The sequence below is a fragment of the Cavia porcellus genome, unplaced genomic scaffold (assembly GCF_034190915.1).
Source record: "Cavia porcellus strain 051 isolate PalLab524CR breed Dunkin Hartley unplaced genomic scaffold, mCavPor4.1 scaffold_26, whole genome shotgun sequence".
Classification (NCBI taxonomy): domain Eukaryota; kingdom Metazoa; phylum Chordata; class Mammalia; order Rodentia; family Caviidae; genus Cavia; species Cavia porcellus.
In genome coordinates, this window is record NW_026947509.1 from 4,032,104 (window position 1) to 4,157,225 (window position 125,122).

At 55.3% G+C, this 125,122-nt stretch overlaps 1 protein-coding gene across 6 annotated transcripts; it reads right to left on the reverse strand.

Moving 5' to 3' along the window:
* Nucleotides 1-54,811: 54,811 nt before the first annotated feature.
* Nucleotides 54,812-120,146, reverse strand: Cnih3 (cornichon family AMPA receptor auxiliary protein 3). 6 transcript variants are annotated; one of them, XM_063237529.1, is made up of 7 exons: nucleotides 119,477-120,125; nucleotides 118,173-118,241; nucleotides 81,960-82,028; nucleotides 78,907-78,954; nucleotides 61,957-62,069; nucleotides 59,818-59,961; nucleotides 54,812-58,440 (listed from the first exon to the last, which is right to left on the reverse strand). In XM_063237529.1, the coding sequence occupies exons 1-7, from the start codon at nucleotides 119,792-119,794 to the stop codon at nucleotides 58,413-58,415; spliced, it is 789 nt and encodes a 262-aa protein (XP_063093599.1). In that variant the 5' UTR covers nucleotides 119,795-120,125; the 3' UTR covers nucleotides 54,812-58,412. The 6 variants fall into 6 exon arrangements, with proteins under 6 accessions (XP_063093599.1, XP_063093601.1, XP_063093603.1 ...); XM_063237531.1 differs by lacking the exon at nucleotides 78,907-78,954 and having other exon boundaries at nucleotides 119,477-120,146; XM_063237533.1 differs by lacking the exons at nucleotides 118,173-118,241; nucleotides 119,477-120,125 and adding an exon at nucleotides 97,519-97,723.
* Nucleotides 120,147-125,122: the final 4,976 nt, after the last annotated feature.

A 125,122-nucleotide genomic window follows, 5' to 3' on the forward strand; every position in this document is an offset into this window, starting at 1 on the left:
GACGGGGATTCACACAAATGGGGACAGGAGCCTCACACACATGGGGACGGGATTCACACACACGGGGACAGGGGCATCACATACATGGGGACGGGGATTCACACACATGGGGACAGGAGCCTCACACACACGGGGACGGGGATTCAAACATATGGGGACAGGAGCCTCACACACATGGGGACGGGGATTCACACACACGGGGACAGGAGCCTCACACACATGGGGACGGGGATTCACACATATGGGGACAGGAGCCTCACATACATGGGGACGGGGATTCACACATATGGGGACAGGAGCCTCACACACATGGGGACGGGGATTTACACACATGGGGACAGGAGCCTCACAAAAATGGGGACGGGGATTCACACACATGGGGACAGGGGCCTCATATACATTGGGATGGGAATCACACACACGGGGACAGGGGCCTCACACACATTGGGAATGGGGATTCACACACATGGGGACAGGGGTCTCACATACATGGGGATGGGGATTCACACACATGGGGAAAGGAGCCTCATATACATGGGGGACGGGGATTCACGCACACGGGGACAGGGGCCTCATATACATTGGGATGCGGATTCACACACACGGGGACAGGGGCCTCAAACACATGGGGACGGGGATTCACACACATGGGGAAAGGAGCCTCATATACATGGGGGACGGGGATTCACGCACACGGGGACAGGGGCCTCATATACATTGGGATGGGGATTCACACACATGGGGACAGGGGCCTCACACACACGGGATGGGGATTCACACATATGGGGACAGGAGCCTCACATACACGGGGTCGGGGATTCACACACATGGGGACAGGAGCCTCACACACATGGGGACGGGGATTCACACATATGGGGACTGGGACCTCACATACATGGGGACGGGGATTCACACATAAGGGGACAGGAGCCTCACACACATGGGCACGGGGATTCACACACATGGGGTAAGGAGCATCACATACATGGGGACGGGGATTCACACACATGGGGACAGGAGCCTCACACACACGGGGATGGGGATTCACACATATGGGGACAGAAGCCTCACATACATGGGGACGGGGATTCACACACATGGGGACAGGAGCCTCACATACATGGGGACGGGGATTCACACACATGGGGACATTGGCCTCACATACATGGGGATGGGGATTCACACACATGGGGACAGGGGCCTCACATACATGGGGACCGGGATTCACACACATGGGGTAAGGAGCATCACATACATGGGGACGGGGATTCACACACATGGGGACAGGGGCCTCACATACATGGGGACGGGGATTCACACACATGGGGACAGGAGCCTCACATACATGGGGACGGAGATTCACACACATGGGGACAGGGGCCTCACATACATGGGGACGGGGATTCACACACATGGGGACAGGAGCCTCACATACATGGTAATGGGGATTCACACACATGGGGACAGGAGCCTCACACACACGGGGACGGGGATTCACACACATGGGGACAGCAGCCTCACATATATGGGGATGAGGATTCACACACATGGGGACAGGAGCCTCACACACATGGGGACGGGGATTCACACACATGGGGACAGGAGCCTCACATACATAGTAATGGGGATTCACACACATGGGGTCAGGAGCCTCCCATACATGGGGACGGGGATTCACACACATGGGGTAAGGAGCATCACGTACATGGGGACGGGGATTCACACACATGGGGACAGGGGCCTCACATACATGGGGACGGGGATTAACACACACGGGGACAGGAACCTCACACACATGGGGACGGGGATTCACACACACGGGGACAGGAGCCTCACACACATGGGGACGGGTATTCACACATATGGGGGCGGGAGCCTCACACACATGGGGACGGGGATTCACACACATGGGGACAGGGGCCTAACATACATGGGGACGGGGATTCACACACATGGGGACAGGAGCCTCACACACATGGGTACGGGGATTCACACACATGGGGACAGGAGCCTCAGATACATGGGGACGGGATTCACACACATGGGGACAGGGGCCTCACATACATGGGGACGGGATTCACACACAGGGGGACAGGGGCCTCACATACATGGGGACGGGATTCACACACATGGGGAAAGGAGCCTCATATACATGGGGGACGGGGATTCACGCACACGGGGACTGGGGCCTCATATACATTGGGATGGGGATTCACACACACGGGGACAGGGGCCTCAAACACATGGGGACGGGGATTCACACACATGGGGAAAGGAGCCTCATATACATGGGGGACGGGGATTCACGCACACGGGGACAGGGGCCTCATATACATTGGGATGGGGATTCACACACATGGGGACAGGGGCCTCACACACACGGGGTGGGGATTCACACATATGGGGACAGGAGCCTCACATACACGGGGTCGGGGATTCACACACATGGGGACAGGAGCCTCACACACATGGGGACGGGGATTCACACATATGGGGACTGGGGCCTCACATACATGGGGACGGGGATTCACACATAAGGGGACAGGAGCCTCACACAAATGGGCACGGGGATTCACACACATGGGGTAAGGAGCATCACATACATGGGGACGGGGATTCACACACATGGGGACAGGAGCCTCACACACACGGGGACGGGGATTCACACATATGGGGACAGAAGCCTCACATACATGGGGACGGGGATTCACACACATGGGGACAGGAGCCTCACATACATGGGGACGGGGATTCACACACATGGGGACAGTGGCCTCACATACATGGGGATGGGGATTCACACACATCGGGACAGGGGCCTCACATACATTGGGACCGGGATTCACACACATGGGGTAAGGAGCATCACATACATGGGGACGGGGATTCACACACATGGGGACAGGGGCCTCACATACATGGGGACGGGAATTCACACACATGGTGACAGGAGCCTCACATACATGGGGACGGAGATTCACACACATGGGGACAGGGGCCTCACATACATGGGGACGGGGATTCACACACATGGGGACAGGGGTCTCACATACATGGGGACGGGGATTCACACACATGGGGAAAGGAGCCTCATATACATGGGGGACGGGGATTCACGCACACGGGGACAGGGGCCTCATATACATTGGGATGGGGATTCACACACATGGGGACAGGGGCCTCAAACACATGGGGACGGGGATTCACACACATGGGGAAAGGAGCCTCATATACATGGGGGACGGGGATTCACGCACACGGGGACAGGGGCCTCATATACATTGGGATGGGGATTCACACACATGGGGACAGGGGCCTCACACACACGGGGATGGGGATTCACACATATGGGGACAGGAGCCTCACATACACGGGGTCGGGGATTCACACACATGGGGACAGGAGCCTCACACACATGGGGACGGGGATTCACACATATGGGGACTGGGGCCTCACATACATGGGGACGGGGATTCACACATAAGGGGACAGGAGCCTCACACACATGGGCACGGGGATTCACACACATGGGGTAAGGAGCATCACATACATGGGGACGGGGATTCACACACATGGGGACAGGAGCCTCACACACACGGGGATGGGGATTCACACATATGGGGACAGAAGCCTCACATACATGGGGACGGGGATTCACACACATGGGGACAGGAGCCTCACATACAAGGGGACGGGGATTCACACACATGGGGACAATGGCCTCACATACATGGGGATGGGGATTCACACACATGGGGACAGGGGCCTCACATACATGGGGACCGGGATTCACACACATGGGGTAAGGAGCATCACATACATGGGGACGGGGATTCACACACATGGGGACAGGGGCCTCACATACATGGGGACGGGGATTCACACACATGGGGACAGGAGCCTCACATACATGGGGACGGAGATTCACACACATAGGGACAGGGGCCTCACATACATGGGGACGGGGATTCACACACATGGGGACAGGAGCCTCACATACATGGTAATGGGGATTCACACACATGGGGACAGGAGCCTCACACACACGGGGACGGGGATTCACACACATGGGGACAGGAGCCTCACATATATGGGGATGAGGATTCACACACATGGGGACAGGAGCCTCACACACATGGGGACGGGGATTCACACACATGGGGACAGGAGCCTCACATACATAGTAATGGGGATTCACACACATGGGGACAGGAGCGTCACACACACGGGCCCGGGGATTCACACACAGAGGGACAGGAGCCTCAAACACACGGGGACGGGAATTCACACATATTGGGACAGGAGCCTCACAAACACGGGGACGGGGATTCACACACATGGGGAAAGGAGCCTCACACACATGGGGACGGGGATTCAAACACATGGGGACAGGAGCCTTACATACATGGTAATGGGGATTCACACACATGGGGACAGGAGCCTCACACACACGGGCCCGGGGATTCACACACATAGGGACAGGAGCCTCAAACACACGGGGACGGGAATTCACACATATTGGGACAGGAGCCTCACATACACGGGGACGGGGATTCACACACATGGGGAAAGGAGCCTCACACACATGGGGACGGGGATTCAAACACATGGGAACTGGGGCCTCACATACACGGGGACGGGGATTCAAACACATGGGAACTGGGGCCTCACATACACGGGGACGGGGATTCACACACACGGGGACAGGGGCCTCACATACATGGAGACGGGGATTCACACATATGGGGACAGGGGCCTCACACACACGATGACGTGGATTCACACACATGGGGACAGGGGCCTCACACACATGGGGACAGGCGCCTCACACACACGGGGACGGAGATTCACACACATGGGGACAGGGGCCTCACACACACGATGATGGGGATTCACACACATGGGGACAGGGGCCTCACACACATGGGGACGGGGATTCACACACATGGAGACAAGAGCCTCACACACACGGGGACGGGGATTCACACACATGTGGACAGGGGCCTCACATACATGGGGACGGGGATTCACACACATGGGGACAGGGGCCTCACAAACACGGGGACGTGGATTCACACACACGGGAAAAGGGGGCTCACATACATGGGGATGGGGATTCACACATACGGGGACTGGGGCCTCAAACACACGGGGATGGGGATTCACACATATGGGGACTGGAGCCTCACATACATGGGGACGGGGATTCACACACATGGGGACAGGAGTCTCACACACACGGGGACGGGGATTCACACACATGTGGACAGGTGCCTCACACACATGGGGACGGGAATTCACACACACGGGGACAGGAGCCTCACACACATGGGGATGGGGATTCACACATATGGGGAAAGGAGCATCACACACATGGGGACGGGGATTCACACACATGGGGTCAGGAGCCTCACATACATGGGGACGGGGATTCACACACATGGGGTAAGGAGCATCACATACATGGTAATGGGGATTCACACACATGGGGAAAGGGGCCTCACATACATGGGGACGGGGATTCACACACATGGGGACAGAGGCCTAACATACATGGGGACGGGGATTCACACACATGGGGACAGGAGCCTCACACACATGGGGACGGGGATTCACACACATGGGGACAGGAGCCTCAGATACATGGGGACGGGATTCACACACATGGGGACAGGGGCCTCACATACATGGGGATGGGATTCACACACAGGGGGACAGGGGCCTCACATACATGGGCACGGGGATTCACACACATGGGCACGGGGATTCACACACATGGGGACAGGAGCCTCACATACATAGGGATGGGGATTCACGCACACGGGGACAGGGGCCTCATATACATTGGGATGGGGATTCACACACATGGGGACAGGGGCCTCACACACACGGGGATGGGGATTCACACATATGGGGACAGGAGCCTCACATACACGGGGTCGGGGATTCACACACATGGGGACAGGAGCCTCACACACATGGGGACGGGGATTCACACATATGGGGACTGGGGCCTCACATACATGGGGACGGGGATTCACACATAAGGGGAGAGGAGCCTCACACACATGGGCACGGGGATTCACACACATGGGGTAAGGAGCATCACATACATGGGGACGGGGATTCACACACATGGGGACAGGAGCCTCACACACACGGGGACGGGGATTCACACATATGGGGACAGAAGCCTCACATACATGGGGACGGGGATTCACACACATGGGGTCAGGAGCCTCACATACATGGGGACGGGGATTCACACACATGGGGTAAGGAGCATCACGTACATGGGGACGGGGATTCAGACACATGGGGACAGGGGCCTCACATACATGGGGACTGGGATTAACACACACGGGGACAGGAGCCTCACACACATGGGGACGGGGATTCACACACACGGGGACAGGAGCCTCACACACATGGGGACGGGATTCACACGCAGGGGGACAGGGGCCTCACATACATGGGGACAGGATTTACACACATGCGGACAGGGGCCTCACATACATGGGGACAGGATTTACACACATGGGGAAAGGGGACACACATACAGGGGGACAGGATTTACACACATGGGGAAAGGGGCCACACATACAGGGGGACGGGGTTTCACACACATGGGGACAGGGACCTCACATACATGGGGACGGGAATTCACACACACGGGGACAGGAGCCTCACACACATGGGGACGGGGATTCAAACATATGGGGAAAGGAGCCTCACACACATGGGGACGGGGATTCACACACATGGGGTCAGGAGCCTCACATACATGGGGACGGGGATTCACACACATGGGGTAAGGAGCATCACGTACATGGGGACGGGGATTCAGACACATGGGGACAGGGGCCTCACATACATGGGGACGGGGATTAACACACACGGGGACAGGAGCCTCACACACATGGGGACGGGGATTCACACACACGGGGACAGGAGCCTCACACACATGGGGACGGGTATTCACACATATGGGGGCGGGAGCCTCACACACATGGGGACGGGGATTCACACACATGGGGACAGGGGCCTAACATACATGGGGACGGGGATTCACACACATGGGGACAGGAGCCTCACACACATGGGGACGGGGATTCACACACATGGGGACAGGAGCCTCACATACATGGGGACGGGATTCACACACATGGGGACAGGGGCCTCACATACATGGGGACGGGATTCACACACAGGGGGACAGGGGCCTCACATACATGGGGACGGGATTCACACACATGAGGAAAGGGGCCACACATACATGGGGACGGGGTTTCACACACATGGGGACTGGGGCCTCACATACATGGGGATGGGGATTCACACACATGCGGACAGGGGCCTCACACACATGGGGACGTGGATTCACACACAAGGTTAAAGGGGCCTCACACACATGGGGACGGGGATTCACACACATGGGGACAGGGGCCTCACACACATGGGGACGGGATTCACACACACGGGGACAGGGGCATCACATACATGGGGACGGGGATTCACACACACGGGGACAGGAGCCTCACACACACGGGGACGGGGATTCACACATATGGGGACAGGAGCCTCACACACATGGGGACGGGGATTCAAACACACGGGGACAGGAGCCTCACACACATGGGGACGGGGATTCACACATATGGGGACAGGAGCCTCACATACATGGGGACGGGGATTCACACATATGGGGACAGGAGCCTCACACACATGGGGATGGGGATTCACACATATGGGGAAAGGAGCATCACACACATGGGGACGGGGATTCACACACATGGGGACAGGTTCCTCACATACATGGGCACGGGGATTAACACACACGGGGACAGGAGCCTCACACACACAGGGACGGGGATTCACACACACGGGGACAGGAGCCTCACACACATGGGGACAGGGATTCACACACACGGGGACAGCGGCCTCACATACTTAGAGATGAGGATTCACACACATGGGGACAGGAGGCTCACACACATGGGGACGGGGATTCACACACATGGGGATAGGGACCTCACATACATGGGGACGGAAATTCACACACAAGGGGACAGGGTCCTCACATACATGGGGACGGTATTCACACACACGGGCTCAGGGGCCTCACATACATGGGGAGGGGATTCACACACATTGGGACAGGAGCCTCACACACATCTGGACGGGGATTCACACATATGGGGAAAGGAGCCTCACACACATGGGGACGGGGATTCACACTCATGGGACAGGAGCCTCACATACATGAGGACGGGGATTCACACACATGGGGACACGGACCTCACATACATGGGGACGGGAATTCACACACACGGGGACAGGAGCCTCACACACATGGGGACGGGGATTCACACATATGGGGACAGGGGCCTCACATACATGGGGACGGGAATTCACACACAAGGGGACAGGAGCCTCACATACATGGGGAGGGGATTCACACACATTGGGACAGGAGCCTCACACACATCTGGACGGGGATTCACACATATGGGGAAAGGAGCCTCACACACATGGGGACGGGGATTCACACACATGGGGACAGGGGCCTCACATACATGGGGACGGGGATTCACACAGATGGGGACACGGCCTCACATACATGGGGACGGGGTTTCCCACACATGGGGACTGGGGCCTCACACACATGGGGACGGGGATTCACACATATGGGGAAAGGAGCCTCACACACATGGGGACGGGGATTCACACACATTGGGACAAGAGCCTCACATACATGGGGACGGGTATTCACACACATGTGGACATGGGCCTCGCATACATGGGCACGGGGATTCACACAGATGGGGACACGGCCTCACATACATGGGGACGGGGTTTCACACACATGGGGACTGGGGCCTCACACACATGGGGACGGGGATTCACACACATGGGGACTGGAGCCTCACACACATGGGCACGGGGATTCACACACATGGGGTAAGGAGCATCACATACATGGGCACGGGGATTCACACACATGGGGTAAGGAGCATCACATACATGGGGACGGGGATTCACACACATGGGGACAGGAGCCTCACACACACGGGGACGGGGATTCACACATATGGGGACAGGAGCCTCACATACATGGGGACGGGGATTCACACACATGGGGACAGGAGCCTCACATACATGGGGACGGGGATTCACACACATGGGGACACTGGCCTCACATACATGGGGACGGGGATTCACACACATGGGGACAGGGGCCTCACATACATGGGGACGGGGATTCACACACATGGGGTAAGGAGCATCACATACATGGGGACGGGGATTCACACACACGGGAACAGGGGCCTCACCCACATGGGGACGGGGATTCACACACACGGGGACAGGGGCCTCACATACATGGGGACGGGATTCACACGCAGGGGGACAGGGGCCTCACATACATGGGGACAGGATTTACACACAGGCGGACAGGGGCCTCACATACATGGGGACAGGATTTACACACATGGGGAAAGGGGACACACATACAGGGGGACAGGATTTACACACATGGGGAAAGGGGCCACACATACAGGGGGACGGGGTTTCACACACATGGGGACAGGGACCTCACATACATGGGGACGGGAATTCACACACACGGGGACAGGAGCGTCACACACATGGGGACGGGGATTCAAACATATGGGGAAAGGAGCCTCACACACATGGGGACGGGGATTCACACACATGGGGTCAGGAGCCTCACATACATGGGGACGGGGATTCACACACATGGGGTAAGGAGCATCACGTACATGGGGACGGGGATTCAGACATATGGGGACAGGGGCCTCACATACATGGGGACGGGGATTAACACACACGGGGACAGGAGCCTCACACACATGGGGACGGGGATTCACACACACGGGGACAGGAGCCTCACACACATGGGGACGGGTATTCACACATATGGGGGCGGGAGCCTCACACACATGGGGACGGGGATTCACACACATGGGGACAGGGGCCTAACATACATGGGGACGGGGATTCACACACATGGGGACAGGAGCCTCACACACATGGGGACGGGGATTCACACACATGGGGACAGGAGCCTCACATACATGGGGACGGGATTCACACACATGGGGACAGGGGCCTCACATACATGGGGACGGGATTCACACACAGGGGGACAGGGGCCTCACATACATGGGGACGGGATTCACACACATGAGGAAAGGGGCCACACATACATGGGGACGGGGTTTCACACACATGGGGACTGGGGCCTCACATACATGGGGATGGGGATTCACACACATGCGGACAGGGGCCTCACACACATGGGGACGTGGATTCACACACAAGGTTAAAGGGGCCTCACACACATGGGGACGGGGATTCACACACATGGGGACAGGAGCCTCACACACATGGGGACGGGATTCACACACACGGGGACAGGGGCATCACATACATGGGGACGGGGATTCACACACACGGGGACAGGAGCCTCACACACACGGGGACGGGGATTCACACATATGGGGACAGGAGCCTCACACACATGGGGACGGGGATTCACACACACGGGGACAGGAGCCTCACACACATGGGGACGGGGATTCACACATATGGGGACAGGAGCCTCACATACATGGGGACGGGGATTCACACATATGGGGACAGGAGCCTCACACACATGGGGATGGGGATTCACACATATGGGGAAAGGAGCATCACACACATGGGGACGGGGATTCACACACATGGGGACAGGGTCCTCACATACATGGGGACGGGGATTAACACACACGGGGACAGGAGCCTCACACACACAGGGACGGGGATTCACACACACGGGGACAGGAGCCTCACACACATGGGGACAGGGATTCACACACACGGGGACAGCGGCCTCACATACTTAGAGATGAGGATTCACACACATGGGGACAGGAGGCTCACACACATGGGGACGCGGATTCACACACATGGGGATAGGGACCTCACATACATGGGGACGGAAATTCACACACAAGGGGACAGGGTCCTCACATACATGGGGACGGGATTCACACACAGGGGCTCAGGGGCCTCACATACATGGGGAGGGGATTCACACACATTGGGACAGGAGCCTCACACACATCTGGACGGGGATTCACACATATGGGGAAAGGAGCCTCACACACATGGGGACGGGGATTCACACTCATGGGACAGGAGCCTCACATACATGAGGACGGGGATTCACACACATGGGGACACGGACCTCACATACATGGGGACGGGAATTCACACACACGGGGACAGGGGCCTCACACACATGGGGACGGGGATTCACACATATGGGGACAGGGGCCTCACATACATGGGGACGGGAATTCACACACAAGGGGACAGGAGCCTCACATACATGGGGAGGGGATTCACACACATTGGGACAGGAGCCTCACACACATCTGGACGGGGATTCACACATATGGGGAAAGGAGCCTCACACACATGGGGACGGGGATTCACACACATGGGGACAGGGGCCTCACATACATGGGGACGGGGATTCACACAGATGGGGACACGGCCTCACATACATGGGGACGGGGTTTCCCACACATGGGGACTGGGGCCTCACACACATGGGGACGGGGATTCACACATATGGGGAAAGGAGCCTCACACACATGGGGACGGGGATTCACACACATTGGGACAAGAGCCTCACATACATGGGGACGGGGATTCACACACATGTGGACATGGGCCTCGCATACATGGGCACGGGGATTCACACAGATGGGGACACGGCCTCACATACATGGGGACGGGGTTTCCCACACATGGGGACTGGGGCCTCACACACATGGGGACGGGGTTTCACACACATGGGGACTGGGGCCTCACATACATGGGGACGGGGATTCACACATATGGGGAAAGGAGCCTCACACACATGGGGACGGGGATTCACACACATGGGGACTGGGGCCTCACATACATGGGGACGGGGATTCACACACATGCGGTAAGGAGCATCACACACATGGGGACGGGGATTCACACACATGGGGACAGGGGCCTCACATACATGGGGACGGGGATTCACACAGATGGGGACACGGCCTCACATACATTGGGACGGGGTTTCCCACACATGGGGACTGGGGCCTCACACACATGGGGACGGGGATTCACACACACGGGGACAGGAGCCTCACACACATGGGGATGGGGATTCACACACATGGGGACAGGGGCCTCACATACATGGGGACGGGGATTCACACACAAGGGGAAACGGGCCTCACACACATGGGAACAGGGATTCACACACACGGGGACAGGGGCCTCACACACATGGGGACGGGAATTCACACACATGGGGACAGGGACCTCACATACATGGGGACGGGAATTCACACACATGGGGACTGGGGCCTCACATACATGGGGATGGGGATTCACACACACGGAGACAGGAGCCTCACACACGTGGGGACGGGTTTTCACACACATGGGGACAAGAGCCTCACATACATGGGGACAGGGATTCACACACATGGGGACAGGGACCTCACATACATGGGGACGGGAATTCACACACACGGGGACAGGAACCTCACACACATGGGGATGGGGATTCACACATATGGGGACAGGAGCCTCACATACATGGGGACGGGGATTCACACACACGGGGACAGGGGCCTCACATACATGGGGACGGGGATTCACACACATGGGGACAGGGGCCTCACATACATGGGGACGGGGATTCACACACATTGGGACAGGGGCCTCACATAAATGGGGACGGGGATTCACACACATGGGGACAGGGACCTCACATACATGGGGACGGGAATTCACACACACGGGGACAGGAACCTCACACACATGGGGATGGGGATTCACACATATGGGGACAGGAGCCTCACATACATGGGGACGGGGATTCACACACATTGGGACAGGGGCCTCACACACATGGGGACGGGGATTCACACACATGTGGACAGGGGCCTCACATACATGGGGACGGGGATTCAAACACATGGGGTAAGGAGCCTCACACACATGGGGACGGGGATTCACACATGGGGACAGGGGCCTCACATACATGGGGACGGGGATTCACACACATTGGGACAGTGGCCTCACACACATGGGCACGGGGATTCACACACATGGGGAAAGGAGTCTCACATACATGGGGGACGGGGATTCACAAACATGGGGACAGGGTCCTCACATACACGGGGATGGGGATTCACACACATGGGGACAGGAGCCTGACATACATGGGGACGGGGATTCACACACATGGGTATAGGGACCTCGCATACATGGGGACAGGGATTCACACATATGGGGACAGTGACCTCACATACATGGGGACGGGGATTCATACACATGGGGAGAGGAGCCTCACATACATGGTAATGGGGATTCACACACATGGGGACAGGAGCCTCACACACAGGGGCACGGGGATTCACATACATGGGGACAGGAGCCTCACACACATGGGGACGGGGATTCACACACATCAGGAAAGGAGCCTCACATACATGGGGACGGGGATTCACACACATGCGGACAGGAGCCTCACACACATGGGGACGGGGATTCACACACATGGGGACAGGGGCCTCACATACATGGGGATGGGGATTAACACATGGGGACAGGGGCCTCACACACACGGGAACGGGGATTCACACATGTGGGGACAGGGGCCTCACTCACACGGGGACGGGGATTCACACACATGGGGACAGGGAGCTCACATACATGGGGACGGGGATTCACACACACAGGGACAGGGTCCTCACATACACGGGGATGGGGATTCACACACATGGGGACAGGAGCCTGACATACATGGGGACGGGGATTCACACACCTGGGTATAGGGACCTCGCATACATGGGGACGGGGATTCACACACATGGGTACAGGAGCCTCACATACATGGTAATGGGGATTCACACACATGGGGACAGGAGCCTCACACACAGGGGCACGGGGATTCACATACATGGGGACAGGAGCCTCACATACATGGGGATGTGGATTCACACACATGGGGAAAGGAGCCTCACATACATGGGGACGGGGATTCACACACATGCGGACAGGAGCCTCACACATATGGGGACGGGGATTCACACACATGGGGAAAGGAGCCTCACATACATGGGGGACGGGGATTCACACACACGGGGAAAGGGGCCTCACATACACGGGGACGGGGATTCACACACATGGGGACAGGGGTCTCACATACATTGGGATGGGGATTCACACATATGGGGACAGGGCATCACATACATGGGCACGGGGATTCACACACATGGGCACGGGGATTCACACACATGGGGACAGGAGCCTCACATACATAGGGATGGGGATTCACGCACACGGGGACAGGGGCCTCATATACATTGGGATGGGGATTCACACACACGGGGACAGGGGACTCAAACACATGGGGACGGGGATTCACACACATGGGGAAAGGAGCCTCATATACATGGGGGACGGGGATTCACGCACACGGGGACAGGGGCCTTATATACATTGGGATGGGGATTCACACACATGAGGACAGGGGCTTCACACACACGGGGACGGGGATTCACACATATGGGGACAGGAGCCTCACATACACGGGGTCGGGGATTCACACACATGGCGACAGGAGCCTCACACACATGGGGACGGGGATTCACACATATGGGGACTGGGGCCTCACATACATGGGGACGGGCATTCACACATATGGGGACAGGAGCCTCACACACATGGGCACGGGGATTCACACACATGGGGTAAGGAGCATCACATACACGGGGACGGGGATTCACACACATGGGGACAGGAGCCTCACACACACGGGGACGGGGATTCACACATATGGGGACAGGAGCCTCACATACATGGGGACGGGGATTCACACACATGGGGACAGGAGCCTCACATACATGGGGACGGGGATTCACACACATGGGGACACTGGCCTCACATACATGGGGACGGGGATTCACACACATGGGGACAGGGGCCTCACATACATGGGGACGGGTATTCACACACATGGGGTAAGGAGCATCACATACATGGGGACGGGGATTCACACACATGGGGACAGGGGCCTCATATACATTGGGATGGGAATCACACACACGGGGACAGGAGCCTCACATACATGGGGGATCGGTAATTCACACACACGGGGACAGGGGCCTCACACACATGGGGACGGGGATTCACACATATGGGGACAGGGGCCTCACCTACATGGGGACGGGAATTCGCACACAAGGGGACAGGAGCCTCACATACATGTGGAGGGGATTCACACACATTGGGACAGGAGCCTCACACACATCTGGACGGGGATTCACACATATGGGGAAAGGAGCCTCACACACATGGGGACGGGGATTCACACTCATGGGACAGGAGCCTCACATACATGAGGACGGGGATTCACACACATGGGGACACGGACCTCACATACATGGAGACGGGAATTCACACACACGGGGACAGGAGCCTCACACACATGGGGACGGGGATTCACACATATGGGGAAAGGAGCCTCACACACATGGAGACGGGGATTCACACAAATTGGGACAGGAGCCTCACATACATGGGGAAGGGGATTCACACACATGGGGACATGGGCCTCACATACATGGGGACAGGGATTCACACAGATGGGGACACGGCCTCACATACATGGGGACGGGGTTTCACACACATGGGGACTGGGGCCTCACACACATGGGGACGGGGATTCACACACACGGGGACAGGAGCCTCACACACATGGGGACGGGGATTCACACACATGGGTACAGGGGCCTCACATACATGGGGACGGGGATTCACACACAAGGGGAAACGGGCCTCACACACATGGGGACAGGGATTCACACACACGGGGACAGGGGCCTCACACACATGGGGACGGGGATTCACACACATGGGGACAGGGACCTCACATACATGGGGACGGGAATTCACACACATGGGGACTGGGGCCTCACATACATGGGGATGGGGATTCACACACACGGAGACAGGAGCCTCACACACATGGCGACGGGTTTTCACACACATGGGGACAAGAGCCTCACATACATGGGGACAGGGATTCACACACATGGGGACAGAGACCTCACATACATGGGGACGGGGATTCACACACATTGGGACAGTGGCCTCACATACATGGGGGCAGGGATTCACACACATGGGGACAGGGACCTCACATACATGGGGACGGGAATTCACACACACGGGGACAGGAACCTCACACAAATGGGGATGGGGATTCACACATATGGGGACAGGAGCCTCACATACATGGGGACGGGGATTCACACACACGGGGACAGGGGCCTCACATACATGGGGACGGGGATTCACACACATGGGGACAGGGGCCTCACATACATGGGGATGGGGATTCACACACATTGGGACAGGGGCCTCACATACATGGGGACGAGGATTCACACACATGGGGACAGGGACTTCACATACATGGGGACGGGAATTCACACACACGGGGACAGGAACCTCACACACATCTGGATGGGGATTCACACATATGGGGACAGGAGCCTCACATACATGGGGACGGGGATTCACACACAAGGGGAAACGGGCCTCACACACATGGGGACAGGGATTCACACACACGGGGACAGGGGCCTCACACACGTGGGGACGGGTTTTCACACACATGGGGACAAGAGCCTCACATACATGGGGACAGGGATTCACACACATGGGGACAGGGACCTCACATACATGGGGACGGGAATTCACACACACGGGGACAGGAACCTCACACACATGGGGATGGGGATTCACACATATGGGGACAGGAGCCTCACATACATGGGGACGGGGATTCACACACACGGGGACAGGGGCCTCACATACATGGGGACGGGGATTCACACACATGGGGACAGGGGCCTCACATACATGGGGACGGGTATTCACACACATTGGGACAGGGGCCTCACATACATGGGGACGGGGATTCACACACATGGGGACAGGGACCTCACATACATGGGGACGGGAATTCACACACACGGGGACAGGAACCTCACACACATGGGGATGGGGATTCACACATATGGGGACAGGAGCCTCACATACATGGTACGGGGATTCACACACATTGGGACAGGGGCCTCACACACATGGGGACGGGGATTCACACACATGTGGACAGGGGCCTCACATACATGGGGACGGGGATTCAAACACATGGGGTAAGGAGCCTCACACACATGGGGACGGGGATTCACACATGGGGACAGGGGCCTCACATACATGGGGACGGGGATTCACACACATTGGGACAGTGGCCTCACACACATGGGCCCGGGGATTCACACACATGGGGAAAGGAGTCTCACATACATGGGGGACGGGGATTCACACACATGGGGCAGGGTCCTCACATACACGGGGATGGGGATTCACACACATGGGGACAGGAGCCTGACATACATGGGGACGGGGATTCACACACATGGGTATAGGGACCTCGCATACATGGGGACAGGGATTCACACATATGGGGACAGTGGCCTCACATACATGGGGACGGGGATTCACACACATGGGGAGAGGAGCCTCACATACATGGTAATGGGGATTCACACACATGGGGACAGGAGCCTCACACACAGGGGCACGGGGATTCACATACATGGGGACAGGAGCCTCACATACATGGGGATGGGGATTCACACACATGGGGAAAGGAGCCTCACATACATGGGGACGGGGATTCACACACATGCGGACAGGAGCCTCACACATATGGGGACGGGGATTCACACACATGGGGAAAGGAGCCTCACATACATGGGGGACGGGGATTCACACACACGGGGAAAGGGGCCTCACATACACGGGGACGGGGATTCACACACATGGGGACAGGGGTCTCACATACATTGGGATGGGGATTCACACATATGGGGACAGGGCATCACATACATGGGCACGGGGATTCACACACATGGGCACGGGGATTCACACACATGGGGACAGGAGCCTCACATACATAGGGATGGGGATTCACGCACACGGGGACAGGGGCCTCATATACATTGGGATGGGGATTCACACACACGGGGACAGGGGACTCAAACACATGGGGACGGGGATTCACACACATGGGGAAAGGAGCCTCATATACATGGGGGACGGGGATTCACGCACACGGGGACAGGGGCCTCATATACATTGGGATGGGGATTCACACACATGGGGACAGGGGCTTCACACACACGGGGACGGGGATTCACACATATGGGGACAGGAGCCTCACATACGCGGGGTCGGGGATTCACACACATGGCGACAGGAGCCTCACACACATGGGGACGGGGATTCACACATATGGGGACTGGGGCCTCACATACATGGGGACGGGGATTCACACATATGGGGACAGGAGCCTCACACACATGGGCACGGGGATTCACACACATGGGGTAAGGAGCATCACATACATGGGGACGGGGATTCAAACACATGGGGACAGGAGCCTCACACACACGGGGACAGGGATTCACACATATGGGGACAGGAGCCTCACATACATGGGGACGGGGATTCACACACATGGGGACAGGAGCCTCACATACATGGGGACGGGGATTCACACACATGGGGACACTGGCCTCACATACATGGGGACGGGGATTCACACACATGGGGACAGGGGCCTCACATACATGGGGACGGGTATTCACACACATGGGGTAAGGAGCATCACATACATGGGGACGGGGATTCACACACATGGGGACAGGGGCCTCATATACATTGGGATGGGAATCACACACACGGGGACAGGAGCCTCACATACATGGGGGATCGGTAATTCACACACACGGGGACAGGGGCCTCACACACATGGGGACGGGGATTCACACATATGGGGACAGGGGCCTCACCTACATGGGGACGGGAATTCACACACAAGGGGACAGGAGCCTCACATACATGTGGAGGGGATTCACACACATTGGGACAGGAGCCTCACACACATCTGGACGGGGATTCACACATATGGGGAAAGGAGCCTCACACACATGGGGACGGGGATTCACACTCATGGGACAGGAGCCTCACATACATGAGGACGGGGATTCACACACATGGGGACACGGACCTCACATACATGGGGACGGGAATTCACACACACGGGGACAGGAGCCTCACACACATGGGGACGGGGATTCACACATATGGGGAAAGGAGCCTCACACACATGGGGACGGGGATTCACACACATTGGGACAGGAGCCTCACATACATGGGGACGGGGATTCACACACATGGGGACATGGGCCTCACATACATGGGGACAGGGATTCACACAGATGGGGACACGGCCTCACATACATGGGGACGGGGTTTCACACACATGGGGACTGGGGCCTCACATACATGGGGACGGGGATTCACACATATGGGGAAAGGAGCCTCACACACATGGGGACGGGGATTCACACACATGGGGACTGGGGCCTCACATACATGGGGACGGGGATTCACACACATGCGGTAAGGAGCATCACACACATGGGGACGGGGATTCACACACATGGGGACAGGGGCCTCACATACATGGGGACGGGGATTCACACACATGGGGACAGGAGCCTCACATACGGTGGACGGGAATTCACACACATGGGGACGGGGATTCACACAGATGGGGACACGGCCTCACATACATGGGGACGGGGTTTCCCACACATGGGGACTGGGGCCTCACACACATGGGGACGGGGATTCACACACACGGGGACAGGAGCCTCACACACATGGGGACGGGGATTCACACACATGGGGACAGGGGCCTCACATACATGGGGACGGGGATTCACACACAAGGGGAAACGGGCCTCACACACATGGGGACAGGGATTCACACACACGGGGACAGGGGCCTCACACACATGGGGACGGGGATTCACACACATGGGGACAGGGACCTCACATACATGGGGACGGGAATTCACACACATGGGGACTGGGGCCTCACCTACATGGGGATGGGGATTCACACACACGGAGACAGGAGCCTCACACACATGGCGACGGGTTTTCACACACATGGGGACAAGAGCCTCACATACATGGGGACAGGGATTCACACACATGGGGAAAGGGACCTCACATACATGGGGACGGGGATTCACACACATTGGGACAGTGGCCTCACATACATGGGGGCAGGGATTCACACACATGGGGACAGGGACCTCACATACATGGGGACGGGAATTCACACACACGGGGACAGGAACCTCACACAAATGGGGATGGGGATTCACACATATGGGGACAGGAGCCTCACATACATGGGGACGGGGATTCACACACACGGGGACAGGGGCCTCACATACATGGGGACGGGGATTCACACACATGGGGACAGGGGCCTCACATACATGGGGATGGGGATTCACACACATTGGGACAGGGGCCTCACATACATGGGGACGGGGATTCACACACATGGGGACAGGGACTTCACATACATGGGGACGGGAATTCACACACACGGGGACAGGAACCTCACACACATCTGGATGGGGATTCACACATATGGGGACAGGAGCCTCACATACATGGGGACGGGGATTCACACACACGGGGACAGGGGCCTCACATACATGGGGACGGGGATTCACACACATGGGGACAGGGGCCTCACATATATGGGGACAGGGATTCACACACATTGGGACAGGGCCCTCACACACTTGGGGAGGGGGATTCACACACATGGGGACAGGGGCCTCACATACATGGGGACGGGGATTCAAACACATGGGGTAAGGAGCCTCACACACATGGGGACGGGGATTCACACAGGGGACAGGGGCCTCACATACATGGGGACGGGGATTCACACACATTGGGACAGGGGCCTCACATGGGGACGGGTATTCACACACATGGGGAAAGGAGTCTCACATACATGGGGGACGGGGATTCACACACATGTGGTAAGGAGCCTCACACACATGGGGACGGGGATTCACACATGGGGACAGGGGCCTCACATACATGGGGACGGGGATTCACACACATTGGGACAGGGGCCTCACACACATGGGGACGGGGATTCACACACATGGGGAAAGGAGTCTCACATACATGGGGGACGGGGATTCACATACATGGGGACAGGGTCCTCACATACACGGGGATGGGGATTCACACACATGGGGACAGGAGCCTGACATACATGGGGACGGGGAATCAGACACATGGGTATAGGGACCTCGCATACATGGGGACAGGTATTCACACATATGGGGACAGTGGCCTCACATACATTGGGACGGGGATTCACACACATGTTGACAGGCGCCTCACATACATGGTAATGGGGATTCACACACATTGGGACAGAAGCCTCACACACAGGGGCACGGGGATTCACATACATGGGGACAGGAGCCTCACACACATGGGGACGGGGATTCACACACATCAGGAAAGGAGCCTCACATACATGGGGACGGGGATTCACACACATGCGGACAGGAGCCTCACACACATGGGGACGGGGATTCACACACATGGGGACAGGGGCCTCACATACATGGGGATGGGGATTAACACATGGGGACAGGGGCCTCACACACACGTGGACGGGGATTCACACATATGGGGACAGGGGCCTCACACACACGGGGACGGGGATTCACACACATGGGGACAGGGACCTCACATACATGGGGATGGGGATTCACACACACAGGGACAGGGTCCTCACATACACGGGGATGGGGATTCACACACATGGGGACAGGAGCCTGACATACATGGGGACGGGGATTCACACACATGGGTATAGGGACCTCGCATACATGGGGACAGGGATTCACACATATGGGGACAGTGGCCTCACATACATGGGGACGGGGATTCACACACATGGGGACAGGAGCCTCACATACATGGTAATGGGGATTCACACACATGGGGAAAGGAGCCTCACACACAGGGGCACGGGGATTCACATACATGGGGACAGGAGCCTCACATACATGGGGATGGGGATTCACACACATGGGGAAAGGAGCCTCACATACATGGGGACGGGGATTCACACACATGCGGACAGGAGCCTCACACATATGGGGACGGGGATTCACACACATGGGGAAAGGAGCCTCACATACATGGGGGACGGGGATTCACACACACGGGGAAAGGGGCCTCACATACACGGGGACGGGGATTCACACACATGGGGACAGGGGTCTCACATACATGGGGATGGGGATTCACACATATGGGGACAGGGCATCACATACATGGGCACGGGGAATCACACACATGGGCACGGGGATTCACACACATGGGGACAGGAGCCTCACATACATGGGGACGGGGATTCACACACATGGGGACAGGGGCCTCATATACATTGGGATGGGAATCACACACACGGGGACAGGGCCCTCACACACATTGGGGATGGGGATTCACACACATGGGGACAGGGGTCTCACAAACATGGGGACGGGGATTCACACACATGGGGAAAGGAGCCTCATATACATGGGGGACGGGGATTCACGCACACGGGGACAGGGGCCTCATATACATTGGGATGGGGATTCACACACACGGGGACAGGGGCCTCAAACACATGGGGACGGGGATTCACACACATGGGGAAAGGAGCCTCATATACATGGGGGACGGGGATTCACGCACACGGGGACAGGGGCCTCATATACATTGGGATGGGGATTCACACACATGGGGACAGGGGCCTCAAACACACTTGGACGGGGATTCCCACATATGGGGACAGGAGCCTCACATACACGGGGTCGGGGATTCACACACATGGGGACAGGAGCCTCACACACATGGGGACGGGGATTCACACATATGGGGACTGGGGCCTCACATACATGGGGACGGGGATTCACACATATGGGGACAGGAACCTAACACACATGGGCACGGGGATTCACACACATGGGGTAAGGAGCATCACATACATGGGGACGGGGATTCACACTCATGGGGACAGGAGCCTCACACACACGGGGACGGGGATTCACACATATGGGGACAGGAGCCTCACATACATGGGGACGGGGATTCACACTCATGGGGACAGGAGCCTCACATACATGGGGACGGGGATTCACACACATGGGTACAGGGGCCTCACATACATGGGGACGGGGATTCACACACATGGGGACAGGGGCCTCACATACATGGGGACGGGGATTCACATACATGGTGTAAGGAGCATCACATACATGGGGACGGGGATTCACACACATGGGGACAGGGGCCTCACATACATGGGGACGGGGATTCACACACATGGGGACAGGAGCCTCACATACATGGGGACGGGGATTCACACACATGGGGACAGGGGCCTCACATACATGGGGACGGGGATTCACACACATGGGGACAGGGGCCTCACATACATGGGGACGGGGATTCACACACATGGGGACAGGGGCCTCACACACACAGGGACGGGGATTCACACACATGGGGACAGGGGCCTCATATACATTGGGATGGGAATCACACACACGGGGACAGGAGCCTCACATACATGGGGGATGGGTAATTCACAGACACGGGGACAGGGGCCTCACACACATGGGGACGGGGATTCACACACATGGGGACAGGGGCCTCACATACATGGGGATGGGGATTCACACACATGGGGACAGGAGCCTCACATACATGGGGACGGGGATTCACACACAAGGGGAAACGGGCCTCACACACATGGGGACAGGGATTCACACACACGGGGACAGGGGCCTCACACACATGGGGACGGGGATTCACACACATGGGGACAGGGGCCTCACATACATGGGGACGGGGATTCACACACAAGGGGAAACGGGCCTCACACACATGGGGACAGGGATTCACACACACGGGGACAGGGGCCTCACACACATGGGGACGGGGATTCACACACATGGGGACAGGGACCTCACATACATGGGGACGGGAATTCACACACATGGGGACTGGGGCCTCACCTACATGGGGATGGGGATTCACACACACGGAGACAGGAGCCTCACACACATGGCGACGGGTTTTCACACACATGGGGACAAGAGCCTCACATACATGGGGACAGGGATTCACACACATGGGGAAAGGGACCTCACATACATGGGGACGGGGATTCACACACATTGGGACAGTGGCCTCACATACATGGGGGCAGGGATTCACACACATGGGGACAGGGACCTCACATACATGGGGACGGGAATTCACACACACGGGGACAGGAACCTCACACAAATGGGGATGGGGATTCACACATATGGGGACAGGAGCCTCACATACATGGGGACGGGGATTCACACACACGGGGACAGGGGCCTCACATACATGGGGACGGGGATTCACACACATGGGGACAGGGGCCTCACATACATGGGGATGGGGATTCACACACATTGGGACAGGGGCCTCACATACATGGGGACGGGGATTCACACACATGGGGACAGGGACTTCACATACATGGGGACGGGAATTCACACACACGGGGACAGGAACCTCACACACATCTGGATGGGGATTCACACATATGGGGACAGGAGCCTCACATACATGGGGACGGGGATTCACACACACGGGGACAGGGGCCTCACATACATGGGGACGGGGATTCACACACATGGGGACAGGGGCCTCACATATATGGGGACAGGGATTCACACACATTGGGACAGGGCCCTCACACACTTGGGGAGGGGGATTCACACACATGGGGACAGGGGCCTCACATACATGGGGACGGGGATTCAAACACATGGGGTAAGGAGCCTCACACACATGGGGACGGGGATTCACACAGGGGACAGGGGCCTCACATACATGGGGACGGGGATTCACACACATTGGGACAGGGGCCTCACATGGGGACGGGTATTCACACACATGGGGAAAGGAGTCTCACATACATGGGGGACGGGGATTCACACACATGTGGTAAGGAGCCTCACACACATGGGGACGGGGATTCACACATGGGGACAGGGGCCTCACATACATGGGGACGGGGATTCACACACATTGGGACAGGGGCCTCACACACATGGGGACGGGGATTCACACACATGGGGAAAGGAGTCTCACATACATGGGGGACGGGGATTCACATACATGGGGACAGGGTCCTCACATACACGGGGATGGGGATTCACACACATGGGGACAGGAGCCTGACATACATGGGGACGGGGAATCAGACACATGGGTATAGGGACCTCGCATACATGGGGACAGGTATTCACACATATGGGGACAGTGGCCTCACATACATTGGGACGGGGATTCACACACATGTTGACAGGCGCCTCACATACATGGTAATGGGGATTCACACACATTGGGACAGAAGCCTCACACACAGGGGCACGGGGATTCACATACATGGGGACAGGAGCCTCACACACATGGGGACGGGGATTCACACACATCAGGAAAGGAGCCTCACATACATGGGGACGGGGATTCACACACATGCGGACAGGAGCCTCACACACATGGGGACGGGGATTCACACACATGGGGACAGGGGCCTCACATACATGGGGATGGGGATTAACACATGGGGACAGGGGCCTCACACACACGTGGACGGGGATTCACACATATGGGGACAGGGGCCTCACACACACGGGGACGGGGATTCACACACATGGGGACAGGGACCTCACATACATGGGGATGGGGATTCACACACACAGGGACAGGGTCCTCACATACACGGGGATGGGGATTCACACACATGGGGACAGGAGCCTGACATACATGGGGACGGGGATTCACACACATGGGTATAGGGACCTCGCATACATGGGGACAGGGATTCACACATATGGGGACAGTGGCCTCACATACATGGGGACGGGGATTCACACACATGGGGACAGGAGCCTCACATACATGGTAATGGGGATTCACACACATGGGGAAAGGAGCCTCACACACAGGGGCACGGGGATTCACATACATGGGGACAGGAGCCTCACATACATGGGGATGGGGATTCACACACATGGGGAAAGGAGCCTCACATACATGGGGACGGGGATTCACACACATGCGGACAGGAGCCTCACACATATGGGGACGGGGATTCACACACATGGGGAAAGGAGCCTCACATACATGGGGGACGGGGATTCACACACACGGGGAAAGGGGCCTCACATACACGGGGACGGGGATTCACACACATGGGGACAGGGGTCTCACATACATGGGGATGGGGATTCACACATATGGGGACAGGGCATCACATACATGGGCACGGGGAATCACACACATGGGCACGGGGATTCACACACATGGGGACAGGAGCCTCACATACATGGGGACGGGGATTCACACACATGGGGACAGGGGCCTCATATACATTGGGATGGGAATCACACACACGGGGACAGGGCCCTCACACACATTGGGGATGGGGATTCACACACATGGGGACAGGGGTCTCACAAACATGGGGACGGGGATTCACACACATGGGGAAAGGAGCCTCATATACATGGGGGACGGGGATTCACGCACACGGGGACAGGGGCCTCATATACATTGGGATGGGGATTCACACACACGGGGACAGGGGCCTCAAACACATGGGGACGGGGATTCACACACATGGGGAAAGGAGCCTCATATACATGGGGGACGGGGATTCACGCACACGGGGACAGGGGCCTCATATACATTGGGATGGGGATTCACACACATGGGGACAGGGGCCTCAAACACACTTGGACGGGGATTCCCACATATGGGGACAGGAGCCTCACATACACGGGGTCGGGGATTCACACACATGGGGACAGGAGCCTCACACACATGGGGACGGGGATTCACACATATGGGGACTGGGGCCTCACATACATGGGGACGGGGATTCACACATATGGGGACAGGAACCTAACACACATGGGCACGGGGATTCACACACATGGGGTAAGGAGCATCACATACATGGGGACGGGGATTCACACTCATGGGGACAGGAGCCTCACACACACGGGGACGGGGATTCACACATATGGGGACAGGAGCCTCACATACATGGGGACGGGGATTCACACTCATGGGGACAGGAGCCTCACATACATGGGGACGGGGATTCACACACATGGGTACAGGGGCCTCACATACATGGGGACGGGGATTCACACACATGGGGACAGGGGCCTCACATACATGGGGACGGGGATTCACATACATGGTGTAAGGAGCATCACATACATGGGGACGGGGATTCACACACATGGGGACAGGGGCCTCACATACATGGGGACGGGGATTCACACACATGGGGACAGGAGCCTCACATACATGGGGACGGGGATTCACACACATGGGGACAGGGGCCTCACATACATGGGGACGGGGATTCACACACATGGGGACAGGGGCCTCACATACATGGGGACGGGGATTCACACACATGGGGACAGGGGCCTCACACACACAGGGACGGGGATTCACACACATGGGGACAGGGGCCTCATATACATTGGGATGGGAATCACACACACGGGGACAGGAGCCTCACATACATGGGGGATGGGTAATTCACAGACACGGGGACAGGGGCCTCACACACATGGGGACGGGGATTCACACACATGGGGACAGGGGCCTCACATACATGGGGATGGGGATTCACACACATGGGGACAGGAGCCTCACATACATGGGGACGGGGATTCACACACAAGGGGAAACGGGCCTCACACACATGGGGACAGGGATTCACACACACGGGGACAGGGGCCTCACACACATGGGGACGGGGATTCACACACATGGGGACAGGGGCCTCACATACATGGGGACGGGGATTCACACACAAGGGGAAACGGGCCTCACACACATGGGGACAGGGATTCACACACACGGGGACAGGGGCCTCACACACATGGGGACGGGGATTCACACACATGGGGACAGGGACCTCACATACATGGGGACGGGAATTCACACACATGGGGACTGGGGCCTCACCTACATGGGGATGGGGATTCACACACACGGAGACAGGAGCCTCACACACATGGCGACGGGTTTTCACACACATGGGGACAAGAGCCTCACATACATGGGGACAGGGATTCACACACATGGGGAAAGGGACCTCACATACATGGGGACGGGGATTCACACACATTGGGACAGTGGCCTCACATACATGGGGGCAGGGATTCACACACATGGGGACAGGGACCTCACATACATGGGGACGGGAATTCACACACACGGGGACAGGAACCTCACACAAATGGGGATGGGGATTCACACATATGGGGACAGGAGCCTCACATACATGGGGACGGGGATTCACACACACGGGGACAGGGGCCTCACATACATGGGGACGGGGATTCACACACATGGGGACAGGGGCCTCACATACATGGGGATGGGGATTCACACACATTGGGACAGGGGCCTCACATACATGGGGACGGGGATTCACACACATGGGGACAGGGACTTCACATACATGGGGACGGGAATTCACACACACGGGGACAGGAACCTCACACACATCTGGATGGGGATTCACACATATGGGGACAGGAGCCTCACATACATGGGGACGGGGATTCACACACACGGGGACAGGGGCCTCACATACATGGGGACGGGGATTCACACACATGGGGACAGGGGCCTCACATATATGGGGACAGGGATTCACACACATTGGGACAGGGCCCTCACACACTTGGGGAGGGGGATTCACACACATGGGGACAGGGGCCTCACATACATGGGGACGGGGATTCAAACACATGGGGTAAGGAGCCTCACACACATGGGGACGGGGATTCACACAGGGGACAGGGGCCTCACATACATGGGGACGGGGATTCACACACATTGGGACAGGGGCCTCACATGGGGACGGGTATTCACACACATGGGGAAAGGAGTCTCACATACATGGGGGACGGGGATTCACACACATGTGGTAAGGAGCCTCACACACATGGGGACGGGGATTCACACATGGGGACAGGGGCCTCACATACATGGGGACGGGGATTCACACACATTGGGACAGGGGCCTCACACACATGGGGACGGGGATTCACACACATGGGGAAAGGAGTCTCACATACATGGGGGACGGGGATTCACATACATGGGGACAGGGTCCTCACATACACGGGGATGGGGATTCACACACATGGGGACAGGAGCCTGACATACATGGGGACGGGGAATCAGACACATGGGTATAGGGACCTCGCATACATGGGGACAGGTATTCACACATATGGGGACAGTGGCCTCACATACATTGGGACGGGGATTCACACACATGTTGACAGGCGCCTCACATACATGGTAATGGGGATTCACACACATTGGGACAGAAGCCTCACACACAGGGGCACGGGGATTCACATACATGGGGACAGGAGCCTCACACACATGGGGACGGGGATTCACACACATCAGGAAAGGAGCCTCACATACATGGGGACGGGGATTCACACACATGCGGACAGGAGCCTCACACACATGGGGACGGGGATTCACACACATGGGGACAGGGGCCTCACATACATGGGGATGGGGATTAACACATGGGGACAGGGGCCTCACACACACGTGGACGGGGATTCACACATATGGGGACAGGGGCCTCACACACATGGGGACGGGGATTCACACACATGGGGACAGGGACCTCACATACATGGGGATGGGGATTCACACACACAGGGACAGGGTCCTCACATACACGGGGATGGGGATTCACACACATGGGGACAGGAGCCTGACATACATGGGGACGGGGATTCACACACATGGGTATAGGGACCTCGCATACATGGGGACAGGGATTCACACATATGGGGACAGTGGCCTCACATACATGGGGACGGGGATTCACACACATGGGGACAGGAGCCTCACATACATGGTAATGGGGATTCACACACATGGGGAAAGGAGCCTCACACACAGGGGCACGGGGATTCACATACATGGGGACAGGAGCCTCACATACATGGGGATGGGGATTCACACACATGGGGAAAGGAGCCTCACATACATGGGGACGGGGATTCACACACATGCGGACAGGAGCCTCACACATATGGGGACGGGGATTCACACACATGGGGAAAGGAGCCTCACATACATGGGGGACGGGGATTCACACACACGGGGAAAGGGGCCTCACATACACGGGGACGGGGATTCACACACATGGGGACAGGGGTCTCACATACATGGGGATGGGGATTCACACATATGGGGACAGGGCATCACATACATGGGCACGGGGAATCACACACATGGGCACGGGGATTCACACACATGGGGACAGGAGCCTCACATACATGGGGACGGGGATTCACACACATGGGGACAGGGGCCTCATATACATTGGGATGGGAATCACACACACGGGGACAGGGCCCTCACACACATTGGGGATGGGGATTCACACACATGGGGACAGGGGTCTCACAAACATGGGGACGGGGATTCACACACATGGGGAAAGGAGCCTCATATACATGGGGGACGGGGATTCACGCACACGGGGACAGGGGCCTCATATACATTGGGATGGGGATTCACACACATGGGGACAGGGGCCTCAAACACATGGGGACGGGGATTCACACACATGGGGAAAGGAGCCTCATATACATGGGGGACGGGGATTCACGCACACGGGGACAGGGGCCTCATATACATTGGGATGGGGATTCACACACATGGGGACAGGGGCCTCAAACACACTTGGACGGGGATTCCCACATATGGGGACAGGAGCCTCACATACACGGGGTCGGGGATTCACACACATGGGGACAGGAGCCTCACACACATGGGGACGGGGATTCACACATATGGGGACTGGGGCCTCACATACATGGGGACGGGGATTCACACATATGGGGACAGGAACCTAACACACATGGGCACGGGGATTCACACACATGGGGTAAGGAGCATCACATACATGGGGACGGGGATTCACACTCATGGGGACAGGAGCCTCACACACACGGGGACGGGGATTCACACATATGGGGACAGGAGCCTCACATACATGGGGACGGGGATTCACACTCATGGGGACAGGAGCCTCACATACATGGGGACGGGGATTCACACACATGGGTACAGGGGCCTCACATACATGGGGACGGGGATTCACACACATGGGGACAGGGGCCTCACATACATGGGGACGGGGATTCACATACATGGTGTAAGGAGCATCACATACATGGGGACGGGGATTCACACACATGGGGACAGGGGCCTCACATACATGGGGACGGGGATTCACACACATGGGGACAGGAGCCTCACATACATGGGGATGGGGATTCACACACATGGGGACAGGGGCCTCACATACATGGGGACGGGGATTCACACACATGGGGACAGGGGCCTCACATACATGGGGACGGGGATTCACACACATGGGGACAGGGGCCTCACACACACAGGGACGGGGATTCACACACATGGGGACAGGGGCCTCATATACATTGGGATGGGAATCACACACACGGGGACAGGAGCCTCACATACATGGGGGATGGGTAATTCACAGACACGGGGACAGGGGCCTCACACACATGGGGACGGGGATTCACACACATGGGGACAGGGGCCTCACATACATGGGGATGGGGATTCACACACATGGGGACAGGAGCCTCACATACATGGGGATGGGGATTCACACACATGGGGACAGGGGCCTCACACACACAGGGACGGGGATTCACACACATGGGGACAGGAGCCTCACATACATGGGGACGGGGATTCACACACATGGGGACAGGGGCCTCACATACATGGGGACGGGGATTCACACACATGGGGACAGGGGCCTCACACACACAGGGACGGGGATTCACACACCTGGGGACAGGGGCCTCATATACATTGGGATGGGAATCACACACACGGGGACAGGAGCCTCACATACATGGGGGATGGGTAATTCACACACACGGGGACAGGGGCCTTACATACATGGGGACGGGGATTCACACACATGGGGACAGGAGCCTCACATACATGGGGACGGGGATTCACACACATGGGGACAGGGGCCTCACATACATGGGGACGGGGATTCACACACATGGGGACTGGGGCCTCACATACATGGGGACGGGGATTCACACACATGGGGACAGGGGCCTCACATACATGGGGACGGGGATTCACACACATGGGGATAGGAGCCTCACATACATGGGGACGGGGATTCACACACATGGGGACAGGGGCCTCATATACATGGGGACGGGGATGCACACACATGGGGACAGGAGCCTCACATACATGGGGACGGGGATGCACACACATGGGGACAGGAGCCTCACATACATGGGGACGGGGATTCACACACATGGGGACAGGGGCCTCACATACATGGGGACGGGGATTCACACACATGGGGACAGGAGCCTCACATACATGGGGATGGGGATTCACACACATGGGGACAGGGGCCTCACACACACAGGGACGGGGATTCTTACACATGGGGACAGGAGCCTCAAATACATGCGGACGGGGATTCAAACACATTTGGACAGGGGCCTCACATACATGGGGACGGGGATTCACACACATGGGAATAGGAGCCTCACATACATGGGGACGGGGATTCACACACATGGGGACAGGGGCCTCACATACATGGGGACGGGGATTCACACACATGGGGACAGGGGCCTCACATACATGGGGACGGGGATTCACACACATGGGGACAGGGGCCTCACATACATGGGGACGGGGATGCACACACATGGGGACAGGAGCCTCACATACATGGGGACGGGGATTCACACACATGGGGACAGGGGCCTCATATACATTGGGATGGGAATCAAACACACGGGGACAGGAGCCTCACACATGGGGGATGGGTAATTCACACACACGGGGACTGGGGCCTCACACACTTGGGGAAGGGGATTCACACACATGGGGACAGGGGCCTCACATACATGGGGACGGGGATTCACACACACGGGGACAGGTGCCTCACACACATGGGGACGGGGATTCACACACACGGGTACAGGAGCCTCACATACATGGGGACGGGGATTCACACACACGGGTACAGGAGCCTCACACACATGGGGACGGGGATTCACACACACGGGGACAGGGACCTCACATACATGGGGACGGGGATTCACACACATGGGGATAGGAGCCTCACATACATGGGGACGGGGATTCACACACATGGGGACAGGGGCCTCACATACATGGGGACGGGGATGCACACACATGAGGACAGGAGCCTCACATACATGGGGACGGGGATTCACACACATGGGGACAGGGGCCTCATATACATGGGGACGGGGATGCACACACATGGGGACAGGAGCCTCACATACATGGGGACGGGGATGCACACACATGGGGACAGGAGCCTCACATACATGGGGACGGGGATTCACACACATGGGGACAGGGGCCTCACATACATGGGGACGGGGATTCACACACATGGGGACAGGAGCCTCACATACATGGGGATGGGGATTCACACACATGGGGACAGGGGCCTCACACACACAGGGACGGGGATTCTTACACATGGGGACAGGAGCCTCAAATACATGCGGACGGGGATTCAAACACATTTGGACAGGGGCCTCACATACATGGGGACGGGGATTCACACACATGGGAATAGGAGCCTCACATACATGGGGACGGGGATTCACACACATGGGGACAGGGGCCTCACATACATGGGGACGGGGATTCACACACATGGGGACAGGGGCCTCACATACATGGGGACGGGGATTCACACACATGGGGACAGGGGCCTCACATACATGGGGACGGGGATGCACACACATGGGGACAGGAGCCTCACATACATGGGGATGGGGATTCACACACATGGGGACAGGGGCCTCATATACATTGGGATGGGAATCAAACACACGGGGACAGGAGCCTCACACATGGGGGATGGGTAATTCACACACACGGGGACTGGGGCCTCACACACTTGGGGAAGGGGATTCACACACATGGGGACAGGGGCCTCACATACATGGGGACGGGGATTCACACACACGGGGACAGGTGCCTCACACACATGGGGACGGGGATTCACACACACGGGTACAGGAGCCTCACATACATGGGGACGGGGATTCACACACACGGGTACAGGAGCCTCACACACATGGGGACGGGGATTCACACACACGGGGACAGGGACCTCACATACATGGGGACGGGGATTCACACACATGGGGACAGGAGCCTCACATACATGGGGACGGGGATTCACACACATGGGGATAGGGAACTCACATACACAGGGACGGGGATTCACACACACGGGGACAGGAGCCTCACACACATGGGAACGGGGATTCACACACACGGGGACAGGAGCCTCACACACATGGGGACGGGGATTCACACACACGGGGACAGGAGCCTCACATACATGGGGACGGGGATTCACACACACGGGGACAGGAGCCTCACACACATGGGGACGGGGATTCACACACACGGGGACAGGAGCCTCACACACATGGGGACGGGGATTCACACATATGGGGACAGGAGCCTCACATACATGGGGACGGGGATTCACACATATGGGGACAGGAGCCTCACACACATGGGGACGGGGATTCACACACATCGGGACAGGAGCCTCACATACATGGGGACGGGGATTCACACACATTGGGACAGGGACCTCACATACATGGGGACGGGAATTCACACACACAGGGACAGGAGCCTCACACACATGGGGAAGGGGATTCACACATATGGGGACAGGAGCCTCACATACATGGGGACGGGGATTCACACATATGAGGACAGGAGCATCACACACATGGGGACGGGGATTCACACACATGGGGACAGGAGCCTCACATACATGGGGACGGGGATTCACACATATGGGGACAGGAGCCTCACACACATGGGGACGGGGATTCACACATATGGGGAAAAGAGCCTCACACACATGGGTACGGGGATTCACACACATGGGGTCAGGAGCCTCACATACATGGGGACGGGGATTCACACACATGGGATAAGGAGCATCACATACATGGGGACGGGGATTCACACACAGGGGGACAGGGGCCTCACATACATGGGGACAGGATTTACACACATGGGGAAAGGGGCCACACATACAGGGGGACGGGGTTTCACACACATGGGGACAGGGACCTCACATACATGGGGACGGGAATTCACACACACGGGGACAGGAGCCTCACACACATGGGGACGGGGATTCAAACATATGGGGAAAGGAGCCTCACACACATGGGGACGGGGATTCACACACATGGGGTCAGGAGCCTCACATACATGGGGACGGGGATTCACACATGGGGTAAGGAGCATCACATACATGGGGACGGGGATTCACACACATGGGGACAGGGGCCTCACATACATGGGACGTGGATTAACACACACGGGGACAGGAGCCTCACACACATGGCAACGGGGATTCACACACACGGGGACAGGAGCCTCACACACATGGGGACAGGGATTCACCCACACGGGGACAGCGGCCTCACATACTTGGAGATGAGGATTCACACACATGGGGACAGGAGGCTCACACACATGGGGACGGGGATTCACACACACGGGGATAGGGACCTCACATACATGGGGACGGAAATTCACACACAAGGGGACAGGGGCCTCACATACATGGGGTCGGGATTCACACACAGGGGGACAGGGGCCTCACATACATGGGGAGGGGATTCACACACATTGGGACAGGAGCCTCACACACATCTGGACGGGGATTCACACATATGGGGAAAGGAGCCTCACACACATGGGGACGGGGATTCACACTCATGGGACAGGAGCCTCACATACATGAGGACGGGGATTCACACACATGGGGACACGGACCTCACATACATTGGGACGGGAATTCACACACATTGGGACAGGAGCCTCACACACATCTGGACGGGGATTCACACATATGGGGAAAGGAGCCTCACACACATGGGGACGGGGATTCACACATATGGGGACACGGGCCTCACATACATGGGGACGGGAATTCACACACAAGGGGACAGGAGCCTCACATACATGGGGAGGGGATTCACACACATTGGGACAGGAGCCTCACACACATCTGGACGGGGATTCACACATATGGGGAAAGGAGCCTCACACACATGGGGACGGGGATTCACACTCATGGGACAGGAGCCTCACATACATGAGGACGGGGATTCACACACATGGGGACACGGACCTCACATACATGGGGACGGGAATTCACACACACGGGGACAGGAGCCTCACACACATGGGGACGGGGATTCACACATATGGGGAAAGGAGCCTCACACACAGGGGGACGGGGATTCACACACATAGGGACAGGAGCCTCACATACATGGGGACGGGGATTCACACACATGGGGACATGGGCCTCACATACATGGGGACGGGGATTCACACAGATGGGGACACGGCCTCACATACATGGGGACAGGGTTTCACACACATGGGGACTGGGGCCTCACATACATGGGGACGGGGATTCACACATATGGGGAAAGGAGCCTCACACACATGGGGACGGGGATTCACACACATGGGGACTGGGGCCTCACATACATGGGGACGGGGATTCACACACATGCGGTAAGGAGCATCACACACATGGGGACGGGGATTCACACACATGGGGACAGGGGCCTCACATACATGGGGACGGGGATTCACACACATGGGGACAGGAGCCTCACATACGGTGGACGGGAATTCACACACATGGGGACGGGGATTCACACAGATGGGGACACGGCCTCACATACATGGGGACGGGGTTTCCCACACATGGGGACGGGGCCTCACACACATGGGGATGGGGATTCACACACACGGGGACAGGAGCCTCACACACATGGGGACGGGGATTCACACACATGGCGACAGGGGCCTCACATACATGGGGACGGGGATTCACACACAAGGGGAAATGGGCCTCACACACATGGGGACAGGGATTCACACACACGGGGACAGGGGCCTCACACACATGGCGACGGGGATTCACACACATGGGGACAGGGACCTCACATACATGGGGACGGGAATTCACACACATGGGGACTGGGGCCTCACATACATGGGGATGGGGATTCACACACATGGAGACAGAAGCCTCACACACATGGGGACGGGTTTTCACACACATGGGGACAAGAGCCTCACATACATGGGGACAGGGATTCACACACATGGGGACAGGGACCTCACATACATGGGGACGGGAATTCACACACACGGGGACAGGAACCTCACACACATGGGGATGGGGATTCACACATATGGGGACAGGAGCCTCACATACATTGGGACGGGGATTCACACACACGGGGACAGGGGCCTCACATACATGGGGACGGGGATTCACACACATGGGGACAGGGGCCTCACATACATGGGGACGGGGATTCACACACATTGGGACAGGGGCCTCACACACATGGGGACGGGGATTCAAACACATGGGGTAAGGAGCCTCACACACATGGGGACGGGGATTCACACATGGGGACAGGGGCCTCACATACATGGGGACGGGGATTCACACACATTGGGACAGGGGCCTCACACACATGGGGACGGGGATTCACACACATGGGGAAAGGAGTCTCACATACATGGGGGACGGGGATTCACACACATGGGGTAAGGAGCCTCACACACATGGGGACGGGGATTCACACATGGGGACAGGGGCCTCACATACATGGGGACGGGGATTCACACACACGGGGACAGGGGCCTCACACACATGGGGATGGGGATTCACACACATGGGGAAATGAGTCTCACATACATGGGGGATGGGGATTCACACACATGGGGACAGGGTCCTCACATACACGGGGATGGGGATTCACACACATGGGGACAGGAGCCTGACATACATGGGGACGGGGATTCACACACATGGGTATAGGGACCTCACATACATGGGGACAGGGATTCACACATATGGGGACAGTGGCCTCACATACATGGGGACGGGGATTCACACACATGGGGACAGGAGCCTCACATACATGGTAATGGGGATTCACACACATGGGGACAGGAGCCTCACACACAGGGGCACGGGGATTCACATACATGGGGACAGGAGCCTCACACACATGGGGACGGGGATTCACACACATCGGGAAAGGAGCCTCACATACATGGGGACGGGGATTCACACACATGCGGACAGGAGCCTCACACACAAGAGGACGGGGATTCACACACATGGGGACAGGGGCCTCACATACATGGGGATGGGGATTAACACATGGGGACAGGGGCCTCACATACATGGGGACGGGGATTCACACACACAGGGACAGGGTCCTCACATACACGGGGATGGGGATTCACACACATGGGAACAGGGGCCTCACATACATGGGGATGGGGATTAACACATGGGGACAGGGGCCTCACACACACGGGGACGGGGATTCACACATATGGGGACAGGGGCCTCACACACACGGGGACGGGGATTCACACACATGGGGACAGGGACCTCACATACATGGGGACGGGGATTCACACACACAGGGACAGGGTCCTCACATACACGGGGATGGGGATTCACACACATGGGAACAGGAGCCCGACATACATGGGGACGGGGATTCACACACATGGGTATAGGGACCTCGCATACATGGGGACAGGGATTCACACATATGGGGACAGTGGCCTCACATACATGGGGACGGGGATTCACACACATGGGGACAGGAGCCTCACATACATGGTAATGGGGATTCACACACATGGGGACAGGAGCCTCACACACAGGGGCACGGGGATTCACATACATGGGGACAGGAGCCTCACATACATGGGGATGGGGATTCACACACATGGGGAAAGGAGCCTCACATACATGGGGACGGGGATTCACACACATGCGGAGAGGAGCCTCACACATATGGGGACGGGGATTCACACACATGGGGAAAGGAGCCTCACATACATGGGGGACGGGGACTCACACACACGGGGAGAGGGGCCTCACATACACGGGGACGGGGATTCACACACATGGGGACAGGGGTCTCACATACATGGGGATGGGGATTCACACACATGGGGACAGGAGCCTCACATACATGGGGACGGGGATTCACACACATGCGGACAGGAGCCTCACACATATGGGGACGGGGATTCACACACATGGGGAAAGGAGCCTCACATACATGGGGGACGGGGACTCACACACACGGGGAGAGGGCCCTCACATACACGGGGACGGGGATTCACACACATGGGGACAGGGGCCTCACACACACGGGGACGGGGATTCACACACATGGGGACAGGGACCTCACATACATGGGGACGGGGATTCACACACACAGGGACAGGGTCCTCACATACACGGTGATGGGGATTCACACACATGGGGACAGGAGCCTGACATACATGGGGACGGGGATTCACACACATGGGTATAGGGACTTCGCATACATGGGGACAGGGATTCACACATATGGGGACAGTGGCCTCACATACATGGGGACGGGGATTCACACACATGGGGACAGGAGCCTCACATACATGGGGACGGGGATTCACACCCATGGGGACAGGAGCCTCACACACAGAGGGACGGGGATTCACACACATGCGGACAGGAGCCTCACACATATGGGGACGGGGATTCACACACATGGGGAAAGGAGCCTCACATACATGGGGGACGGGGACTCACACACACGGGGAAAGGGGCCTCACATACACGGGGACGGGGATTCACACACATGGGGACAGGGGTCTCACATACATGGGGATGGGGATTCACACATATGGGGACAGGGCATCACATACATGGGCACGGGGATTCACACACATCGGCACGGGGATTCACACACATGGGGACAGGAGCCTCACATACATGGGGACGGGGATTCACACACATGGGGACAGGGGCCTCATATACATTGGGATGGGAATCACACACGGGGACAGGGGCCTCACACACATGGGGGATGGGGATTCACACACATGGGGACAGGGGTCTCACATACATGGGGACGGGGATTCACACACATGGGGAAAGGAGCCTCATATACATGGGGGACGGGGATTCACGCACACGGGGACAGGGGCCTCATATACATTGGGATGGGGATTCACACACACGGGGACAGGGGCCTCAAACACATGGGGACGGGGATTCACACACATGGGGAAAGGAGCCTCATATACATGGGGGACGGGGATTCACGCACACGGGGACAGGGGCCTCATATACATTGGGATGGGGATCACACACATGGGGACAGGGGCCTCACACACACTGGGACGGGGATTCACACATATGGGGACAGGAGCCTCACATACACGGGGTCGGGGATTCACACACATGGGAACAGGAGCCTCACACACATGGGGACGGGGATTCACACATATGGGGACTGGGGCCTCACATACATGGGGACGGGGATTCACCCATATGGGGACAGGAGCCTCACACACATGGGCACGGGGATTCACACACATGGGTTAAGGAGCATCACATACATGGGGACAGGGATTCACACACATGGGGACAGGGGCCTCACATACATGGGGACGGGGATTCACACACATGGGGACAGGAGCCTCACATACATGGGACGGGGATTCACACACATGGGGACAGGGGCCTCACATACATGGGGACGGGGATTCACACACATGGGGACAGGGGCCTCACATACATGGGGACGGGGATTCACACACATGGGGACAGGGGCCTCACACACACAGGGACGGGGATTCACACACATGGGGACAGGGGCCTCATATACATTAGGATGGGAATCACACACACGGGGACAGGAGCCTCACATACATGGGGGATGGGTAATTCACACACACGGGGACAGGGTCCTCACACACATGGGGACGGGGATTCACACACATGGGGACAGGGGCCTCACATACATGGGGACGGGGATTCACACACATGGGGACAGGGGCCTCACATACATGGGGACGGGGATTCACACACATGGGGACAGGGGCTTCACACACACAGGGACGGGGATTCACACACATGGGGACAGGAGCCTCACATACATGGGGACGGGGATTCACACACATGGGGACAGGGGCCTCACATACATGGGGACGGGGATTCACACACATGGGGACAGGAGCCTCACATACATGGGGACGGGGATTCACACACATGGGGACAGGGGCCTCACATACATGGGGACGGGGATTCACACACATGGGGACAGGAGCCTCACATACATGGGGACGGGGATTCACACACATGGGGATAGGGAACTCACATACACAGGGACGGGGATTCACACACACGGGGACAGGAGCCTCACACACATTGGGACGGGGATTCACACACACGGGGACAGGAGCCTCACACACATGGGGACGGGGATTCACACACACGGGGACAGGAGCCTCACATACATGGGGACGGGGATTCACACACACGGGGACAGGAGCCTCACACACATGGGGATGGGGATTCACACACACGGGGACAGGAGCCTCACACACATGGGGACGGGGATTCACACATATGGGGACAGGAGCCTCACATACATGGGGACGGGGATTCACACATATGGGGACAGGAGCCTCACACACATGGGGACGGGGATTCACACACATGGGGACAGGAGCCTCACATACATGGGGACGGGGATTCACACACATTGGGACAGGGACCTCACATACATGGGGACGGGAATTCACACACACGGGGACAGGAGCCTCACACACATGGGGAAGGGGATTCACACATATGGGGACAGGAGCCTCACATACATGGGGACGGGGATTCACACATATGGGGACAGGAGCATCACACACATGGGGACGGGGATTCACACACATGGGGACAGGAGCCTCACATACATGGGGACGGGGATTCACACATATGGGGACATGAGCCTTACACACATGTGGACGGGGATTCACACATATGGGGAAAGGAGCCTCACACACATGGGGACGGGGATTCACACACATGGGGTCAGGAGCCTCACATACATGGGGACGGGGATTCACACACATGGGGTAAGGAGCATCACATACATGGGGATGGGGATTCACACACAGGGGGACAGGGGCCTCACATACATGGGGACAGGATTTACACACATGGGGAAAGGGGCCACACATACAGGGGGACGGGGTTTCACACACATGGGGACAGGGACCTCACATACATGGGGACGGGAATTCACACACACGGGGACAGGAGCCTCACACACATGGGGACGGGGATTCAAACATATGGGGAAAGGAGCCTCACACACATGGGGACGGGGATTCACACACATGGGGTCAGGAGCCTCACATACATGGGGACGGGGATTCACACACATGGGGTAAGGAGCATCACATGCATGGGGACGGGGATTCACACACATGGGGACAGGGGCCTCACATACATGGGACGGGGATTAACACACACGGGGACAGGAGCCTCACACACATGGCAACGGGGATTCACACACACGGGGACAGGAGCCTCACACACATGGGGACAGGGATTCACCCACACGGGGACAGCGGCCTCACATACTTGGAGATGAGGATTCACACACATGGGGACAGGAGGCTCACACACATGGGGACGGGGATTCACACACACGGGGATAGGGACCTCACATACATGGGGACGGAAATTCACACACAAGGGGACAGGGGCCTCACATACATGGGGTCGGGATTCACACACAGGGGGACAGGGGCCTCACATACATGGGGAGGGGATTCACACACATTGGGACAGGAGCCTCACACACATCTGGACGGGGATTCACACATATGGGGAAAGGAGCCTCACACACAAGGGGACGGGGATTCACACTCATGGGACAGGAGCCTCACATACATGAGGACGGGGATTCACACACATGGGAACACGGACCTCACATACATGGGGACGGGAATTCACACACACGGGGACAGGAGCCTCACACACATGGGGACGGGGATTCACACATATGGGGACACGGGCCTCACATACATGGGGACGGGAATTCACACGCAAGGGGACAGGAGCCTCACATACATGGGGAGGGGATTCACTCACATTGGGACAGGAGCCTCACACACATGGGGACGGGGATTCACACATATGGGGAAAGGAGCCTCACACACATGGGGACGGGGATTCACACACATTGGGACAGGAGCCTCACATACATGGGGACGGGGATTCACACACATGGGGACATGGGCCTCACATACATGGGGACGGGGATTCACACAGATGGAGACACGGCCTCACATACATGGGGACAGGTTTTCACACACATGGGGACAGGGGCCTCACATACATGGGGACGGGGATTCACACATGTGGGGAAAGGAGCCTCACACACATGGGGACGGGGATTCACACACATGGGGACTGGGGCCTCACATACATGGGGACGGGGATTCACACACATGCGGTAAGGAGCATCACACACATTGGGACGGGGATTCACACACATGGGGACAGGGGCCTCACATACATGGGGACGGGGATTCACACACATGGGGACAGGAGCCTCACATACGGTGGACGGGAATTCACACACATGGGGACGGGGATTCACACAGATGGGGACACGGCCTCACATACATGGGGACGGGGTTTCCCACACATGGGGACGGGGCCTCACACACATGGGGACGGGGATTCACACACACGGGGACAGGAGCCTCACACACATGGGGACGGGGATTCACACACATGGGGACAGGGGCCTCACATACATGGGGACGGGGATTCACACCCAAGGGGAAATGGGCCTCACACACATGGGGACAGGGATTCACACACACGGGGACAGGGGCCTCACACACATGGGGACGGGGATTCACACACATGGGGACAGGGACCTCACATACATGGGGACGGGAATTCACACACATGGGGACTGGGGCCTCACATACATGGGGATGGGGATTCACACACATGGAGACAGAAGCCTCACACACATGGGGACGGGTTTTCACACACATGGGGACAAGAGCCTCACATACATGGGGACAGGGATTCACACACATGGGGACAGGGACCTCACATACATGGGGACGGGAATTCACACACACGGGGACAGGAACCTCACACACATGGGGATGGGGATTCACACATATGGCTACAGGAGCCTCACATACATTGGGACGCGGATTCACACACACGGGGACAGGGGCCTCACATACATGGGGACGGGGATTCACACACATGGGGACAGGGGCCTCACATACATGGGGACGGGGATTCACACACATTGGGACAGGGGCCTCACATACATGGGGACGGGGATTCAAACACATGGGGTAAGGAGCCTCACACACATGGGGACGGGGATTCACACATGGGGACAGGGGCCTCACATACATGGGGACGGGGATTCACACACATTGGGACAGGGGCCTCACACACATGGGGACGGGGATTCACACACATGGGGAAAGGAGTCTCACATACATGGGGGACGGGGATTCACACACATGGGGTAAGGAGCCTCACACAGATGGGGACGGGGATTCACACATGGGGACAGGGGCCTCACATACATGGGGACGGGGATTCACACACATTGGGACAGGGGCCTCACACACATGGGGATGGGGATTCACACACATGGGGAAACGAGTCTCACATACATGGGGGATGGGGATTCACACACATGGGGACAGGGTCCTCACATACACGGGGATGGGGATTCACACACATGGGGACAGGAGCCTGACATACATGGGGACGGGGATTCACACACATGGGTATAGGGACCTCGCATACATGGGGACAGGGATTCACACATATGGGGACAGTGGCCTCACATACATGGGGACGGGGATTCACACACATGGGGACAGGAGCCTCACATACATGGTAATGGGGATTCACACACATGGGGACAGGAGCCTCACACACAGGGGCACGGGGATTCACATACATGGGGACAGGAGCCTCACACACATGGGGACGGGGATTCACACACATCGGGAAAGGAGCCTCACATACATGTGGACGGGGATTCACACACATGCGGACAGGAGCCTCACACACATGAGGACGGGGATTCACACACATGGGGACAGGGGCCTCACATACATGGGGATGGGGATTAACACATGGGGACAGGGGCCTCACACACACGGGGACGGGGATTCACACATATGGGGACAGGGGCCTCACACACACGGGGACGGGGATTCACACACATGGGGACAGGGACCTCACATACATGGGGACGGGGATTCACACACACAGGGACAGGGTCCTCACATACACGGGGATGAGGATTCACACACATGGGGACAGGAGCCCGACATACATGGGGACGGGGATTCACACACATGGGTATAGGGACCTCGCATACATGGGGACAGGGATTCACACATATGGGGACAGTGGCCTCACATACATGGGGACGGGGATTCACACACATGGGGACAGGAGCCTCACATACATGGTAATGGGGATTCACACACATGGGGACAGGAGCCTCACACACAGGGGCACGGGGATTCACATACATGGGGACAGGAGCCTCACATACATGGGGATGGGGATTCACACACATGGGGAAAGGAGCCTCACATACATGGGGACGGGGATTCACACACATGCGGACAGGAGCCTCACACATATGGGGACGGGGATTCACACACATGGGGAAAGGAGCCTCACATACATGGGGGACGGGGACTCACACACACGGGGAGAGGGGCCTCACATACACGGGGACGGGGATTCACACACATGGGGACAGGGGTCTCACATACATGGGGATGGGGATTCACACATATGGGGACAGGGCATCACATACATGGGCACGGGGATTCACACACATCGGCACGGGGATTCACACACATGGGGACAGGAGCCTCACATACATGGGGACGGGGATTCACACACATGGGGACAGGGGCCTCATATACATTGGGATGGGAATCACACACACGGGGACAGGGGCCTCACACACATGGGGGATGGGGATTCACACACATGGGGACAGGGGTCTCACATACATGGGGACGGGGATTCACACACATGGGGAAAGGAGCCTCATATACATGGGGGACGGGGATTCACGCACACGGGGACAGGGGCCTCACATACATTGGGATGGGGATTCACACACACGGGGACAGGGGCCTCAAACACATGGGGACGGGGATTCACACACATGGGGAAAGGAGCCTCATATACATGGGGGACGGGGATTCACGCACACGGGGACAGGGGCCTCATATACATTGGGATGGGGATTCACACACATGGGGACAGGGGCCTCACACACACGGGGACGGGGATTCACACATATGGGGACAGGAGCCTCACATACACTGGGTCGGGGATTCACACACATGGGGACAGGAGCCTCACACACATGGGGACGGGGATTCACACATATGGGGACTGGGGCCTCACACACACGGGGACGGGGATTCACACACATGGGGACAGGGACCTCACATACATGGGGACGGGGATTCACACACACAGGGACAGGGTCCTCACATACACGGGGATGGGGATTCACACACATGGGGACAGGAGCCTGACATACATGGGGACGGGGATTCACACACATGGGTATAGGGACCTCGCATACATGGGGACAGGGATTCACACATATGGGGACAGGAGCATCACACACATGGGGACGGGGATTCACACACATGGGGACAGGAGCCTCACATACATGGGGACGGGGATTCACACATATGGGGACATGAGCCTCACACACATGGGGTCGGGGATTCACACATATGGGGAAAGGAGCCTCACACACATGGGGACGGGGATTCACACACATGGGGTCAGGAGCCTCACATACATGGGGACGGGGATTCACACACATGGGGTAAGGAGCATCACATACATGGGGATGGGGATTCACACACAGGGGGACAGGGGCCTCACATACATGGGGACAGGATTTACACACATGGGGAAAGGGGCCACACATACAGGGGGACGGGGTTTCACACACATGGGGACAGGGACCTCACATACATGGGGACGGGAATTCACACACACGGGGACAGGAGCCTCACACACATGGGGACGGGGATTCAAACATATGGGGAAAGGAGCCTCACACACATGGGGACGGGGATTCACACACATGGGGTCAGGAGCCTCACATACATGGGGACGGGGATTCACACACATGGGGTAAGGAGCATCACATGCATGGGGACGGGGATTCACACACATGGGGACAGGGGCCTCACATACATGGGACGGGGATTAACACACACGGGGACAGGAGCCTCACACACATGGCAACGGGGATTCACACACACGGGGACAGGAGCCTCACACACATGGGGACAGGGATTCACCCACACGGGGACAGCGGCCTCACATACTTGGAGATGAGGATTCACACACATGGGAACAGGAGACTCACACACATGGGGACGGGGATTCACACACACGGGGATAGGGACCTCACATACATGGGGACGGAAATTCACACACAAGGGGACAGGGGCCTCACATACATGGGGTCGGGATTCACACACAGGGGGACAGGGGCCTCACATACATGGGGAGGGGATTCACACACATTGGGACAGGAGCCTCACACACATCTGGACGGGGATTCACACATATGGGGAAAGGAGCCTCACACACAAGGGGACGGGGATTCACACTCATGGGACAGGAGCCTCACATACATGAGGACGGGGATTCACACACATGGGGACACGGACCTCACATACATGGGGACGGGAATTCACACACACCGGGACAGGAGCCTCACACACATGGGGACGGGGATTCACACATATGGGGACACGGGCCTCACATACATGGGGACGGGAATTCACACGCAAGGGGACAGGAGCCTCACATACATGGGGAGGGGATTCACACACATTGGGACAGGAGCCTCACACACATGGGGACGGGGATTCACACATATGGGGAAAGGAGCCTCACACACATGGGGACGGGGATTCACACACATTGGGACAGGAGCCTCACATACATGGGGACGGGGATTCACACACATGGGGACATGGGCCTCACATACATGGGGACGGGGATTCACACAGATGGAGACACGGCCTCACATACATGGGGACAGGTTTTCACACACATGGGGACAGGGGCCTCACATACATGGGGACGGGGATTCACACATGTGGGGAAAGGAGCCTCACACACATGGGGACGGGGATTCACACACATGGGGACTGGGGCCTCACATACATGGGGACGGGGATTCACACACATGCGGTAAGGAGCATCACACACATTGGGACGGGGATTCACACACATGGGGACAGGGGCCTCACATACATGGGGACGGGGATTCACACACATGGGGACAGGAGCCTCACATACGGTGGACGGGAATTCACACACATGGGGACGGGGATTCACACAGATGGGGACACGGCCTCACATACATGGGGACGGGGTTTCCCACACATGGGGACGGGGCCTCACACACATGGGGACGGGGATTCACACACACGGGGACAGGAGCCTCACACACATGGGGACGGGGATTCACACACATGGGGACAGGGGCCTCACATACATGGGGACGGGGATTCACACCCAAGGGGAAATGGGCCTCACACACATGGGGACAGGGATTCACACACACGGGGACAGGGGCCTCACACACATGGGGACGGGGATTCACACACATGGGGACAGGGACCTCACATACATGGGGACGGGAATTCACACACATGGGGACTGGGGCCTCACATACATGGGGATGGGGATTCACACACATGGAGACAGAAGCCTCACACACATGGGGACGGGTTTTCACACACATGGGGACAAGAGCCTCACATACATGGGGACAGGGATTCACACACATGGGGACAGGGACCTCACATACATGGGGACGGGAATTCACACACACGGGGACAGGAACCTCACACACATGGGGATGGGGATTCACACATATGGCTACAGGAGCCTCACATACATTGGGACGCGGATTCACACACACGGGGACAGGGGCCTCACATACATGGGGACGGGGATTCCCACACATGGGGACAGGGGCCTCACATACATGGGGACGGGGATTCACACACATTGGGACAGGGGCCTCACATACATGGGGACGGGGATTCAAACACATGGGGTAAGGAGCCTCACACACATGGGGACGGGGATTCACACATGGGGACAGGGGCCTCACATACATGGGGACGGGGATTCACACACATTGGGACAGGGGCCTCACACACATGGGGACGGGGATTCACACACATGGGGAAAGGAGTCTCACATACATGGGGGACGGGGATTCACACACATGGGGTAAGGAGCCTCACACAGATGGGGACGGGGATTCACACATGGGGACAGGGGCCTCACATACATGGGGACGGGGATTCACACACATTGGGACAGGGGCCTCACACACATGGGGATGGGGATTCACACACATGGGGAAACGAGTCTCACATACATGGGGGATGGGGATTCACACACATGGGGACAGGGTCCTCACATACACGGGGATGGGGATTCACACACATGGGGACAGGAGCCTGACATACATGGGGACGGGGATTCACACACATGGGTATAGGGACCTCGCATACATGGGGACAGGGATTCACACATATGGGGACAGTGGCCTCACATACATGGGGACGGGGATTCACACACATGGGGACAGGAGCCTCACATACATGGTAATGGGGATTCACACACATGGGGACAGGAGCCTCACACACAGGGGCACGGGGATTCACATACATGGGGACAGGAGCCTCACACACATGGGGACGGGGATTCACACACATCGGGAAAGGAGCCTCACATACATGTGGACGGGGATTCACACACATGCGGACAGGAGCCTCACACACATGAGGACGGGGATTCACACACATGGGGACAGGGGCCTCACATACATGGGGATGGGGATTAACACATGGGGACAGGGGCCTCACACACACGGGGACGGGGATTCACACATATGGGGACAGGGGCCTCACACACACGGGGACGGGGATTCACACACATGGGGACAGGGACCTCACATACATGGGGACGGGGATTCACACACACAGGGACAGGGTCCTCACATACACGGGGATGAGGATTCACACACATGGGGACAGGAGCCCGACATACATGGGGACGGGGATTCACACACATGGGTATAGGGACCTCGCATACATGGGGACAGGGATTCACACATATGGGGACAGTGGCCTCACATACATGGGGACGGGGATTCACACACATGGGGACAGGAGCCTCACATACATGGTAATGGGGATTCACACACATGGGGACAGGAGCCTCACACACAGGGGCACGGGGATTCACATACATGGGGACAGGAGCCTCACATACATGGGGATGGGGATTCACACACATGGGGAAAGGAGCCTCACATACATGGGGACGGGGATTCACACACATGCGGACAGGAGCCTCACACATATGGGGACGGGGATTCACACACATGGGGAAAGGAGCCTCACATACATGGGGGACGGGGACTCACACACACGGGGAGAGGGGCCTCACATACACGGGGACGGGGATTCACACACATGGGGACAGGGGTCTCACATACATGGGGATGGGGATTCACACATATGGGGACAGGGCATCACATACATGGGCACGGGGATTCACACACATCGGCACGGGGATTCACACACATGGGGACAGGAGCCTCACATACATGGGGACGGGGATTCACACACATGGGGACAGGGGCCTCATATACATTGGGATGGGAATCACACACACGGGGACAGGGGCCTCACACACATGGGGGATGGGGATTCACACACATGGGGACAGGGGTCTCACATACATGGGGACGGGGATTCACACACATGGGGAAAGGAGCCTCATATACATGGGGGACGGGGATTCACGCACACGGGGACAGGGGCCTCACATACATTGGGATGGGGATTCACACACACGGGGACAGGGGCCTCAAACACATGGGGACGGGGATTCACACACATGGGGAAAGGAGCCTCATATACATGGGGGACGGGGATTCACGCACACGGGGACAGGGGCCTCATATACATTGGGATGGGGATTCACACACATGGGGACAGGGGCCTCACACACACGGGGACGGGGATTCACACATATGGGGACAGGAGCCTCACATACACTGGGTCGGGGATTCACACACATGGGGACAGGAGCCTCACACACATGGGGACGGGGATTCACACATATGGGGACTGGGGCCTCACACACACGGGGACGGGGATTCACACACATGGGGACAGGGACCTCACATACATGGGGACGGGGATTCACACACACAGGGACAGGGTCCTCACATACACGGGGATGGGGATTCACACACATGGGGACAGGAGCCTGACATACATGGGGACGGGGATTCACACACATGGGTATAGGGACCTCGCATACATGGGGACAGGGATTCACACATATGGGGACAGTGGCCTCACATACATGGGGACGGGGATTCACACACATGGGGACAGGAGCCTCACATACATGGGGACGGGGATTCACACACATGGGGACAGGAGCCTCACACACAGGGGCACGGGGATTCACATACATGGGGACAGGAGCCTCACATACTGGGGATGGGGATTCACACACATGGGGAAAGGAGCCTCACATACATGGGGACGGGGATTCACACACATGCGGACAGGAGCCTCACACATATGGGGACGGGGATTCACACACATGGGGAAAGGAGCCTCACATACATGGGGGACGGGGACTCACACACACGGGGAAAGGGGCCTCACATACACGGGGACGGGGATTCACACACATGGGGACAGGGGTCTCACATACATGGGGATGGGGATTCACACATATGGGGACAGGGCATCACATACATGGGCACGGGGATTCACACACATGGGCACGGGGATTCACACATATGGGGACAGGAGCCTCACACACATGGGCACGGGGATTCACACACATGGGGTAAGGAGCATCACATACATGGGGACGGGGATTCACACACATGGGGACAGGAGCCTCACACACACGGGGATGGGGATTCACACATATGGGGACAGGAGCCTCACATACATGGGGACGGGGATTCACACACATGGGGACAGGAGCCTCACATACATGGGGACGGGGATTCACACACATGGGGACAGGGGCCTCACATACATGGGGACGGGGATTCACACACATGGGGACAGGGGCCTCACATACATGGGGACGGGGATTCACACACATGGGGTAAGGAGCATCACATACATGGGGACGGGGATTCCCACACATGGGGACAGGGGCCTCACATACATGGGGACGGGGATTCACACACATGGGGACAGGAGCCTCACATACATGGGGACGGGGATTCACACACATGGGGACAGGGGCCTCACATACATGGGGACGGGGATTCACACACATGGGGACAGGGGCCTCACATACATGGGGACGGGGATTCACACACATGGGGACAGGGGCCTCACACACACAGGGACGGGGATTCACACACATGGGGACAGGGGCCTCATATACATTGGGATGGGAATCACACACACGGGGACAGGAGCCTCACATACATGGGGGATGGGTAATTCACACACACGGGGACAGGGGCCTCACACACATGGGGACGGGGATTCACACACATGGGGACAGGGGCCTCACATACATGGGGACGGGGATTCACACACATGGGGACAGGGGCCTCACATACATGGGGACGGGGATTCACACACATGGGGACAGGGGCCTCACACACACAGGGACGGGGATTCACACACATGGGGACAGGAGCCTCACATACATGGGGACGGGGATTCACACACATGGGGACAGGGGCCTCACATACATGGGGACGGGGATTCACACACATGGGGATAGGAGCCTCACATACATGGGGACGGGGATTCACACACATGGGGACAGGGGCCTCACATACATGGGGATGGGGATTCACACACATGGGGACAGGGGCCTCACATACATGGGGACGGGGATTCACACACATGGGGACAGGGGCCTCACATACATGGGGACGGGGATTCACACACATGGGGATAGGAGCCTCACATACATGGGGACGGGGATTCACACACATGGGGACAGGGGCCTCACATACATGGGGACGGGGATTCACACACATGGGGACAGGGGCCTCACATACATGGGGACGGGGATTCACACACATGGGGACAGGGGCCTCATATACATTGGGATGGGAATCACACACACGGGGACAGGAGCCTCACATACATGGGGGATGGGTAATTCACACACACGCGGACAGGGGCCTCACACACATGGGGACGGGGATTCACACACATGGGGACAGGGGCCTCACATACATGGGGACGGGGATTCACACACACGGGGACAGGAGCCTCACACACATGGCGACGGGGATTCACACACACGGGGACAGGAGCCTCACATACATGGGGACGGGGATTCACACACACAGGGACAGGAGCCTCACACACATGGGGACGGGGATTCACACACACGGGGACAGGGACCTCACATACATGGGGACGGGGATTCACACACATGGGGACAGGAGCCTCACATACATGGGGACGGGGATTCACACACATGGGGACAGGAGCCTCACACACATGGGGACGGGGATTCACACACATGGGGAAAGGAGTCTCACATACATGGGGGACGGGGATTCACACACATGGGGAAAGTAGTCTCACATACATGGGGGACGGGTATTCACACACACGGGGACAGGAGTGTCATACACATGGGGACGGGGACTCACACAAATAGATACGGGGGCCTCACATAAAAGGGGACAGGGATTCATTCATGTTCCAGTGGCTTCACACACAAGGGGACAGAGGCCTCACACACATGGGAATGGGGATTCGCATACAGGCGGCAGGGCCTCACACATGGGGACGGAGATTCACACACAGGGAGACAGGGGTTTCACACATGGGAATGGTGCCTCACACACACAGGCACTGGGGTCTCACACACGTGGGGAGGTTCCCTTGCAAGCATGCTCTTCCTCACAGGAGGACTCCCAGGAGGTAGGCAACACAACAGAATGCCACCTTGTTCCTGGCAGGACTCAACTGACGTCTTCTGTCCTGTTTAGAGACATAGGAGCCTCAGGAACAGACCTGTCCAGAGTGGGCACACTGGCCCACAGCCTGGCCCTGGGTTTAAGATTGCTGACCCAGCCCCGAGGAGCCCTATAGGCCACTTTTGCCTACTGACCTCTGGATGTTTGTCTCCCCCAGGGTTCCTAGGTTGACAGGCTTTTGGGAGGTGGTGGAGACTTTAGGAGGTCTGAGGTCATGAGGTGTCCTTGAGGGTTTGGACATCCTGTCTGCTCCTCTCTCTTGCCTCCAGTGATGAGGCTCTGCTCCCACCACGAGGGGCTACATTGTGGGCCCAAACCAAAGGTGTCAGGGCCAGGCCATGTGCGCCAGCAAGTGTGTCCCTGCACTGGAAGCATCTGCTGTCTGCAGGACACACACTCTCTGGGGCTCAGGTACACATAGCCTGGCCTCACAGCTACCAGTGGGACGTCCCTGTGACTCAAGCAGCTTGGGTTGCATTAAAATGTGACACAGTGACTGGAAGTGATGAGTTCTGACTTTGTTTTTTAATATAACTTATGTACGCTTACATAATTTTGGCTTTAACAGCTGTGTGTCAACACTGCTTAGCAAAATCCTTGATGCCTTAGCCTGCGCAAGCCGGTTCCAGCTTACAGTGCCTCCTTCCAGCACAGACGGGTGCTCGGGTGCAGACACCAGGTGGAACTGGGAGGGGAGGGGACAACTGTAGCAGACAGCAGACAGGAACTGCTGGAAGACGCTGTCCGGTGGGCAGTTCTGACCCCGTTTCTCCTCCAGCAGGTGAAACCAGCCCAGGCACAGCCTGGGTCACCTCCTTCCACACAATGCCTGCCTGCGCTCCCAAGGAGCGGGACTCAGCCCCCTTCCCCTGAACCTGGGGCCAGCAGAGCCACAGGGGCTCCACGGGCACCTCCCTCCTCCAAGCCCACACTGACCCAGCAGCCCAGGAGGTCCAGCATGGGCCAGGAGCACAAGGAACAGAGCTGCTGAGTCCACAGAAGACAGGGGAGGAAGCAGATCACTGTGAGGACTCGGCGGAGGGCCACTGATTACTGTCAAAGCACTTCACGGCTACATTGTCTCCTGGTAGGAGAACTAAACTGTCACAATCGTGACAGCTTTACTCAACATCGGTGTAATTACCAAACTAAAAATAGGACAAAAGGGGGAGATTTTCTCTGAGGAGCTGAGCTCTGCCACCACCCTCTGGTGCGGCTGGGACTGTCCACCCCCAGCATGGAGGGAGGAAAGGAAGGGAGCCGCGCTGCTTGGCTGCAATGGGAAGCGTCCATTGCAGCGTCCTTTGGGTCCAGTCCTCTCCAGCAGGCAGGGATGGCCACCTCAAAGCGGCTGATAGACTCAGCTAGGACAGGCTAGCCATGCCTGGGGTTCTGTCATCACAGCACACAAAGGGGTGGCACCACCCCGCCTGACACATGCGAGGCCCATGCCCAAGCCCTCTACCACACCTGCCCAGCTGCCTGCCCTGAGACTTCCTGGACAGCTGCCTCCTAGAGCCACCCTGCGGCCTCTGTCCCATCGCCCTCCCTGAGCTGCATAGCCTCAGGCTTCCAGGACTCCCCAGCACTGTGACAGGGCTTCACTCTTTATTGTAGACAGCTAGGACAGAAACTGAGAGGCAGTCAGAGAAGGACTGGCCCTTGGAGCCAGTGCAGAAGATAACACAGCAAAACTGTGGCCGGAGTAAACTGGAGGAGAAACCAGGCCTGCAGCACCCAGCAGCCAGGCAGGGAATGCACCCTGCCCTCTCCCCGACCTCTGCTCCATGTTAGGAGTTACAGGTAACCCCGTATATCCTCAATCCATGCTGCTTCCCAATCTGCTCACGGCCAGCCACATGGCTGGACTGACAGCCCCACAGGTCGGCCTCAGGGTGACCCACAGTGGCCTGAGACATGGTTATTTTCCCCTATAAAACCCCACAGAGCCAACGTGGTGACCTCTTTCAGGCCCCGTCTCTCAGGACTTTTTCTCAATAAACCTTTTCCACTCTTAACAGCCTTAGCCCTGGTATCCATTCTTCACTTATTGGGAGCTGCGAGCTTGGCACCCCTGACCCCTGGCGGGGTGGAGTCACCTTCCTGTGACCCTCACTTCCATAACCTTGTCTTCAGCCCTGACCGGCCTCTCCCTGAGAAGGAAAGTTCACCCACTCCAGTCACAGCAGTGGAGGGAAATGCTGGGTACTTCCCGTCTACAGCCACAAGAGCTGCCCAGACACTGGCAGCCCTCCAGAGAGACCCTCCCTCTGTGAGATGCCTGTCCCCTCCCGCCCACTTCCCCCAAAACACTGGTTTTCAAATCCTTCAAAGACAGCTGTACCAGTCACCCCGCAGCAGAACCCTGAGCGGCTCTGCTGGCTTTCAGAGTGAGGCCACAGAAAGGAGGGCTCTTGAAGTCAGATGTATGGGTTCGAAAACAGGTCTGCAGCTTCCATATGGCACAGGGAAGCCCACAGCTCTCACCCTAAGCATTGGTGTCCCCCTCACCACGTGGAGAGATGGAGCACTTGGACCTCACAGGATCTGAGGATCTGAGGGGGGTTCCAACAGGGGTGGACACAGCCTGCCAGTTGTGTAGTGCATGTGCAGGTCTGCTACCATTCACCTCTGAGGAGACAGCACCAAGCCTCGGGCGGTGGAGCCTCTGGTCACTCTCCGCAGGTAAATGGATTTCCTGACCTAGCCGCTGCCTCTTCTGTCCTGTTAGGGGCCAGCTCCGCCTCTCTGGGAAGGAGGCAGAGGAGGGAAACAGAACAGCTCACAGCCAGAAGAGAGCGGCTTCGCTGAGCACAGGGAGCTGAGGCAGGCCTGCCTGTCCGGGATGGAGGTGGTGGCTTCCAAGGACTGGAGCCCTAGCAGCCTGGCAGTCCTGGAGGTCACTCTGTGACCCAGCGAAGCCACCTGCCAGAAGCTAAGGCCTCAGAGAACAGCTGCTCCTTGACAGCACCACAGCAGGCTCTGTTCTGCCAGCAGCCTCCCGCCAGAAGCCTGCATTTTGTTTTCTGTAGAATTTTCAGAAGCACAAAACCCTTTCAAAACTTTGCTTTTTCCACCACCCCCTCAGCTCACCCTACAGAGCAAGTGTCACCCAGGCGCAGTTGAAAAGAGGGGGCCAGTGGGGAGACCTGTGCACAGCATGGTCATGATCACAGCCTCAAGAGAGTTGCAGTCTCGCCAACAGCAGCTGTATGTCCACAAATGGTGTCCCAGCAAGGAAAAGCTGGGACGAGGCTGGCGTCACTGTGCCTGATTCGAGCAGCAGCACAGCCGCGGCCTTGTCACTGTCCATATCTGCATGCTGCACTCACCCTAAAGGGAGAGGACCCCAGCAGCAAGACTAAACTTGCAAAGTGGAGCCATGCCGTCTGCTCAGGGCCGCTGAAGAGGGTTTTTGGCTCCCTGCTCCTCTGGGCTTTTTATGCAAAGGCAGCTCTAGAGCTGGCTGGCTGGTTTGCTTACCCCAGTGGTTTTGGTGACAGCAGAATACACCTTGAAAAGGTGGAGAACAAACACTGAGCGTATTGCCAATACATTAAAAATTTCACGTTCCCTTCTCCCTTTTCCCTTCCCCAGTTCACCAGTGACCCTAGACAGCTCTGCCCACGCACTGCCCAGAACCATTCCGCAAGTCACCTCTGGAGCCAGCAGAGGCAGGCCACCCACATCCCAGCCCTGCACGGAGGCCAGGCTGAGGCCACCAAGTGGCCCTCGACATACCCAGATACCCCACAGCCAGGGGACCAGCCCTGACTGGCATCTGTCCTTGGCTGACACCTTCCGGCTTTGGTTCCCAGGGATGAGAGCTCTTCCACCACAGGACAGATTCAGGATGCAGCAATGATGGCTTAGTGCAGTTCAGTGTTTGTCACCTATTTCCAGGGCCCCACAACCTGTGTGTGGGATCTGAGTGCAGACGGACACACAGGGGGCAGCGGGCAGCACAGTGACCCAGGCCACTGCTGCACTGTCCTGGTCCTTGCAGCCTTCTTTTTGTCTCCTTACTCTGGCCACCTCTGGTTATCAGCAGGAACAGACTCCTCAACCTTGGCCTCCAGGTCATCTCTGTGGTGTCTGCTCTGGGAGTTAGGAGCTCACCAAGGTATAGATCATGCTGGTGAAAAAGAAAAGGAAAAAGCCTTAGTGGGAGCCTGGCAGGCGGGAGCCAGTACTGGGGGTGGGGGTGGGGCTCACAAAGGCTGGACATAGGGTGCCCCTCAGTCCTGTCCTGTATCCCTATGTCCACACCCAAAGCCGGCATTGCCACATGTCCACTGCCACTCCATGATCGCAGCTCCTGGTCCTCCCCTTCTGTGGCCGTGCTGGGACCCTGGTGAAACTGAGCGGCCTGCAGCATAGGGTTGTGGGCAAGGGTCATCCACTGAGCCACATAACGTGGGACATGGCTTGCGAGAGACGAGTGACTGCCCAGGGCACTGCCCTGGCCGCTGGTTCCAGATTCTGCATGCTGGAAGCAGGGACCAGGCAGGGCCCCACACAGCCCTGGAGGGACAGGCACTGGGCTCTCAGGCCGACTCCCATCTATGGAGACCCCATAGGACAGAAGCCCAGGGCAATCCACGGGGAGTCAGGGTCCATCCTGTGGCCTGCTCACCTCACAGCTGTGACCCCATGGGCAGGCGCTGCTGTCCCACCTGAGATGGCCCTCAGGCCTCTATGAGGCCTAGCCTGGTGCTCCAGGTTTCTGCTCAACAGATTCCCTCCCTTCACTGTTATTTAATGTTTACTGAGTGTCTGCTGCAGGCCCATCCCTGCCTGCAAGATGGGGCTACCTGAGGCCTGGGCTCTGAGACACAGGCAAAGCAAGCATAGGAGCTTTGTGCCCCAGGGACAAGGGAACTGAGTGATAGAATCACAGACAGACAAATAACCCCAGGAGAGGGTTACCAACTCTGCCCTGTTCTCCACTGAGTTCCTGGGGCGGGCTCAAGCTCACCTCAGAGCTCTCTGGACAGGACAAGTGGCCTTCCCTGCCCTTACCATGCTGCCCCAGGACTGGACCAGGGCCAGGGCTGAGGGGGTACAGCTGGGTCTGAAGAGTCCAGGGGTTACCAAGGGGCTGGGCATCCAGCCCCCCGCCCAGGGACAGGGATGTGTCCTTTCCAATTTCGTTTTGTAATTAACAAGAGTATCGGTGACATATGAGGACAGATGCAGACACACTCAGCTAGAAGGTCACATGATCAAAGGACAAGAGCCCCCAGGACCCCACCCTCAATCACACACTTCTGCTGCTCTTTGTCTAGAGAGTTCAGACTGGAGACAGGAGCCTCAGAACTCACTGGGCATTTTGGAAACCCCAGTGACCCAGGCAGCTGAAGGGGAAGCATGCTGGGGCGCCCAAGAGGGGTGACTCTGAGAGGAGCTGCCCTCGGGGCTGCAGGCTGCAGACAGCAGCTCCCTTCAGAATACACCAACCCTCAGCCCTGCCCAGTGAGTCCAACATGGCCTGCCGGCAGCAGCCACTCACCAATACAGGTAGTAGAAGAAGGATAGCAGGTAGAAGGCCAGCTTGCACCAGGCCTCCTTCTGGCAGTAGCTCAAGGTGTCTGCATTCATGACCACTGGTGGGTCATAGGCCAGTTCTGAGCTGTCGGCTGGGCAGTGGAAGTACCTGCAGGGACAAAGGTCACACTTCTGACACCATACAAGCCAGGCCATCCATGCCACACAGCCTCATGTCCAGGATGCCATAGGTCCCATTCTCGGGGCTCTGCATCTTCACTGCAGGCACAAGTCCTTGGGTCAGAGCCATGGGCCTCATGGTGATTTCACCCTATGCAGCGATGCTGGAAGAGAAGTGACGTGCATCTCCTGGAGTCCCCTCATATCCCAGGAGGTACTAGGAAGAGTATCCTCCTGTCTGATGCCAGAAGCCTCATGGCTGCAGTGTTGTCACACCTACACTCTACCTGAGAGTTGTGACTTTGGATTAAATCTTGCCCTCTGCACAGCCCTCATGTGAACTTCCAAATCCCACAGGAACATGGCATGCATTTCAGATACCCTCTCTTCCTGGATAGAAGGAAAAGAACCATGGAGACCCAGGCACTCCATAGGGAGTGGGATAAAGAGAAAGCCACAGCCATGTCCTTCTCACCAGCAGCAAGCTAGAAAGGACAGCTATGGGCCAGAGACACTGGTGTGGTGGCTGCAGCCCTGAGGAACCATCCTCCATCCTGGGAGGGACACTGCCCAGGCTGTCAGCCTCCCTCAATGGCCCCCATGATGTGAGCAGTTCCTCTGCCAGGTACTCCCGCCACGTTGCAATGCCTCACGACAGGCCCAAGAGCTACAGGGCCAACCTACTGTGGGCTGTAGCAAAGTGAACCTTTCCTCTCTTCAAGCTGACAATGCAGGCATTTTGTTACAGGAGCAGAAAGCTGACGACTTATTCAATGTGGGACTCTACACAGCCGAATCACATTCCTCCCTCTGTGCCTTAGGGCTTCTCCTGCCCTCTGTGTTTGGCAGATCACACCTCTAGCTCCTGGCCTAGGGAAAGTTCCCTGCCCACTGCCCCCATACCCAAGGCCATCCGTGACTCACCATTCCTACCTGCACTACTTGGGCCAGGCTGCCCTCTTCTCCTCACCTGGATTCCACCATGACCCCAGGGTCAACCCCTCAAGTCAGGTCTAATGATGTCACTTTCCCACTACATCCCTCCTGCAGCATCACATGAATTTAGCTCCTCACAGACAAGACACCTCAATCTCCTAAGAACCCCGACATGTCTGCTGCTATCTTCTCCCCTCTCCAAGAACCCAGCCCCTCAGCCCTGGACACGCACTGTGCCACATATACCATCCCCCCTTCTCCCAGGCCTCGCACACACTGGCCCTCTCAGCTGCACACGGGGACGCACGCATGCGCGCCTCTAGCACTGTCCACCCCAGTGACAGATCCTTCCCTGGACTCTCCAACTCCACCAGGAGTGAGTCTTCCTGGCCACGAGGTGCAACTGGAGGCGAAGGGGTGCATTTATACTCAGTGTTCATCTTGGACCCCTCCACTGCCCAGCAAGCAGTGTTCTCCTTATTTTGTGGGAAACCCTGATGTGACTAAAGGAAAGCCACGTTTTGTGGGAAGCTAACAATGAAGGAAGGGTTTGGGGTCTGGCATTCTGGCCCAAGGGGCCCAGGCGGGCATCCCAACTCCTCTGGGCTCCTCCACCCGCCTCCACACCACCTGGAGACAATATTTAACAACAAGCCCACACCACCCTGTCCAACATACGGTTGTGGCAGAGAACAAAGACTTGAATCAGAATGTCCCAGAAAAGCCAGCATGTCTGGTAAGCACTTTTAAAAATTAAGATACAATTTACAGGCCATAAACTTCACTTTTCCAAAGTGCCAATTTGGTGGGCATTAGTACATTTACAGAGTTGTGAAACTGCCATGCTACCCAGTTCCAGAACATTCCATCACCGAGAAAACAACCCTGTGTCCATTAGAAGCCACCCCCATTCTGCCCCCTCCAGCCCTCCGCCTCCCCGGATTTGGCTGTTGGCTTATCTCACATACGTGGAATAACACAGCAGGTGATCACTGTGTCTGGCTTCTTCCAAGGGAGAAGAGTTGCCGTCCCGGCCCCGCAGACTCACCTCCAGAAGTGGTAGAAGAGCAGCGGCACATTCAGCCCCAGCGTGAGCCACTGCTGTGCGCACAGGAACATGACGCAGAAGAGGCTGTGGATGGAGTACTCAGGCAGCACCAGCTGGGGAGACAGACACGCGGTTAGCGGGCCGTGTGCCACCCACAGGGACCCGGTCTGGTGAGCTCAGTGCCTCAGGCCCCAGCCCAGAGGGACAGGGAGAGGCGAAGCAGCAGGCACCCAGGACGGCGCAGGGAGGGACAGGCCTGTTCAGCACAGGGTGAGTAGGCGGCACCAGGTTGGGCAGCTGCATGCTGAGGCCGACCTCAGGGACAACCCAGCTGGCGTGGCCAGGGAGCAGGAGCGTGTACCTGTGTACTGGCATGTGTGTCCACATGGGACAGATCATGTGATACACGGGGCCCCCATGACCCCATTAGAAGCCAAGGAACCATGGAGGGAAAGCAACAGGAAGGGTCCTGTGAGTGTATTAAGCTCTCTTCTCTTTCCTGAACAACAGTCTGATGACGATTCACTCCGAGTTTCCAATGCATTCCACAGCACACGAGATCTAGAGAGGATCTGCTGTAGACAGGAGGAAGAGCATGCATTACATGCAAATGTCGGATGTTTTCCATAAGGGACTTGGGCATCATGTACCCTGCATGTCCACCAGGCCCCTGACCCATTTCTGTGGACCCAAGGCAGGACTGCAAGGCCATCTCAGCTTTCTCTTTCCCACCCATCTTTCAGACCCCGGTCTCCACATGTGGCAACTGCACAGAAGGGGACGGTGCCACCCAGAGAAACAGAGCCTTGGCCCCTGGTAAAGGCCCCTCTGCCCGCCTCGACCAGTCCCCCTATACCCCACTTTCTGGTCTGGCCTCAATCAAACCCTGGGGCCATCCTTCCCTGCTGCCTTTCACAGCCACTTTCCAACAGTATCAAGGCACTGGGATTTCAAAAGCTCTGCTGTGTTCTTGCACACGGGTTCAGAAAGCCACTCGGGAGGAGGCGAGAAGAAAGTGCTCTTTCCACTCCCACGGCCAAATTCTCTCACCGCAGGACAGCACTCCTCACGTCCACTCCTTTTCTTCCTTCCTTAAACCCTGGGACACAGGAGAGGGAATTGTGCTCAGAACAGAGGGAGCAGATAGGTCAGGGAAGGAAGGGTAGGCATGGTCCAGAGCCAGAGGGCAAGGACCAAGGTCCCGGGAGGCCATAGCGGGGCTGAAGGACCCCTGGCCAGCAGCCCAGAGCACACATTTGTGCCCAGCACTTTCCACTAGCAGGGGCAATGGTGGATGGGGTCCCTTACAGAGTCCATCAACAGCAGGAGACAAATGGCCAAAGCCACAGTACACAGCAGGACAGTAGCCAGAAACTGTGGGGGCGAGGGGCAAGTACTCTGCAGGAGTGATGTGGGAGGCAGAGGCTCCTGAGGGGCCTTGGTATCGCCTCTCACCGAGGCCTGTGATGCAGCCAATGATTTCTTTTTGTCCTGTGGACAGAAACACTATGGAGGCAGGAGCTCCTTCCTGCTAAGGACAAGCTGCTGATTCACCTGGCTGGAGAGGGGCTGGGGCAGAGGACATCCTCGGATTGGGGTCATGGAGCAAATGCAGCAATGGCCTGGACACAGCCTCTCGCCCAGGCCTGGCCCCTGGCTTCCTGCTTGCCACCTGCACTGCCCTGGGCTGTCTTCCGGAGGGCGGGGTGGGAGTGGGGTGGGGCTGTGGTTGTGTCCCATCCACACCACCCCCTTCAGGGCTCCTGGTTTCCCTCTTCTACTCCTGGTGCTTTCCCAGTCTGACTTGCTAATTCCTCAACCCGTGCCTGAGTGCACCCAGCCACAGGGGACCATAGCCCTACCCAGCACCCTGCCCTCTGGATATGTGCGTCACACATGCATCACTCAGGGTCTGGCAGAGGGACCCAGGAGCTAGAGCGTCCCAGCCTGACTGGGGGCTTGATCTAGCAAATCACCTTTTAAAGACAAAGTCACAGAGGCCAGGGGTTTAGCTCAGCGGCCTAAGTGCCTACTTGGTAAACATGAGGTCGTGAGTTTGATCTCTGGTACCAAAAAAAAAAAAAAAAAAGACAAAGTCACACAGTAACTTTTTCTCCCAGCAAAGGTGTGAGTGGCGCTGTTGGGGTAGAAAGCATTTTGGTTAAGGAGCAGGACCCTTGGGCTCCACACTGGTGATCATGGTCACCTGACTACAGCAGCTACAATCCTCTATCTGCAGTGGGAACACAGAATCGCATCTGTCCCAAGTGGAGGAGCGGGCAGTGAGCTCGTGTGTCCCCGGCACCTGATGCCACCTCGTAATCAGGTTCACTGTCACCTGCTCAGTCCCCACAATCCTTGTCAGCTGGAAAGTTCCGGGAATCAAATCAGAGACAGCACGGAGTGCAGAGGTCAGAGCCAGGTGGAGGAAGGGGCTTCCCTTCTGCTCCCCATCCTGCCCCTGCTCCTCCTCCCACTCCCCTTCCTCCTCCCCCACTCTCCCAGCTCAGCTTTACCCCTCTCTGTGAACCCCTACCTCCCTGCCCCGCCATTCCACTCTGGGTGAATGTGCACTGTCCAGAGCTCAGAACCAGCACAAATGAGAGAGGCACACAGAAGGACACACTGGACATGTGAGGCCTTCCAGAGGGTGGTGTGCTTTGGCTGAGAAATTGAGGTCCTCCTGGAACGCCTCATGCAGGGCACGGCTGGGTCATGCATCCCAGTGGACAACCTGGAAGTGTGGCAATCTCATCGGAAGCTCTCAGAGCTATTAGTGGTTACCAGAGCAACCCAGGATGAGTATCTGGGAGAGCCAAAATGTTCTATTTTTAAAATACCCAGCTGATGATCAGACAGCCATGTAGTAGAAACCAAATAATAAGGTACACATGAAAATTCTCGCCAAGATGGGCATTTTCCCAAAGTAGAAATAATTTAATCTACAAGAACTATTTTGACCCTGCAAGCAAAAAGATCTCCAGTGGGTCCCCAGAGTCTGATTATCTCCTGCATCTTGCACAAAAGCTGGAACTGAAAGGCATCCCTTTCCCCTCGAGTTTCTGTCAACTCCTGCTACACTGTCAGCTCCTGCAGCTCTTCTAGCCTCACATACTCATGCATGCACACATGCACGGTGCACACTGAGTGTGACAGACACCCCACCTGGGACCTGAAAGAGGACTTAATGACACCACCTGACCTTTGGGAGGAGGACAGTCCAGGAAGAGATGGGAGAGATGTGAGTACCACGACATGAGATGCTGGTATGTCCACAGGGTCCCGGGAGTCCCTGGTCCCAAAGCTGCAGGCCATGCCAGTTATTGGATTTCTAAGCCACCCAGGAGCCTGCGTGGGTGTGGGGATCAGATGCTAAGTGCTGAGCATGTGCGACCAGGGGGCAGCCAGGGACCGAGTCTGAGAGAAAGGTCCTCCTCTTCTCCATGGTCCTCAAGACTCCACGTGAAGCCCAGGCTCTCTCAAGGGCCATGTGGCCCTAGGGGAGGCAGTGGCCTGGCTGGGCCAGGTCCAAGCTGGTGAAGCAGGATCACAGCCAGGGACAATGGGCTGGGAGGAGCACTGGGCCCCAGGTGCCACTACAGAGTGGGCCAAGCAGAATGAGTCCATGGAACCATGTGAATGGACCAGCAGGAAGGAAACTGCTGGTTTGCAAAGTAAAGAGATTAAAAATCTAAGTTGGTAGCCACGGAAATGAGGAAGGAAGAGATGAAGAAACATTATTTCAAATGTGCAAATACTGCTTTGTCTCAAAACCAGCTGTAGGTGGCTCACAATGTGTTGCTAATTAAGCATGACATTTGTCTCACACAGCTATATTTAGTAGTACCTAAGATCACGTTTAGTGCATTTATGTTTTGAAACACTCTTCTCTGGGTTTATTTCATTTCTTACTCCTGAGAGGATGTGGCTTTGTAGACACTCATCTGTATGGGGTCAGGCACATGGAATCCACACAGCCCTGTGGTGTCCTGAGATTCAGGAAGGACAAACACATAACCAGGACATCCAGCTTTGGGCAATGGTGGAAACCCTAACCAGGACAGGAGATGGAGCTGGGTCCTGGAGGAGGCGAGGCTTGAAAATGAGCTATGGGCCAGAAGAAGAACACCCCAGGTGACAAACAGGGCTGGAAGTCCGAGCCACACTCAGCACAATCCTTGGCACTCAACAAATGATGGGCAAACTAATAAGTGTTTGAAAGCAAGCAGATGTCAGGAAAGTGGGAAGGTACACGGGATGATCCAATTATACAGTGAATGCTTAAATGTTTTAATTTTATATTTATTACTCTAAAAGACACAATGCCCTTAACCTCCCCCACTTTGAACTCACTCGACCCATCGTTCTTGCCACTTTCTGAAGCAGTTCTACGAGTCCTCTTTACCAGATGTGATTAAAAAAAATACAGTGAACACTGCTGAGCACTGTCTAGGCCAAGGCAGGCTTCTACGTTGCAGTAAATCACTGGAAATGGCACTGGTGCAACTTCCCACTCTTCTCCAAAGTCAAATGACCACGAGAGTTTAGTGTTTTGAATGGATTCAGAACACTGAGGCAGCCACAACAGAGCAATGGTCTTAATCACTTTCTCATGCTGGGACAAAATTTCTGACAACCTCAATTTAAAGGAGGACAGGTTTATTTGGTTCACAATCTATGGTTGTTTCTCCAAGGCAGAAACAACACGATTGAAAGGACTGGCGGAGAAAAGCAACTCGCATCATGGTGGCCAGGAAGCAGGGATGGCAGGGAGGGCACAGAGTGATATGCTTGATTTGGACCAGCCCCACCTCCTAACAGCAAGTCAGCCACAGCATGTCCTTGATCCAATCCCCTTTCAAAAGCCCTGGCTATGAATGCTTTGGGGGACATGTAGATATAAAGCATAACAGCCCTTGATCGACTACGTGAGCCCTCTAGGGTGGGGCCGTGGCCTGGACCCTTGCATTTTATAAGCTGCCCTGAAGCCTCCCAATGTGCTGCCCTTACTGAGGGACATCACTGCATAAGAGCAAGTTTCTGACACAAGGCAGCCTGAGGGCCCAAGTTCACCGATCATGGTAACACTGGTGTGTGGGGAGCTCCTTCCACACTTAGAGCCCAAATCACTTCAACCTCTTTGAAAGGTGATCTAGTCATTTTTAGAAAAGAACAAATTCAGATACTCTAGTCACATGCTCTCACCCAAAGGCTAGAACCAGAGATGTTCATATAGTGGACAAACAAGAAACACACTGAGAACATGGACATCCATAAGCATGGGAATGACTGTCTATGTGGTGTGTTCTCTAGGATTGCACACAGGCTCGTTCTCACTGTTATGAGATCCACAGCATTGGCCTATGGGGGTCATGCTGCAATGGCACATGGAGAAAAGCACTGCTGTGCTGTCTACTATGCAGGAGACACAGTCCAACACCTCCAGGGGGAGCAGGGAACTCTGTGCTCCAAGCCCTGTGATTCAGGGCCCTTAACACTTTATCCAAGCACCTGCACACTGTGGCCACAGATTTACAGTCTAAGGTGCATCAGCAAAATGAGAAGGGATTTATTTTGCTTTCTGCACAGTTTCACAGACAAAAGTGGCACCCTTGGAAGACCACAGTAAAGATGGCGGATAGGTAACAGCAGGCTACAGAGGCTCCCTGAGATAGTCAACTTAGAATTCAACATAATACAACGTGGGGAGTCCCGAACAGAGGGAGATGAATCCTCTCAACCCAAGGTGAGAAGAACCAATCAAACAGTCCCAATGCTGTGATTGGAACAGCTAAAGGCTTGGGGCTCCTGCTGCAGCACCCAAACTCGCACGGTGGCAACTTACCGAGCCATCTGAAATCCTGCCGCTTCAACTCACTGGAAACGCAGTCACACTGAGGACAGGAGTTGGCATACCGAACAGAGAACTGAGCTGGCAGGGAACCTGCATCGACCTGCAGTGAGTGACGGAAATAAAACCTTTCCATAGGAAAAGAAGAGACTCCAACAGATGACATTATGGGACCAGGCAGACTGGCAAGAACAAGGAGCTGCGTGACTTCAGTCAGCTGCTCCCCTGTCAAGCATGATTGGTGGGGAGTGCTTGACTTGGGTCACGCCCCGGACTGAGACCCAGTAGGCTAGCCTGGCAGTGCATCCTAATGCAGTGAAGCCCTCAGCAGTTGACTGGCCCAGAGGGGAGGGCCCAGCATAGGCTGCTCCATTCAGTACCTCCTAGTACAATGCAGTGGCGGGAGCACCTAGTCAGTGCATTTCAGAAGAACTGTAACCGACAAAGAAAGAAACTGGGGCCTCCTATCACACCTGTATGGAAGGAACAAAAAATATGAGAAGAGGAAGTAACAAGAAAGGGTCCCTAGCCCCCAACCCAGAGAACATTGATCCAGGAAAAGTAAATGCAAAGGAGATTGAGGACAGCAAACATGCAATATCAGACATGGCACCAGTGGACACAAAGCGGTATCTTTGGGACCTCATAGATGAGTTCAAAAGTGAAGTATCTAACCAAATAAAGCAAGATATAACTAGAATAATAAAAGAAATTCTAAGCACCTCTCAAGAAAAAACAGATGGAAGAATGGAGGAACACAAAAAAGGGGGGAATTGTTTGATGAAGAAAATAGAGAAAACATAGAATACATGAAGCAGGTTCAAAGAGATTACCAGGAAATTAAAAAACTCCATTGAAAGCTGGCAAAACTGCTTGAAAGAAACTAAGGATAGATTATCCGAACTGGAGGACAGGTTTGCAATGTGGGATCATGAAAGGAAAATTTTCTTTAAAATAACAAGGAAACAAGCAGTAACAATCAAAGGCTAGAAGACGACAAGAGGATCTATACCTTAAGAATAAAGAATGTGAATGAAGAAGCAGGGGCACAAACAAAGGAACTACAAAGGCTATTCACAGAAATAATCAAGGAAAACTTCTCAAGCATAGGAAAAGAAAAAGATATTCAGATGTTTGAGGCATACAGAACTCCAGCAACCTACAACCAAAACAGAACCACACCCAGGCATACAATAATCAAGATCCCAGAAATCCAATATCAGAACAAAATATTAAAAGCTGTCAGAGACAAGAAACAGATTACTTACAAGGGAAAGCCCATCAGAATTATGGCAGACTTCTTGGCACAAACCATCTAATCAAGAAGAGTGTGGAGTGAAGTATTCCAAGCCCTAATAAGAAAATAACCTCCAACCCAGATTGATGTACCTGGAAAATTGTCCCTAGAAATTCACAGAAAAACAAGATGCCTCCAAGACAACAAGGAACTGGGGGAATTCGCAGCCACCAATCCAACTCTACAGAGAATACTGCAGGGCATTCTAGAGAGAGAGAAAAGGACCAGGATTCCAGGAACTGTGGCTGAGAGGCCCCAATGAGTGATGCAAAAAGTGAAATGAAGAAGACAGACAACTAATGACAGAAAAAGAGCACAACAGAAATGAGGCAGAGAAGGTTGGATATAACTTGTAATATAGATGGCCTAGATACACTAAATTAAGAAAAAAAAGAGAATTGTAGGCAGAGTGAATCAAGAGGTATGGTCCACTGAGATGCTCTTAATAGGAAATATAATTAACCTGAAGAAGGATATATGGACCAAAAATAAAATATGAGAAAACAGTACTCTATGTGATAGGGAACCAGAAAGTAATAGGGGCAACTGGACCAGTATTTATGGGTAGGTTGGAAAAACGGGCTTTAATAGGTAAAGAAATACAACTAGAGATCATGTCCAGGAGTGAGAAAGTTCACAAAGCAGATTGATTCCCCAAAATAAAACCAAGGGTGTTGGGGAGACCCAAAAATACTCAGTACACCCTGGGGGAGTGAAAGGGGAAGTATAGTCTTTTAAAAAAGACAGCAGAAGATACTGTTAATAGTGAGTCAGGAATTAAAACCCATATTACTCGCACCACTCTGCTTAGATAGAACTTATTCCATCCCAGTTTGTATACAAGCACTAGATCGGGGGGCACAGACAGCTATCCCAAAATTATCAGGATATAGTACAGCAATCATCTTTAATTTCCTATTAGCTTAATCTGGATCTCTGTATAACTTATACTGTTATATCATGACTGATCTTAGTTAAATCTGATTTGCTTGATTGCTGTTTGTAATTGACAGATTTTATCCAAAATTGTTAAGGTTGATAGTATCAAGTCAGAGAGTATAGACAACTATACTGAAAATGACAATGATTCACTACAATACCCATTCTGGTTTGATTACTCTCTGTTTTTGTAGTTATACACTACCTACAAAGTTGTATTTCTATTAATACTGTTATGTACTGATATATGCAATTATACTTTATCTCATGATATAGCCAGTTCTATTGAAGATAACAAGAAACAACACAGTAACTATGGTAAAACTCCTTGTACAGCAGTCTTATATGTCTTTTTAGTTTTATGTGTCTATAGGAATATGTTTTGTTCTGTCCTGCTTTGTTCTGTTCCTCTAATATAGAAAAGATAGAAATACATGTTAAGACTCACACGTGCATAAAGCCTATAAACAGTTTACAAGAACTGATTTTATGGCACATGATGAAATGAACAAATGCTTTGAAGAAAAAAAAGACACTACAGGACCCAAAGCTGATTCCCAAATGTTATGATGTGAAATCCAGCAATACTATTATTCTTTGTTCAGAGTGATTTTAGTGGTTTGTTCAATCTCAACATTAATGAAGATATGGATAAATGTGTGTATGTTTAAGTATATAGGATTGATAGCCATATTACTGAGTTTTTATTAGACAGTTGAACAGAACTATTTGCAGACTCCCTGTTTGAATTCCCATCTATATGTTCCACTTCTGCATCTTTAACAATTATTTGTAAAAGGACAGTATGTAAACATCAACTAGTGATTTATTACTGTTTATTTTTTTTGAAACTATGTACTATTTCTACCTGTTTTGTTTTGTTTTGTCTTTCTTTAAATAAAATTTTAAAAAAAGATTAGAAGCGGCACCCTTGCCGTAGATCTCAGCACCCTCACTGTGCAGCTGCTCTTCGTTCCCTGGGGCACGAACTCCTTCATTCCTCAGGGAACACTTTATGGCTTCTCTTTGGAGTAGCTGAGCCATCAGCACCACTGCCCGTGCACTCTGGGGCCATGATTACAAAACAAGGCTATTTAAATACAGCTCTGTAAACCACAACAGCCTCTGACCACTGAATACGTTGTATCCCACACGGGATGGAGGGGCCAGCCTGGTCTTTGCCATGCTGCCCAGCACTGTGGGACCTAAACACTGCACTGTTTGTTTCTGGAATTTTCCATTCCTATTTCCCACCAAGGTTTGCAGGAAGCAAAGCGGCAGGAAGTGCTGCTGTGCACAACTTGGCCACAACCAGGAAACAAACGAAGGCCCCAGCACCGCATGTGCTACTTCTGGCCCACACATCAGCCTGTCGGTGCCCAGGACAGCAGCAAGGCCGAGAGCAGTCAATGCGCTCTTCACATCCTTGTGTCGTCTTCTAGAGGGACCGAGGACACACAGCTGTCACAGCTGACAACACTTAATTCAGGGAAGGCCAGGTGCAAGCTCTGACCAAGGCTACCTGGGTGCATGCGCAGCCTCCTGCGCCTGAGTCGGTCGCCCCTGTGCCTGCCATGAAAGGGGGCCCAGTGAGCTGCTGCACTGCTGAGACACCAATGGGGCACTCTGCACAATGGCAAGCATTTCACACGCCACATAGCAGCATAAGAACAGCATCACAGAAAACATCCAGCCACTGTTCTGTGCAAAATGTTTGTGCCTCCCAAATTCCTCAGATGAAACTGTACCCCACTGTGATTCAGGAGCCACTGTGGGGGGAATCAGGATGAGATGAGACCTGACAGCGGAGGCTCGGGGGTTCAAGTCCTTGCCACAGTCTAAGAGCTGCTCTGTACAACAAGAAGATGGCAAGCACAGGGCAAGATGATGCAGGCCACCGGGTGACAGTGTTTTGTTACAGGAGCACAGCTGTCAGCAGCCACAGCTGGAGAGGAAAGGCCTCCAAATCTTCTGTCCCTCTTGGACCAGCCACCCTGGGCAGCCTGGCCCTACCCTCCAGGGCCTTTTATGGACAGAAACAGCTTCAACAGTGACACTGTGTCACCCACTCTGCCATCAGCACCTCTGCAGACACAGGCAGCCTCTGAGGCCGTGGCCCTGCCGGGGACAGAGCCATCAGGATGAGGTCTACCCTCAGCCAACACCCCTCCTCTGCACACTATCCCCACTGCTGGGTTGTCCCTTCCCAGGCCTTCCCAGAGAATCACAAGGAGCCTCCCAGCTTAGCTCACAGCCCGGCTCTTCCTGACGAATAGGAGCCATCCCTCATCCCAGAGCTTCATCTGCAATGGCAGCAGGTGCTTGGGAACAGTCCTGGCCACCCCAGGAGTGGCCTCAGAGGGTCTCACTCTGTGCACACCACAACCATGCACGTTTAGCCTTGGGGACCGGGGACAGTGGCCATCTGTCTAGGCAGCACTGTCCCCAACCAGCAGTGCTCACATGGAAATGGGGCCCTCACTGAACACCCCCCCCCACCTGCTCCTAACAGGAAGGAGAGAGGAGCTGCGGGGATGACAGCAGCTTGGCCAGGGACGAGAGCAATAGCAGACGGGGCAACGGCCGGTGCTGTGGGCAGAAGTGGCAGCAGGCAAGCTCCACAAATCTGCAGGGCAGGAGCTCTGCAAACCACGCACTGGCCAGGCCAGGACAGGCATCAGGCAGGGCAGGGGCAGGGACGCATCACTCACGGGCGGAGTGGGGCATGTGAGAGACACCCTGGGCACAGGAGCCCTGGGGCTGTCACCTCGGAGCCTGTCCTCATTGCACTCCTGAGCAAACTGTCACCACCACACGTGCTCTGGGCAGAGTGCTGAGAGCAGATGGGACATGACCTAGGCCCTTGCTGCTCCTCAGGCTGTGGGGAGCAAGTGCCACATCAAATGCTGCATTACACACATGCGTGCACGCACACACACATATACACATATGCACACACACACACACACATGCACACACCCAGTGTCCCTTCAAATCTGGGACATTTGTGTTTGAAATACTCTGTCAACATCCGAAATCAACGTCCACCACTCTTGGTTTCCATTAGTAGCTGCACTGCCTTGGTTGGAAACACCAGGAGCATGTGAAGGCACACCCGCATCATGGTGCATTCTGGGAGGCTGAAGCAGGACGATCACAAGTTTGAGCTTAGCCTGGGCAACTTAACAACTTAGCAAGACCTTGGTTCAAAATAAAAAAGGGCTGGGTATTGCTCAGTGCAAAGCCCCTGGGCTCTGCCCCAGTGCTGTTAAAGAAGCATGACTCACCGGGACTGCGCCTACCCTTCAGAGGAGGACGCACCATGCACATCTGCTCCAAGCATCCCACTGACAGTGCTGTCATACTCACACCTTCCTTCGGCTCCCGCAGGGCCCAGTGTTGAGGATGCTACCTCATGCTGATGTCCTGAGTGGACACGGTGGAGATGTTCACCACACAGAATGCCCCTGCCACGTTCCCCCCCCCGCCCCCCAGGCCTGTGCTGTAATGGGGATCGTTGTCAGCAATCCCATTGCTTCCCTGACCATGAGGAAGACACAGCAGGGACCAGGGCTGCTTCCCTCCTGTGATAGCTGCTCTGCCCATGTGCCAGTCCAGAGCAGCTTCTTGTCCATTGCTGGGCCTCACAGATACAGAGGTTTGGCCGAAGAAGGCCAGTGCCCAACTAGACACCCATCCTGGGAGAGCTGCAAGCAGAGCCAGCATGATAGCGCAGAGACATGGCCCTTCCACGGGGAAAGGACATGGCAGGCGAGGTGTCCTTCGGCAGGGCACACCCTCACATGCACATACACCAGACTGTACATGAGGGTGCACATGAATCCTGCCCGGTGACACGTAGATCCTCTCATCCTCTCCAGGCCGGCAAGGCTGCACAGGACCCCACTTGCACACTTCCACTGACACCAAGTCCTGCAAGCCCCTGGGTGTCCCTTCTGGAGTCAAAGCCCTGGTGCCCAGCTGTGTATGCCGGGCTCCAAGGTGTGGTTGTGGTTGGACCAGGCTACACCCTTCTCTCTCCCCATTCTGATGCTTGGAGGGGTGATGCTGTGACTCCCCCAAGGACCATGGAATCACTGAAATGCCTGACAGTGGTGGAGCCCTGTCAGTCACCAGCACTTCCACTGCTTCTCCACCTGTATCCATGGGTGCTTCTGGGATGACAGCTGGTATGATCCCCCAGGCCTACTTCAGCAGAGCCTTCTGAACATGACTCCACAGACATGCAGAGTTCTCTCTAAGCACAAGAAGAGGAGCTGTGGTTCCACTAATGACAGATGCCAGGCTGCAGACTCCCACATCCATGGCTTCCAATGCCAGGAAGGCACCAGGGGTTGAATGTCCACCCTGAGACCTGGGCCTTTGTAGTCCTCCATAGTGAATTGGGCCTGACCACATGGCACCTGGGCAACAGGATTCTTGCAGGTGTCTTAAGAGTGACCCACATCTTCCCAGGACACCGAGGGAGCAGCCCTGGGGGTAGATGAAAGGGTGACACAGAGCCAGGGACACAGACGAACTCAGTGAGGACTGAAAGTGTGGTCTACACCCCAGGTCCCTGGGCCCCTCAGACCTCAAGGATGGCCAGGGACTTGGAGGAAGTGAAAGGACAGTTGTCATAAGCTGCGGTAACAGAGGACCCAGGAAGAAAGGGCCAAACACTGCCCAGATGTGAGAGAAGAGCTAGTGATTTTGTGCAGGATCTGTTTGTCCAGCCTGGCCTCCGTCTGCAGTCATGACCCTACGGGACTCCTGCAATGCAGCAAGGGAAGTGTCTGCCCTTCCCGCTGACTGACAAGGAGTTTGCCCCAGGAAGTCTGAAAATGAATTACACATGAGACATGGTGTCTGGACCCATTCCGAGTTTTGTTCCAGGATATTTTTACTCTCCCGCAAGCATCCCCTTCAGGCTGAAGGATCCTATAAGAAGTGGGACAGCACTAGAAAGGAGCCTCCAGGAGCCCACGTGGCCCGAGAGCCAGGCACATCCTGTGACAGGGACAGAGCATGGACTCAGGTCATGCAGACCTGCATCAGAGCCAGGGTACATGCACAGCCTCAGCCACGCCAAGCCTCAATTTCCTCATCTGCTCAGTGGGGCTGCAAACAGCCACTGCCTGACAGCACTGTTCAAGAGACTGGAAGAGCCAAGTCTTTTAAAGACATCCAGCAGTCAAACTAGAGCGCCTCACACACCTCCCAGAGGGGACCCTGACCTGGATCCTCCCTCATTCAGAGGGCTTCTCTCAGCGCTCTGCACTGTGTGAGTCCTTTCCCACCATGTAACTCCTGGTTAAAGCACTCCTTCTCCAGAGCCCAAGGGAAGATGCCTGACAGCCAGACGAACCAGAGCTCCAGTCCCTGGGGCCCGTAGCACCCATGGGCATGAAGGCGCCATCGTCACGATTTCTTCACATCCTTCCCAATGCAGCCAAGGTGTGCACGCAAGCATCCTGGGCTTCCTGGAGGTGTAGGTTCATGTACTGTAGCTTCCTCTCCAGCTCAACATTGACTACCTGCAAATCTGTAGTCAGCAACAGTCTGGACTCTGGCACAGAACTCAGAAAAGAAGCCTTTCTTCCTCATTCGGAGGTGAATGCCCCAAGCCCATGTTGAAAATAAAGGTTCCCCACCCACCCTTTGGGAGGTGCAGTCTGAAGGTGCTGGGGTACCCTACAGGGGCTGCAGGACCTGGCCTCTTTCTCCTCGCTCATCTCCTGGATTGTGAGGTATGAATGCTACACACACACTCCTGCCATGACCTGCTGTCCTCCACAAGGCCACTGGACCTTAAGCCAATATAAACTTCTCCTCTCTACAAGCTAATGGCCTTAGGCAGTCTGTTACAGTGATGGAAAGCTGACTAATACAACCACTGCCATAGTAACGTTCTATAATGAATCACTCCAACCCCATGCAGTGACACCTGCTCGCACATCCAAGGGGCGGGGACACTGGACTTGCAGCTGGCTCTTGGCTCTCAGTGGCCTCACATGCACCCACCTGCCCACTTCTGGGGACACATCTGTCCCACAGCAGTGCCCACATCAATGAGAGAGGAGTTGCACTCTGCATCAGAAAGAACACAGGAACACAAGGCGAAGGTCACAGACAGGCAGGGCCAGTGTCAGGCCTGGCAACCTGTGAGGTTTTGCAGGTGCTGGCTCAGAAGGAGCCCAGATCTGGCTGAAAGATCTGTGGTCAGTTCTTGAAACTCTCAATAAGCCAGGTCCCACACCATCATTTTCCTGGGACACAGCAGGGTACAATCTGGGGAAGCGCCAGACCCACTTCTTCTGTGGAAAGGTCGTGGCCCTGCCAGCCTGGGTCTGGATCCCTGGAGCGGGCAGGGAGTCTCAGGGGTGTGGTTGGACAGGAGGAGGCATGGGTGCCTGCCAGATGGGCTCCTGTGGTCTCTGAGCTATCATGTTCTTCCCAGTGTCCAATATGGTGCCCCCACCACCTCATCCCCCTCCTAGGGGAGGTCCACCCCTCACTAGGCCCATCCCATATCAAGGGGCCAGAGACTCCCCCATCCCCAAGGGCTCTTCCACCCATCAGTGCTGCAAAACCCATTGGGATCAAGAAACACCTAGGGAATCGTGGCCTGGACCAGGGACCCCACTATTGTCCTCAGGGAAGTCCCAGATCAGACACTGAGCTCCACCCAAACAACTCAGTCCAGCCCAAAGCTGGTATAGCCATGAGTTTGTGCCTGAGATTAGAGGCATGAACTCCTCCTGTCCCCAGAAAGACAGATTTCGGGGCCAGCAGACATGACCTGAGAAGCCAGTTCTCTATTCTTGTGAAATCTCTGGCCTGCAGGAAAGCCCTCTCCTACAGCCATCCTGGAACTGGGGCTAGGGTTAGGATTAGGGTAGGGTGAGGGCCATGGAATCCTCCACCATGCAGGCTGCACAGCCCAGGGCTGTGTTGGCCTCCAGCCTGTGATAACTCAGTGGGAGGTGCTGGGGAGAAGCTGGGGCCCTGGACATAGAAATCAAGTCCCAAGCATGCATCCACACCAGTGCCTTGCTGTCCAGACAGCTCGCAGAGGATGCAGAACCAGAGCTGGAAGATCCACTCTGCACCCTCTTCCTTTCTCCCAAGAGCCACTATCACAGCGGAGCTGGGAGACCAGGTCCAGGACACTTCCTGAAGGTGGTGATGCCAATGAGACCCACAACCCTCCTACACCCCATGTGGTCACAGCTCAGGAGCCTAGAGAGAGAGATGAGATCAGGTACACCAATGGCTGTCACCTAAGGCAGGCAGAGCACCTCGCCAGCTCTGTACAGGGGCAGAGAGTGGAGTGTGGTGAAGCCTCAGGCAGGAGCAAAGTGGTGGGGGATGTCAGTACCTCGGAGGCCTCAGGAGTTGCATGTGTGGGTCACTCATCCAATCCTCAGGACAAGTCCACAAGGGCACAGTCCCTGCTGCCCACCTAGGTTACCACGAGACACACACCTGGGACTGTGTGCCTCAAGGGTACTGGCAGGCCGCAGTAGCAGCAGAAGTTTGCACACTGAGCCAGACACAGTGCTTCTGCCTACAATCCCAGCTACATAGGAAGCTGAAGCAGGAAGTTTGCAAGTTCAGGCCCAGACTGGGCGACCTAATGAGACCAAGTCTTCAAATAAAACTGAAGAGGGCCGGGGTGCAGCTCAGAGCAGGGCACCCCCAGTTCCATCCCCAGGATGTGGACGATGGTGTGGGAGTGAATCTGCACACCTCAGCAGTACCTTTCCATGGCAGAGAGCATGGGGAAAGTGAAATGTACCCTGAAGGAAGGACAGGGGAAACCCCTGCAGGGGAGGAAAGGGAGAACCTGGCTGGAGTTCTCTCAGGCCAGAAATGGTCACAGTTCCAAGCTAAACCTGGTTTAAAATCCAGACCTACAAGAAGAGTGAACGCATAGGAAAAACGTGGGTCCTGAGCACTCTGGACACTCGCAGAATAAAGTGCTGCAGGACGGCACTGAGGAGGCCAGGGACAGCGCCTGCACTTCCTTCTCCCAGTCAGCATGAGTCACTCAGTGGTCAGGCACAAGGAAGCCCAAGGCTGTGGCCATGACCACTGCACAGAGGAGCTCTATGTTCACCTCAGGGTGGGTCACCTGAGCCCTCTGCAACCTAGACCACGCGTGTCTTCACATGTGTGTCAGTTCCGGGCTCACATCTCCACTGGGACAGGCGAGACATGGGGCACAGCATGCTGCACTTCTCGGCACACAGCAAGGATGGCGAGTGACAGCCTGACTGAGCTCTGGCTCCCAATGACAAGGTCGCAGGAAGGAGCGAAACGCCCGTGTACACATGCCTGTTCCCACAGCAAACGCGTTTATTAAGCATCACAAATACATATCAACAAAAGAGAGAAAAGAGAGGCAGAAAGGGTGAGGCATAGCCCAGGCTGGCAGGAGGTCTCCCTGGGCCTGGGAGGTCAGCGACGTCCTCAGGTCAAAGCTGTGGACGCTGCTTATTTCCCTCCAAGGGCCTGTGCACCCAGGACTGTGGCCACCCCTTCCTGACTGCAGGATGGCAGGCCATGCACAGGGTACACTGAACAGCCCATGCCTCTACTAATGAGGGACTCCCCCATGAGCAGCTGAGGCATCGGGGGCACCTTGTCACCTGGCCTGACACCCATAGTCCTGCACCACAGGGCTGACCACCAGCAGAGCCCTCCATGGAAGTCAGCACACATTCTGGGCTCATCACCATTAGGAACCAGGCTGCAGCCAGCACCAGCACCTATCAGCATCCTCCTGACTCTGCAGTGGATGCTCCCTTGCCCAGCTGCCTGGGGCATGGCCAGTCCTGCCCCAAGAGTCCCCACTGACCTTGCGCAGAAGGAAGCAGATGCGCTCAATGTTCCTCAGCCGTTCCCTCTGCAGGAGCGTGGGGAGGAAAGAGAGTGGGTTAGGGAGAGGACTGGGACCCAGCATCTCCCACAGGTCCCCGGCGTTCCGGCCACCTAGCACTGTCACTGCTCATAAGGGAGCTCTTTCCACACACTAAAGCCACAGTCACCTTTCCTGCAGGGCTGCAGTTCCTAAAGCCACACAGACACAGCTGTGTTGTCTCCCGTGCCTCATTACCATGCAACAGGACTGCTGGACACAGAGTGATAATGAGGTCCCCATAGCTCTGGAGGGGACCAGGGCTGGGACATTTCATGTCCCCTGAGCTGAATTGTGAAGACAGCAACTCCTGCAGCAGGACAAGTAGTGTCCACGCAGCTGGAAGTCAGGCCCATCCTCCTCAACACACAGCACACATGCACATACACGTGCAGGCAAGGAGGACACACTAGGAGACACACATGCTCCTTCTCCCGCAAGCTACTGCCCCTGGGGAATGATACTTCCCATGCTTTAGCACTGGGTAGGCTGGCTGGAGAAAGGAAGGGAAAGGGGAGGAGAGGAGATGATAGCCCTCTGCTGCTCAACCTGAGTAGGGTCTGGCAGAGGGTCTAAGGGTATCTGGAGCTTCAGTGCACCTTAATTCTAAATGGGAACCAGGGATGAGGCATGGGGGTAATTGCCTGCCATACACAAGGTCCCTGTTCAATCCCAAACACAGCAACCAAAAAAAGAAAGAAAGAAAAAAGAGGGAAAAAAAGAATCCATCAAGGCTTGCTGATAACTGAGAAATGCAAATTGCAGGTCAGAAGCGCTTGTGACCACACTGTCCCAGGTACAGAGCCAGTACCAAGAAGGGACTCACTCAAACTCCAGATCCTCCATGGAGGTAAATGAGGTCCAAAGCATTTCACTGCCACTAGGAGCAGCATCTAAGACTCGGGCTCTGCGCTCTCCTGTTTGGGGCTGTGCTATTCCCGCAGCACGCAAGGCTTCTACCCCCAGACACTGGGCACAGAAGGTCCAGGCTCTTTAAGGAGCCAATGTACCAGAAGGGCAGGTGCACTGGGAGCTTTACCACATGGCCGGGATAGAGCCAAGTGGAGAACCACTTGCCCAGCATGCACAAGGACCTGAGTTACACACACACACACACACACACACACACACACACACACACCACACCACAAAAGAGAAAAGGGAAAAGGAGAGCCCAGATCCTGCCACTCTGCCACATATGTTCATTTACTGCCTCCTGTGAAAAGAGCCCTGCCCACTGCTGAGCTGCAGGCTCTGTCCTCTCACTCGCTTCCACGGCTCCTCTCATCCTGTACCCTAGGGACTGGCCCCTCAAAAATGTGAAGCTTTTACCACTCTGGCCACCTCGAGGAAGGTGCAGGGCAGGCAGAGTGGCAGGCAGACTTTCTCGCCAGCACTCACTCTGGAATCAAACCAGAAAGCACCCATGGGCTGCCTCTGACATGAACCCAGGCAAGGGGAGGAAGGAGATTCCCCACATCCTGAAATGGGGCATTTCTTGGGGGGCCAGGACTGCTCTGCACCTGGCAGGTGGCACAGGCCAGGTGTTTGAGTCTGGTGCTAAATCAGACCATTCAGGAAGACACAGGATGCCGGGCCAAGTTCTTTCACACTGTGCACCTGAGTTCCCACAAGTATGGTAAGGCTGGCAGATGGCAATCACATGGATTTTAGTGCTTATGACCTTTGTGAAACACACTGAATTTTCAGGTGGACCTTAAAGGTACTTTCAACTTGCAATAAATTTGCTTACACAATCGACAGGGAAGGGCTTAGCTCTGTTTAGTAAACTCAAAGACTGGAGTCAAAGGGGCATCATACTGTAAAATCCAGTCTCTCACAGGGTGGCAGTGAGCAGGTGGTCAGAGCAGGCATGGGGGTCTGGCAGGCCTGGGGTCAGGTCCCGACTTCCCTCCCCATGGCTCTGTGCTGCTGGGCAACAGACACAGGGCTGTTGGGCTGCGGGCTGGGGTAAGAAGCCCACTGGGTAGGGCTGATGTGAGGACTGCAGGTGGTAAACTCAAAGCTCAAATGAAAGCAGTCACAGCTCGACACTAACCCTGCTTTACAGAGAGCGACAGGGAGGCCTGGCCACCCATTGTCACCTGGAGCCTCCTCAAGAGCACTGCCTTCTCCAGGGGCTACAGCTGCAGAGAAGCCCGCTGGCCCCATCCTGATGAGTGCCACTGTCTGCCTCCAAGGGTGCTGGCATTGTGAAGGCGGGGCCTGTGCTCCTCTACAGCCTCTGACCTCATGGCACAGGGCAGCTCCAACATCCAGGAGCCACGGCTGGAGACCTAGCTGTGGGCCCATGCTTGGAAAGCCCTGTCTGATCACCTGGCTAGACCTGGCCTGGAGCTCAGGCTGCACTGACCACAAAAACAAATAGCCAACACCCTCTGACCCCCATCAGAAATGATGTCCCCACTTCCCCAATCCAGACCTCCAAGCCCCTCCCCACAGGTTTAGGACACAGCCAGGATGGAGGGGAGAGCAGCATGCAGGACCAACCAGCCAGGTAAGAAGCAGACCACATCCACTGCAGGACACCAGCTTCCCCAGGGCAGGCGAGCTGGCCTCAGGCACAGAGCCGCCCAACAGGGATGCAGGCCGGTGATGGAACCACCTGACAGGAACAGACTATGGAGCTCTGGGGACTTCCCACCCTCCACAGAAACCCGGCACCAGGTACAGGGCAGATGATGCTGCACCTGGGTGCTGCTCATGGCACCTGAAAAGAGTTCAGGCCACATGGGGCCTCTCTTCATCGGGGACAAGAACCAAAAGTCAGTGATACCAGGTTTTGGGGACACAGTGCCACAGACCCTTCCCTTGAGTTATGGGAACCTCAGGCCCCAGCAGCCTCCAGGCAGGATGGCTTTCAGTGACCTGAAGCAGGAGAGAGGCAGGAGTGCCCTTCCCTCACCCGCCTCCTCACGAGCCCTGGTGGCCTATGAAGACACCACCTTCCTGTTCCCAGCGCCCCTACTTACCGCATGAACAGGATTGCCCTGGTCGATGGGGCTCTTAAAGTCTGTCCTGAGCTCATCAAAGGCGATTATCTGCAACAGAGCCACAGAATCAGGACGGCTCTCGCACCTCCCATGGGAGAATACGCTGACCCCGCCCAGACTCACTCTGGTCTCTAGAGCTCACTTTGGCCAAGACAATAGCCACTGGCCAGATGTGGCTATTTAGATTTAAATTTTTATTCATTAAACTTCAATTTGTAGTCATATCTTAATTGCCAAAAGCCTGTATCTACCTGTTAGCTGTCAAGTAACCCATTTCCGTTACCGCAGACACTGCAGTGAGCCAGCCCAAGCTCTGTGCCCCCATGCCATTGAGATCCCAGGTGCCCTGTCCTTCCCACGCTATGTACCCAACTGTCATCCACACAAAGGGAAGATAAATTCCTCCCTGAGAGAACCGTCCTCACCAATACAACAGGCAGCCATGTCTACAGGGCCGCATGAGTCAGGACCCAGCAGCAGACCCAAGGCAAGGTCCATGCTGAGGAAGAGCACTGGCCCTACTCTGTCTGGCAGCCCACGTCTCTGTCAGTCTGTCCTGCACTGGCTTCCTGTGGTATGCCACACCTGGCTTTGAACAAAGCTTCGTTACCTGAAGGCCCCAAGTGCCTGTGACAAATTCTGATCAACCCAGACACAGATTCCCATCCCTGCCACTCCGAGCCTGAGGGGACCCAGCCCAGAGTCCCACCCCTTGAGGCAGAGGGAGGAAGGCTGCTCTCAGGGTCACAGGAGTGAGGCCCACACGGTCCATAGGACTCTGACACACTATGCCCAGAGCATGAGAAGAGTGTGTGGAGTCCCTGAGGCCCCCAGGATGTGCTGGCACAGCACGTGGCTCTGGGACACAGCAGAGGTGTCACAGTCGGGGCGAGGGTGTGGAAGATGCTGAAGGTACAGACAGGAAACCCCAGAAAAGGGTGGGTACCATGCTGGGGGCTGGGAACTGCTCCAGAAGCTGTTACCACAGCCGAGGACGCGTGACCAGGAGGCTGACAGGGAGAGCCCCAGGGAGAAGGTCCAGGAAAGAGTCGTATGCAGAGGCACCAAGGGCCAGGGACGCGGCCAGAGGCCATGGTCCATAGCACTGAGGGAGGCAGGCTATGGCCGCCCGCGCCCACAGCCAGGACACAGAGGCCTGCCATCCCCTGTGTGGGCTCTGCTGTCGCTGACCTTGCTCCTCAGGAAACAAGCAAAGCAGCCTGCATCCTGCACCTCTGGCCAGGGGTGTGAAAGGCAGGGAGGCTTCACCCCGCAGAGCCACTGGGCCAAGGTGACAGCTGGACAGGGAGGGTGACAGGGGTTGTCACACATGAGTGATGGGGCCACTGGAACAGCACAGGCATCATGTCTTCTGCACTGGGCCCCACACAGCCCTCAATGCCACAGGCCAGAAGCAAGGAGCCCCAGTCACGTTTCCTGCCACGAAACGCCACCCTGCCCACACTTCCTGCCACAGGACACCACACCGCCCCACGCACCTGCCACAGCACGCTGCCCTGCCACACAGGTCAAGAGAAGCAGGTCGCTAACCACAGTCCGAATCTCCAGAACCTTGAGGTGGATAAACCCTTCCCCATCACGGCTGACTCATGTATTTTGTTACAAAATGGAAAACTAACATAGTGTTTTACTAAAACTATGTGAAATACTGGAAACCAGAGAAGAGCAAGAAATCAAGAAACACACAGAGCACAAAGGCTACACAGAGTCAGACTTGCTGGCCTGAAATTTTGAGAAACAAATCAGTTACGACAGAATGACAGTGCTATAAAGGAAACAGTCACTGTGCTCACCCAAGGTATTGATCAGGCTGCAGTTCAGAGCAGCGGCACCGGCCCGGCCCAGCACAAACATGAGAAAGCACAGGCAACACTGTTAGGAAAAACAGACCAGACACGGGAAGAAACGGCACTGGGGTTTAGGAGGCAATTTATTGCACTGGTGGGCTTGACTGGGATCTCTCCCAAAGAGTCGACCCTGCCCAGCAGGGTTTCAGGACTTTTATGGGAAGGCAAGGGGAGCTGAAGAGGCAGGCTCAGTGCTTTATGACTGGAAGGCTGGGTGACATCTGGGTTGTTAAGGGACTTTAAACATTTTAGGTTACACTGTGAGGCCATCAGCTACACAAAGCTGGGTTACACAGAGGAAGAAATGTCCTGTTACATTCTAAGTCGCATTGCAAGGTCGTAAGTTATACAAAGGCAGTAAGAGCAGGGGTTGCAGAAAGGAACATTTCAAATTACATGTTAAAGCCATCTGTTAGACACACTTACACAAAGGAAGGAATGCTTTATTATCAGGTTTGTCCGAACATGTCTGCTTGGTCTTGGCAGGCTTTCATTTGAAATTTTAATTTTGCTTTCAACACAACCCCACCACCACCACCACCTCAGTGCTGTGACTTAAACCCAAGCCTCAGGTTATTTTACAGCCACAGAGAGCACTGCATCACCACAGTGCACAGCAGGGGGCGCTAGACCCTGGGCCGGAGCCCCACAGTAGCACACTGGGCTGGAAACCAGCAGGACCTTGACCCTGCTGCGCACTGCACGGAGGAGGCAGCCTGCAACTCCATCTTGAGTGTTTCTGCAATTCTGTCTCATGGGTCTGCCTCACATCAGGCAATGAGGAAGCTGGAGAAGCCCAAGGTTGGGGTGCTGGGGCCCTGGGCCCACACTGAGATACATCACTCCTGAAGCATCCAGGTGGGATTCGTCCTCCTGCCTGATGTCCAGTGGGCAGCAGTGCTGAGAAGTGGCCACCTCAGCCCCAGGTCCTGTGCCTGTCCACCCTCCTGGGGAGGCTGCCTCTGATAGTCTCCAGCTGCTTGCTCTGCTAGGCCACACCATGTCAGGCCCACAGGGGACGGGGACTTGGAGGGCTCGTGCCCCATTCCAGTGGGAAGCAGCATCTCTGCTCCTCTGGGCATCAGAGCTGCTTCCAAGACACCCAGCTACCTAAAGCACCTGTGAGGTTCAGGCAGCATCCCCTTCCAAAACCCCTGCACGCCCAGGGCTGCAACAGCCTCTCCCATTTTTCACCTTTTGTTCTGGGGAACTGGCCCTGGCCCACCCCTGTTGATAGTTCTTCAGTGACCCCTTCAGTGGACACTGTCCCTTTCCATGGGCCAGCAATGCCCAGTGGCCAGTCAAGCAGTGCCTCCCACGTCCCCGACATACTCCAGCTCTGTGGGGGGCTGCCCAAGACTCGTGTTCCACACCAGAGAGACAGGAATGGCTTTGGCCTAGAAAGATGTCCAAGCAAGTGCTCAAGCAGCTGCACAGTTATCAGCAGAGGTATTAAGAGAAAAATATCCCAGCAATGCTGCTGTGAAATACCTGGTTTCAAGCAAAGCAGCTTCCTAATGAACTCTTCTGGATGAGTTCTTTGCAAAGTGAGTCCCCAAGTATAACCACAGGAAGTGACCTTCCGAGTGCCATTATTGGACATCTCCAATTAAATTTTGCAGAACATTTGCTGATTCTTCTTTTAGCACTAGGTTTTAGACTATGGCTAAAATAAGTACCTATTGAGGCCGCTCTCAGTTATGACCAAAGGAAAAAGGGAAGGGAAAAACCTATGCCATCAGCATATAGAAGATCCTGTTTATTTAACACAGACAGGCTCTGTAACAAGGAGGTGTGCACCTGGATTACCCAAAAATAATTTACCATCCTCATGCGTAGGTTCCAAAAAAAGCATGGTTGGCTTTGTTCAAGATGCACAGCTGGCCTTCAGCAGGGTGGACTGGCTCTCGGAGTCGGGTAAAAGGGTTCAGTAAGGGCTGGCAGGCAGGGGGCCAGGGTTTGATGCCCAGCACCAGACAGTACACTAAGTAGCAACAGTATCTGATTCCTAACAACTGGGGCAGCTCTCAGAGAGCCAGAAAGACTTGGAGGGCTCGTGCCCCATTCCAGTGGCTAAATATTCGCCTTTACCTGAGAGAAACTGGCGGGCGCCGTCGGTGAAAACACAGGAACTCCTGAAACCCAAGCACTGTTGCTGCACAAGCCGCGACCAGAAACTGACATTCTGCACAATTTCAGGCACAGTGTCTAATACACTACAGGCATTTTCACAATGGAGCCTTCCTGATTTGAGACACAGTCAACCAAACAATGAGAAGGAAAATGCAACCTCACAGATCATCTATGTCAGAGTACACGTGGCTCCTGAACTGTGTGGGCACAAAGCGTGCCCTCCTAACCTCAGGCCTCATCAGCAAGGGAGGCGAGACGCCCAGGGAGCCCTCTTTACCCACGACCATGAAAGCACCCTCCTCTGCCCCCACCACAGGGGCTGCTGAGCCCCTGTGCAGACACAAGCAAGGTTGCTGCACTGCCACAAAGGACACCACCATGGGCTCATACAGCTTCCTGGGAAGGGCATCGGGGCAGAGTCCGGAAACTGAGAGCTGGCTTAAGGCCCTGCGTACCTTCTGGTGCAAAATGGGTTTCCTGAGCCAGATGAGTTCCTGGCAGCTGGCAGGGTAGGGCACACAGGCTGTGACTGCAGCCCACAGGCTGGGGACCACATTCATTACCATCTGAAAGGGAGACGCACATCACAAAACCCCACTCTAACCCTAAGCCTGCCTCCTAACCCTAACCTTAAACTCTAACCCTAACCTAGCCCTAAGCCTATGCCCTAAACCTAACCCTAAACCTTAGTCCTCACCCTAAACCAAAACCCCACCCCTAACCCTAAACCTTCCCACCTTCCCTCTCCTTGTTCCACCAACCAGCAAAGGGTCTGGCACCCTAGCATGGACATGTCCACCCACCAAGCTCTTGGTAGCTCTTCCAGGAGGCTGGGTCCTGCCTGCTCTGGTCCCCATGCCATGTGACTCCTGGGATGGTGACCTCTCCTTAAGTGCCCTTGCTGGCCTGAGTCCAGTGAGCCACCACGTCCTTGTTCCCACCTGGCCAGAAGCAGCACATGGGAAGGGCAGCACACAGGTCCCCACCCACCATCCTGCAAAGCCCCAAACACCCAGGTCAAACTTTCAGGCCAGTGCTCCTATTTCTCAAGAATGTCCAGTTACTCAGCAACTGGAAGGTTCTCAGCCTCACAGACGAGTGAGGAAACAAAGGAGAGGGCATCCTATGCCTAATGGACCAGAAATGAGCTTTAGTATGATGAGTGCTGTAACACACTGCCAGCAGTAACTCGAGCAGGCACAGCCTTCAGGAAGCAATCTGGTAGCACCAGCTTTTGGTGGAAACCTAAGCCAGGCACAGTGGTGCACCTGTGATCCCAGCTACCCAGAAGCCTGAGCAGGGAGGATCAGAGTTCAAGACCATTTTTGGCAAGAAGGAGCAGGAGGAGGTAGAGAAGAGGAGAGGAAGGGAAGGAAGGGACAGAAAGAGGCGTGGAGAGAGAAAAAGAGGAAAGTCAGATATATACTCACCCAGAAATCCCATCTGAGCCTCCAGCCCAAATTAAAGGCATCACTAGTTAAAGACAGTCACGAAAACCTTGTCTGAAGTGGCAAAACACAGGAAAAACAGAGATTCCAACAATAACCATAAGATAAAATAAACCGCAATTCGCTTACATTAGGGAACCTTACGCAGCCTTGAGTTAGATCTCAGCCAGTTAACTCAGAGAGACTCCCTGAGCCAGTACTCAGTGAGCAAAGCATCATATGGAAAATTTAAAACCATGAACAAGACACACCCAGAAAGGCAGTGTGCTGTGCCTAAGGTCACAGAAACAGGAAAAAACACTGGAAGGCAGGCACCAGTAATGATGGCCCAGAGGACAGAGGGGGCTGGGCAGGGAGATGGTGCCCCTGGCTGGAGGAATCAGAGAAGTGAAAGAAACCACAGCTTCTTAAACATGGAAGGGAGCATGCAATGCGATTGCATCTAATCCCATGGCGTGCGTCGTACTTGGGTGATAAGTGGGAACACAGGCTGCACTCACCCATCCAAGGGCCGGGTCCGTGTGGCACCCCTACCACTCCCTTGCAGCTCCATCCTCAGCACAGGTTGCTCACGGAGTCGGGAAGACACCCCCCCCCCCCCGAGCTGCTGCACGGGGGAGCTCACCAGTTCCCCCAATCTCTAACTCGCTGTCACTCAGGACACCAGACTTCCACCAGATCAACCCGGCCCAGGGGCAGCCGCCCAGGGCTCAGGCTCGCCAGCCTCTCGCCTCACTCCCACCTCCACAGACTCCAAGTCCCCGTCAGGGCCTTGGTGCACACGGATCCATCTCACTGCTGGGACCCCTGGGGTCTGTTGTTTCCTTTTGGGGGCTCTTACCAGGCCTGGAGGTGGCGCCAATACCCAAAAGCACTTTCAAGGCTCTGTGAGGGCATGGAGGGGTCTTCTCAGTCATGATCTTCCCCGCCCTCCTTCCAGGCAGTCTACAAAGCCTCCACGGCCCTCGTGCGAGCACGTAGTTGGGAGCAGAGAGCCAATCTGTGAGGGAACACTGCTGGCTGTGTCTGTTTCAGCTAGAAGCCCTTCCCACCACTGTCCCCCACCCTGCATGCCACAGTGAGCCCCACAGCGTGCAGAGCTAGACCCCAGCAGCAGAGATGGCTGGCCTTGCTGGGCTTGTGTGCACACTGATTTGCATCCACTTCCACACTGGCCCCTGGAGGCCTTGCCAAGAGTACTAAGCTCACGCTGGTTCCTTCAGCAGCCTGCTGGCAGTGCAACGGGGCCTCCCTGCTGGGCCTAAATCCAGGAAATGTCTACCAGCTGGGAAGAGCTGCTTAGGCAGCAATGCAGGGCCCATGTGACTTGGTCTAGGATTTCTCTGTTTGGGCAAAGTTTCCTCAAGTGTCTAGAGATCCCAATGAAGCCACCTTGATTCCAACAGGCCCTGCTGTGAACCCAGCCTTGAGGTTCAACATTCATCCAATGAAGTGAATTGAGCAGCTATGACATAACAAGCTCTGTGTGGGAAGTGTGTCTGCACAGTAGTACGGGGTTCCTGTTGCTGCTGTAATTAATTATTAAAATTCAGAAGCTTCCAGTGATACAGACACACTGTCCTGCGGCTCTGGAGGTCAACAGTCCAAAAGCCGAGAAAGGCTGAGAGGCAGGGGTCAGGTGTGTCCCTCCCCAGGCCATGGAGAGAGACCTGCCTCTTCTCTTCTCCTCTCCTCAAGCCTCCTGTAACTGGGTCTCATCGCCTCTGCTTGGGCTGCTGTGTTACCTGCATGTTATCCACTACCCTTAGTCACCAAGGAAGACCTCAAAGCCACCTAGGCCCCATGCAGGTATCCCAGGAACAATCTCCATCCGAGACCCAGAACAGCTACACCTTCGAGGTCACACACTCAGGGTTCCGGGAAATAGGACACAGGCCCTTTAGGAACCACAATTCCGTTTCCCACAGTTGGGCAACTGGAGGGCACCATAAAGAAGGGAACAACCGGTATTCCAGTGGCCCAGGACCCAGCAAGGCAGATGCTCCAGGCTTCTTCTGCAGAAGAAGGAAGCACATGGCCTGCCTGCAGCTGGGCGGCCCTGCCTGAAGAACAGCAGCACCTGGAGCAAAGGAGACCTGCAGAGAGCCACAGGCGAGATGCCGGCCCTGCCCGCCCACGTTCCTGCCACATCCAGCTGGGGAGCTCCTGGCCAACACGGTCACTTCCCCCATCACGGAGGGCAGGTCCAGTTTCCTTTGAGCACTGCTAAGGTCACAGAGAAGCCCACCAAGACACCATTCACCACAGCGCCAGACCTGCCAGTGCCTTCCTAGGGCATGGCTTTTGGTTCCAAAACTACCAGCCAGTGAGAGAAAAGGCTGCAGACTGAGCGCTTTCCTCTCTGGTCAGCACGATGCTCTGCTGGCCTCCACCCAGCTCCCTGCCACCCTCCAGGACCTCCAAGAGCAATCAGCACAGAGTCAGCCACACCAGCGCTGGCGAGGTCCCTCAATCGCCACGCATCTGGCCAAAGATTCCACGCGCTCCATGGCGGTGGACCCCGCCTGCCTGCATCCTCTTGCAGATCCTGTGGGTCTGCTCCTAGCCGCCCTGCCCACTCCTTCAGACCCCACTTGTTGCCACAGTCACTCAGATGCCGTCCCAGGAGGACGTCCACACCCATCCAGGGGCAATGAGGACAGTGAAAGTCCACAAAGACATCAGGCAGCAGTGGGTTCACCAGAGAAGATGGCCTGGGCCATGGACCACACAGACAGGGCAGGACTGGACACAGGATCTTTCTGGGAAGAGCTCAGAGCCAGGGGCCCTGAAGAGCTGCAGGATGGACACAAGTGCAGGACATATGTTCCATGTCTTCGTGAGACTGTGCTGCCCAGGCCATGCTCCAAGTGCCAGTGTGCTCTCTCCCCATGCAGGGGGACCCGGAAAGCCGCCTCCTGCTGGGCTCCCATCCCCTGCACGCGTGCAGCTTCCGCACTGTCGCACCAGTCCACTATATCCAAACCGCAGCCTGCACGGGCACACAGGACACATTTAAATAGTTTTTATCCAAGATACAAATATCTCTATCCTATAGGGGCCATCTGGGCTGCACTGCTAGCTGGCTATGTTGCTGTCAGCTCTTTTTATAGAGTTCATGAATCAGTTGCCAATAAAGAAGAAAATTTATTGCCAAGATTGCCTTCCTCCCCTGCATTTTCCCCCAGCAGGAAAACTGAATTCCACAGTCAAAATGGACCATGTGAACACAAAACAGAAAAGATACCTACGACTGCGGCTCTGGAAATGTCAGCCTGCGTGTAGACGCCACGGAGGTGGAGTGATGGCAGCCCCACAGCCACCACTGTACGGGGAGCCAGAGTGGGGAAGGGGGAGGCAGAGAGGTGAGCAGTGTCCTCCTGCCAGGCCCGCCACCCTCCTAGCAGCTGGGGTGCAGGAGCGGAGCTCCAGACGCTGCTCCACACCTCGGGAAGGAAACGTGCCAGCCTGAGGAACATGAATGGTGAAGCTGGCGAGGGGAAGCCGGAGGCCTGCTCTGAGGTGGGTGGGGAGGGATCTTCCTGGCAGACCAGCCCCTGAGCATGGACCTTGGGCTCCACAGCGCCACGACTCCACATCGGCCAGAAAGCATCAAGTCATGCCAAAGGTGGAGCCCCTGGCATGGTTTCTGGGTGGCCGAGCCATGCTGCTCACTGGGGTTTCACTCAATCTGAATGGGCTATGAAAGTGCACAGGAGCTGCCCATACCACACTTAACCGGGAGATGGCGGAAAGCAGCTGCTGTCCACAAGACCGAAGGCCTTGGCAAGCATGAGGTTCACACAACTCTAGAGAAAGACAAAGAGACAGAGACAAAGAGACAGACAGGGACACAGAGACAGAGTGAGACAGAGACAGAGACACTGACAGAGACAGAGACAGACAGAGACAGAGAGACAGAGACTGACAGAGATAGAGATACAGAAAGAGACCAAGACCCAGAGATAGAGAGACAGAAAGAGATAAAGACAGAGACACAGAGACAGAGAGACAGAAAGAGATAGAGACAAAGACAGAGAGACAGACAGAAAGAGACAAAGACAGACAGTGAGACAGACAGAGAGAGAGACAGAGACACTGACAGAAAGAGACAGAGACACAGAGACAGACACAGACACAGACAGAGAGACAGACAGAAAGAGACAAAGACAGTGAGACAGACAGAGACAGAAAGACAGACACTGACAGAAAGAGACAGAGACACAGAGACAGACAGAGTCAGAGACACTGACAAAGACAGAGAGACAGAGAGAAACAGAGACAGAGAGGGAGAGAGACAGAGACAGAGACAGACAGAAACACAGAGACAGAGACAGACAGAGAAGATTCTTACAAATCTGGTCAATTTTTATAAAACCCACTTTTGTGACGTAAGGCAGCTGAAAGAAACTAAACAATGAAGTCATCCTCCCAAGTGTGTCCCAGCAAAGCAAAAACCTGCAGTCCGGCTCTGCAGCAAGAACAGAGGTGCATTATCGGCTCTCTGCCACCCACAGCAGTGCCCATGCAGGTGGCAGGACCCACGTGGACCTGAGAGCTGAGGGCGAGGGAGGCCTGTGTGAGCATCAGCAGGTCTGAGGACACTGCTGTCCTTGATAGCAGGTGCAAGTCTCAGCTGCAGCTGCAGAAGCACGGCACCCCTCTTGCTGGGCCCCTTGGTGGGGGCTGTGTGCAACGATGCCGGAGGATCACCACTGTAACCTTCTCATTCAGGGCCGCTTCCAACTTCCGATGCCAGGCACCTACTCTGGGGCTAGGAGGGTCTGCAACTGTGGTACTCAGAAGCAGCGACACAAGCAGACCCTCTAATCCAATGCCGGGCATCCAGAGAGGAATGTGGGGTGGCTGAGGGCTGAGAAAGGCAGAGAGCCGCTGCTCCTAAGATCAGAGGAGCCACAGAGGTGGGGGGGGGGCTGTCCTGCCCCAGTGCTCACACAACGGCCCAGAAGCGGTGCTGGGACAGGAATGTGTCCCTGCTCACTGTGGCCGGAGATGCAGCGATGCTGTATGCCAGGCAGGGCCGGCAGGCAGCAAGAGCAGGGGTTTGGGCAGGGAGGTTTGTGCCCTGGACCACAAGCAGGAGGCCGGATGCAGGTCAGAGAACCCAGAACCAGCAGCTGCTTAGTCCCAGGAGCTAGAAACCTCAGGATGGGGCAGCAGCAGCCCAGGCCAAGGGTGGAGGCCTGGAAGCCCCTTAAGAGTGGCCCTGAGAGTCTACAGAGGCCTCTCTGTTCTGTGGCTAAGCAGGCAGCCTCAACACGGTTGGCATTCGCCCATTTCCCTCTCTGTCCAGGTTGCTCTGTCAGGCTGGGATGCTTCTTCACTGGAGAAGGGTCCTCCTTGGTGATCAGATGGAATGATATCCGTCACTGCTGCCTTGTCACCCTTCCTTGCCCCCAGGCACCCAGGCACCCAGCCACCCACCATCCACCAGTTTTCACCCATTGCCCCATCCGACATCCACAGCCATGGGCCTGAAGGGTCTCAAGCACCAGCACCCACCCTTTCTGTTGTCCCATCTGGGGCCCGGCCCTGTGGATGGTGCTGCCCATGTTCAGGGTGCCGTCCCCACTGCTCCTCTGACATGTGCCCATCTCAAGTGCACCAGATGGGATTTCGCAGCCAGTAGGGATGGCCACCATTTGGGAGCAGCACTGGGCCTGGAAGGAATAGATTTGGCACCTGCTGCAACACTGCGATGATGGAGGCCCTGACACCAAGGCTGAGCCAGGCAAAGAGAACACTGAGCATCTCGCCCAGCAGGTCCCCAGCGCAGCAGACCAGGTGCAGTGAGAGACTTGAGAGTTAACAGGGGCAGAGTTTCAGTGCAGCAGGAAGGAAAGTCTGGAGGTGAAGGGTGGTAACAGTCGCACAGCGTATGATGTACTTCAAACGCCGAAATGTCCACTTAGAGACGGCTGGGCCAGGAGAGCCATGTTATATGCATTTTGCCACAGTGGCTGTGTGTGTCAGGCTGTGTGTGTGGGAGGAGGAGGGAGCATGGCCACTGTACAGGCACAAATGGCCACACATGCCACGTGCTTGACCTGGGGACGAGAGGGAGAGGTTCTGGTGCATGGAGGCACCAGTGGGCACAAGGGTAAACACCTACAAGGGGCACCACAGACTTCCTCGGTGCTGGGGCCAGGCAGAGAGCTGAGGAGACTTAGGGATGCTGTGGGCATACAGGCAGGAACCCTCAGAACTGCAAGACCAAGAGGACCTTTACTCGCACGTTCCTGCTCGGGCAGTCCGTCAGTGACACAGAGCTGGCTCACCCCAGGAAAGGGGCAGGCTGCAGAGGGCAGGGGCGGACTCGGCCAAGAGCAGAGTGGTGAGGTGCAGGGGCCAGGGCTCACAGGACAGCCAGGCCAGGAGGGTCGGGGCTGAGGCTGCAGAGCCCAGGTCACACGGGTAACAACACAAAGGGACCAGAATGCACCAACAAACTTGGGCACTGAAGCCAGAAACGGTGGCTGGAAGAACAGCAGATATCCCCCAAGGCAGTGCAACCCCCAGGAGGACGGAAGCCCAGGGAAATGACTTGCAGACCTTGGGGGAAGTAACGCCAGAGTGGAGGGGCACAGAGCCCTGTAGGTCATGAAAGAGGAGGCAGGAGGTGCCAGGTATGGCTCCCAGGTCAGAACAGGGAGTGGTGCCCAAGACACCAGCAGGGCCAAGGCAGATGTGAGCTCCCCTGTCAGCCAGAGACACATCATAATGGAGCATGGCGGCTTCTGCTAGCACTGATCAAGCACAGCTTGACCAGCACCTAACCAGGCCCAGAAGACACGGGAAGCAAAGAGCCCTGCCCTCCCGTGTCCTGCACCAACCTTCATCTGGTGGCAATGGGGAGCCCAAGGTGGGAGCCAAGGGCAGGGCAGGCGGAGCTGTGGTCACCACCCATGGAGGTGGGGAGCCACAGAGACAAGGGCACAAACTGTGGAGACCAAACAAGGCCTGCAAAGGGGCTCCCAAAGCAGGCTCCTATTAGCAATGCACCTTCACTCCACACAAACCAGACATTGTCACTCCAGTGGCACCCTGAGAACCTGGGTGCTCCCTGAGGTCCCAGCACCCACACCTGACTGCCTGAAACTGAATGAAAGGCTGAGCCAGAGAAACACCACCTGGCAGAACGACCCCTGGGTGGAGTCAGACTCGTCACCATTCAAATGACCCAAAGCAGCGCTGCTGCTCAAGGTAATTTTAACTGGAGACTGATTTTATTTATAAATTGCCAGAACCCCGTGATTCTGATACAAAAAACTTTAAAAACCCAAACCCCCAAGTATAAACAGACTAAATCTGATCTTCCAAGGGGGATTGGCTTGTCCATACTGTGCAAAGAAATGGGAGGCACCAGCATCCACACGGGCAACCACCTGGGCGTCCACACGGGCATCCTGCACTCCCAGCAGGGTGAACACTGTTCCCTCACACCAGCTGCCAAGGAGTTCTCCTCGAATCTGAGTCTGAGACCTCCACAGCACTTTCCTCATACACAGTCATGCTCAGTGCTTTAAAACACAGTCTAGGCACCTGGTCCTCTCCGGAAGATAAGATTACAGTGATTTTGTTTCATTATGTATCATTGTCTTTTTCAAAAAAAGTGTCAGTGAACTTGCATCATTTTATAAATATAAGTTTACCTAAAAAAAGAAACATTTTCCTTTTTAAAAAGAATATGAAAATACATATAATCTTTTTCTTTCTTCCTGTTTTCCCTAATCTCTCTTAGTTCATCAAAATGAAAGTTTGTACTGTCATTGTTTGATTGATTACTTTTGGAACTAGATTTTGTAACCTGAACAGCTAGTTCAGAGATAACAATATGCAGTGATGTATTAGCTAGTGTTAATTCCCTACTTTTTCTTCTTTTTTGAAATCCTGTGTCATTTCTATCCTTTTTTTTTCTGTTTTGCTTTTTAAAATAAAAAAGAATGTGAAATTTTTTGAGTCTCATTATTCTTAGAACTCCAATTAGAAATCCCAACACTAAAATATACAAATGACAAGAAATGCTTTGGGCAGAAACTAACATCAAAGGAAAAAATCCAAAGACCTGCCGCTGGAAAAGGGGCTTGGGCCTGTGAGCCTCACTCGCCAGGTGCTGTGATCCATAGGGCTTTCTCCTCCACAAAATATCAGTTACCAGACCCAAAGCCCTGCCTGGAGGTAAGAGACCACCTACCTGACCGGTGCAGAGCCTCGGGGGAGAAGCATAGTGTTATTGTATTGCTTCTAAACTGACAAATGGACTCAAAGATGGTGGCTGCTTTCAATAGTTTCATTTGAAAACAAACACAGATAAACTGCCAGTGTAGAAAAGGAGCCCTAAAGGAGAGGTGCTCACAGTTGCTGAGGCTCCAGGAAGGAAGGAGGAGGTGGCCTGAGGAGCCCCTAGGAGTCCCTTTGGATGCTAACCAGCAGCCGCTTCTCCTGCTCCTTTCCGGGCAGCATCTGGAGTCCCAGCTCAGTGCAGGGAGGCAGGCAGAGGGCAGCTTTGCCCAGGGTCAGCACAGGCTCCAAGCGTGAACCTAGCAGCCTCGAAATGCAGACGCCAGGAAAATACACGCATCTGACACAAAACAGCTCCCACACAGCTTAAGAGAGATAATCACCACCGTGTAACCAACACCCCCACACACGTGCACCCTGAAGCCAGGAAGCTGCAGTCCCCCAGCACTGCTTGGGAAGGAGATCCGCGCAGTGGGACTGGGCTGTTCCTGAGCCCTGAGACCGGGCTGTGACCTGAATGGGGGCACAAGCACATTTTATAACGAGAACAGGAATCTTGCCGGACGGGACCCAACTCAGGCCTTGGGGCTGGCTGCGTGCAGATGGAGGACGAGATGCGCAGATCACGGTGCATCTGGCTGCCTCTCTAGTGTCACTCGGCGGCTCAGCTGCCCTGGCACCCCGTCAATTAACCTATTCTTGAATTATACATTATCTCCTTGCAGAGAGCGAGAGTCCCTCGGGGCAGGCTGCTCAGAGCTGCCTTGGAGACCCAAACACAGGGGACAGTGCGGTGCTCCCCCTGACTCCCCAACAGCCTTCGAGACTGCAAACAGCGCTCAAACCCAGAGAAGCTGAGAAAGTTCCTTTAAAACAGCAGCAAAGGTTTGGGTGCTGTTCTGCAGACCTACCCCGCATTCCCGTAGTCCAAATGGGTAAAGTCCTATTTTTCCCTAACAATGGACAACTTCAAGGTTGGGTGTTCTGCACAGCCCCCCCCCCCCCGACCTAGCTTCCCTAGATGGTGAGGACCAAGCAGTTCCTGAGGCTGTATGATGGGTCTTCCAGCCCTGATCCTCCCCGGCCCTGGCCCCTAGATCAGCTGCTCCATCATCTGTGGACCTCAGACCTCAGGAAACCGGGAGCCTCAGGGTCCTCGCTCACTGCTGCAGAGGTGGGGGAGCAGTGACTATCAAAGCCTCCCCCACTGCCACCTCCTCCCCGTCCTGTCACTGTGCCTGTCACTGAGCTGCTGAGCTCTATTTTAAGACAAACCTCTTTACTTTACAAACACTACTCAGAACAGCGAGGTGACCCAGCCAGGCGCCTGGTACTCCAGTTCGGGTCTTCACTGCCTGCCGCTCTTAGAGAAGATGTCCCTGAGACTCAGATGCTGGATCTCTCCTGGTCACCGCAGGCAGGCCAGGCTGGATGGGCAGAGGCTGCATTTGGGACGCTGCTCTCAGCTCCTGGCCACGCAGCTCAGAGTGGTGGGGCAGGGACCTCCTCAGAGCCAGCGCCCTGACTCCTCCGTCCAGCCCCGCAGCTGCCCTGACCGCCCCGAGGGTCTCCCCAGCAGGGAGGGACTGTCCCGCCGGTTGCCCTGCCTTTAGTCCCGCCCTGCTCCGTCCCGTCCTCCCCTCCTGCCCTCGTCCGTCCCCAGACCATGCTTCCACTCCGCGCCAGCCGTGCCTGCGCCCGCCCCGCGCGTGGACATGTGCGCCTCCGGCCGTCATCAGCACCTGACGGGCTCTGGGCGGCCCGGGACCTGGGACCGGGACCGCGGGACAGTGGGGCAGAAGGGCGGGGAGCGCTGGGGCTACTCACATGCCAGATGGCGAAGAAGATGAGCGCGGCACACAGCACGAGGGCCAGCATGTAGCAGAAGGCGGCGAAGGTGAAGGCCATGGCGCGGGACCGGCGACGACGGCACCGCCGCTCCCAGCGCAGCGCGCCCAGGTGCCTGGCCAGGCAGCCGAGGCGGCGGGTCTGCGCCTAGCGTGGCGGCTCCACCTGCTGCGCGACCGCCCGGCCCGCCCCGCCCCGCCCCGCCCCGCCCCGCTCCGCCCTCGGTCCTGCCTCGCGGGCGGGGTCTGCGGCGCGGGGGAAGCGGGGAGCGGTCGGATAGCTGCGGCGGGGTTCCTTAATCCGGGCCTCAAACCCTGCACCAGCACCCTGCATCGTTGGTCCCTGGCCAGGCTGCAACCCCCTTCAGCTCCCAGGCGCTGGCCCAGGCGGCCCACTTGGCTTCCGGAGGGTCAAGAAGCCACTCGGTCTCTCCAGGCCCAGCCCTAGCTCAGGGTGACCCTTCAGACAACTGTGGATCCCGAGGCCCACTGGATCCAGCCCGCACCTCTGCCAGGCACCTGTCCAGAGCACGGTCCTGCAGGACAGGGAGTGGTCCGCACCTCCAGTTTGGAAATACAGCCCTTTCAGAAGGGACCAGAACCTAGAGTGGGTGGAATGCAAACTGTGCTCAGGCTTTAGAACCTGAAAGTTTTAAGACAGCAGCACCAGAAACCTGGACCAGCAGAGCCCTGGACAGTCCACGTTTTGTCACTGGCTCTCTCACACATGCGCTAATCGAGTGGTCCCACGTGGCTCAGCCCACTGTGTGTGCACAGGAAAGCGGTCCAGTGGGAACATGGCTGACCCTCTGACAGCAATACATAAGCTACAACCATTCCGGCCACTTGGAGACACTTCTGTCCCAACCCTGTCTTTCTGACCCGAATCACAAGGCCCCCAGCACCAGGCCCCTCAGCAGGTCCCCCATACATGGTTCTGTGCAATCTTGGGTTTGTCTGCCTCTTGTGTCTCTCACAGTAGCTGGGAGTGTTCTCACCTCCTGGGGCACGTAGTCCTGGAACGCAGAGTATTTCTTCCAGGATAAATGATCAGTAAAGAAAAGTTAGAAAATTCAGAAATAAAAATGATGAACTTTATACTTTGCCACTCAGATACTGGCAACAAACTAGTGGTGTGTTTCTTTCTAGCTCTGAAGTTTGTGTTTTGTATTTTATATGGATTGTTTCCTTTCACTGATATAATTATGCTCCCACCAAAACAGTAAGCTATCACCTAAGGAAAATTCAGGAACTCAGGTAATTTGCATCCCTTTGGGGCTGATCAGGCCTTTGTTTCTGTGGTCTCTGATTTCATCCCCTCCAGTCCCATCTCCTTGCCTGTCCAAATGTTTTTACATGTGGGGCAGGGGTGATGTTTATCTTTCTCCATGAGGGCTTTGCCAGGTCTCCGGGAACCTGAGGCTTCGGAAATCACACACACTCAGGGCTTGGCGTCTCTGAGCTGGCGCAGTAGCAGCAGTTGGCTTCTGGCTTTTCCCTTATTTGTGTAAGGTGCTCCTTGTCGATCCAGGCCAGAGTCATGGCCTGTCAAGCACTGAGCCTTGGGGGTCCCTGGATTTTGGCTTTTGCTCCCAGCCCCACAAATTACTCAAAGCCCAGCCCAGCCCCTCTGCCCTCTGCTGTCCATCAGCAAACTCCCTGACCTCAACCCCTCAGTGCTGGCAAATGCAGTGCTCCCTGCCCTGCTTCCCAGTCTCGCCAGCCAGAGGCCAGAAAGCTTCCCACGCCCTAGCTCCCTCCGTTCCCAGCTTCCCTCCACCTCCCCACACCACTGTCCTTAGCACCCCAAGCCTCCCTTGACCCCCACCCAGAAAGGGACTCCATCTGGCTGCGCTGCTGCCCCTAAGACTGTCTCTTCCAGTGCTGGGTGTGGATGTTCGGGGCGTTCTAAGAATGGGGCTTTGAAATGGAGACCACTTCGGTCAGCTCTGAACGGGATTTATCCATTGGCTTTGTGTATTTACACCTAAGTTAGTCCCAGGTCTAGGTGTCTTGCTTCAAGAGTGCAGCCAGTGAGTAGTAAGTGCAGTTTTCCACACCAATGCTCACGAGAGATGCCTGTGACACTGTGACACCTCAGAGGGCAAAATAAAGCCACAGCTCAGGACACCTGGCTCTCAGTCCAATTCTTAACATAAGACTGCAGCTGTAGCTGTTTGGCTCCTGCCTATACATGTCAACCTTAGAGATAGAACAGTTCTCTTAATTGGCAAAATCTACATCTTGGAGAAGTCTTTGATCTAAACTTCCCAAGGCCCTGTTCAGTTTCCCACCTTTACTTCAGCTGTGTCTTTCCTTTGTCTGAAACCCCATGAATACTGGATGTCCAGAGAAATGGTTGCCACAGCTCCCAAGAATTCTGACCTTCCTGGATTTCCAAAAATCATGTTACTTGTCTCTTTTGTTTAAGCCTTTGCCATAACTTGTTGAGGAGCTTGGGAGCTCAGGCCAAGTCTCTGACAAGTGACTTTATAAAACGTTAATGGACACAGAGCCATGGAGAAGACCTGGAGGCATCCTCCTTCCCCATTAGCAGCAGGCCTTCATCTCTGAGTCCTCGAGAGAAGCAGCAGTCAGCCAAAATTGATGGCCAGAGGATCTTCCAACACGTGAACACTTACGCACAAAAGCCATGCAGTCACACAATCCTTGTTTAAAACAAATTACTTAATTATTTTAAAAAGATACATTTATCCCACCAGTGCTACTAATAGGAATACAAGATGCAAATGGTGTTTAATTCCTACTTGAGAGCTGTGCAATTCGTCAGTGTGTGGCGATGAAGAAGATGCAGAGGCAAGAAGCTCTCTGCCTCCTCCACTGGCCTAGTCAGGACACAGACTCACAAAGACAGAGGCATCCTGCCTCCCTGCTCAATGGAAGGAACCAGGGCCACATGGAAGACTGCTTTGGGCCTCACAGCCCAAAGGCGGTGCCGGAGGAATCCACACAGTAAGCTCCACTGAGCAGCCTCCACCTGCCAGCCACATGCCATCCTCAGCTGCACTCTGGAGACCCGGCACTTCTCCTTTGTGTCGTCCCCTCTCCAAACCCAGTTCCTTGTTGTGATGTCAGGTGCGTGCGAGCTGGAGGTCAAAGCTGCCCTCTGAGGACAACTCCTTCCCTGGGCACTTCTGCGCATGTGTGCCCATAAACTGCCGATTGCTGTTTGTCTGTAAACCTGTCTTTAGAAACAGGGATCTCTTGTAAACAGACACCTGTGGTTGTTTTTCTTCTTTTGTAGCATAAGCCTCATCCACAGCCCCCTTTCTGCATGGAAACACTCGCCTTAACCCGCCTCAAGTTCCCCATGGAGTGGAGTGTCCTTCCTGCAGCAGGCAGTGAAGATGACGCCACCCTTGGCGGGTCCCGTCCATGGCTCTCCAGCCTGGAGAAGCCGCCAGTCCACATCCCTGACGGAGCAGAGCTTAGCTGAAGACACGAGTACCATTCTCCCCCACAATTTCCATAGTCAACAGAACAGTAATCATACTCTGTCAAAGTTTATGGTTCAATTTTAAAAATCATAATATCAATTAAATTATTGAGAAAAACATCCAAAACCTCAGCTTTATACAATAATGCATTTGAAGAACAAAATCAAGACTTAACAAAATGTGGATAAAATAGTGAAAAAGATAAACGAAGTACCCCTAAGGCTTTAAAATGTCAGTACCTACTTAATATAATCAAGAATTTTCAAACATGCAATATTCAGTACCATTAAAAATTAAACATATCTATGTGAGCACACATTGTGTTTTAAGTTATCACCCTACGTGTTGAGAATAAACCGACTGAAATGAGAAAGCAGTTTACTGACAAGCTATAAATCAAGACAGTACAATACTCGTTTTCTAGGAGACTTTTTTACATAAAAGCATTTTAATAAATAAGTTTTCTGATCTTGTGGAATAATAACTGAAATAATATACTAAGCTTCATTTGTAATACCAGTGAGAGGTGCTTTCCTGGAAACTTCTGTTCAGACTCTCAGCACACCAGAGAGAAAGCCTGGTACTTCAGCCCCAGTTGCAGGTGCTTCCCTGAGTGTTCTGAGTCCAGCTCTGGGTCTCATGCTCGGTGATCCCTGGAGTTGTGGCGGAGGCTGTAACACCACTCAGCCCCTCAGCATCTCCACCCACTGCTTTCTCTTCATTCTGCACTGGCCTGTGGGGGCTACCCTAACACAGCCCTGTGCCAGAGGAGCTCAGACAACGGAAATCATTTCACCTGGCTCTGGGGCAGGAAGTCAATTCTAAAAAGAAAAAAGTACAGGAAAACAGAACAGGATCCATGGGACACACTACTCTGGCCCCAGCTCTCATGCTCGTAGGGCCAGGTGCCATGCAGGTAGTGGCCTTGGTGGCCCCCTGGCCTCAAGCCCCAGGCTGTGGTCATCGTATGGGCCAGACTCAGCCCAGGAGCGCCTACTCCAGAAGGCCTTGGTTCAAGATGCTCAGTCCAGACATGTTCACTGAGCTGCTTGGGTAGTGGCTTCTCCTTGTCCTGACTGAGAAGGAGAATGGTGTCTGTGTCTATGACAATTTTATTTCCTGGATGTTTTGCCATCTCTGTATTTTGAACTCCTGCACAGGAGAGCCGCCATCTATTCCAGCCACTATGGGTGCTGCCCAGGCTATGCTCAGCAATGCTCTGGCTTAAGTCAGCCCGCAGCAGGCACAAGTGACAAGAGACACCCCTGTAGCCAGGGCCACCAGGTACTGTTTCTGCTGTTTACCAAAAATATCGGGTTAGAGACCAACAGACGTCCCTGCAGCCCCAGAAGCAGCCCCTGCAGCTCCTCACCCCTGCCCTCGCCCCTTTCAGACAAGCAGAGGATGGAGCTGCTTCCGCTGTCTGCATCCTGTTGTTAGTGCTCTAGGCAGGGCTGAAAGCAGGTCCCAAGAGTGAGTCATCCTTACAGGTTCCGTTTCATCCCTACCTGGAGGTTGTTTGTAAATTATGGCTGCTAATAATCAGTGCAGATGACTTTCCATCCAGACATGGCTAGGCAAGACCCAGATTAGCTTCTACACTCCTGGATGTGGGCATAATCATGCCCATTTTACCAGGGAGGAGATGTGAGACTCGGACAGGCTCTGCACCTGCCTCAAGGTCATACAGTGAGTAGCCGGCATGCAGGACTCACCCAGCTCTGCCGCTCTACAGCCCATGTGGTAAACCTCCCTCTTGGAACCCAGTGGCGGAGACCCAGGGATAAGGCATCCTGGAGAGGGGAAGACAAAACCAGGCAGGACGGGCTGCTAGGGTGACAATGGTTGTCCTGTAGTGTCTATGTCTGTAGCCCCAGAGTCCTTGGTGGATTCTCAGCTGCTGGCTCTGCACAAGGCAGACAGCTGTGCAGAGGGCGCTGAGCTGGGCAGGCTGGGGTCTCTGACCCTTTGAAAAGGGCCCCAGGGCACCATGTGCTGCCCACAGACAATCAACAAGGCCTGAGAGGGTCAGAGAAGCTGGGCGACTTGGCCAGGAACGCGCATCTGGTTCACCCAGGGCTGGACCCCAGTGCAAGCAGCCCAAACGCAGCACCAGTCCCAAGTCTGCACTTCACAGAGCACTGCCCCAGGACTGCACACGGTATGGGGGTTCACAGCACAGACCGCAGGGCTGCAGGAGGACGCAGCGCTGGCTGCCCAGCCACCAGGGAAGCAAGAGAAGGAGCGCAGACAGGGAGGGGCACCCACAGCCCAGGACAGCTGGCAGAGGGTGGAGGGAGGAGTCCGCAGAAAGGCAGCTGAATACAGATGGGCTCAGGAGAGGTCTGGCTCTCTTCTCCAGCTGCCTCACACCTCACACTTCCAGATGTGAACTGGGGGCTGGAGGTGCTTCTAGGGCAGGAGCCCTAGAAATCATGCAGGAAAATGAAGCCCCAGAGATCCTGCCACCCCAACACAGACTCACAGATGGAACCAAGACCCTGGGAAGGGTGCTATGGTTGTGACATGTGCCCCCAAAAGTATGTGGATTGTATTCAGCAGCACAGACGCTGATACACACATATGCACATGCATGCACACATGTGCATGTCATGCACACCACATGCACACAGGTGCACCTCCCACTTCTGCTTCCCTCACCCCTTCTCAAGCAGGTAGCAGGTGCATGCCAACCCCGAGTGCTTCCCTGGGCTAGACAGTTGTGTTCTGGGTTAAAAACCTTTCCTTCTGGCTAGAATTTGAATGTGGGATAGAAACACCGTTTGAAGCTTAGCATGACTTGCCCACCACAGTCCAGGCCACAGCATGGGTCCACCCTGAGGAGGCCACAGGACAGTCATCCGAGACGTGGCCAGCTGCCCATGCTGCACTGAACCCACTGTGGGAAGGGATCACACAGGATGTGGGAGGGATGGCGCCTGCATCTCTCCCTCGCGCTGTGTCTCCCAGACAGCACAGTTTATAGAGGGCTTGGGACTTCCATGGCCCCTTGCATGAGGGACCGCCCCTCTGTCCCTGAGGGGTGCCCTACTGTGAGGCAGAATGCAGCAAAAGCAGGTCCAACTTGGAACACTAACTCCTGCGTTTATTTTGGTTTCTTGACAGCAGTCACTGTACTCAGTTGGCCGTTTTGGTCTCCAGAACTCAGGTACCTTGACCAATTCCCACCAGGACCTGGGGAGTTATTGCTATGATCCTCAAGACCACAGCTGTGGATGCATACACACATGCACACCCATGTGCATGTGCACATGCGTGTGTGCTTGAAATGAGTCTGATGTTCACTAGGGGCTAGGCCAGAGACTGACCACCAATCCACTTCAGAGCTGGGCAGGGGCTTTGGGGACTGCCAGTCCTCCAGTGCCAGGTTCCAAAGGCTGTAACACAGCCAAGACACCTGAGGACCCCTGAACTCTTAGACTCAGCCCCATGGAGTCAGAGCAAGAAGGAGGAGTCCTGCTGCCGCCAGCCAAAGGGAAGAGGTGCAAAACCCAGCTCATTACATGGGACTGCTCCTCAGATTCCTGGTTGTCTGAGTGTTATTTACATCTGAATTCATTCACACTGTGAGATTTTAAATGTACACGGTGGGAGTTTTAAATAGGTTTTTAAGGAGCAAAGATCCTAGCAGGGTCTGTGCTGTTTCTGAAAACTTCCTCTCTTCACCCCACACCAACTCACAGGCCTGCTCTGGGCTGGCAGAGGCCTCACCAAATTCTCATCCAGACCCTGTCAGAGCTGCAGCACATGGCAAAAAATGAGGAAGCCCAGACCTCAAAAGATGTTGGGACAAATAAAAGAGACAAGGTTTATACCTTGGAATTCTTTCATTCCCACAGTAACCCTTCAGGGACCCACCCATAGCACATGTCTTGGGGACAGGGATGGCCAAGGTATGTCCAGGGGTAGGGGACATCACCTCCACCCACACTAAGTCCCATCTCCCGGCAGTGAACAGCAGGAGAGGGCGGATTGATGCCACACAGCACAACACAAAGAGGCAAAAAAACAAATGTTTTCTGACTCTGTTCCCATACTGCACGCAGTACCCACAGGCCACACGTGTGCACGCATGCATGCACACACACACACGTGCAAGTGTGTGCGCACACACCTTAAATTTTCTGATTAAAAAATTAGCTCAGCCTCTTCTAGGTCACAGTACCTCTTTCCTTTTGGGTCAACTCACTGGATTTCCTGCTCCAGCTCATCAGGGCCTCAGCCCTTTGGGAAGGCGCTTTGACCACAGCCTGCTCCTCCTGGCAGGCGGCACCAGTCTGACTCAGCAGCACCCACACAAGGCCACAAGGGGCCATGTTGGTCTCATGCAGAGCTCTCACCCCACCGAGACTGCTCACGTCTGGGCCTATTGCCAGCCTGGCCTCCCTTGTCAGTCCCCAGCTCCCTGGTGGAAGGTCCTGTTCCCACATTGAGGGTGTCAGTGATGAGTGTCAACTAGTGCCAACGAGGAAGCCCAGAGGCCCGAGAAAGGGGCTGAGAAGGAAAGGGCAGCATTTGGTGGGTGGAGGGCAGGGAGGGGGAAGTGAAGAGAGGGCAAAGGACAAAGCAAGAGGAAGAGGTGAGCGGGCATCCACAGGCTGGGTGGGAGGGCCCCAGACAGTGAACACCACCCCGGGACCAGCCGGCGGCCTCAGCAGGCGGGAAGGAGCACAGGAAGCGGAGACTGTTCCAGCAGCAGGGCCCCTGCCTCAGCCCTGACCTCAGAGACCCCGCGCTGGGCCACCTCAGCACCCTAAGAACCCCACCTTCCTGCTCACACTGAGCCTTGGGAGCAGCCAGGAACATCCCCATGAGACAGATTACTTCACAAACCAGAAATCGGTCATTTTCCTCTGAGCCGTCAAGGGAATGAACAGTGAGTCCTGAGGCCGACAAACACTCACACTTGTCAAGCTCAGCTTTCCCACCCTGAAGACACCAGTCTTTGTTCTGTGACAGAAGAATCCACTTGCCAAAAAGGAAGGATTCGCACTGGCACTTTCCCTGTGCTTCTTAATGAAACACTGGCTGCCACACTAAGGGTTTGTGGCAGAATCTATTATTTCTTTTTCCTTGTCCCCAAACAAGACTCAGACTTGCTTCATTCCAAGTCAGGAAGCTTGCTGTCTGCATGTTGCCATCGGGGCATCCCCAGGCCTGCATCGCCTTCTCGACATTCAAGGACAGCTAGACCTGCGTTCTGCCGGACAGCGCGCCCCTGTGCATTAAAATGTGAGGAGCTTTCAAATCTCTTTCCCTAGGTATCATAACAATCTCTCAAGAATGAGAATGAACAAAAGCGAAGCAAAAATTACAGCAGAACCATTACAACGGTAGTGTCAGCAAAAATAATGTGCACAATTATTCACTTTAAAATCACCTCCATAGTTTTCCAGGAATGCTGACAAGCACTGGGGACCTGGCACCCACCCTCCGAAAGCCACCAACAGGCTAGGGCGTCACACCCCACAGGATGCCCCACGCCTGTGACCATCTCTCCACAGCCTCCACCCAAACCCAAGCTCCACTCCTGGAAAGCAGCTGCTGCAGCACCTCCATCTTGGGGATGGAGCCAGGGCATGGAATAGAACCAGCTCAGAGCTCTCCAGGCCTCTGAGGTCCTGCTCCCCAGGTGTGGGGTCCCAGAAGGAGGTTGGGGCCTCCAGGGCCAGGCAGCTGGTGTCCACGCTCCCACCCCCTACCCCGACTGCTCTTTGGTTTCCAAATTACAGTCAAAGCAGGAAGGTGACCGCCTCAGGCACACAGATCCTACACGCTATTTGGACCCCACATTTCTGCCACCTTCGGCTCTCTCAGGGTGGACATTTTTACCTTGAGAGGAGCCTCCCAGCTTCCTCCCTGAGTCCCCAAAAGCACCTCCCTCCTTGCTGCCTAGAACAGGCCCAGTCTGGGCGACTCAAGTCCTGCATCGAGCCCCCTCAGCAGTGCATGACCCCCCCCCCAAGACATCCTCCTGCCCCAAGGTTCTCACAGCCCTGGGTGGTGGATGATGGTGAGCAAGAACCAAGTGGGGAGCAGTGTCCTGAGTGTGCGGCTTCTGCCTAAGCTCACCCCACCAGGGAAATCCCACCGCCTGTACCCCAAAGCTGTTACACCTGGCTCACAATGTGTGCCCTGCAGACGTCACACAGCTGGGAGAGGATGTGGTAACATGCTCTGGAATAGCAAGTAGGGAAATGAGTAACAGCCAGTTTTTCTCTCTATTGTTAAAGAAAAAATTAGGCTCTTGGCGCCTCTGAGCCTCCAGCTATCAGACCTGGCCAGTGAGTGGACCCCAACACCTGAGCCTGTGTGTGTGTCCCCAGCCTGACCTCGGTGGTCTCCAGCACAGACGCCACACGCACATCCCCTGCCCCTGGGATCTGGTGAGTGCTGTTTCTTCCACCTGGTCACACACACGTAGGAGAAGGATGTGAGACAGTAAATCCTTCACCGCTACATTGACCACCAGCGGGGGCAGGCGTGGTGGCACACACCTGTGATCTCAGCTACTCAGAAGGCTGAGGCAGAAGGATCACAAATTTGAGGCCTGTCTCGGCAATTCTGAGAACCTGTCTCAAAATTTCAAAACTGGAGAGAACAGGAGATGTAGCTCAGGGCTTGCCTAGTATGTGCAAGGCCCTGAGTTGGATCCCTAGGACTGGAAAAGAAAAAAAGAGTTGGCAGGCACATTAGAGAGGAATAAATATGTACAATGTTCTTTTCTATCTTATGTAGCTTACTTGTCACAGACAACCCTACGAAAGAAAAGATCAGCCACATTTGTCTCTTTACCTAATCAGAAAACATTTGCCTCTAAACTTCATGAATACACTGGGCTACTTCAAGGCCTCGCTATGCGTGCCTTATTAATGCAGTAAAAGACAGAGACTCAGGAGGAACCAGCTGGGGTGGGGCTTAAATTTGCAACTGAAAAGGTGAGGAGACGGGGAGCCTCCTTCCCAGCCCCCCCCCCTTGTGATAGAATTGGATTCCTGGTCAGGGAATCATATGACAGATAAGTATGAAATATAAATGACCTTTATTTTAAGAATGTGGGGAGAGAGCTCCTGACCCTCCGGTAGCTTAGGTTTGGGGTGGTGCCTGAAGGGCATTAGTGATGCACAGGTAGCCCATTGGTATTCATTTCACGACACAGGTAAATTCCTAGGGGCGAGGAATATAGAGCTCAAGATAGCGACCCCTGGTTCCACCTCCAAGCTTCACCCGCGACAGTGTCCCAAATGGGGCGCTGTTACTTTCTACCTGCAATGCCACTTGCACTGCTGGCTGGGAGGCACAGCCAGACTGGCTCATGGGTCCCAGAACAATGAGGCCCCAGCTCCCTCCTCAGTCTCCGCCGAGTCCTCTTTATCCTGCTGTAACTGGGGGACGCTATTTGTCTCTCAATTTCCCAGGTTAGGGGTGCTTTAAGTGTCATTCCTGAAGCCCCTTAGCAAAGCCGATGAGCTAAATATGACCTCAACAAATCACCTTCCAAAGAAAGACAACTAAGGCCTGCCACTGACACATACCAGGTACAGAGAATGACAATTCCGTCCCAACAATGCAAGCCAAATGCAGCACAGTTCTGAAGAACAGCATGGCAGTCTCTGCAGAGGAGGCCCTGGAGGAGGCTCCCAAGGCCCCAGCTCCTCGCACCACTTGCCGGGGGAGCAGATTCGCAGTGCCTGAGTGCTCTCTGTACCCATCAATTAATCAAAACAAATAGTTGGACCAGCAGTTAGTGGGACCTCAAAAGTAGGACAGAAAAGTAGAGAGTTTTAAAAAGAAGGTAGAAGGAGGTCAAACTGGCGTGGTGGCTTCCAGTGTTTTCCCTACAGTGATGCCTTTTTTACTCCAAGAAGTTTCAGGGTTCTGGTTAAAAATGGCAGATGGAAGACACTCAGCTTCTGCGATCTCAGAAAAGCCATCACGAGCACAAAAAAATAGAACAGAGACACAAGTGACAGGGTGAGGGGAATGGAAAGTCAGCTGGACGAGCAGATGAGGACTTAACAGAAGACCCAAGAAGCCGGATCCTGAACCAACTCCCAGCTCCTCAGCACAGGGAGCCAACAAGACCCAAAGTCCCTCGAGATACAGCAGGACCTCACTGCTCCCTGGCGTCACCCTCATGCACCCCGGCAGGGACTGGGGACCAGGTCTCTGGTGGGGTCAGACTCTGGGACACTGCTCTGCTCTGAAACAGGAAGGCTCATGGGCCAGGGCACTGCCTACACTGGCTTCCTCCCCACACACTCCCCAGCTCCACCCACATGCTCGCCAGGCTCTGCCAACAGCCAAGACACTAAGGTCCCATCCTGTAGAATCCAGTCCCAGAAACAATGACCTGAAGGTACAGCATTAAGAGAAACACCGCAGCCAGCTTCTAAGACTTCCACCTGCAGCACACAGTGAGCCGGAGTGCACACAGCCCCGCTCATGCACGAAGCCCCAGGAGGGCTCGAGGGAGAGACTTGTGGGAAGCTGTACCTCCATGGAACAGCTGAGAGAAAAGGAAATTCCCAAAATGCTATGTTCCCAGGAAGTAAAAATATGGTGACAGTGAAAAGCCGCGGGTAAGGAATTAGCACTGAAGATTCAAAAACAGGGCCGAAGGCAGACAGGTGGGAAAGAGAAAACAAAACGATTTGAAAACAACCAGCAGCCATTCATGAGGTCAGCATCTGCACAAAAGGGTTCCTAGCACAGTGGCTTTGCCCTCACTACCCAGAGCAGAAGAATTCAGCCGAGAAATCGCTGAAATGTCCCAGGGTGGAAGACAGGGCTTTCCAGGCTGATCAGGGCCCAGGAACCACAGTGGAAGAAACAGAAACGAATCCTGTGAAGTTTTACAGCAGTGGAATGAGAAAGGTTCCACAGGTTCCGGAGAGGGAAGAAGCAGGCAAAGGAGCTTCAGCCAAGTGCGAAGAATGAGAAGACAATAGTTTCTCAACGGGAGGACTGAGAACTGGAAGATAATGAAGCAGGGAAAATGTTCTCCATCCAGACCTCATAGTGGAACCCTAAAGGGGGGTGTTACTGGTTGGCATCTAGAGGTCCCCCAGTGCCTCATGCACGCACAGGCAGGGCTTTTCAGAGCTGGCTGGATGTAGGCTGTGTGATGCTGGCCTCCAGGGTATGTGGTACTAATTTAGTCCACTGACTGGTTTATCATTGTTCAGGGTGTGGATAATTCTCGCTTGAATTCCTCTCCTCTAGGTAGTGAGTGCAAAGCCACTGTGCTAGGAACCCTTTTGTTCAGATGCTGACCTCATGAGAAAAGAAACTGAGACAAAAGTTATGAGTGGAAAAAGATATTTAGACATGTCACATTCAAAGCACTCATTTTCCACTATCCCCTCATGGAGGGCCTGCCTACAGCAAGGGGTTCCCAGAACAGTGAGGAGCTGAGTCCAGGCATGAGACACAGATGCAGGGGTTCCGGCTTCAGATGGTACTCAGGTTTGGGTCTGTAGTGTCCCCAAAGGCCACACGCTGAAGGCTTGGTCACCAGTGTCACTACTGGAAGCTGGGAGAATCTCCCCAGCAGAAGGTCTTCAGGAAGAGGCCTGTACCTTTGGAGTGACAGAGGGACTCCTCTCCTTCCTGTCCCAGCTACGAGGTGAGCACCTTTCTTCCCCACACACTCCTGCATGATGTGCCCCCTCTGCACCACTGAGTCCACTCAGCCATGGACTGAGGCCTCTGAAGCTGTGAGCCGAGTAAACCTTTCTCCCCTAGAGCTCTTGGGCACTGGTAGAGGGGTGGAAAGCTGATGTCAGGCTCTCTGCCAGCTAGGCTGGGGCAGCCAGGACGTCCTGAGTCCTAGGATTATGACAGTGATGGAAGCACTCATGTGCTTAGGTAGAGAGAGCAGATTTGTACACTGGAAACACGAGTGGATTAGTAGGAAATGCAAAAATGCCATCCAATTAAACAGAAAAGGCAAATACTGGCTTCAGAAAGGAAGTGGGAAAGGACCCGGATCCAGGGGCCTCAGTGTCACCTGTCACCTCAGTGGTCAGGGTGAGTGAGCAGGACCCTTCCTTCCCACCGGGCAGCAAAGCCAGTGCGCGTCTGCTAGCAGATGTGGAGTGAGTGCCTGCCAGTCACATGCACGATGCTGAAGAGCAGGACTGGAGACTTGGGGTGCACAGAGGGCTCCGAAAGCTTCCTGCGCTTGCTGTCTTGAGCGCTTTCTTTGCAGGCACAACTTGCTTCACAAACCTATGTCTCAGCTTAAAAAGAAAAAGTACAGGGAGCACTGTGTGCATTTGCCATCTCTCGACTGCAAAAAGCATGTGTTGTGCTGGGTATGGTGGTACACACCTCTAATCCCAGCACTTGGGAGGCTGAGGCAGGAGGATTGCTGTGAGTCTGCAGCCAGCCTAGGGTACTTAGTGAGTTCAAGGGCAGCCTGGACTGCATAGCAAAACCTTGTCAAGGGAGAGAAAGAGAGAGAGAGAGAATATATGGAGTAGCATTTTAATACCCATGTGGTCCTCCTGCGGAGGGCCGTGTTTACAGAGCTGGGTAACACAGCATCTCCCTTGAGCACAGATCTCAGCCTGGGCCTCAGAGCTGAGAGCCTGGCATCACTTGGCCTTGGATTCCCACATGGTACCCAGAATGTTGTGGACATTTGCTCATTCCTCAGGTTCTGGGAGCCCTTGTTATCTTCCTGACAGGAGCATTCACTTGAAAGGCATCTGACAGTTGCACCCAAACACTCTGGGAGGGCAACAAGGGACACAGGTGCACACAGCAGCCAGGCTGGGGAGGGGCGAGGTGGCACTGCCCACGGCACTGCACTTCATGCAAGCGCGAGACCCTCAGATTGGGCCTGGCTGACTTTTTTATGGAATCTTGTGGGCTGCTGGCCTGGAACTCAGGATCTTCCTGCCTCAGCCTGCAGAGTAACTGGGATTACAGGTGTGTAGAGGCACGGGGCTGCCTCAGTGGCCCTCTAGGTGACTTAACGACGCTGACAAGCACTGTTCCTGGGAAGCACGCTCTAACCAACCCAAGAGGCTCACTTTGACAGCTGGCTGCAGGTCTGCCTGCTCTCTGGGGACGAGGGCAGCAGCTCCTTCCACTACGGCTGCAGTGGCCATGGACACCCAAAGCTGGAACTCACATTTAGCCCGGTGGATCTGCTTCTCATAAACACATGTCCTATGAAAATGTCCCCAGCCCTGTGAGGAGGGGATCACGCAGAAGTGGTTGTTATGTGCTGTAGACATGCACGAATAAAAGTAAAATTTTTAAAAATTGAGCAAAGCATAGCTTTTGGAATCTGAGAAAGTAAAAGGGATTTCAGGGAGGAAGCAAGCAGTAAACACAAGCATCCCTGAGGAAGGGAAGGGGAGCCCAGGAGGACACTTGGTGCCCACTCTTCTTCTAATTCTTGTTTTGCTATAAATATTTTAAAACTAATTTATGAAAAATTACCTACTTTTTTCTTACAACTCCAACAACTGCTGTTAAGTAGAAGCTGCCATTACGCCACCAAGGTTCCCTATGCCAGGATCCCATCCAGCTGTTTAGGCCAATTTAGCTAAAATCAGCATCTGGGGGTGTTTTGTCCTTTTCCAGCTTGGTTTCCAGCTCTGAGGCCAAAGGAGAGCTGGACGCAAGGCCATGGTGTTGGCAGTGGCCTCTCCCCAGTCCTGCTGCTGTGGGCACTGTGAAGTACGACATGGGCAGAAAAGGAGAAAGACAGGTTCTCGCTCTAGGAGCAGCCTCCGGGTCTAATATCATAAATCCCTCAATCAGTTTGAAAACATCTGTCACCCTGAACAGCCCCAAGCCAGAGAGAGCTCAGGTCACCCTGACACTTCCCTACCAAATGCCACAAAGCAGCGTGCAAGACAGACAGACAGACTTGAGATTTATCCTTTCATTCAAATAAGAGCAGTGGTACTCAAACATCTAAATTTATGAGAACGAGAGGAAGAAAGAAACCACAACAGCCCAAAAGCGCAGAAAGCCAGGCAGGGAGTAAGCTTTCACTGGAGCAGAGAAGTTAGTGAGTGACCAGGGAGAGGAGCAGAAGACAGTGAGCTAACCACATGCTCAGGACGCCCCCAAGCTGGTTCAGTCATGCCGGCCCCATGAGTCCATTTAGTGGCTTTAAGCCAGCCCTGCTCGTCTCAGCCAGAAAATAATGCCAGGCTGGCAGGGAGGGGTTGAGGGCAGGAGCAGAAAGGCTGTGATGTGACTTCCCCATGGTCCCCAAGGTTCTGGTGACAGACTTGAGCTCTTCTGTGCAGACAGTGCTGCTGGATGGAATAATGCACCTTTCTGACAAAAGTGGACATTCTGGGTAAAGCATCGTGGTTCTCTACTGCTGTCATAAAAAGAAACAGCTGTGGCTCGGATCTGGGGAAACAAAAGCCATTTGTCAATGACTCATCCAGTGCTTAGTTGGGTTTGAAGGTGGCAGAGCCCTTAAGAGTTGGGGCCAAGGGGTCCTCTGCCTGCTCTGAGTTCTGGTGGCACAGTCAGCAGTTTCTCTTCACTAGGATGCTCTGCCTACCCAGGCTAATGTGGCAGGCCCACTGACCATAGGTTAACCCTCCAAGACCATGAACCCAAACAAACTTTTTTTGCTCTGTTGATCATCATGGTATGTGTGACAGTAACAGAAAACTGACTATTACAGGTGTGTCCCAGACTGGTAGTGACTTCTCCTGCCATGCTGTGCTGACGGTGCTGAGCACACAACAGGCATTCCAGAAATGTTACTGATGCCACAGATGGAAATCAGCCCCAGAGCCTGTGTGTTTATAAAAGGAAGTTCCAAGCCATCAAAGGTCTGGAAGCCCTGGTCGGGATCCTGTCATGGCCACACCTCCACACATGACAACTCTTGGAGCCCAGTCTGGTGAAGCACGTATGACACGACCCCAGCCCTAACCTGTGTGCCCTTCAGAGGCCTCTCAGGGGTGCCACCTGGGACCCATTAGGGAAACACTCACTCACCCAGCAGTGGTGCTGAGGACTCGGTGCTCTGTGGGAGGACACTGGGAGGCCAGGCACCAGCAGAGCAGGAGGGACAGATGGCTGGTGAGGCAGGAGGCTATTCTCAACCAGGCCAGCGGGAGGTGGGGGGGGAGCCTGAATTAGTCTGAAACCTGGTGCAGACTGCGTAAAGTTAGAAACTCCCTGAACCATCTGGCTCTTCCCTTGCGCACCTGTCTGCTCCATCCTAGAACAGAAAGCACTGTGCCCCGCCGCTCTCCCCACAGGCGCAGCACCTGCACCATCTGCAGCACCGGTGGCAGTGAAACCAGCATGCTCGATACTCAAGCCTGCCTGATGGCAACCCATGGCAGGGTCTGGAATCTTCTGATGCCAACGTCCTTCTTTAGTCTCCTCCTCCACCAAATCCCTTTTCCCTTATCCTGCCTGAGGCTGGAGCACATGTGTGCACACATTACACATGCATGTGCACGGACCACATGCATACACACCATGCACACATGTACTGATGTGGATGCACACATGTGCACATGCCGCACACATGCCCACCTGTGCGCATGAGCATATGCACATGCCATACACATGTGCACCCACACAGTGCCACACATGTACACAGAACTCATGTATATGTGCATGCTGCAGTGCATCGTTACAGCACACACAGCCCCTCTGTCTGAAACGCCCAGGATCCCACGACCCATCTGCAGCCCTCCCACACTGGTCCTCCCTTCTCCATCGCTTCACTTCTCTCCATCGCTGCCTTTCCCACCCCTTTCCTGGCAGTAATACCCAGGACCCCATGATCCCAACACTGGTCCACCCTGGGAAGCCACCATCTCTCAGAGACACAATAGGCGGTGTCCCCAGAGGCCCAGTGCATCTCTGAGGCCTCCTCATCCAAGCCCTCCTCCAGCTAGGACACAGCCATAGCCTTGGCCTCTCCACACACAGGGGCCTGCCAGGCGCGCACCCTTCTCCTCCCCAGAAGAGGACCTCACCGACTGCCTCTCCCACCAAGCTCATATCCCCTGCAGTAAGTGTGGATAAGTGTCCAGCAGTCAAGACCCCAGGAAAGCAGCTGTGTGGACCTGGAGGACCTGCGTCCCAGGCTTGCCATTTGCAGGAGGGTGGAAGAGAGGCCAGGCAAGGGCAACAGTGCCTGGACCAGCACAGAACCAGCACTTGCCAAGACTGTGCTGAGGGGGCCTCCTCAGTCACAGGGAACAGCGCCACCTCACCTGCCCTCTCTGCCTTCACAGTGTCAGCCTCGGAAAGTCCGCGTCCTCCTGCCGCCCCTTCTGCCCTCTGTTACACAGGCCTGGTCCAATGACAGCAACAGCGAGGACCCTGAAATCCCAGCCCCAGGTGTGAAACCCCAAGACTTAATGCCAGGTGACTCCAGAGATGCCTGCGACCTACCTGCAGGAGAGCCAGCCAGTGCCAGTCAGCACGGTTCACCCTGGCCCTCCAGAGCCACTGAGACCAAAGCCACGCCCATCCCATGCCCATCACGGAGGGAGGCAGCCAGGGACGATGAGCCTTGTGCAGGAGGTAGAGAGACTGCAGAGAGACCCTGCTGGGGCAGCCAGAGGGCAGCAGCCCAGGGAGAGGGCAGGCCATTCCTGCTTCTGACCTGAATGTTTGCTTAGTAATAATTGGAAAAATATCACTGTTAAATCTTGTACATTTTACTTGGTTATTTCACAACCTTTTTTCTAAAATAAAGTTTCTTTAAAAGAAGAGGAGGCCAGGCATGGTGGTGCATGCCTGAGATCCCAGCACTCAGGAGGCTGAGGCAGGAATATCACTGTGAGTTTGAGCCTTGCCTGGGCTACAAAATGAGTTCAAGACCAGTCTGAACTGCATAATGAGACCCTCTGAACTGCATAATGAGACCCTCTCTCAAAAAGACAATAAACAAATGAGAGGAAGAAGATGATGGTGTGCCCAGCTAATCAGGAGGCTGAGACAGGATCATTTGAGCCCAGGAGTTCAAGGTCAGCCTAGACAACACAATGAGATCTTTCTGAAAGAAAACAGAAGAGGAGAGGAGAGAGGAGGAGAGGGGAGAGGAGAGGAGAGGAGAGGAGAGGAGAGGAGAGGAGAGGAGAGGAGAGGAGAGAGCAGAAGAGAGGAGAAAGGAAGGGAGGAGGGGAGGAGAGAGGAGAGGAGGCAAAGGAAGGGGAGAGGAGGAGAGAAGAGGAGGAGGGGAGGGGAGAAAAGGGAAGGGGAGGAGAACAATACAGACAGGCCCTAACATGTTTCAATAGGAAGTACATGAAAACTCTTAACAAAATATGGGGAACAGAAGATCAATCACAAATAAGTTAAAGTATTTTATTCTACTTTTGGCAAAAGAATAGGCCAGAGAAAGTGCTGTAATGCTGCTCTGACACTCACCTGTCCCCCAGACCGAGAGAGTGGTGCCAGGGTCCCCAGTAGGTGGGGTTCCCCTCCAGGGCCAGCCTGGGCACTGGAATTGCACCAGGACACCTGCAGCCAGAGGCAATGGCACCAGGTGCCCCCTGGGCCCTGCCAGGTGCTTTGTTCTCTGATATTAAGGGGTGAACGGCAGGTGCTTTTCCACTCAAAGACATCTATGTCTTAATTAAAATGGCATGCAAATGTTAGCAGTAACTAATGATCTCTCCTGTCCCCGGCAATGTAATTAACTGAGTTTAACAGCTCATAATGTTCTAAGACACCCTAGGGGTGCCACAGTGCTGAGTCTAAGGAAAAACCCGGAGTCAAGGAGCTTCCCGAGTTCCCATTCACTGTGCGAAACCAGCTTCCCTGGAGCGGAACACAGTGACCAGACAGCTCCCAGCCCAAAGCCCAAAGCAGTGGCCCAGAAAGACAGAATCCAGGCAGGAACACAGCAGGAGAGTAACGTGGCTCAGGCCTGCTTGCAGGAACAGAAAGCTCTGTGTGTGTTGAGGCAGCATCTCTGCACCAGGCCTGGGTAACAGTGACAGTGACGGTGATGGTGAGAAACGAGTGGGAGACCAGACCAGAGGGGCAGGGGTTGAGTCCTCTAAGGGCAAGGCAAAAGCTGGGTATGGGGTGGGGATTGGCTTAGAACCATGAAAAGAAGCTGCAAAGTCATAATCAATAAAAATTCAATTAAATACCTCCAGTGAGCACTGAGCCAGCCTGTTCCATATACTGATACGCACAGGACTTGCCAGGCATGGTGGAGCATGCCTGCAGTGCCAGCATTTGGGAGGCTAAGGCAGGAGGAATTTGAGGTCAGCCTGGGCTAGGCAGTGAGTTCGAGGCCAGCCTGAGCTACACAGCGGGCTCCTGTCTCAGGAAATAGTACCTGTAACACGTTCCCTTGATTGGAAGCAATCTGCAGGTTAGGCCTCCTCGCTTCCCAAGAACTGCAAGTGAGGCATCTCAGCAAATTATAAATTAAATAAGCTGTGTATGGCCACATCAACTTAAAGACGAAGTATTTTTAAAGGACTTCCAAAATATTTACACCAAGAAAGTTACAGTAAAGCTCTTTGTCTTTTAAATACGTGGGTTTGTCAGCAACGGGGGTCCCACCTGGCTTCTTTCCCAGTTCCTGAAGTCCTGTACAAGGAATCAGACAAAACACACGGAAAAGGAGGCGAAATGTGGTGGACACCGGGCCGGAGCGTGGGACGGCGGCCCCAACCCCACGCATAGCGCCAGGCCCACTCAGCGCTGCGAAGACTCTAAGACTCGCTGGCTTCCAGCCAATGCGGAGAAAGGGTCGCGAACAGGGTCCTGATTGGTTGAGCATGCAAATTAAGGACTGAAGCAACGTCTTCTAATTGGTCCTCACCGCTCAGTCATAGCCTGCGGTCTTCGGAGTCCCAGGTTCTGAGCCTGGGGAGACATCTCTGTCTGTGTCTCTCCATCTCTGTCTCTAACTCTCTCTTTTTGTCTGTCTCTCTGTCTCTGTCTATCTCTGTCTCTGCCTCTCTCTGTCTCACTGTCTCTATCTCTGTCTCTCTCCATCTCTGTCTCTGTCTCTCCATCTCTCTTTGTCTGTATCTGTCTCTCTGTCTTTCTTTGTCTGTCTGTGTGTCTCTGTCGCTCTGTCCCTCTCCAGCTCTCTGTCTGTCTCCGTCTCTCTTTGTCTGTCTGTCTTTGTCTCTGTCTTTCTGTCTCTCTCTCCTGCCCTGTTACTTACCCAAGGCCTCCTGGAACGCCGCTGTCTCCTCTCAGGCAGGGTCCTGAGCTTCCTGAGCCCCAGTGTCCTCTGTAAAATGGACAGACTAAGTGAAGCTCGTTAAAGGGTGGGGAGAGTTAACTGCTCATCCACAATCCCCCATCTCAGGACCCAGGACTGCTGAGAGGGCCACTGCCCACCACTGCTGCATGCCGAGAGCACTTCCCAAGGTGAGGGCAGAGAACCTTTCTCCCAGCTGCCCCTACAGGTCATAAGTCTGCCAACTGGACAGAGGGTGTTCATGGTCAGAGGCTGAAAGGGAGAGAAGCGCAGCCCTGCCTTTCTAAGCTCCGCCCCTGAGTAATGTGTGCGCACACGTGCGTGCACACACAGACACACACACACACACACACACACACACACACACACACACCTTTCTGGCAGGTGGTCAATGCCACTGGAGAAACAATTCCTGCAAGGCTTAACACTCAATAAACTATGGCCCATGGACACCTCCTACAGAGGCACAAAGCATCTGCAGATTCATCTTCCAGAGCACACAGGGATCAGGGTCAGGCTGGGGTGTGGGAGCAGGAGGGCAGAGCCAGCGGCCAAGGGCTTTTCAGTGTATCTCACTCACAGGAGAAAGCAAGACGCCACTGTGTGGGAGCCTGTGTCACATGACCTCAGCACCCATAGGGAGTGGGATATGGGCAGCCAGTGCCGAGCCAAGGGACTGCCATGGTGCACCCGCAGTGACCTCCAGCCAGGCTGATACTGTGGCTGAGTCCCCCGGCCAGCTGAGCGAGTGACCACTGAATCCCCTGTCTGAGAGAACACAGTCTCGCTGCCCCTGGAGCCAGCAGCTTGCTTGCACGACCCCTGAGTCAGAGGAGATCAGGAGCCCACAGGTACATCCTGGTCCCACTCCAATCCATGTCAGAGAAAAGTGGGCTCTGAGGCCCAGGACATGAGGCACAAGCACATGCCCGGGACTGAGGAGGAAGATGCAGGAGGGTGGCACAGACCCAATCCGAGGGAGATGTGAGCCAGTGTGGACCAGAGGAAGGGCCCCTGCACCTTGGTCTGGTTCCCCAGCAGCCTCAGGCTCCAGTCTCTTCCACTCACCACACCGGCACTACCCCACTCTGTGTGTGTGTGTGTGTATGTGTGGGCTCCTGCCTCAGCCTCCATGTGGCTGAGATTCCAGGCCTGCACCGCCATACCTGGCCCACTGTTCTTCAGCCCAGAGCTCTTTGACTTAGACCTGCAGAAGCTGGGGCTGTGGCAAAAGGGATTAGCGCCCAGGAGAAGCTGCCACTCACCAGGAAACTGCAGCTGACCCAGCTGGAACCTGTGGCCAAGGCAGCCTCCTCCAGGCAGGAAGTACCAAGTGGCAGTTCTGGGTGGCCCTGTGGGCAGCACTCTGGCCCACGGCTGAGACCAGTGGTTTCCATGCTAAGGGTTCGGGTTGTAGAGTCTCTGTCTCCACAGGTCCTCTCGGGCTCCGCCCCCTCCCCATCCCTCCTGCTGTCTGGCTGTGCAGAGTCCCAGGCTCTAGAGGTTCTCAAATCCAGTCTTCTGGAACTCTGGGGCACGTGGAGGCTGGGTTTACCTGTGGCAGGGGACAGAAGATGGGGCATCTGCCTTTCCCTCCTATGGGAGGCAGCTCTGGGTGCCCTGTGAGTGTGTCGTGGCCTCAGTCAGCAGGGCACGGTGCCAGGATTCCTTGGAGGATAGAAGGGGAGGTCAGCGACCTAAGGAAACTTATGAGCACAGCAGGTGGAGGTGTGGGCATTCAGAGGAAAACATCCACATAGAGGCAGCTGCAAAAGCCCCCCTAAACCAAATCAGGAAAATGAGAACTCTGGATGGATGAGACTACACTTGAATTGCAAATGTCTCCAAGTCACCCTGGGGCCAACCGTGGTAAACATCAGAATGGTGCAGCTGCTTGACACCCACTGAACAGGACTTGGGGCATCTACTGACGGCACCCTGCTGTGGGCTGGGAGAGCTCAGGCTACTGCACACAGGCACACATGCAGAGCCAAAGCCCCGGCCCCCTGAGAAGGGTGCATCCCACTGAGCCTTTGTGTGGCCGCTGGCCCACCAAGAAGATGCTGTGAACATACCTTGGTCCAGAGTGTGAGCACGGGGTCCTGGGGAGGTGAACCCTGCATTTCAAGAGAACAGCAGCGCGGCCAGCTCTTTGCACACTTGGACGGCCAGGCCGGGACCACCCTGCAACTCCCTCCTGCATCCATTGCAGCATCCACAGGGCCAGGCAGCCACAAGAAGACAAAGGAGGGGAAGCCGGGACACACTCTGAGAAGACTCAGTAGTGACCTAAATTCTGTTAAACATAGAACTGATCGTAACAGCTGGTAATGACAGTGTGAAACATAGCAGACCGTGATAGCTCTTGGAAGAAGGGCTATCCAATTTTAAAGTAATAATTATTTGATGAACATGTATTAGGAAAATGCTTCAGAACATGTCAAAAAGCAGAAATCAGAAGGGACAAGCAGCATTGGAATATAAATATTTTTCACATTTCATAGGAAGAATTAAGACAGTGTTCTATTTATGAAGTTGATAAATTAGAAAATATAAGCCTCATGTATTATTTAAAGATGCGAAGGCAGCCATGGACTCTTTGACTTTCACTTTTAGTTAAGATAGAGTAGCAGGGACCAGATTTACCTTCTTAAACCAACTATTTAAAAAGCCTATAAATCAGACAAAGTAGAAAACGATGGCTTTTTCGGCTTTCAAGATGCGCATCCCAGGGTGGCTCCAGGACAAGTGGGACAGGGACCCCAGGCAGCTCTGGACTGCCCACTTGCAGCTATGAGGTGTGAACCCAGGGTGAGGGTGCTGGCACCTCCTCCCGTCTCCTGCTGGGTGCCCTGGGGATAAAGAAAGGGTGAGGAAGGAGGAGGGACATGACTGTCCCTGTCCTAAGTGTAAACATTCTGGTCTCCAAGGGAAAATCACCCCATGGGGACATGCTGCTCTGGTCCCACCTCAAAAATATCAAGACTTGAAAGCACAACACTGAATCAAGTCACTTAACCCTATCCCAAGCAAAGCTCAGTGGTATTTAGAGGAAATAGAACAGTACCAAGGGTCTGGAGAGGCAGGTGGTAAGGCCCCAGGCAGGACAGTCTGCTCTGCCCAGTTGCAGTGTCCAGTAAGTGCTCAGGCTCGAGTGGCCACTGTCCCCAGGGACCTGGCAGTCCCTCAGGAGACTGTCTTGCAGGGCCCCTGAGGGCCACTGCTTCGGAGTTGGGACCCTTGGCAGCACTATCTACGTGGGCTGTGCTGCCCGTGTTGCCTCCATCCGCCCCTGAGGCCACTGCAGTCACAGTGGAGGTGCTGTGACTATGGAGAGGCTGCCCAGCATTGTTGGCAGGAAGACACTGAGGGGCGGAGGCCTTGAGCCAGACCTGGCTGGGACGCACTTGCTTGTGGGCTTCCATTTGCCCTGATCTGCAGGGTCCCATTGGGTTTCCAAGAGTGTGCTTCGACTCTGGCCCCACCACAGCACTCCCGGCAGCAACGAGACGTCCCCTCCCCTCCAGCGGTCACTCATGGGTATGACTGGAGGCCCTTGTGAGGAGACACAAAGGCTGTGTTCCGGCCTCTCCTCAGCACGAGGTCTGAGGGCTGGGCAGAGGAGTGTGGCTCTTTCTCTGCCCTGGGACGGTGCCTCCTGTGACCCTGTCACTCCGATGCTAGTGAGAGCCCAGGTCCCCACAGATCCTTCCTGAGGGCTGAAAGTCCCAGCAGTGTGCCTGCTCTGGCACCTTCCTGTGACCATGGTAAGCAGGATGCACCCAGACCTGCTCACCAAGCCATCCCCAGTGACAGTGGCAGTGTCACCAATGCCCAGTGTTTGGAGCCTTCGTGGGGCCCCTGCAGGATTTCTGAGGGAACATTCCAGATCACTGTTCAGTTCCTGGAGTCTCTGCCAGTGCAGCCAGCGATGATAAGCACCCGCACCCAAGACATGGCTCAGCAGGCCGGCAGCCCTTGGAATCTAGTCCCACACTGCAAGATGGAACCTCAGGCCCATCCCTTTCCTCCCCAGGGCTTGGTGCCTTCCTAGCAGCTGCACACAGCTCTGAAGGCCACAGGGACACAGGAGGGAAACTCGCAGCATCATCTCCCAAACGTCCCCACAGCCCTGCCCTCAGAATAGCAAAGCCACCAGACTGTGGGACTTCACCTTCTGCTCTGCTGCTCCTCCACTGAAGTTCTGGGTCAGTGGCAGATTTTCCTACCACAGCTTCAAGAGCAGCCTCCAACCGTGAGGACTCTCCTCTGCCTTCCTTGTCAGTCACAGAGACAGACATCTATGCCCAGCTTCCTGTCAAGTTTCTGCTGCCCCTCCCTGGTGGAGGGAGGTTTACATAGCTTTGGAGAATGAGGTCCCAGGACAGAGGGCTGCTGGATGGCCAGATGGACAGACAGACAGATCAATGAGTCCACTGAGCGCTACAGGATAGTCTAAATTAATTCCGAAAGCCATTAACTTGTGCTGAGGATTTTGCTAATAATCAGTGGAGATAGAAGAAGCCCCTGAATTATCAGCAGTCAATCACAAAACCAAAGCTGAAGTGGACTGTAATTCACAATCACAATGCGACTGAGAGACCCTTCCATACCCTAACGCAGTTAATGAGACCTAGCAATCAGCCAGCACTCGGTGCTTGGGCCTGAGGTCTTGCTGCTGGCCAGGCCCCAGAACCAAGGACTGCAGGGTTTACACCACCTCAGGGCCCTAGCCCTGGGAAATTCAGACTGGTGGAGCCTGGGAGGTCAGGGGACACAGAGCTTTTCTCAGATCAGAAGACTCTGGCTTGGCTTCCTGATTAATCCAGGTCTGGGGCTCCCAGTTTTTCCCCAGCTGTCAGGCAAGCAGGGGCCATGGGCACTCATCCACCTTGTGCTGTCAGCTCCACTGCAAAGCCGCCATATATTTGGACATCTTGTGTCTGGCTCATGACTGTTGCTGACTGTGTTGCTAAAAGGACATGTGCCATCAGGTGCCTATTGGGCCGGTGTCATTCCCAGCCACCTCTTCAGGAAATGTGCTTTATGAAGACCAGACAGCTCTAGCAATCGGATCAGATCATGGTTTCTGCTATTCTTGGGATTCATGAAATTTGGAAAAGACTCTGTGCCTCCCTGAAGTCAAACAGCAGCCAGGAGCCCCCATCTGGAACCCCAGGCTGGCCTTTTGGGGTTTAGACCCTGGGCCATCTCAGCGTAAGCTGTCCAGGCACCAGCTCCCCATACCCAAGCAGGATGGTGAGGCAGTCCCATCATCTGGGAAGTCCCCAGGGTTTCAGAAGCTTCATGCCAGGAGCCAAGGACAAAGACAAGACCAGTTCTCAAAAAGGATTGCAGCAGCTGCTGTAGGGAGGGGTGGGCCTTTAGATACAAAATCTGATGGTAGCTGAAGTGGCATTTGCGCTAACATTCTGAGGGAGACACCTTAACTGTCTTCTGGCCACCTGGTCACCAAGGATCCATGCCCAACCCAGTCTTCCAGGCCTGTATTGAGTCCATGAGCCAACTAGCATCCCTGCAGTAAACGTTGCCTGCTGAGGTTGTCTAGAGTTGGTTTCTGTCATTTTCTACCAAGAACCCTACCCTCACACTTTCACTTTCTACCCCACTCAGTTTCCACAACAGGGCATGCCGACTGACCCACAGCAGACACCAACACTGGTGTCAGCTCCACTCCCCATCCCAGGGGCCAAGCCTGGTCTTCCCATTTGAGAGGTGACTTCTTCACACAATCAGGTGTGTCTGGCAGGGGCAACATTTTGGGAAACATGGTTGCCAGGGCCTTAAATTATCATAAGTACAAGAAACACTCCAGATATGATTCCTCAAGTGTGCAGCATTGAGCTAGCTGGGAGGAAAGCTGTGATTCGGAGGAGGAAGTGGGCTGGTGATGTGCAGGACCTGGAATAGCCTCAGGGGTTCTGGATCACAGGGCCGACTCTGGGAAGGTATAGGAGTGTCTTAGTTACTTTTTAGTCATCGCCGAGACAAAATACCTGAAGCCCAAAGCTGGGAAAGGAAAGGTTTATTTCTTACAGTTTTTGGAGGTTTCAATTCGTACTCAGGTGGCTCCAAGGCAGGCGGGCATGGATGGGCCACAGTTCATGGCAGCCACAAATAGCAAGCGGGAAGACACACCTTCTTCCTGCCATTACATCACATCCTGGCCCCACCCCTATGTGGGTGGAGCACTGACACCGTCAATCCAAGCACTAGACAGTAAACCAATCACAAGTACACAATGCAAACTCATGAGGCCTGGAGGACACAGACATAAACCATGACAAAGAGGGAGGCATGTGTGACAGGCAGGGTGAGGACAGCCCCAGGGCCTGGCAGCCAGGCAGTGCCACAAGGAGACCTGGAAGCCAGCGCATCCAAGTGAGGCAGAAAGGAGGCACCACGAGTCTCAGGGACACTGGTGACATTACTGAGGGATACAATAGCGTACAGTGGTTTACTCCATGGAAATGGAAGAGGAATGAATCGTAATTACATTCACAAAATGCAGAATTGCTAATGAGAGGATCCAGGGTGACACACAGCTGCAAACAGCCTCAAGAGTCTTTTATAAAAAGGATGCTGGCCCACTGCTCAGGGCACCCCTCTGGGCAGCAGCATTGTGGCCTTTCTGCCAGGCCTCAGACTGAGCAGTTCTCATGGTCAACTCAGTGGGGTGAAGCCCTCCTGGGAGTCCTACTCCCTCCTCCTGCCCCTCAAAGGGCTTTGCTCAGCGATCTCTGGGAAATGTCCTTTCTCAGCTCTTCCGTCTTCCATCTGTAAACCAAAAACAGTGACCCTGCACGTGAGTGGTAAGAGAAAGCAGGGGTAGCAATGACCAGTGAGGAGAGGATGGCCACACATTGGGAGTGAGAGTCGATGACATAAAA

Excerpts from the sequence above, each read along its gene's own strand:
- Cnih3 (XM_063237529.1), bottom strand. The coding sequence starts at position 119,794 with ATGCCCCATCTTCTGTCCCCTGCCACAGGTAAACCCAGCCTCCACGTG. Across the intron at positions 82,029-118,172 it reads GGCGTTCCAGGAGGCCTTGG|ATAATCGCCTTTGATGAGCT; the intron begins GTAAGTAACAGG and ends GCTCTGTTGCAG. Across the intron at positions 59,962-61,956 it reads CTCTTCTACCACTTCTGGAG|GTACTTCCACTGCCCAGCCG; the intron begins GTGAGTCTGCGG and ends TTGTCCCTGCAG.